This window comes from Petromyzon marinus, chromosome 41, assembly GCF_048934315.1.
Source record: "Petromyzon marinus isolate PM22_M1 ecotype Great Lakes invasive population chromosome 41, UKy_Petmar_22M1.pri1.0, whole genome shotgun sequence".
NCBI classification, from domain to species: domain Eukaryota; kingdom Metazoa; phylum Chordata; class Hyperoartia; order Petromyzontiformes; family Petromyzontidae; genus Petromyzon; species Petromyzon marinus.
Window position 1 is genome coordinate 7,438,737 of NC_133707.1, and position 110,919 is coordinate 7,549,655.

The window sequence follows — 110,919 nt, forward strand, 5'->3', positions numbered from 1 at the left end:
TCTCCACAACTGCCCCATCACCGATTGGGAGTTGTGGGGGTGGAGTGTCCGATGGTACAAAATACCCAGGCAGGTACTTAGTTTTGGTGGGGCTGATGGTAAGGCCCCACCTCTTAGTGGCACGCTCCAGTCTCAGCAGCAGCGTCTCCAACTCCTCCTCTGAATGAGCAGCTATTACCAAATCATCGACATACATAACGTGGTTGAGCAATAGGGAGCCATCCCTTGACCGCACACGGGCATCGATCAGCCTCCCATTGTATCCGTACCAGATGGAAATTCCTCCGGTACAGCTATTGAAGGCTTCATGAACTACGTGGTCGAAATATGTTAAATAATGTGGGAGCCAGAGGACATCCCTGTCGCACCACAAGGTGTACAGGGAATGGCTCCGACTCCCGGCCACGTTGTTTTACCCGGGCCCACTCACCTTAATGATCATGAGCTCTGGCTCAGGGACTCCGAAAGCACGAAGAACAGCCAAGGCCTACTGATGGTATCTAAGGCTTTGACCAGGTCAGAGATGTAGGTCTTGTTGGAATTTCCTACACCTCTGCTGTAGCAGACGGACAGAAAACATGGCATTGGGGCTCCGCAAGCCTCTCCTCAGCGTGCCTGGCAAGGCGATGTTGATTAATCCTTGCCAGGACCTTTCCTTTCCCACTGAGGAGTGAGATGCCCCTGTAGTTGTTATAGTCTTTGCGGTCCCCCTTCTTAAAGAGGGGGGCCACCAGGGCATCATTCCAATCCTGCGGAACCCGTCCAGTGGTCCAGACTGTTGTTATGATGTCATGTAGGGCAGTCTGTGCACAAACGCCACCCTCCCTCAGCATTTCGTGTGGGAGATCATCTCTGCCCGCTGCCTTTCCTGGTCTCAGACTCCGGATCGCCTTCAGTACTTCCTCAACAAATGGCACCTCAGCCAGCCACTCACAGGGGGTGACTTCTTCCAATATTTGAGGCACCGCAGCCTCAGCAGGGTCATCCTCACTTTGTCCCACGATGTTTTCCAGGCTGAGGGATTTCACACACTCACAGTCACAGTCTCACGCTCACACACACACACTCTCAGTGTTATGCTCACACAAACAAAGACAGACTGTAGGGGCAAGTGCTGTTAGCCTTTGTCTCCCCAGTGGCAATGTTTACACACCGCACCAGGTACTCATTTGAGGCTGAGTCGACCTAGGGGAGGCCCAGGACCGGTTCAGATAATCGTCACTGGTGTTGGCCGTGAGCGGGAATCGAACCCGGGTCGCCAGGTTCATAGCACAGCGCGCTAACCGCTACACCACCGCTCCCCACACTCACTGTGCCACACTCACTCTCAGTGTCACGTTCACACACTCACAGTCTCACGCTCACACACTCACCGTGCCACACACACACACCGTGTCACGCTCACACTCTCAGTGTCACGCTCACTCACTGAGAGTGTCACGCTCACACACGCAGTGTCAAGCTCACTCTTCGTGTCACGCTCACACACTCACAATCTCATGCTCACACACTCACCGTGCCACACTCACACACCGTGTCACGCTCACACTCTCAGTGTCACGCTCACACTCTCAGTGTCAAGCTCACTCTTCGTGTCACGCTCACACACTCACAGTCTCATGCTCACACACTCACCGTGCCACACTCACACACCATGTCACGTTCATACTCACAATCTCACGCTCACTCACTGAGAGTGTCACGCTCACACACGCAGTGTCAAGCTCACTCTCAGTGTCACGTTCACACACTCACAGTCTCACGCTCACACACTCACCGTGCCACACACACACCGTGTCACGCTCACACTCTCAGTGTCACGCTCACACTCTCAGTGTCAAGCTCACTCTTAGTGTCACGCTCACACACAGTGTCACGACTGATGCCCCCTCCCTCCCCCACATTCGCCCTCGTCTATCTTCTGCCGTCACATTTTCACCCGCTGACTCTCCCAATCTCACTCTCTCCTCTCGAGTGGCTCACTTATTCCCTCGCCCAAATTTCACTCTCCCCCTGTTTGTCTCTCTCTCTCACCTCCACTCCCAGCTCCACTTCTACGCTGCATACACCAGTGGATGAGCGTGCCATGAAGGAGCAGTCCATACTGGGCATCTGTGAAAAAGAGCTTCATAGCTCATCGGATTCCTCCAGTCTAAAATAAATATTCAGAATCTAAACTCGCACCGCCCGGGAAGATTCGACTCCCCCCCCCCCACTCAAGACACGAACCGACAGTCACTGGTGCTGCTAGCCCATTGGGGGGCCCTCAGCAGACTTCATCTTGTGGGCCCCTCTCCCTTTCAATTAAATTCCTCGTGAAGTGACAGAGATGTTAACTACCTCGCCTGGTATGCGGGAGGTCGTGGGTTCGATCCCGACCCTGACGCCTGCTGCTGTACATTTGGAGTTTGCATAGCTCTCTCTCAGCATTATCACAGTGGCTAGGAGATGTTAACTACCTCGCCTGGTATACAGGAGGTCGTGGGTTCGATCCCAACCCTGACGCCTGCTGCTGCTGTACATTTGGAGTTTGCGTGTCTCTCTCTCATCATCATCACGGTGGCTATGAGATGTTAACTACCTCGCCTGGTGTGCGGGAGGTCGTGGGTTCGATCCCGACCCTGACGCCTGCTGCTGTATATTTGGAGTTTGCGTGTCTCTCCCTCTCTCTCTCTCTTTCCCCGTGGTCGCGTGGCTTTTTCTCCGGGTCCTCCGGTTTTTCCCTCGAAATTTAGAATCAACATCACGCGTTCATTGTATTTGGCTGCTATACATTTGCACACGACGAAAAAGAGCTAGATCAGTGGGCCTCACCTGGTAAAATTAAAAAAAATAGCAAAAAAAATAGTTGAATAGTTGAACGTGTGTAAACAAAAGCGAAACGCAGGCAGACCTCGCTTAGCGTTCAAGATGCGCTCCCGAAGAAGTGAGCGCTAATTGAAACAGCGCTAAAAGAGGTCGTCATACCACAGAGCTGGTGTGACAACACGACGTGTGGGCAGCAGAGATGTGGACGAGGGGTGGTGCAAGGTTTCGAAGACAGACGCGTGGCGAGATGGACAGGGATGGCAGACAAGAAACGGAAGGTGTATGAGAGAAGGAAAATGCGGCCCTAGCATTGTGTAAAAGTGAGATTTCGACGTAAGATGAAGACGGTGTTTATTGAAGAACAGAGTATGTACATACTGTATATAGATGTACTCATGGATATCTGCCAAACAAACATATCGAGATTTTGCTTAACAATAATATTCATTGATTATTCATACAGCACTTATATTATCCACCACGATGATTCTGTTTGTTATACAGTCCCTTACTCTCACGGGGATTTGTAACGCGACCACGAGAGGGGGCTAACCAATCAGAACCATACACAAACGTGCGGATTTATCCGGCGTGTAAACGTGGCCGCATCCCTCAAGCCGCCGGATAGAACGTGCTGGGCGCAGTGAATTTATAACATACATGTTAAGTTCGTATTGTGGGCTATGTGCTTATTCACCACCTCACTAACTTGTATAGCCAAAGGTGATCATACTCAGGATGATCTCGTAACAGTAAAACTCTTTAATTATGGCCAAATATTGGTCAGTTTTTTACACAACGTACACCAAACTCTTGCCCATTGCAGGGGTTGCGTTCTTGAAAGTAGCCGCAATCGGCAAAAAATTAAAGGCGAATGGAAAACACCAGGGTTTGGTTCACGTTTCGCATGTTGAACTTCTTTCGCACCGTACGTAGTCAACCGCGCTAATTGAAGATGCGGGGGATGGACAGCAAACTAAACACAAAATTCAGTTCTAAAGAAATTCGTTTTAAATCTAGATTTTAAAGTTTGTAATACGACATTCCAATCCCTTCTTTTGTTTTATGTCACCCTACATCAACGCAAACATTACAACTGAAAGTATTTTGAATGCGAAAATATGATTAATATTTTCTTGTGCTGAATATAACTTGTACGGTAAAATGTAGAGAAATTTAAAAAAAATGATTTCGTAACCTCACTGCCTCCTCGCTTGTGGGCAGTAACCTGGGACCCGCGATGGGCCACGTGGGAGACGAGGTGGAGACGAGGTGGAGGAGACGCGTGCGTGCTCCTCCACATCATCATCATCATCACGAGCAGTGCAGCTAAGGGCACCTTGCATAGAACAGCAGCAGCAGCAGCACATCTTGACCACGCATTCCGTCAAGGAACCTCGCAGTCAACCGCGAATTGGCGAGCCGCCACGGGAGGGCGCGATCGTCAAACCCGCGACACTTCGGACCACATGCCAACGTTGGCCTGAAGTAGCAAGCTTACTGGGCGGTTTATCCACCGCTGGATGAGACCCCCTCCCAAACGCAGCCGGCATCCCTTGACGGTCTTGCGAAGGCCAAGCAAACATCGATCCACCGTCTCATTCCTGCAAATAAGCTCGTGTAATCGCACCATCTCTATACTCTTTGGTTCGTTCGTCACGTAGTATTTTATTTTTCTTTACCTACGCGACTTTACCGAAAGAACCAAAGAGTATGGATTCCTGCAGTCACGAAAGCTTCAAATCTAAATTTCGATTTAAAGCTTTCGTGACTGCAAGGATTCATCTTCTTTGGTTCTTTAGGTAAAGTCACGAAGAATGAGAATAAAATAATAAAATGATAAAATAAAATAACACAATAAAATTCTCACGACGTTTCGGCCACAACACAAGCGGCCTTCATCAAATCTAACTCGCTACATCTCTTTTAGGCGGAGGATCATCCGCCAGCAGTGGCTTGAGCGAGACATTGCAAGGGCTGCGCCTTTACGTCTCAGCTTTTTTTTTGACACGCCCAAACAAAAAAGAACAATCCATGGCATCTATTGTTTTTTTGTAAGCAATCGATTGTTAACGCAATGACGTCACGCGGGTGAAACGTAACACCACAATGACGTCAAACCGCTGCCAATGACGTTGCGTTCACGTTGGAGAGAGCCCTTGGGGAATGATGCGAACGCGACCCTACCCAGCCAGGCAGGGATTTAATATTCACTCTGTCGCTGCTCCTCTAGCACAGAGAGCCAGAGACGGCTTACAGCAGCAGCATCATATAGCCTCGTGCTAATAATCCTCATCATATCGCATAGACGCTCCATGCCGGAGACTCGCTCTTGCTTTATTGCACAATAGCAATCGTCATTAATTATTGTCATCATCATTGTGTGAATATATTTGTTGAACCAGATATATTTAATTTAAAAAAAAATCGTTACATAGGGCTCTATATTATCAGAAGAAAATCGTAAAGGGTATCTTCAGAGATTTTTAATATTTTTTGAATACGTTTAGTTAATATTTGTACTTCAATTAATAAAAATTAGCTATAATTTTTCCATTATCGCCAGTCACTCGCGTGATATAGGAAAAGGTTATTAAATTTGTTGGCAAATAAACGGGGGGTGGTGGTGGTGAGAAGGTCGCCGCGTATCTGCGACTCGTAGGCAAGCAAGGTGGTCTTGGGAATCACGCGCATATCGCGACCCCGTAGACGCACGGGGGCCACACACGGACATCGGAGAGAGGCTGAGACAGCGAGACACACAGAGACAGAGCGGAGAGGGCACAGACAGACAAGAGCGTGAGACAAACCCCAGGTGGCAGTAGTAGGAGGTCGTCATCATGGATGCACTCATGAAGGGCTTTTCGATGGCCAAAGAAGGCATGGCCGCTGCGGCTGAGAAGACGAAGCAGAGCGTGAGCGATGCAGCTGAGAAGACGAAGGAGGGCGTCATGTATATGGGTGAGTGAGCCTCACCGCTCTCAACACACGCTGGCCCTCCTTCCTCTCTTGTCCTGCCCTGCCATGGCTCCTTGTTGTTTAAGCTGCTGCCCCTTTGTACAAAATCGCAGCCGCATGCATAACCCGACCCACCCCCCCCCCCCTTTATCCCACCGCTCCCTGCCAATATTGACATCTGCTTGAGAATCGTCGCGTGCGTGCGTACGCACGCAGCTCGGCCGGCCTGCGATGTTGTTACGTTGCCTGATGTGTACCTCTAGTGCGCTGCGGTGAAGGGCTGTTGCCCGAAACGTCGACGCTATTATGTACGGCATTTCATTTTACGGCAGCGTTCCTGATAAATGTTGCGTGTTTTTAAAAAAATATATATGTATATTTAAATGTAAATAATGCAAGCATTTTGCAATGTCAAAAGCATACATCTGTATACATGGACGATCATTGATTGATCTACTGATTTTAAATATATGTTCAATAGTAGCTTATAATTTGATACAGAATGCCGATATGTACATATACGTCCAGTGATCTATCAATCATGTTTAGTTAATGAATGTAATATACACAATTAGTAGACCATCGGAGCAATGGTTAATAATTTCATCAAGAATATAGTGTGTACATTTATACGTGCATAGATTTAACTGCTTATGTATATGTGATATTGTATATGTCGTAGCGTATAATGGCATACACCATGTATATATGTGAATATGCATCCATTGACTTATCTAACAACGTATATATTGTAGTCACTTATTCCATACATCACGCTTATATGTATATTTGCATGCAGGAGATGGATTCCAAATGCTATAACAGTAATAATATTATAGTAAAAATAATGATGCTATTTTCCTATAATTGATTCACTCATTCTCAAGGACTTTACAGCAGGGTCGTGGCATGAAACGTGTGACAAATTCAATGTTTTATTGAGTGTGTTACACACATTAGAGATGCACAGGTTGGCGGTCCGTATGTCCTGTGACCTCCAATCAATTGACCCCTAACATTGTTTCCTTTGCATATAAATGTCTGCTTTAAAAAAATCGTACAACAATTGTAAGTTTTAGATAATTAAATGGGAGGGGAGGTCACCAGACATCGGGACCATCCGGCACAGAATCACACAACGACACGCACGCACACAGCCGTTCTCTTAATCCACTTCTGGATGAGGGCCATTCACCCCGATGCTAATCGTATGCCGATACATACAACGATGCATGGGTTCGCAATTATATTTTGGTCTTTGCAAGATGCGACTTTTTTTGTATTTACAAAAGGTAATTTTGAGATATTTTTTTGATCCTCTAATATCATTACTGTATGATTGATTATGAAAATTATGATTGCAACACTATAAATTAACCGGTTGCATCTTCATTGCACGTATGTGTGTGTGTATCGAGTCAAAACAACATGTGTCTATATGGGTTATTGTTTAACACGAATCAACCCAGCATAGACGACAGATATTTCATCACCAATCGTAGCAAATATCGATTTTCGAAAGACATATAGCATACATTGTGTGCGGGTTTGTTCCACGGCAATATCTCCCTGTTGTCGCCTTTCACGATCTGTGCGATGAAAGATTACATCTAACGATACAGTATATAACAAGGACTGCATTTAAATGAGTCGACGAGGTCGATGAGAAGACATCAATCCATCAGAGCCACAGTCGCCCCATGAATCATCATCAGTGGCAAGGACAGACAGAGGACATGCCTGGCCGATACCCATCCAACATTTACGACAGCAGCGCCAGCTATTGATAAAACAACAGCAGCAGCAAAATAAATAGCAGCAGCAATAGCTATAGAAACGACAGCCGATATAACAACAGCAGCAATAGCAACAGCTATGGTCGTCGTAGCAGCAGAAACTATGGCAACTACAGAAGATATAACAACAGCAGAAACATCAAAAGCTGCAACAATAGCTATATAAAGGACATCAATATAACAACAGCAGCACCAAAATCAATAGCAGCTATAGTGGTAGCAGCAGCTATGACAACAACAGCAGATATAACAACAGCAGCAGCAAAATCAATAGCAGCTATAGTGGTAGCATCAGCTATGGCAACGACAACAGATATAACAACAGCAGCAGCAAAATCAATAGCAGCTATAGTGGTAGCAGCAGCTATGACAATTACATCAGATATAACAACAGCAGCAGCAAAATCAATAGCAGCAGCTATAGTGGTAGCATCATCAATGGCAACTACAGCATATATAACAGCAGCAGCAAAATCAATAGCAGCTATAGTGGTAGCATCAGCTATGGCAACTACAGCAGATATAACAACAGCAGCAGCAACAAAATCAATAGCAGCTATAGTGGTAGCATCAGCTATGGCAACTACAGCAGATATAACAACACCAGCAGCAAAATCAATAGCAGCTATAGTGGTAGCAGAAGCTATGACAACTACATCAGATATAACAGCAGCATCAAAATCAATAGCAGCAGCTATAGTGGTAGCATCATCAATGGCAACTACAGCAGATATAATAACAGCAGCAGCAAAATCAATAGCAGCTATAGTGGTAGCAGCAGCTAGGACAACTACATCAGATATAACAACAGCAGCAGCAAAATCAATAGCAGCAGCTATAATGGTAGCATCATCAATGGCAACTATAGCAGATATAACAACAGCAGCAGCAAAATCAATAGCAGCTATAGTGGTAGCATCAGCTATGGCAACTACAGCAGATATAACAACAGCAGCAGCAAAATCAATAGCAGCTATAGTGGTAGCAGCAGCTATGGCAGCTACAGCAGATATAACAACAGCAGCAGCAACAAAATCAATAGCAGCTATAGTGGTAGCATCAGCTATGGCAACTACAGCAGATATAACAGCAGCAAAATCAATAGCAGCAGCTATAGTGGTAGCATTATCAATGGCAACTACAGTAGATATAACAGCAGCAACAAAATCAATAGCAGCTATAGTGGTAGCAGCAGCTAGGACAACTACATCAGATATAACAACAGCAGCAGCAAAATCAATAGCAGCAGCTATAGTGGTAGCATCATCAATGGCAGCTACAGCAGATATAACAACAGCAGCAGCAAAATCAATAGCAGCTACAGTGGTAGCAGCAGCTATGGCAACTACAGCAGATATAACAACAGCAGCAGCAAAATCAATAGCAGTTATAGTGGTAGCGGCAGCTATGGCAAACTACAGTGAGGGAACAAAGTATTTGATCCCCTGCTGATTTTGTACGTTTGCCCACTGACAAAGAAAGTATAATTCTATAATTTTAATGGTAGGTTTATTTGAACTGTGAGAGACAGAATAACAACAAAAAAATCCAGAAAAACGCATGTCAAAAATGTTATAAATTGATTTGCATTTTAATGAGGGAAATAAGTATTTGACCCCCTCTCAATCAGAAAGATTTATGGCTCCCAGGTGTCTTTTATACAGGTAACGAGCTGAGATTAGGAGCACACTCTTAAAGGGAGTGCTCCTAATCACAGCTTGTTACCTGTATAAAAGACACCTGTCCACAGAAGCAATCAATTAATCAGATTCCAAACTCTCCACCATGGCCAAGACCAAAGAGCTCTCCAAGGATATCAGGGACAAGATTGTAGACCTACACAAGGCTGGAATGGGCTACAAGACCATTGCCAAGCAGCTTGGTGAGAAGGTGACAACAGTTGGTGCGATTATTCGCAAATGTAAGAAACACAAAAGAACTGTCAATCTCCCTCGGCCTGGGGCTCCATGCAAGATCTCACCTCGTGGAGTTGCAATGATCATGAGATCGGTGAGGAATCATCCCAGAACTACACGGGAGGATCTTGTCAATGATCTCAGGGCAGCTGGGACCATAGTCACGAAGAAAACAATTGGTAACACACTACGCCGTGAAGGACTGAAATCCTGCAGCACCCACAAGGTCCCCCTGCTCAAGAAAGCACATATACATGCCCGTCTGAAGTTTGCCAATGAACATCTGAATGATTCAGAGGACAACTGGGTGAAAGTGTTGTGGTCAGATGAGACCAAAATGGAGCTCTTTGGTATCAACTCAACTCGCCGTGTTTGGAAGAGGAGGAATGCTGCCTATGACCCCAAGAACACCATCTCCACCGTCAAACATGGAGGTGGAAACATTATGCTTTGGGGCTGTTTTTCTGCTAAGGGGACAGGACAACTTCACCGCATTAAAGGGATGATGGACGGGGCCATGTACCGTTAAATATTGGGTGAGAACCTCCTTCCCTCAGCCAGGCCATTGAAAATGGGTCGTGGATGGGTATTCCAGCATGACAATGACCCAAAACACACAGCCAAGGCAACAAAGGAGTGGCTCAAGAAGAAGCACATTAAGGTCCTGGAGTGGCCTAGCCAGTCTCCAGACCTTAATCCCATAGAAAATCTGTGGAGGGAGCTGAAGGTTCGAGTTGCCAAACGTCAGCCTCGAAACCTTAATGACTTGGAGAAGATCTGCAAAGAGGAATGGGACAAAATCCCTCCTGAGATGTGTGCAAACCTGGTGGCCAACTACAAGAAACGTCTGACCTCTGTGATTGCCAACAAGGGTTTTGCCACCAAGTATTAAGTCATGTTTTGCAGAGGGGTCAAATACTTATTTCCCTCATTAAAATGCAAATCAATTCATAACATTTTTGACATGCGTTTTTCTGGATTTTTTTGTTGTTATTCTGTCTCTCACTGTTCAAATAAACCTACCATTACAATTATAGACCGATCATTTCTTTGTCAGTGGGCAAACGTACAGAATCAGCAGGGGATCAAATACTTTTTTCCCTCACTGTATATCAGATATAACAACAGCAGCAAAATCAATAGCAGCTATAGTGGTAGCAGCAGCTATGGAAACTACAGCAGATATAACAACAGCAGCAGCAAAATCAACAGCAGCAGCTATAGTGGTAGTATCAGCTATGGCAACTACATGAGATATAACAACAGCAGCAGCAAAATCAATAACAGCAGCAATAGCAGCAGTTAGAGCAACTATATAAGCGATTAGCATATATAACTGTAGCAACAATAGCTTTAGAAACAACCGCATGTATAACAACAGCAGCGGTGTCAGCAGCAATTATATAAGCAACAATAGCTATCGAAACGACAGCAGCTATAGACACAGGATGAACAATAGCTACAGCAGCAACAATAGCAGCAGCAGGAGAGGCAACAGCTCTCGCAACAGCAATACCAGCAGAAGCAACCACTATAGCAACAGAAGTAGTAACAACAGTAAATATAGCAGCAGCAGCAACAACAACACCCGCAATAGCAGCACAACAGTAACATCAACAGCAGCTATAGCAAAACAAGCCACAATAGCAACGGTAGATGCTATAGGAACGTCAGTAAAAGCAACAGCAGTAGAGCTATAGCAGCAGCATCTGTAGCAGAGTCGTATCAACATCAGCTATAGCAGCTACAATAGCATCAACAATAGTCGAGTCACTCGAGCTATAGAGCACATGGGATAATGTTGATTTTTGCACTTTGAGATCGTATTCAACAAGTTCCTTCCTGGGGGTCTAAGCCCCTGCTTTGATGTTAACGTTATAATGTACTGTACAGTACATAAGACTTCCTGATATTATTTTAATAAATTCTATTTTTTTTATTTATGAAGTAATGTTTAACATAATACAAATTACCGTTATTACAAATACCCCAATGAAGCCCTCATATATTGCTCACAGGAAAGAAATGACGCTGCTGTCGGGAACGCATCTCCATGAATACAACGGTATCACGACCTCTTTTAGCACTGATTCGGTTAACGCTGCTCACTTCTCCAGGAACGCATCTTGAGCGCTAAGCGAGGTCTGCCCGGACAGCGTTTTCAGATGCAATTCTAGGAATTACGATATCATAAGTAACCCCACTATACATTATTATTATTATACAGCCGCAGCAATGCCGTAGAAGCTACAGCAGTAACAATAGCTACGGCAGCTGCAGTCAGCAATATCAGCAACAACACCAGAATATGAATGCAGAGGGAATGCATTGCAATGGGCAATGCCTCTCACGCCTGTGACCCTTGGTGCGTGTCGAATGAGACGTGGCCGAGCGTGCGCTCAACATCAACGCTAATGCACCTTCAATAACATCACTGTATACGTTATACGTGAAGTATACGCCATGCGTTTTTCGATCATTGTTGGTAATATCCTATTTAAGTTTATTTCAATATTATTATACAATAATAATCACCATCATTAAATACTGTTACGTTCAGCCCTGCTGGATGAAGTCCATCGGTATGGCATTCCGATCATGCATTTGACCATACTTCACCACGCTGGATCAGTGCGGGTGGGTGAATGCGGGCAGGGTCGACGTGGGAGCATAGAAGTACAATACAGCCACGAAAGTTTGCTGCATTGCTATCTGCTGACAAGGCAGCAGCCCTGCGACAACCTGTAACAGCTGTTCTACGCTGAAGGCCTTTCATCTAGCTTTGGACTGAACAAGAGCTGTAAATTATGATTATTATGATGTACACATGCTGCATATACGACCCCAGTGTATATGTGAACGTGTTTTATGCGTCATCAGCATATGATCCATTCTATGCTATCCAAAAAGAGGGTTCTGTAACCATACTTCACCACGCCGGTCAATGCGAGTTGGAATGATGTTGATGTCTACTGGATATCTGTGAAAAAGCGCCTTATAGCTCATCGAATTCCTCCAGTCTAAATAAAGATTCAGATTCTGTAAAGGTGAAGGGGGGGGGCTAGAACCGGTTCAAATATCACTCGCCACTAATGTTTGCTGGGTTCATCGTGCAGTGCGCTAACCACTGCGCCACCGCTCCACCCAGCATCAACAGGATATGCGGGAGCTAATATTTATAGAAGTTAAAGCCTGTAAATATCTGTTAACTTCAAATTGGGTGTTATAGTTAAATGTGTGTGTGTGATTAGTGGGTGTGTAAAGGCCCTCTCCACGAGGCCACGTTGGATTCGAGATTCACGATTCATAATGCAAACAATGCAGTGAACGTAGCGGCCTCTAGCGGCTGCAGGGTTCAAGTGACCCGATTGCATACAGCAGATATACGATGCTCGCTCACGACCTCGTTTCACGTATTCATCTATGCCCTGATAATTGAGGGCGCGTTAGTATTTTGATTCTACATGTTGGTGAGAATAGCCGTGTCGCCAACAGCACTTGCCACCGACACAGTCTGTTCAGGCTATCGGGAGGAGGTCGCTCTCCTTGTTACTGATTGAACTTATCTCGTGGTGCGGCTACTCCTGCGTCCGCAGTGGTGTGCACACGGACAAATAACAACAACAACCTCAACACGTTTGTCAATAAGAAAACGACGTCGGCAGGCTGCTACTGCGTAGCCGCACGCGGCTCTTTGGCTGCCCCCTTGCGGGCAGGCGTTTACAACAAAAGACAATCGTAAAAACATAATTTAACGTAAAGGAGCCGTCCATAAATGACGTCACACGATTTTGGAGGATTTTTGACCCCCCCCCTCGTCACACGGCGTCACAAAAAGTCAGACCCCTCCCCTAAAATATGACGTCACAAAGCTCTGCCCCCCCCCCGCCCCCCAAAACCATATTTCCATTTTGAAAATAAAACATGCTTCAAATCGCTTTAAACTTTTGTCATTGCAGTGCGTATTTAATGTGGCGCTGCACTCTGATGTTATAGGAGTGTTGTTATAACAATTCTATATTTATTTAAAGTTGCGCATTTTGATGTGACGTCACATTTCTCAACCCCGCCCCCCCTTCGGCACACATCGTCACAAATATCTGACCCGCCCCCCCCCCAGGTGCGTGACGTCATTTATGGACGGCCCCAAAAACAATTGATTAGAATATGGCAGGGAATGGGTAACTGTGCAGTGTCTTGGTGACGATTAAATGTACAACAAACTGTGTTGTTAAAGGAACGCTAAGGAGGGGGTGGGGGGGATCTAAAGATAAGCAGTTTATTCCATAACCTATTTTGTTTAAGTCAGAATGAGTTTGTTTATCTGCCGCTGTGCTCAGCGGGTGATGCTGCTCTCAAACTGTTTGGGTAAAAGACAAAAACATAAACAATGACTCTTCTGCTTCTTTGCAACATTGCCGACCCCTGGTCAATAACAATGCTGTGGTCTTGAAAGGAAAACAATAAGTAATATTAAAAAAAAACATTTAAACACGCTTTTATGAAATGTAATGGCAGAACTCCACGACTCCAGGAAGTGACCCCGAAGCTTGCCACAACGTAAGGGGGCCCGTGGCCAATTAGACCCAAGCCGAAACATAACATAAAAAAATAATGTTTAAAAAAATTAGTTTTTATTTTAATGATGGAATATAGTATTGTCATCAGTATGACATAAGTATACCAAGTTTGTAGTCGATACCACATTGGGATGTGGGTAAACAGTGAGTTACAAGATTTGAGGATGCAACGGACAGAGTGAGTGAATAAAAAGCGTCTAAACAAACAAATATAATAGGTGATGTTTCTGGCAGTGACTGCGAAACACGTACAGATGCCACGGAGACAGAGGAGACACGAGTGAGAGGCTGCACTTGTTTACGCCATGGTGATTCGTGAGATTGAGATTTGAAACATGTTTTCTGATTGCCAGTCTTTAAATCAACTACCCAGTGTTTCCCATTGGTGACCACAATTTTTCTTCGTCTCATATTCCAACTTTGTGTACGAGAGATTGAATTGGTACTATGACCTGTGGCAAAGTTAATGCGTTTGGGATTTAATATTTTACAACTGCTAACCCAGCAGCAGTATGTTGAACAAGACTAACTGCTGATGAGATCCAAAATAAGGAAAACCAGTCCAGAGTTTGCTTGCTTAAATTCCGATTCGTTATATCGGTCTGGAGAGCCGATAGGTTGATGGACGAGACACAATATGTATGACTATGTGGATGGAGCAGTTATTCTCGTAGATGAGGGGTACTTTTTTATTTTCATCCTGACGAAGGGATATGTTATTCGCGTATTGTTTCATCTATTGATTGAATTCGACTGTTACCTTCTTGCAGAATGTCGTCGTCACCCTATACAATTGTTGAAACCTCAACACATTCGTCAAAAAACACAGTGGCCTTAAAAGGAGATCTATAAATAGAATAGGCGACGTTTCGGGCAATGACTATTCCACAGCACATAAGAGTTCGCAGAGAGATAGAGGGGATACAAGTTGGAGACTGCACTTCAGTTACACTGCGGGACCTGAAAAATGTAAAATGTAAAACAGTGGTTCTTAACCTTTTACTGAAATCCGTAATTTTTTTTTATGTTAATAAACACATAGGGTTTGGTGAAACAAAGTAAGCGTACTTACGTGTCCGTGCTTAATTTGTGTTTTCGATTATTCACCTATAATTAATTTGGCCATGTCTCGCACCCCTCCCAGAAAGGGCATCTGGCACCCCCAGGGGGTTTCACCCCAGGATAAGATCCCCTGATGTAAACCAACATTGATGACTGTCGCACTATGTCCAGGTGAAGGGGGCGGAGCCTGGCAGGTTCCAAGCCCCGCCCACACGGGATGAAGGGGGCGGGGCCGTGGGCGAGCCGAGTCTCGGCTCTCGCCGAGTGACGCTGCAAGGGGAATTGTCTTAATAAATAAATATAATGCTTGTTATTATTCCATTTATATCGCGTCTTTTCCCCAAGGATCTCAAAGCGCTGTACAGGACACAGCAGCAGCAGCAGACACTCATACCGTGTCAACCCAAACGGTTTACCCCGTATTCTCGTACAGGGAAATTTAATTTTCAGATCCGTACGGCGTACAGCCGTTTCAATATGGGGCAAATAAAAATGTCGATTTGTGTGTGTTTCTCCCTTGTGATGACACTTTGTAGGATGAACGTTGAGATGTATAATGGCACGGGGTGACCAATAAGGTCTGAATTGGTCTGTAATAAGGTAGGGGAACTGATAAGGGGTTGACAGGTGTGGTCACAGCTCAGCATGCATTTGTTTTAATATTATACCCCATTCACTAAATGAACTAAACGTTCAATGAGTGGAATTGTGTTGCAATATTTCAATTCCTGCGGGTTGTTTGTTGCACTGATTTTGTGTTTCGCTTGGTGGCCCTTTGCGAATGAGACTCCTCCTTGTTTTCGAGTTCTGCGCCTGCTTCAACAACATTGACTCGAGCTCAGTCGATACGTCCGCCGTTCTGCAGGAAAACTTCACTCGACCATTCACCCACACGCCCAGCAATCTCACTCGCTCGCCCATTCGCTCACACACTCAATACACTCACTCGGTAGCTAAGGTCGCTCGCTGGCCTACTCATTCATTCGTTCGCTCTCGCCACTGAGACTCATCTTGGTCTCGCCGGGTTAAACAAAATCAACGTGAACCTTGACCTTGGATGAAACTTGGGCCCTAATCCACCTCCCACCATCCATCCCTCCGACGATGCTGTTAATGCCCCATTAATACCTTCCCGGCCTGACACTGACCGTGTCACCTTCACGCACGACCTTGTGTGTACACGTGTTTGTGAGTCGGTGTGTGCTCGCTAAACGGCACTTGCCCCAATAGTCTGTTAAGACTATACGGGGGATCTTTGTGTGCGGTTGGGAGTAGGGAGCGGTAGTCTAGCGGTTAACGCGCTGTGCTACAAACCCGGCGAAACCAAGTTCAATTCCCGCTCACGGCCACCAACACCAGTGACGATTATCTAAACTGGTCCTGGGCCTCCCCTAGGTCGTCTCAGCCTCAAATTAGTTCCTGGTGTGGTATGTAAACATCGCTACTGGGGAGACAAAGGCGGTCAGGCGTAGCACTGGCCACCCACCCCCTCGTGTACCATGCCGGCCTTAATAGGTGCTCGCGAACAGCACTTTTTTTGTAAAGACTATACAGGGGATCTGTCTTTGTGCATACAGGATATGTGTAATGTATACTGCATAGGTCTAGAACCAGTTCAGACGTCACGCGCAACTGATGTGAACAGTGGCCTGCAATTACATTCAGGTGGTTGGGTTCAGAGGGCATTGTGCTAACCATTGACCCACCGCTCCTCCCAGTAGTGGAAATACATTTGCGAAAAATTGTCATTGCTGAAGAATAATTAATCGCTGGCTTGCTTCACGGCGCGATACACGCGCTGTGTTACGTGGAGGTCGGATGTTAGCGTTTGTTGTGCCAAGGCGACCTTAGGAATCCAATTAATCTCCATGGCAACGCTTCTTTGATCTAATAATAATCTCTCAATTCCCTCCCCTTCCACACCGCAATCCACACAGGCACCAAGACTAAAGAGAGTGTGGCTACGGGTGAGACGCCAGCTCCACCACCGCCAGCATCATCATCATCATCATTTCCTCCACCTCTGCCACCGCAATCACCCACCACCACCGCCCTCACCATAAACCACAACCACTGCCACCAGCATGATCACGTCCACCTACACCACCAGCAGCATTAACCAATAACATTAACCATAACTCAGTTCTTAAAATTAACCCCTATAATTACCATTAACCCCTGTAATGTCTAACATTAGCCTTCACCCATATCTATAACACTACCCAGAAATATAACACTACCCCTATCCCCTATCTCTCAAACTACCCCTATCTCTCTAACACACCCCTATCCCCTATCTCTAACACACCCCTATCTTTAACACTACCCCTAACCCCTTCTCTCTAACACACCCCTATCTTTAACACTACCCCTAACCCCTTCTCTCTAACACACCCCTATCTCTAACACTACCCCTAACCCCTATCTCTAACACTACCCCTATCTCCTATCTCTAACACTACCCCTATCCCCTATCTCTAACACTACCCCTATCTCCTGTCTCTAACACTACCCCTATCTCCTGTCTCTAACACTACCCCTATCTCCTATCTCTAACACTACCCCTAACCCCTTCTCTCTAACACATGCCTATCTCTAACGCCTCCCCTATCTCTAACACTACCCCTAACCCCTTCTCTCTAACACATCCCTATCTCTAACGCCTCCCCTATCCCTAACACTACCCCTAACCCCTTCTCTCTAACACACCCCTATCTTTAACACTACCCCTAACCCCTTCTCTCTAATACACCCCTATCTCTAACACTACCCCTATCCCCTATCTCTTGTCTCTAACATTACCCCTTACCCTTCTCTCTAACACACCCCTATCTCTAACAATAGCCCTATCCCCTATCTCTAACGCCACCCCTATCTCTAACGCCTCCCCTATCTCTAACGCCACCCCTAACCCCTATCTCTGACACTGCCCCTGGCCCAGTGGCGGAGAAGACAAAGGAGGCGGGCGGCGCGGTGGTGTCGGGCGTGACGAGCGTCGCCCACAAGACCGTGGAGGGAGCCGAGAACATGGCCGCTGCCACGGGCCTAGTCAAGAAGGGAGAGCCTGGGGCCAAGGTACTAAACTACACTATTTTTATTTTACCAGGTAAGGCCCACTGAGCTATGTAGCTCTTATTCAGAAGCGACCTGGCTACAAATGATAGCTCTACAAAGTGGCTTATCACGTGGACATTTATAGTAGCCAAATACTCTAAATGCATCAGTTTAACACGTAGGCTTTCGCGACCAATATTATTCATAATAAAGGTTTTTGGGTTAGATCGCGTTATTTATAAATGTGTCGTAACCCTCCACCACCCGACACGGCCAATCAATAAAAAAAGTGTCACGTTGACAAAAGACAAATAATTCACTACTTTAGCCCACCGGTGTGTTGAAGAGTGAATCCACAACATTTACAGTTTGATTACGACGTTTCGCTGGTAATTACATCCAGCATCATCGGGCAATTCACCAGAATGGTAAAGCCCTCGCTTTACCCTCGCTTTACCATTCTGGCGAATTGCCCGATGATGCTGGATGTATTTACCAGCGAAACGTCGTACTCAAACTGTAAATGCTGTGGATTCACTCTTCAACACACCGGTGGGCTAAAGTAGTGAATTATTTGTCTTTTGTCAACGTGACACTTTTTTTGCTGATTGGCCGTGTCGGGTGGTGGAGGGTTACGACACATTTATAAATAACGCGATCTAACCCAAAAACCTTTATTATAGATTCTAAATGCATGTCGATTATAAATTTGGAAAAACCAGAGGACCCGGAGAAAAACCCACGCAACCACAGGGAGAAAGACACCGCAAACTCAAAATATACAGCAGCAGGAATCAGGGTCGGTATCGGACCCACGACCTCCTGTAAACCAGGCGAGGTAGTTAACATCTCCTAGCCACCATGCGCCATGGGGGGCCTACTGGTCACTTTAGCCTGAGTCGACTTAGGCGAGGAGCAGCTCCCGATGGTTGCCGCCAGTGTGGTGCGTCACAGGCCGGTGTCACGCACACGTACGATACAAAAGGCAAAGTTACCCCGTGTAGCCAACATAGACCATGAGGGCAAATGCTGTTAGCAAGCACCTGTTAAAGGTGGCATGGCGCTTGAGAGGGTGGCGTGGTGCCATGTCCTCACCTAACCCCAACTAATCTAAAACATGACCCTTACGCAACCAATACCAACAGCCGCCATTCGCCTCTACGTGTCAGTGATGTCACCATGATGCCTGTGCCAGGCCAGATGCAATTTGAGGCCACGTGAAGCGTCGAAGGCTCGCTTACAGGAGATCACAGGGCAGACCCAGGTTCACACAACCATACATATGTAGTGACTGACTCAGAGACATTAATAGTAGAAGGCACTCTGTTTATTAAACGGCTTTAATAGTTAACACTTGGTAACTACGGCTCCCAGTCAGGAGAGCCGGTAGACTACCTGACTGGCGACGCCGAGACAGCCCCGAGGTCCCCTCCCGGGGCCCCCCTTATACTGTCAGCGTGGCCTGGCTCCGCCCCCGGCCACGCCCCCCTTCTGGAACCTACTAGCGGGTTCTCGATGTGCCTCTTCCGTAACCTTTCCCCTACATCCCTCTTTGGTCTATCACGTGCCCTGCTGTCAGTCAGAGCTGCTGTAAGGGGCCATACATTTAGTAGGTACGCAAAAATCTGTCAAAACTTGACTCCTCCCCCCCTCCCTGTACGCACGCGGACTTTTTACACCACCACCCCCCCACCTGCGTACGCACGCTTGATGCACCCCCCCCTCCCCGAATCCTATAGAACGGCCAATAATTAATCCACGCAGAAACGATCAAGGATTAATCATATTAACGTGTTTAAGCAAACAGATAGTCCACCGCCGGACTATCTAACTCAGTTGAGGGCCAATGTATACAAATTATTATCGAGGCTTCACCCCCCCCCCCCCCCCCGTTTCCTATGCGTACTTACATTGTCACACCCCCCATACGCAAGCGTACGCATTTAGACTAATCCGCCCCCTCCATGCATACGTGCTTAATGTATGGCCCCTAAGCTATAGATCTCCTTCCCTGCCAGCAGTCATTGCCATGCTGCTACGTTACCGATTCAATGTCACTACCAATATATATAGCCAGTTCAGCACTGGCCCTACCTATATCTGGCTTATATTGGCCTAATGATGTCTATGACAAAATAATTATAGTTATAATTGATTAATGATGGCTATATAGATATATCGATGCTATGCTTGGATTGATCAATTGTGTTGATAGCTGGATGGATGTATGAACACGTCAACGGATAGATCGTTGATGATGTTGACGATGACATCGATGATGATGATGTTTACCGGGCAGCGCATGCCTGTAATCCTCCACCACTGGAGGTAGTGAGGGTTGGTGGATCGTATAAATGTTGTTTTAGTTTGTTATATGTATGTCAAACTTATTTCACACCGTACGTAGCCATGATAATTGGAGGTGCCAAACGTGCTAATCACAGCTCCAATTAGCATGGTTGGCTACGTACGGTGCGAAATAAATTCAAGGTACTTACATACGAAACTCCCTTCACGTGGGCATCGAGGAGGTGGCATACCCTGGCCCACCAGGAGAGTATGGTACGGCAAATGTGGACTCCACACCTGTTCCAAGTGTAGGGATAGAGTGTTGCCCCCTCGCACGCGTGGGTTTTCTCCGGGCGCTCCCATTCCCTCCCACATGTAAACACTCATCAGTTGGCCGATAACGCTTCAATAGAGGACTGCAGAACTTGGGCAATTGTCGGTAGTGCCGGCTCACCGCCTGGCTGCTGCTGCTGCTGCTGCTACCTTCCCCCTCGTCTTTGGTTCCTCCTCCTGGCACCTCTCAGTCATCCTCTCTCTCTCACTCTATGAAAGCGTTCCGAGTTGACATTCTTCTACTAATTCTTACAACGGTGATGTGTCCCCGCAGCCCGAGGGCATGCCTGAAGGTCACATGGAGGGCATGAGCAGCCCAGAGGTGGAGGCAGCGCACGAGTACACGGAGGAGAACCAGTACGACTACGGCGAGGTGAGACGACGGGCAGGGTGGTGAAGTGCGGTCAAATAACCCTACGTCGACCCAACCCGTGCAGGCGTGGTGGGGATACCCCCTCATCCAGCAGTAGAATGGCAATTGACGCGCTGCAGATGTACAGTACAGGTAAACATGGCATGGTCAAATTAAAGCACGTTATAATTGGAGGCCTGAGCACGAATGTTGCACGGTGAATAAAGTAATAGCTAACATGTGTTAATTATGCTCATTAAGTTCTGCTTTATCTCCGTGTCTCATCAGATGTCTTCCTGTGACCTCGTGCACCTCCCACCGTCTCCACCACCTGTCCCATCCCCCCCCCCCCACTTCTTCCCAATCATCTTGCCCAATCTCCCCATCCCACCCCGCAGCTCCGGGCACCTAATTGTTTAAATTAACCTCCCTGTCGTGGCCACGACTCGCAATGGTCACGCGCGTGGCATCACGGCACGTGGAGTCATCAATTATTAACTCAATTCTTGGAGCATTACGGATCCCCAGACGGAGAAATTATTTGCGGACCTGTCCCGACAGCTCAGCATCATAATCTCTATTTAGACTGCATTAGGAATCCGATGAGCTATGAAGCTCTTTTTCCACAGATGTCCAGCGTTTCCCCAACAGTAAATTCGACACGGCGAAGATAGGCCCCTGAACGATTGTTGGGTAACACTGGTATGTGACCACGCGCTTTCAAAAGAGGGCCATTCCAGCGTGATTGACGAATGTGTGGAGGTTGCCTATCTACGCATCGATGTACTGAGATCAATTCTCGCGCTCACGCCGTGTGCATCCAACTGTGCCCCGTGAGAACAGATCACTCCATACGCATGCCGATCGCATTCAAGGGTTCATGTTGCATTTAGGCTAATGGAGTGAACAAAACTTTACAATGGGAGTGAAGTCATGTTTAGCTTGCTCTCTTCAGTGCTCACCCGGTTATAACATAATACAGCACAGTCGTCTCAAATATTTATTTTGAGAATGCTTTAGTACATGGCTTTTACACAGTTAGAGTGCCAGATACACACGACAAGCAAGTTGTTCAATAATACACGTGTATGTCGATGTTACATTCAGTATGTGAGGTCGTCAGCCCACGTAGCCATATTACCATGTGACAGCCTCCAGCACGTGCAGGGCAAATACCCGGCCATGTCAACCGCGTCTGGAGAATCCAAAGCTGCAGCTAGCTGGCTCAATCGTCATGATCCCGACCAACACGTGACTACGGTGAAGTGGAGTACATGGACTCCTCCACTGACGAACATTCGACTTACAAACTTTCAGAGATACGAACGAACCTGCCCCTATGTCCAGTTTGCCTGTTCAGACCGAGAGTCGTAAGTTCAACCGCCGCGCAATAGATGGCGGTGGTGACATCTACATCTGTAGAACGTGAAGAACCAGTGGCATCTTCATCTGCAGAACGTGAAGAACCAGTGGCATCTAAATCTACAGGAGGTTATACAACTTGTAAAGCCATTCCCCGTGATTAGTGTACATGCCGTAAAACGTGTTTGGAATCGACAGCAGTAAAGTTGGACTTGCGAACAAATAGACTTAGGAACAGACCTCTGGAACCGAACGTTCATAAGTAGAGGAGTCCCTGCAGTGGGAAGGGTTGGGCAAATGAGTGGGTGGGGCCTACGCACAGTGGGTGGAGCTAGCGGTAGAGTGGGCGGGAATATGTAAAAAGTGGGCGTGATTGACAACAGCAGGGAGGGTCTGCCAGCTCAGCCATGCGTGCCGGCTGAGCCTCCCAGAAAACGGAGAGCTTCAAGTGGAGTGCGAGGCGGTATAGTGGAGAGCCGAGCAGTGGCAGCCCTAGGCCAGCAGTGAAAATTCCACGTTCCTATGCCAATGAAGACGATGCTGCTGCTGCTGGTGACGATGATGCGGCTGCTATTGCTACTGCTAAGATGTCTTCTCCTCTCTCTGTTCTCCTGCAGGATACGGAGCAGTCTGGAGGCATGGAATGACCGCTGAACATCCGGACCCCCTCCCCGACCCCTTGATCCCCATCACCGCTCCTGCCTGCCCTCCTCTCTTCCAACGTCGCCCCCCGCCCAACTCACCCCCCCCCCCCCAACCCCCCAATGCTTCCCACGATAACCGCTGCTCCGACAGAGGAGCGACCGACAGAAGAAGAGCGGCGACGCGTAGGAACGAGGATCAACAAAAAAATGAATCGGGGAAACGACGACAAAAAAAAAACCTTGAATGGAGGAAAAAAAAACATTCAATTGTGAACAAAAAAAAATGATTCCACTGAGTAACTTCCACATTCATAGTGCGTGTCGTGGACGTGAGATTTTGTGGTGTCTCCTCCATGTGAGTCATGTGTGTGATCGTGTTTGCACGTACGTGTGTGTGTGTGTGCCACGTGTGTGTTTGTGCGTGTGGATCAAAGTGGTGGATGTTCTGAGACTCTCTCTGTACATTGGGGTGGGGTAACCGAGGTCGTAGGTTAAGGGAGGCAGTTTGCCTCCCGTAACCTTCGAACAGTTGGGGGAGGGGGATACATCTGAGCCCTCCTCCATTACCGTATTCTCCACATTATAAAACGACCTGGGAAAAAGGACGTACCCCCACACTTGCACACGGTGTCAGTAAAGTTATACCGACCTGGTCACACGAGCAAATACTTAGATTCCCCGTATAGACGTAATAGACTAGAGGGGATATGTGCCGTTAGCGAGCACCTACGAAGGCCGGCACGGCACACGAGGGAGTGGGTGGCCAGCACCACGCCCGGGGATGTTTACACATCACTCCAGGTACTCAGTTGAGGCTGAGTCGACCTAGGAGAGGCACAGGACCGGTGCAAGTAATTGTCACTGGTGTTGCCGTGAGCGGGAATCCAAGTCGGGTGGCCGGGTTTGTAGCGCAGCGCACTAACCGCTACCTCGCCGCTCCCCAGTACCGCGTACACACACATTCACCTACTGGGTTGTAAGGTGCATTTCCAACTTTTGCTATAGGGGAAAAGGTGCGTCTTATAATCCGGAGAATAAAATAAAAGTCACCATGGGCCCCCTTTACTACTTAACGTGGGATCAGAATTCAAAATCTTTAGACTGGAAGAATCCGATGAGCTATGAAGCTCTTTTTTACGGATGTCTAGTAGGGACAGGTCAGAAAGTTATAACAACAAACAATACAAAAACACAATAGGAGTGCAAAGTATAGGAGAGATAAGCAAGTCACTTAACATAAACGAAATAAAGTACATTAGGACAAAGGATGGCCCTCTTCCCACAACTTAATACCACCCCAATGAAAACAAATATCATTCCCATGCGACAAATAAAAAAAAGAACGTTAACAGAAGCACAGATCCACATATCGGCACTCTTATCGGCGTGTCCACGATGCCCACCACAGCGAGCTGGCACAATTCATGCATTTGTTGATCGGGTTCGAGTCTGGACAGCTATGAAGTTGTCCCATCTCGTTATTGTCATACCAGGCTGCGTTTACGTTCTCGTTTCTTAAACGGATGCTTACGTTGGAAAGGTTTACAGTATTTTTGCCACGAGTATGTGGTTGTGTTTTTTTATTATCTGTTATTGCAGTTGTACAAGATGACCGATTATCTACAGCGTTTTAAAACGGCCAAGGCAAAGCGGTTTCCGCACTCCACATGAGCGAGCTTCGTCTCTCGTTTCCAGCTCCTTATCCGGTAGAAACTCCTCGAGCATCTCCCTTAGAACAACCACCGTTGAGATTCCCCACGCTAAGTGGTGCTCATTTTATCGACCCCGGCGGGATGATGGGCCGAGTTTACCCCCCCCCACCCTTGTGACTGCGAGTCACGTGCTCGCGGTTCAACACCTAACTGCTCCGTCCCCAACATCGGCCCAGAAATTACAAAATGCATCTGGGCCATTTGCACCTGAACCCTGACGAGGAATGTTTGTAAACTCTTTCTACGTTACATTCCTTGGCAAGAGCAAACCGAGGGTTAAGATTAGGCCCAAAGCCGAGCTTTAATTGCCTCCCGAGTCTGTCCGGGGTCTGCGACCACGTTGCAATATTTCTGCACAGCGGCACAGCGCATCCGGTGTGCCTCTCGACATGCCCGTGGCTCCTGCTGGCCACGTGCCACTTCAGTCGACCTCACCAGCCACGCAGAAAAAAATATTTATTCGGCGAGAAATTAAGCCCTGGCTATTGCCACGCTTCCGCTAAGAAACTTGCGTCGGAACCCCGGGGCTGCCCGCCTGAGTAACATTCACCCGGCTTCTTGCGTCGGGGAACATTTGAGGGGCTCCAAGTCGCGGTCACTGCTGCCCGCGCGTGAGGGTTTCGGGGTCGCGTTTCCTTCGCTCAGCTTTGCCGAACTTTCCTAACGGCACAATCGACGTGGAATTGGTGACATAATAATCTAACCGTTAACGACGTAGGGAAAATGTCACACACTTCAGGTATATCGGTTTGGCGAGCACAGCACAATATCAGGACTGCGTCCGTTCTTTATCGAGTTTTATTATTGTTGTTGTTGGTGTGTGTTCATTTCACTTTGTGTTGCATCGTCGCGCTTTTTACATCGGCTCACACTTGACTTCATAAGGCTGCGGTGACACTGAGCGGTAGGGCTGAGATTGGCTGCACTGCACTGATGAGTTCCAGTCGGGATGAAACCCAGTTTCCCAGTTCCGTTATTCTGCTGCCGTTGCCTGTAGATTAAAATAAAACCACCACACCCCAAATCATGTTGAGCTGGTGGCCATCACCGGCTGTTACGTGGAGTATGCACGAACGTTGCCATCAATCTCGGCGTGCAGGGGACGCTGGGGCTTTCTCTTGTGTATCTTTAAAAAAAAAACAGCTGTTGCCCATATCATCATTTCGTATCTGGCTTGCGCGAATACATATATATTTCCGGCCGATGGCATTTCTCCACCACGCTACAGAAAGCGATCGAATATGTCGCGAGTCAAATGACCGCGTCCGTTGCCCCCCTTGGGATGCGGTGCCCGCGATTCCTGCACGGGCATCGGCACCTCTTTGTGTAAGCCGGGTGGCGAGAACTCCAGAGAGCAGGACAGGGAGTCTCACTTGCAGAGGTGAACTGGGGGTGGAAGCCGGGGTAGAGTCACCAAACGCGACGGAGGCCAAACAAGCACGGGCACACGGCAGCAGGACGCAGCGTCAACGACTTCGTCGAAGGTTCTGCGCCGCGTGGCCCTTTGTTGTCAAACGCGTGCCGACGCGAACGACGCGACGCGTTGCGTCTTCATGGTCGAAACGCCAAAAAAAAAAAAGCAGTCGTTTGGTGTATTTACACTTGTGTACATTTATCTTCAAACTTGTATATTTGCTAAGTTATTTTTTATTTACGTATTATTACGATTGATGACACACACACACACCATTAATGGTATGCACCCACTCAGAGACACGGGAGTGATCCGTCTGCCGAATTATCCATTGATTCCTCCCTCGAAGCCCCGTTTGCAAACGTCGTTTGATTTGTCGCGCGTGCTGTTGGTCATACGCGATGCAATTTGTCTCATCGGCGTGGAGCCGTTCTTGTTTTTGCACCGGTTACAAGCACGAATATATCAACACAGTGAGCTATGCATTGCGACAGCGTGTCCTCCAAATACAGAGGCTCATCCAGGGAGTCGGTAGGCCTGGCCCCCGGTATATCCTATTCCCTGAATCCAAAACTCCGTTACTGCGCACATTTGCAGCTTATTTCTCTTGCTTTTTACAACGATATGTATAGAGTTAAAGTCTGGTTCTCTTATAACGCGGTAGTTGCGTTCCTGAAGAACAACGCGTTATGGAAAAATCGCGTTATAATCAATAACATAGCTTAAAGCACACTCCGAGATAATACGTGAGATGAGTATGCAGGCTGAACAAAGACTGATGCGCGTGGGTAGCATCTATAAGCATCCAGCAGCATCCCGTCGTGTGCGATGCTACGCCGTGGCAGCCGTACAACCGCTTATTGCTACTCGCGCGACGTAGTTCTGTTCACTCAATTGCGTTATATCCAATTCGTAATCCGCGTTATAAAAAAAGTGTTCCCGAATACATTAATCGCGTTATATCCAATTCGTGCTATGAAAACACGCGGCGTCATAGAACAGACTGTATCTAGGACGCGATACGAGAGGTTCTAAAAGCACACGCACACATCAATGAAGTTGCCAAACATCACAAGCCAATGCTGGAAGACACGATCTGTGAACATCGTGGTCACGGTGCAGGACGAGACTGGGCCTGCCTGGCAAGTGGACACGTGCCAGACAACGAGCCACCATGTGTAAAGTCACGTAGGTATAAAATGAATCACGACTTTTCGGGCGCATCACCTGATGACGGACGCTCGTGTTGCGTCCGAAACGTGATTTATTTTATTTTCTACCTACGTGACTTTACCGAAAGGACCAAAGTATGGATTTCTGCAGTCACGAAAGCTTCAAATCAAGATTGAGCCACCATGGCTTTGCACGCTGCGCATTTGGTGAGCGTTGGTAGAGCTACATTTTCAAAAAAAATACATGTTTTTATTGGGTTAGATCGCGTAATATCAATGTGTCCATACTCTTTGGTTCTTTCGGTAAAGTCACGTATGCAGAAAGCAGTTTTTCTTGCTGTGGTTGTCCCACCTGATGACCATTGCTTGTGTTGTGATCGAAACGTCGTGATCCATTATTTTTCTACCTACGTGACTTTACCGAAATAACCAAATAGTATGGATGACTGCAGTCACGAAAGCTTCAAATCAAGATGATAACTGTGTCGTGAAACCCCGCCTCAAGCCAATTAGTAAGGTTTGTCACGTAAACAAAACGTGCCAATTCGTTACGAGTACAGCACACCGGTGTGTTGGGAGAGTAAACCCACAACATTTACAATTGGAGTACCACGTTTCCGCCAGTAATTACAGCAACCAGCCTCATCAGGCGACAGCCAGAATTCTGGCCAGCGACACATTTATACTTACGCGATATAACCCAAAAGCAACCTCTATCATGGCTAATATTGGTCGCGATATTCGACTCGTGTAAATTGATTTGTATCTTTTCCGGCTATTTCGACGTCCCACAAAAAAACACAACCCATCGTTTGAGACGCGGGACATTGCACCCTGCCCGCCCATGTTATTTGGAGGACGCGCTGTGTAACATCACGGACTACGGTCCCAGGTATAGACGCACGGGGGGGGGGGTGTGTCTGCGATACACGCAGTAAATATGTCGCCGAACTCGAGAAGACGAAACGGTGACGGCGATGAACCGCGAGCATCTGCAAGAAACTCATCGCGTTCCTCAATGACACCGTGGCCTGAAAGAGGAAAACAGTCCCATCACCGGGTGACGCTCCTGGCAATGGTCCTTCGTCACGTGTTGTCTATAACATACTGTTCCGTTTAAGGCCACAGTGTTATTGACGAATGTGTTGAGTTGGTTGTGCGTGCCTGCGCGGGTACCACTGCCAACGCAGAATCGCACAAATAATGATAATGTGGTCATCTCCAAGGCACGTCCACCACCTCTTGGCACTCGGGGGTATTTATAATGGGTACACAATCGCTTAGGTTGACGCCGAATCATGCCAGGTCCTTACTAAAGGGATGTGCGTTTGGGTTGTGCAATTTCACACCACCACGTTGGGGGTGGGTGGTCAGAATGGATGCTTAGGTCCCCCCCCCCCCCAGACATCCAGTGGTACATTCCAAATTCAAAATACCAATGCCTGCCCCCATTGGCATCCCCATGCACGTGGGGTTTCCCAATAGCGCCCGAGGTGGGGACGATATATTTTGCGTCCTCGAAATGACCGAGTCTCAAGACAATTTTTCAAGAGGGGGTCATCAGAGATTAATTTTAGCCGGGTCTGTCAAGGGTAGGCAACACGGAAACAATATCTATGCGTCCGGCGCACCACGTCCAGTATACATCGCCTCTCACTGTGCCTGCCTAAGACGACAACTCCTCGTCACGTGCCACCTCCTGCAGTCTACCAGCGACTTGAAGATATTCCGTGAGAAATGAGCAGTTGCAAAGAAAACACAATACTGTGTACACAAACTTGTACATATGGTCACACAAACACGGTAAACACGTGTGGTTCGTAGCACCTCCGCTTAGCACGGTTGGCTGCGTACGGTGCGAAAGAAGTTCAACATACATCGGCAAATGCGAGACAAATATCCCCATATAGGCATTCCGATTGTTGGGTCAATTGCTGTTAGCGAACACACATATAACCACGTATCTGTAACTTAAGCATGAAGCCTAATATTAATTGGAAGTAACCTCTCAAACAATGTCTTGAGACTCGATAAGTAATGAATGCGGCGTGACTACATCATTGGTCTGTGTTTAATCAAGGTCAAATATAAAACACGTTTGTAATGGGCGTTGTTTATATTTTATATGCAGACAACTCTTCCTGAATGTCAGCCAAGACTTCTAAATAATTTGTTTTGTATCGCTGGGCAATTGACAAATACCTTTTTTTATTTGGATGTTTCACTTATTCTGTTTTTCAAATGTTTTTGTCAACATTTGTTTATTTTTATTTAACATCGCCGCGTGGGTTGTCGTGGGCTCTGTTGCCCATCTCCCTCCGATGTTGTTTTGTGCCGCTGTGTGATTACCACCATGATGTCCGACGTTTCGGTGGTCGTGCCTGCGATCTTCAGAAAACTGCACCTGCACTGAACGCAGTCCACCTGAACTTTACCCGATCCAATTTCAGTTCCTGAATAACTTTAATCCCATTTTCAGTTCCGGAACAGGCGAAGCTCCCGTGCATGCGGAGTGAAACGTCGGACATCGTGGTGAACAACACCGCGGCAGAACCCGAAAACAACATTGGAGATATTTATTTTAAATGTTTGAGGATACCGAGTATTTCCCCATGCCCTGCCTTCCTCCATGAAGTCAAATTCTAAATTCACCCCCACCATGCCTCTCAAGTGTCGGGGATCTTGCCAACGATGCCACCCTTCGTGACGAAGTGAAATCGTGCACCTTACAAACCCGTGCGTGTGTGTGTGCGTGCATTTCAAAAGACAAAGGTGGTTCCCCGCATAGCCTGCTACAACCATCGGGGCAAGTGTATTGGCGAGCACCTATTACAGATCTCGCGGATGGAGCGTGCTCGTGTCGTGGGTGCAATGGTTGCAACGGTTCGTGCACTGCGCCCACAAACATCGTGACCCGAGTTCGATTCCCGTGCCACGGCTACCATCCAGTGGCGGGTGATATCCGGACACAGCCCTGCCCCACTCGCCACCCACCTTCACTGTAATCAGCACCACATCCACCCAGATTATTTGGACTCGCCATCGCTGATTTCAATTACCTCGCCGTAACAGGTTACAAATGCTTTTTTGGGCCGAGTTGACCTAAACGATGCCCAGGCTAGGGCATCATTTAATTGATCCGGGTTCAACATCTATGGAATCGATGTACTGCATTTGCATATTCCGCGATGCTACCACAGTCGTGAAACGGTCAACAGACTCGACTCTCGAGCCAGAGTCCACGGGTTCGGCACGGCAGCTAAGCCCCCCCCCCCCCCATTCCTCACCCACCGCATGTCCACCCAGCGGTGTAGTAAATGGGTTCACCGTCGTCGAGTCGATCGGCGAGGTCGCGTGGTGGTGGGGCAAAGTGTGGGCACTCCCACCTCTCCAACCACATTTGGCCAGCATGACGTGAAAGAGTAGGCCAAAGTACGCACCCGTCAGGATGCTCTCCAACTCACTCTCACGGAGTCTCTTCCACCAGCAGTGGACCTCGGAGCAATGCAATGTCGGGGCTGCACCTTTTACCCCTTTTCTTTTTACTTGGGTCGCCTCTAGGGAGACTGGGCCTTAAACGAGTACGGTACTTTTTTTTTTAAATGGCATGTAAACATCTGTACTGGGAAGAACAAAGGTGGCTGGGCACCGGGAGATTGTGGACGAGCCCACCCACACTCTGCTCCGCCGCTGGCCCTGAATCGTTGCTCGCTTTCAGCAGAGGGCGTTGGCCCTCTCCCCCCATTCGGCGAGGCAAGGAGACACAGGGGGACTTGCTGTATGTGTCGTGTATGTATGCCTGCGAGTCTGTGTGTGTGTGTACGCACTCTGGCTGAACAGTGATGTTGCCCGTGCAACCCCTCCCTTTGCGTGATCGTGTCCCGTGCAGTGCCGTCTTACTCCTAAACGACGATCTTGCGAACACAAATTCTCCATTCCTCCAGAACTTCCTGCACCTCCCCTCCCTCCATATCAACCTCTTTCGCTCTCCGTCTTTCACCGTTGTTGTGTTTCTGTTCAATAAAGAGTGCATTAGATTGAACATTGCAGTGCGAATAACTCGCACGAATACCCTCGATATTATTTGTTGTGATGTACTGAAGATGAAACTTGAGAATATTATTAAAATTGTGTCTTGTACATTCTAGGAATAAAAATCCAAATGACCTCAAGCATCCCGTTAAAATCACGTGGCTTGTGTACCACCCCCTCCATCTACTTCGTCATAATGATGCACACTCCCAAAAGGCCGTGTTGCCGATGGGTCTGTGCAACAATTACTTTCATTATTGAAGTAGAAACGAACATTTGCACGAGACCTTGCTTATTTATTTTGTTGCAAAGACGAGGCGCCGGTGTAGAATCTTGGCAAGGCAGTCACTCACCTAGAAGGGCCAACACAACAAAACACAAAACAACAACCACCCCACCACCACCACTTTGTTATAAACGCCCTTTATTTAAATCATTCGTGTATTCTATTTTCCTCATACATTCCAGGTGAACGTCGTCTCGTTTTTGTATTAAGCGCACATGCAACCCCACTCGCCCACCCATCCACAAAACAAAACGCAACTAGACCGTTCGTAACAAAAGGGGGGGGGGGGTGTTTTGGGTTAGATCGCGGAAATATTAATGTCGTTAACCCATTCACACTCGCGCGATCCAACATCAACCTTTATTACGAATAATATTGGTCGCGAAAGCCTACATACAATCCGGCCACTTAATGCCCAAGCATGCCAAGATGGCTGTGCGCTGCCGAACAATGAAATGAGGTTCTTTATTTTCTGACAGTATCGTCACACGAAGCTCAGCTAACAACGAGGTATCAATCTCGGGCCGGGAATCGGCAAAATGTATTTCCGTACACCTGCACACCACGTCCAGTACACCAACTCCCCTCTCGCGTCTGCGACAGGTCACCGCCTACTCCAGCCTATGTACGTATGTTGGACTTCTTTCGCACCGTACGTTGCCAACCGCGCGAGTTATTAAGCCATGGCTATGAGAAGAGTCGTCAACCCCAGTGCCCTGCTCTCCGAACCTGGTACCAAAGGCCACACACGCCCCCACCCCACCCCACCACCTTGGCCATACAACCAACCCGGAACGCGCTCCCAATAAATTACTCACAGCCAGCGCTTACCTAGGCCGTGTCCTCGTCTTGTCCAAAAAATAATTAGAAGTTTTGTAAATGATGTGCCAAAAATAGAAAGACTTTCAAAGTCGGTCAAACGGAGTCACGATAGAACTCTTTGGGCGGCGTCGTTGCGTCGAGCTCAGACGCGCTGCAGTGACCCAAACGGGCGTCTCTGTGCTCGCCGAACGATTAAAACGATGGTTTAATTAGCGCGAGGTTTTGTTTTCTCCCCGGGTGTTGTGCGCAATGCCTTTGCACGAATCCTGCGGCCACTTAAGAGGCACCGCCGTCCACGAGAAAGAAAAAAACCCACAACAGCTTTCCGATCCCAATTGCCGCCTCGAATCGTGAGAATTCGGCACGTAGGGCGGGGGGGAGGGGCGGCCCGCAGATGAATAGTGACACGCGTTGCTGTGACATCACGAGTGCCATAACAACGATAGTCGGACACGCGCTCCAACGTAGACATGTTTTGTTTAAATCATTAACATCAAGTCACCGAGGTCATTGCGGAGTGGGACAATGAGCCCAGGTCAAGTGCAGAGGTGGGGGGGAGGGGGGAGGTACAGCCGGCTCGACACCTTGGGGACGAGCGCCAAACCTCCACGCCGAGCGCGCAAGGATGAGCTCCGAGCGAGACGCTAGGTGCGTTCCGTGACTTTGGCGCAGCGCTACCGCTAAACGACACCGCCCCCACGGGAAGCGTGGACCCAAATCGCTCGGTTGCCTGCTTGGCGCACGAATCACTAAGAGAACGCAACGGGAAACTGGGAGTGGAGCCCCGTGTTTGCGTCAGAGATGGGAGGCGGCATTTAGCGTTTAACAGTCAACCCGACCACCGCGATGGAGCAAGCGAGATGGGTCAACCTGGAGGGAGGTGGTCAATGTCCACCGCTTCCGACCCAAAAACTGAGACCGTGTCCATCACCACCCTGACCGAGGTGGCTCCGGACGCAGTCACTGTGGGAGTGTTTCTTCGACGTGATCATGTGATCGGCAGGCGAGCAAAGTTGCAGGCCCCGGGTAGCGACGTCATCGCGGGGACCGTTGACGAGAAGAACTCTGTCGAACATCGCGACCTGTGCGTGTGCACTGTCGTGGGGGCGGGGGGGGGGGGTTACGCGTCATGATAATCAGCATCGTAACAACGTCCTCGCTCAAGAGTAAACTGGCGAGTCCCAAGACAGCCGCACGGCATTTGTCCGAGCCACAACAATGACACCTTCCCACAAACCAAAAAAAGAACCCGTTTTCCCTCCTGCGAAATCCCTCCCGACGAGAAAATCGAAAATTGGAAAATGTAAAAAAAAAGATAAAAGTAGGCGAGTGGCTGGATGGCTCAGAGATGGGAACACCGAGCCACCCATCCTGAAATCCCGGGTTTGAATCGGCGACGTGTTAAAACACCAAATCCTCAAAAATGTAGCAAGTTGATGCTCGCAGCCCAGTCCCGAATGATGGCGCCAAATATCTTGAGAAATTTATTTTTGGCTTTTCACTTAAAATTTGGGAAATATTCATCCACAGCACGGCACGTGGAGAGCGCAGCGCTCCCGAGCGTGCACTGTGAAAGGATCTCAGAAGTAGCCATGCGGTGTCTGCTTCTGCGGACCGTTCTCCAACACGTCGGGCGGACGCGGTGCTCTGCTAGAAGCTGCCAAGGGGACCACTTTCTGTGCATGAAATCGGAAGAAATGTAGGAAGGGAAAAAAAAAGGAAAAACATAAATAAAACCGCAACAAACACAAACCGGAGAGAAGATTGGGCAGGGGACTCTGCAGCGTCGGCTTGCCCACCGCGCCACACAGAGCCGCGTGGTTGGCAGTCACGCGCGGCATTGATGTAAACACGGCGGGGGGCGGGGGGGGGTGAGTAAAGGCGCAGTGTTGGCACAGCGGTGCACAGAGGGGCACGGACAGCGGGAACCGTTGTGGGTCACCGCTTTGGCCAGGACCGGCGGAGGCCAGAAGCCAAGTGGGCCGAAATCGCTGACAACCTTGGAAAGAGGACAAGGATGTGTTCATTCTTGGCCAGCTGCAGCCGCTGTAACGGAGTGTCCCGGGCACCAGAGTAGCGGACGCTGGGCGGGAGGAGGCGGCCACAACGCTCGGTGCCGAGCCGCGTCACCGCCGTCGGTGATCGCGGCGCCCGCCGCTGTGCCGAACGAGGGAGCGAGCGTCGCGGTGCTGTGCTGCAGAGAGACCGAGAGAGACTGAGAGAAAGAGACAACTCCTTGCGTTGGACAGAACCGTCGCAGGCTGTGGATTTTCTTTGTCGTTCCTGACACTTCGTCCTTGGAGGCGATGGACCAAGCTGGCAGGAGGGAGGGCGAGCGAGTGGGCGACCAGGCTGGTTCTCACCATTCCACGACTCGGACCCCCCACCGCCCCACGCCCCCTTCCCGATCAGAAGGTGAGGCCGGCCTCGTTGTAGACGCGGAACACCTTCTCAATGGAGTTGACGTACGCCGCCGTGCGCAGGTCCAGCCCCAGGTTGTACTTCATCGCCGCGCGCATTATTTGCTGCAGGAGCAAGGGGAGAACACGTGGTGAGCGACGCGGTGAGCGAGCGGTGCGGTGAACGACGTGGTAGTGAGCAACGCGGCGAGTGATACGGGATAGCGACACGGTGAGCGAGCGAGTGGCGCGGCGAGTGAACGACGCGAACGCCAATCGGCGCGGTGAGCGAGTATCGCAGCGAGCGACAAGAGTGAACGAGTGGCGTGTCGTGGGTGGTGTGTGGAGTGAGCAACGTGACAGAATCTATGTAGAACTTCCTTCACGCCATACGTCGCCAACCGTGCTAATCGGAGCTGCTGGGGAAGGACAGACGAAACAAAAGCAGTTCTAAAATAAACGACTTTTCCATCTAGAGGATTTAAAAGTGCACAGCTCCAGGAGATTCCTAATATCGGAAAGAAGAGCGTTCCAGACGGCCGCAAAAGCGCATCCGAGAGCGCGCGATGCGACAGCCTGTCTTTGTTCGGCGGACGCGGTGAGAGTAGCAAGGAGTGGGGGATCTCTCACCCGTGCCGAGCGCTCCATCGTGTAGGCGAGGCCCGAATGCACGATGTCCTTTTCCGAAGCACCCTGCACACAGACGATCACAATATAAAAAAACACATGCGTGTACACACACACACAAACAAACACATATATATGTAACTAACCAACGAAATATTTTTTTGTTGCCACTTTTAAACTACGTTATAAACTATAAAAACTACGAACTTTTTTTTTTTGACCAGGTGAAGCCCACCGAGCTATATAGCTCTTTTTTCAGAAGCAACCTGGTCACAAATGCTACCTCAACCAAATGGCTTATCACGTGGAAATTTATAGCGACCAAAAACTCTAAACGCATGCCTATTCTAAAATGTGGAAAAACTCGAGGACCCGGAGAAAAAGCAATGCGACCAAATATACAGCAGGAGTTCGGGTCGGGATCGAACCCACAATCTCCTGCACACGAGGCAAGGTAGTTAACATCTTGCCGCTGTGGCAGAGCGGTAGCGCAGCGGTTAGCACGCGAAGCTGCGAATCCTGGCGACTTTGAGTTCGGTTCCTGGCCACGGTAAACATCAGCGGCGAGCGATACCACAACCGGTCCCCCCTGCCCTCGCCACACTTCACCAACCCACACTGACCAGCATGGAGAAGTATGGTTAAGAAAACCCAATGGCTAACATGGCGTGGGGACAGGCCTTCATCCACGAGTGGACTGGTGGTATACGAATGTAAAAATAAACATCGACACCAAAAACCACGCATTCGTCAATTACACCGTGTGGCCTCAAAAATAAAAATGTGTAATAGCACATAGATCTTGTACAAACATCTGTGATGTGAAGCTCTCTGGAAAATAGAGTGAGAAATTAAGCCCCGGTTGAGAATCTACTATTTTCTTTGGCAGAACCATAGGAGATGTGGGGAAAAGGCAGCAGGGGAAGAGAGAGAGAGATGGTGAGGGACAACGAGACCAGTGCCAAACTCACCGCGATGCGAGCCTGAAACTCGCTGGATGGAACCACCGGGATCGGCCCTCCGTGTTTACCAAACTTGCGTTCCACACTCTCCTGCACCGAGTCTGGAACACCGCACAAGGGTGGGCATGGTGGTGGTGGGGGGGGGGAGCGTCAGATCAACAAAATGGAACTACAGATACAAGGAAGACAACAGCGATATTCAAATAAATCACAGTCAATAAGGACACTTCCTTCTGCCAGAACCTGTAGATGTTACTCTTTGGTCTTTTCGGTAAAGTCACATAGAAATAATAAAAATAAAAAATAAAAAAATCACCTAATCAAGTTCCTGTAGATGTTGTATGATTGTGACCTCTAAGGCCTTTTCTTCACAGTCTCATGATCACAACCAAGTCATCGTGGTTTCCGGTCTCCATCTTGCTAAACATCCTTCAAGGACCACTGTTTCAGCCTCATCGCCTTTAGGCTTTCACCTCAGTTGCCAACCTCCGAGTGCCACTCCAATGCCTCTTTGACCTACCCTCGATATGCATCATCATCATCGTCGTCGTCATCGTCGTCATGCCATTGCCAGAGTTGCGGAAATGTCAAAGTGATGTTCCCTGACCTGCTTACATGCGAGTGGTGGGTGCTGTAGTGGTGGGGTACAGAGCGGTGCCACTTACTCAGCAGGTGATAGTTGGAGTCCCGCTCGTACTTGAAGGTGAGACGCCCGTAGCTCACGTGGTTCAGGTTCTTGAGCCACTCGAAGTAGGAGACCGTCACACCGCCCGCATTCAGGTACAGGTCCTGAACACAATGACAGAGATCCCCCATGTAGTCTACATTAACACCGCTTAAAAAAACCATCGTGGGCAAAGTTTCAGGCAAAGGCCCTCCTGCATAGCGCATAAATGATCGGACAATAAATGCTGATCAACAGGAAGCGGACAATCGTTATACTTCATCACAACCCAGGTCTCATCTCCCCTCGTTCACCACCGCTCGCTCCCCCATCGCACACCGGGCCACCCATAAAAAGCCCGGCTGCTTTCCCAAAATGCACAAAAACACTGCCGCCCTCCCTCGGCCTCTCTGCCATCATGCGAGTCGCCACCACTCACCGGGATCACCAGAACGTTGTTCTCCATGAAGATCTTGTCGGCTAGGGGGGTGGTTGGTCCGTTGGCTCCCTCTGCAATAATCTACAAGGCGGGCGGGGGGGGGGGGTTACAGTTCACGTGCACAGGGTCGGGCACGAGTGGGGCTGGCAGCACTATGCACTGAGCCTGCCTTAGTCATCATCATCGTCAGCGACGATCAATCCACTGCTGGAGTTTTCGCAGGAGGTGGCAACGATTTGTTGCTGCTGCTGTGTGATTCGCGGTGTTATCTTTTACATTTGGTACAAAGACGCCTGCACGCAATGTCCCAACTCTCGAATGACGTCACGGGGATCTTTAACATCCACTACGAACCAGACTGCTTGTGAGTATTTGTTTAATAGTTAATAAACACCGCAGGATTATTCAAAGCTGCTGCTGCTGGATTCGAAACCGTGAGCCTCTACAACAAATAAGCGGCGAGCGTGCCACCACTACGCCACGCGTACGAACGGCGTGCACGATTGTGTACGTGTGCGTATACGACACTTCACGTGGCCTTTAGGTGCACATAGCCTGGCACAAGCGCCATGGCGACGTCACCGCCACTCCGTGGCGAATGCCGGTTGTTGTCGCGTGCGTATAACTGTGCATGTGTCTTTGTGTGCACACGTGTGTGTGTGTGTGCGTGCGTTTGCATCTGTGGTCACAAATGGAACGTATGCCAACAGCCTATCGTGCTTGATATGGGATATTTGTATTTGCACGCACGTGCACGACCATGTGTTGCATAGGCTTCCGTATGCGCGCTCTCTAACGGCACTTGCCCCAACACAGTCTGTCCGGGCTACACGGGGAATCTTTGTCTCTCGGGTACGGGATGCGTACACCACCTTGGCTTTGACACGGTGAGCGTTGTGCTTGGTGAGCTGCTTCTCCCCAGCTGCCGGGATGAGGATGTCGCACGGCGTCTCCAGGATGCTGCCCTCGTACGGCTTCGCCCCGGGGAACCCGACGATCGTGCCTTGCTGCTGCTCTCCCAAAAAGCCGGCCGGGACCAGCAGCAGAAGCAGCAGCAGCACACACACGCACGGCACAGGATCAGAAAAATTGGACGAATCTACTGCCGGTGGTCCAACGGGCGAGTCCGCAAATCCATCCGTGCGGCGCTATCGCATTTCCAACAAATAGTTTGGCGACGCCGCGTCGGGTCGTGGTGCGCAAGCACGTTTGTGTGCACCGAAGGGCCGTTGCCCGAAACGTCACCAATGAGATATCTTCCCGTTAATGCCACCGTGTTAAATGATGAGTTCAGTTTATTACTTTTTGTTCCATGGCGCTTTGGGCGTTATCCCCACGGACGGTGCTGGTGGGTGTTCTCCGGACATCTCCAGCTCCCTCCCCTATGGAGCCAAACTCCCATGAATTAAATGGAATTGGTCAAGCACCTCAATGTCCCGACAAAACCTCTCAGCAATTCACCCCCTCGAGCCGCAGCAGCAGCAGCCCACAGCGCCTGCTGCAAAGTAGCCCGAGGCAGACTCTGCCCGAGGCAGACTCTGCCCGAGGCAGACTCTGCCCGAGGCAGACTCTGCCCGAGGCAGACTCTGCCCGAGGCAGACTCTGCCCGAGGCAGACTCTGCCCGAGGCAGACTCTGCCCGAGGCAGACTCTGCCCGAGGCAGACTCTGCCCGAGGCAGACTCTGCCCGAGGCAGACTCTGCCCGAGGCAGACTCTGCCCGAGGCAGACTCTGCCCGAGGCAGACTCTGCCCGAGGCAGACTCTGCCCGAGGCAGACTCTGCCCGAGGCAGACTCTGCCCGAGGCAGACTCTGCCCGAGGCAGACTCTGCCCGAGGCAGACTCTGCCCGAGGCAGACTCTGCCCGAGGCAGACTCTGCCCGAGGCAGACTCTGCCCGAGGCAGACTCTGCCCGAGGCAGACTCTGCCCGAGGCAGACTCTGCCCGAGGCAGACTCTGCCCGAGGCAGACTCTGCCCGAGGCAGACTCTGCCCGAGGCAGACTCTGCCCGAGGCAGACTCTGCCCGAGGCAGACTCTGCCCGAGGCAGACTCTGCCCGAGGCAGACTCTGCCCGAGGCAGACTCTGCCCGAGGCAGACTCTGCCCGAGGCAGACTCTGCCCGAGGCAGACTCTGCCCGAGGCAGACTCTGCCCGAGGCAGACTCTGCCCGAGGCAGACTCTGCCCGAGGCAGACTCTGCCCGAGGCAGACTCTGCCCGAGGCAGACTCTGCCCGAGGCAGACTCTGCCCGAGGCAGACTCTGCCCGAGGCAGACTCTGCCCGAGGCAGACTCTGCCCGAGGCAGACTCTGCCCGAGGCAGACTCTGCCCGAGGCAGACTCTGCCCGAGGCAGACTCTGCCCGAGGCAGACTCTGCCCGAGGCAGACTCTGCCCGAGGCAGACTCTGCCCGAGGCAGACTCTGCCCGAGGCAGACTCTGCCCGAGGCAGACTCTGCCCGAGGCAGACTCTGCCCGAGGCAGACTCTGCCCGAGGCAGACTCTGCCCGAGGCAGACTCTGCCCGAGGCAGACTCTGCCCGAGGCAGACTCTGCCCGAGGCAGACTCTGCCCGAGGCAGACTCTGCCCGAGGCAGACTCTGCCCGAGGTAGACTCTGCCCGAGGTAGACTCTGCCCGAGGCAGACTCTGCCCGAGGTAGACTCTGCCCGAGGTAGACTCTGCCCGAGGTAGACTCTGCCCGAGGCAGACTCTGCCCGAGGCAGACTCTGCCCGAGGCAGACTCTGCCCGAGGTAGACTCTGCCTTAAATGGGCATTGCATTGAGGGAGACTGTGGGGAGCCGGGCGTGGCGAGCCGGCCACACCGCTCTCCCTCGCGCGCCGTGCCGCCCTCCGTTCTAGGCGTTCGCCGACGGCACTTGACATCCGACGGTTCGCCTTCGTCAGAAATGTCACCGTTGCATCCGCGACCCATCTCCGAGAGATTGAGAGCTGGGCTCGAGTCAGCTGTCGCTTTGTGGACGTCGCCCAGTCTTGACACGCAACCTCCAGAAAATAGCGGTGGACGCTCCGATTGAGAACTGCGAGCCGTGGTGTCACCCCCCCCCCCACTGTGGTCACCCCCCCCCCACCGTGGTCACCCCCCCCCCACCGTGGTCACCCCCCCCCCACCGTGGTCACCCCCCCCCACCGTGGTCACCCCCCCCCCCACCGTGGTCACCCCCCCCCCACCGTGGTCACCCCCCCCCACCGTGGTCACCCCCCCCCACCGTGGTCACCCCCCCCCCCCACCGTGGTCACCCCCCCCACCGTGGTCACCCCCCCCCCCAACATTGGCACGACGGCTCCTTTGCCGACTCCGTGTCTGGAACGAATGAAACGGCACCTGCCCCGTGGGCCCGGTCGAGGCTACGCGGGGGACCTTTGTGTCCGCTGCTCGCGACAAGAGCCTCACCAGCTTGTACTCCTCCAGTGCCTTGGGGTCGATGCCGTCGGGGTTGTAGATGCTGCCGTCGATCTCTCCGACGCCAACGCAGATGGCGTCGTTTCGGGTCAGGTACCGCATCGAGTGCATGCCCACGTTACCGAAACCCTGGCCGGCACGCAAAGACAAAGACCCGCACCGTAGGGCCTCAACAAACTTTTCGGGGGCAAGTGCTGTTAAGCGAGTAGCACCTACGAAAGCCGGCACCGTGACACGAGGGGGTGGGTGGCCAGCACCACGCCCGGCCGCCTTTGTCTTTCTCGCGGCGATGTTAACTCCACACCATAACCTTGTACTCACGCAGAGACACACCGACAACTACAGCCGCCATCCATTCGCCACTAAAATGCCGGTAACGTCACCAAGGCACTTGTGCCGGGCAGAAAGTCACGGGACACACCCCGGTGCTATGGGTTGACCGACTATGATGAATGGCAGTCACCACCCGTGCCCTCTGTGACAACTTTCAGCGTTTTAGCCACCCGGTGCTCCACTCATTGTTGCGAGTTGTCAATCCTTCTGCCCTCCGCTGTTGGAGGGCGACTGGCTCCAACTATCCAGCAGCGTCTGTTATTAGTCTCTTCCATAAGAGGCCAATCTTGACAGCGCTGGTACCGGTCATCGGTACCAATCCAATATCCCTCGGGCCCACACGGCAACCCACACACTCATGCTAGCTGCTAGGAGAACTCAAAGCAAGGATGGAGGCGGGAGAGACAAATTTAGCCGTGGGGAATCGTTGGGCTTTGACCTCCTAGTCCCTTCCCCCCCCTCCTCTCACCGTTCATTTTCCCCAAGGGGTTCGTGGCCCATCCCAAGTGCCTGGCCTTTGCGGCTTCGCAAAGGGCAGCTTTTTAAAGAGCTGCCTCGCGAGTGCAGCCTCCGTGGCCGGCGTCAGGGAGGGAACCAAGGTTAAGTGGAAGGCGTTACCAAAAAGAAACACCCCCCCCCCTGCCCAAACAAAAAGCAACCACATTAGTCCATTCTGTGTCCAATTATGGACGATTACAAGAGTATCCCTGCATAAAATACTTGATCATCTAAATTTTGTTAAAAGGGGCGAGGTGTGTGGGCGAGCAAGAGAAATGCGAAGAAGATGGTGGGGGCGAGCGGACGGCCGATCGGGTGGGCCTGGAACCTGGGCGTGCGAGCACAGGGGCGAGTTAAGTCTGCAGGAGGACAGCAGGTGGACGAGCGGACGAGCGAGTGCATTTTGCAAGCAGAAGGCCAGGCAGCAGGGCTACCAAACCGACAAATGTGTAGGCTTAGTGGGCGGAAGATCTGAGGTGTGCGGTCGGGCAGGCAGAGAGGCGAATGGACGAGTTGATGGGAAAGTCGGGCGAGTGAGCGGGCGAGTGAGCGGAGCGTACCCACCTGCACAGCGAAGGTCTTGCCCTTAAAGCCGGGCGTCAGGCCCACGGAGCTCATGTACGTCGCCTCGTTGATGAAGTTCTCGATGCCGTGGAAGACGCCGCGGCCCGTGGCCGAGATGCGGCCGTGGATGCCGCCCTGGCTGATGGGCTTCCCCGTGACGCACGCGTGCGCGTTGATGTTCTGCAGGGACAGACGCGTGCGTGCACGAAGCCGCGTTCGTTGGCGACACGAGACGCAGCAGCCGCTTTGTGCGTTTAATAATATTGCTAGGCCCATCCCGCTCGGCCGCAATCATCCGACACACAGGTCACAACAACACGCTCGCCAACTGGCCCACCTACCCACCACACTGGATGTCACTTTCTCGATATGCTTCTTCCCTCATACCCGGCTCCACTTTGAAATTCCCTCCTATCGACCCTCTTCCAGTATTCGCACGATAACCTTACTCAATTCAAGGAGCGTAGTCATTTTCATCCAATCCACCTTTGCTGGTGCCGTTTGTTGCTGGGCCCTCGGCGATTCGGGCCTTTGGGCCTGTGTTCAGCAACCACGATTTTTTTTTTATGTAAATGGTGCCAACAGTCTTCATTCCAGACCCTCAATGGACTTGCCCGCACCCCAAACCTCTCATCTCATTCTCCAGCAAGTCCTCGCCTAACACACGCTCACGTGACGCGTTTTTGCTACAAGCACGCTCCTTCTAGGTCGGGAAAACGTTTCCCAGAGCGCAGAAAACGCACCGTTATAACGCGGTTTTTGAGCAGTCGATGACAAACTACTTTCTTGAGCCACGCGGCCGAGCAGTACGGTACAGTACGCCGAGTGATACAGTACGCGGCAGCACACCGTCATGTCAGTTTCTACCACCACGAGATGACTGCAGGCCAATTCTACAGCGCAAGTGCCATTCAGTAGCAGCAATTCCTTGTTCAACGCCTTTTCAGGAAGGTATCTCCTGCTACTGCTACAACGACCGCGTGAAACAAGGACTCGCCGTGCTGCCCTCCACCACACTGCTCCCTGCACGTGGCTCAAGCGGGGGGGGGGGGGGGGGGGGTGGGGAGGGAGGCGTCCAGGATCACTCGCCAGTGACGTTAGCCATGGCCGGGATTCAAACTCAGGTCACCAACAACAAGGCGGGCGTCCATGCATTAAGAACCAGGAACCGTGGCATGGCTCTCGCTGCTCCCAGGTTACGTACGCTGTGCCACACGGTGTAGGTTACGTACGCTGTGCCTCTTGGTGTGGGTTACGTACGTTGTGCCCCATGGTGTTGGCATACGTGTCGGCGATCCAGGACATCTCGCGCTCCCCCGTGCTCATGTCCGGCGCCGGCACATCGACGCCCGGACCTGCGGTGCCAAGCAGAGGATGAAGGAGGATGAAGATGAGGACGAGGAGACGAAGGGGAGGGGTGATAGAGCAGAACCAGGGTTGCTCGATTACAGGTATCCGCTCGCTCTATGCGGTAGTAGTATATGCATTCCAAAAAGCGCGCAGAAACCGTAATCACACGAGGTGACAGCTGCCTGCCGAGTAGCACACACAGTACACACACAGTACACACACACAGTACACACACACAATGTTGGTCAGACATCCGACCACATAGCCCCATGCGGAATAAATCCAAACCGAATTATAGCGCATTTTTGGTAGTAACGGCTTAGCCGCATATACAGAGCAAAATCGCACAAACCGGACCCGCATAGAGCGAGGGAAACCGGTACTTGCTAGTTCAGTACTTGGCTCTGTGGTACCACGTGGGTAGCAATGCTCAGGACACATCTGCCTGGGATAACGATGCCACTTGACACCGCAACCCACCAGTACCTCCCCAAGCTACGTGGTGAACTGCCGGCGGTTCGAAGTAAAGATTTAAGAATAAAATTTCCCCAGCCCCCCTTCCTTCGTCTTCCCCGCCCATTACAAGACGACGTCCCGGGTCATTGCCGCTTACTCGAGCAGGAGGACAGGGAGCGCCCAACCACTTTCCCCTGCACCATGGGCACCTGGCCTCGGGTTTGTCGTCCGTGGAACATCTGTACTACCCTCCACCCCCCCACCCCCCTTGCCCAGTCCCTCGCGCGGTGTACCGGGCTCTTGTTTAATGATAAACAAAAACAAAGATTACAACAAGGAATCAAATTTTCGTTTCACATTGCGGTGAATGATAGCGCCCCTAGGTCGCTGCAGGGCGTGAGGTCAACCCGGTTCACACGACGTGCGATCAACTCGGGGATACCGATTTTGCAGTCCTTCCCCCGCACCTCCGATTAGCACCGTTAGCTCAGGACCATGCACAAGAAGTTAAACATACATACGTACACCACGCAATTCTACGCCTCGTTACACCCCTATTACCAAGGATTGCGAGGGTTTTTTTTTTGTTTATCCCGAATTTAATTCCAAGTGCGCGATGTCGCGACGAGACAAAGCGTCCACTCAGAACTCGCCCAGTGCAGCGCACGGCCACGTGAAAGAAAATGGTACGCGCAAGGAAGTAAAGCAGAACTACTTCTGACACCCCTTCAGGCAGTGGAATTCAGCGAAGTGAGAAGGGCAAAACCAAATTTTACTCTGGGATATTTTTCCTCAAACTCGTGGGCTCGGCGCACAGGGGTGGCTGCATCACCTATGAAGCCCTTCTTGGCGAGTTCCACAGTGAACCGCCTCGTGATCTTCTCCAGCTCGTTGTCCTGGAGCAACAACAGGAAACAACGCAGGGATTAGTGTCCCAATGGCCCACCAGAAAAGACACAGCCACACCACACAACCGCACGCGCACGACAAACTATACTTTTTTTTTACTTACCAGGTAAGGCCCAGCGAGTTATATAACTCTTTTTCAGCAATGACCTGGCCACAAATGATAGCTCAACAAAGTGGCTCATCATGTGGCAGAGTATAGCATCCAAATACTCAAAAACGCACGTTGATTCTAAACGTGGAGGGAAAAACCCAAGGACCCGAAGAAAAATCCACGTGACCACGAAGAGAGGACATGCAAACTCTAAATGTACAGCAGGTCTCAAGGTCGGGATTGAACTCTCGACCTCCTGTATACCAGTTGAGGGAGTTAACGTCTCGCCACCATGGAGCCGGTGGGTGAGGCCAGAGAGACAGAGGATCTCACTCAATTTGAAGGGCAACTTGAGTTGGTAAAAATGAAAATGTTACATTTCCAAGATTTTCCGAGGAATTTTTTTTTTCAGAAATAGTTACGAGCAACACTTTTCCCAGAAATGCTTCCAGTCAAAAATGAAGCTTGCGTCGCTGACAAAATTACTCCCGTTATCGTCACGCATTGAATTTGACATAACATTCAATGTGAAAAACAAAGAGCATTGAGAGGGCAGAGAGCGATTTTCTATTAAAGACACAAACTGGTGGTCTACACAAACTGAAAAATTCGCACAGGGATGGGACTGCAATTAAACAAGGAGGCACTCAAGATGGCAATCAAACACAAGTTCACAAATATGGAAAAGGACGTTTTGCTGAGAAAAAAATGAAAGAAAGAGACAGATGTGATGGTAAAGACGCGAGACAGCTGAGAGAACGGTAAGAGAGGGGCAATGGCCACTGAAATACGAGCCCAGCCAGGCAACCAGTTCTCATTGTATCCCGCGAGCCTCGTGGAACCAGCTGGGCACGTGCAGCACCCGGCAATGAGCGTGGAATAGGCGGTGAGGAACGCGCGCTACTCCTCCCCCCACTGCTGGGGTGCCACGGTGGCCAGATGTTAATTACCTCACCTGGTACACAGGAGGTTGAGGGTTTGATCCCGACTGACAATGCCTCTATATTTGGAGTCTGCAAATTCCCCTCCTGGTCAAGTGGCTTTTCCCTCCGGGTCCTCCGGTTTTTCCCTCCACAATTTAGAAACGTGCATTCAGAGCGTTTGGCTGCTAAAAATGTCCACGTGATGAGCCACTTTGTTGGGCTATTGTTTGCGGCGAGGTTTCTTCTGAAAAAAAAGGTATACAGCTCAGTTGGCCTTACCTGGTAAAATATAAATGGAAAAGAGTGCACTCGGTGTGAGGACGGTTAATTGGGCAGGGCTCGCACGCATAGCTCGAGTAATCATAGAACAGTCTTAGCAACTTGTGGGTTTCATCGGCAACCTGGTGGAGGCCCTGGTCTCGAGTGCGTCTAGGGCAGGGGCCTGCAACCAAAATAACAAGAGGAGCCATTTTTTTACGAATTCTGTAACAAAACTCTCAAGAGCCGCATTGCACGTGGTGACTAACGTCGCAAAACAGTCCTTCGAGAGCCGCAGGTTGCTGATCTCTGGTCTAGGGTGATGAGTGGGGTCATGGGGAAGGCACAAGCGCGATTTCAAGCCCGACAGGCCCATACCGGACACCTGTGAAAAAGAGCTTAATAGCCTCCTCGGATTCCGCCAGTCTCAAAGATTATGATTGGAGATTGTGGCCCATTGAGGTGAAGAAGGGCCACTCCTGTGGCTCTCGTGGGTGGTGGTGCATTTACAATTATTGAACAAAGCCTTGCCCAAAATGTAACATATATTTGTAATGGACATACATTATACACTACATTCATTGGAGTGCTGCCATGGTCAACATTTTTTTTAAGACCTCCCACCAATGACAGTTTTTTTCAATTCCCCCTCTATTTGTCTATCGAGCAGTACACGTGGAGGACACCACGGTGAAGTCTACCATCGGCAGGTCACGTGTGGAGGTGGAGTAAAGTGTGGGTACTCTCACATTTTCCACGACGCGTGGGCTAGCGTGGAAGAGTAAGACAAAATATCCCGCAGGGACTCTCTGGAGATCCCTCTTTAGTAGATGCCAATTCATCATAATCACCATAATCAGTGCAGAGTTAACAATTGCATGGGTTGCGCTGTTTTTAAAGGCAAAAAGAACGCAGTTAACGTAATATCTTGACTTAAAGCTTTCGTGACTGCAGGAATTCATATTCTTTGGGTCTTTCGGTAGAGCCACGTAGACAGAAAAAAATAATAAAAATATCACAACACAAGCAATCGTCATCAGGTCATCAGGTCATGACGATTGCTTGTGTTGCAATCGAAACGTCGTTTTTATTATTTGTTCTATCTACGTGGCTTTACCGAAAGACCCAAAGAATATGCAGTTAACGTAGTAGATTATGTGTGTGCCAGCACGTTTTTGAAACCACTTTAAACCGGCCTGCACGACTCCCTCCACCCCACTACCTCCACATTTCCTTCGGGTCTGGTTCCCTAGAATCACTCCCCTAACCCTGCTCCCCCCACCACCACCACGACATAGCTGACCGCCCTTCCACAACGTCAACAACGTCCCATCAACCACCCTGCGGCTGTTTGCTCATTCGCCCACGATCCTGCAGCGAAGTCTCAAAACGCAACTCCTTCTGCCGCACTGTACTGCCCACAAAGACACAGATCCCCCGCGCAGCCTTAACACACTGTTGGTGCAAGTGCCGTCAGCGAGTAGCACCCTATCAAGGCCGGCACGGCACACACGAAAGGGAGTGGTGTGGAGAACACCACGCCATGCCCAGCCACCTTTGTCTCCCCAGTGCTGACATACCACACCAGGTATTCATTTAAGGCAGAGGCGACCTAGGGGGAGGCCCAAGCCCGGTTCAAATGTTCGCCATTGTTAAAGGTCGTGGGCGGGAATTGAACCCCGATTGCAGGGTTCGTAGTGCAGCGCGCTAACCACTGCGCCACCGCTCCCAAATGACACGCACGCGCGAATTATAATTAACGATATTAAAATAGTTCTGTAATTTATTTAGGTCGTTAAACTAGTGCGTAAGAATTAATGGGATAGCTGTTTTGGCTAGTGTCACAATGTTGAAATGCTGATGATGGAATTATTGACGCGATGACGATAGATAGATAGATACATTACATCATAGATTAATGATGGATGATGACACAAGTTGTGGTGATGGATGCATGATGACGGTGATGAGGATGGTGGTGATGGAATTATGGAAATAACGAAGATGCTCGTGGTGATGATTAATTCATGGATGACAAATATGATGTAGTGATGGTCACGGCGATGATGACGAGGGATACCATTAATTTGCGGATCATGTTGAAGATTGAGTCCCCTATGCTAACAATATGGCATTGACCAAACAATGCAAAATGACCCTTCTAAAAAAGTAAGACTCCGTGTGGCTGTACAACTAATTGGCGTTATCAATCTTACTCTCAACACTGGGAAGGCAATCATTGATACCAAAACAAAGACAAATATCACCTGTTTAGCCTGAACAGACTTTAGGAGCAAGTGATATTCGCGAGCACCTATGAAGGCCGCCACGGCACACGAGGAGGTGGGTGGCCTGCACCACGCCCGGCCACCTTTGTCTCCCCATTGGCGGTGTTTACACACTGTACCAGCTACTTATTTGAGACCGAGTCGATATAGGGGAGGCCCCTGAACCGGTTACAATAATCGTCACCGAGTGTTGGCCATGAGCGGGCATTGAACTCTGGTTTGCCGGGTTCGTAGCGCAGCGCGCTAACCGCTACACGGCCGCTCCCCACATCGATACCGGTCCCTTGTAAAAAAAAACATTCATGGCTTTGGAAATTTGGAGCTTCTGCGAAAGGCAGCGCGCACATGCACAGCGGCGTAGTCGCGTGCTTGCATGGACCATGGCTGGTGCAAGTAGCAACTCGTCCCAAATTCTCCCCCTACTCATCATAGCCCAGAACCTGGGGCGAGCGAATGGGGGCCCCCGTGTGCGGTTGCACCGCCTGTACCCTCGATAGCCAACGCCACTGCGTGTGTACAAGGAGGGCGCCCTGCAGAGACAACCCAGGGTACCACCTTCTAAAATAACACGGACAGGAGTTTCACAGTTTTTGGTTTTCACTTCGCGTTCTTACGTTTGCGGAACAAAGGTGAAAATACCACGAGCAGGGTTTGCGGGTCCCTCTGGGGCTGGGCTAAAGGGGGGGGGGGGGGGGGGGGGGGGAGCTGACCGCTCGGGTTTACGCAGGATCGGGAGTTTCAAGGCCAGAGAGCAGAGTAGAGCGGATGGGGAGGAGGAGGAGGAGGAGAGGCGAAAGGAATGGAAAGGAGGCCACACAGAACAGAGGGGAGCGAGAAGGGAGAGGTGGATGATGTAGGATACAAAAACAAATTGAGAGATTGACAGAGGGGAGAGAGAGGAAAGCGGAGGGGGGGGTGGCGAGGGGGGCAGGGAGAAGGGGATGTGTGCGGGGTGGCTGTGACAGAGGGGAGAGAGAGGAAAGCGGAGGGGGGGAGGTTGCGAGGGGGATGTGTGCGGGGTGGCTGCTGAGATATTTTTGCTTCTCTCCGGGGCTCAGCGTGCGTGCGTGCGCGCCTCGGTCGTTGACCGCGACGTCGTCATCGACCCCACCCTCCAACCGGCCAATCCCCTCGCTCCATTCTCCATCCACGGTGCCCCCCATCCCCCCCCCTCCCACCACTTGCCTGCTGGCCTCAAGACGTCAAAGGGTGCCTTAAAGCCGCAGAGCTCAGTACACACAGGCGGCTAGGGGATGGGTTCGCTTTTACCAGTCACCGTTTTGACGAGCTATTCACACAGCTGGTCTGCCGTTTCGGTTTTTTTTTGTTTACTTGCCGACCTGCCCACCATTGACACCTGTGGAAAAAGAGCTGCAGATCTCAATCGGGTTCATCCAGTCCGAATAAAAGATTCCGATTACTTTTTTTGCCGAGTTCGAGGCAAAAAGTCTGCAACTCAATTCCGCGGCTGCCATTTCGGAACAACGGTTTAAACGGTAGACTACATCGGGAGCTTAGGAGGGCCACTGGCTCGGAAACGTCACCCGCTGCATTCTTTTCCTTTTTAGGGTCACGGCAACATTGACGAACGCGCCGAGTTAGCGTGTCCATTGGTGCCTGGGCAGCGCCGTCAACGCAGCAGCAGCATCGCCAATAACGACGAGTCCTATTTAACGAGAACTGGAGGAGCAGAGGTCATGGTGGAGCCTGAATGAGCGGCACATTTTACGGGGAACTAAACGGCAACAGCAGCATACGACGTCGCGTCTGGATGCACACGCGTGGGTCTCAAGTGTGCTTACAGTAGGGAAAAAAGTATTTGATCCCCTGCTGATTTTGTACGTTTGCCCACTGACAAAGAAATGATCAGTCTATGATTTTAATGGTATGTTTATTTGAACAGTGAGAGACAGAATAACAACAAAAAAATCCAGAAAAATGCATGTCAATAATGTTATAAATTGATTTGCATTTTAATGAGGGAAATAAGTATTTGACCCCCTCTCAATCAGAAAGATTTCTGGCTCCCAGGTGTCTTTTATACAGGTAACGAGCTGAGATTAGGAGCACACTCTTAAAGGGAGTGCTCCTAATCTCAGCTTGTTACCTGTATAAGACACCTGTCCACAGAAGCAATCAGATTCCAAACTCTCCACCATGGCCAAGACCAAAGAGCTCTCCAAGGATGTCAGGGACAAGATTGTAGACCTACAAGGCTGGAATGGGCTACAAGACCATTGCCAAGCAGCTTGGCGAGAAGGTGACAACAGTTGGTGCGATTATTCGCAAATGGAAGAAACACAAAAGAACTGTCAATCTCCCTCGGCCTGGGGCTCCATGCAAGATCTCACCTCGTTGAGTTGCAATGATCACGAGAACAGTGAGGAATCAGCCCAGAACTACACGGGAGGATCTTGTCAATGATCTCAAGGCAGCTGGGACCATAGTCACCAAGAAAACAATTGGTAACACTATGCCGTGAAGGACTGAAATCCTGCAGCGGCCACAAGGTCCCCCTGCTCAAGAAAGCACATATACATGCCCGTCTGAAGTTTGCCAATGAACATCTGAATGATTCAGAGGACAACTGGGTGAAAGTGTTGTGGTCAGATGAGACCAAAATGGAGCTCTTTGGTATCAACTCAACTCGCCGTGTTTGGAAGAGGAGGAATGCTGCCTATGACCCCAAGAACACCATCTCCACCGTCAAACATGGAGGTGGAAACATTATGCTTTGGGGGTGTTTTTCTGCTAAGGCGACAGGACAACTTCACCGCATCAAAGGGACGATGTACGGGGCCATGTACCGTTAAATCTTGGGTGAGAAACTCCTTCCCTCAGCCAGGCCATCGAAAATGGGTCGTGGATGGGTATTCCAGCATGACAATGACCCAAAACACACAGCCAAGGCAACAAAGGAGTGGCTCAAGAAGAAGCACATTAAGGTCCTGGAGTGGCCTAGCCAGTCTCCAGACCTTAATCCCATAGAAAATCTGTGGAGGGAGCTGAAGGTTCGAGTTGCCAAACGTCAGCCTCGAAACCTTAATGACTTGGAGAAGATCTGCAAAGAGGAATGGGACAAAATCCCTCCTGAGATGTGTGCAAACCTGGTGGCCAACTACAAGAAACGTCTGACCTCTGTGATTGCCAACAAGGGTTTTGCCACCAAGTATTAAGTCATGTTTTGCAGAGGGGTCAAATATTTATTTCCCTCATTAACATGCAAATCATATAACATTTTTGACATGCGTTTTTCTGGATTTTGTTGTTGTTATTCTGTCTCTCACTGTTCAAATAAACCTACCATTAAAATTATAGACTGATCATTTCTTTGTCAGTGAGCAAACGTACAAAATCAGCTGTGGATCAAATACTTTTTTCCCCTTACTGTAAGGCATTGCACCACCACCCCCACACACACACCATAAAACACCCACGGAATTTCAAAAGCATGAGCGAGAAAAAACGGATGAGAGAACCTTAAAGGGGATTATTCATCTGGGTCGTACACAACAGCGATGTTTTTTATTTGGGTCTGCTATGAGCCATAGCCACCGGAAATATTACATTGACTTAAAACTTTCGTGACTGCAGGAATTCATATTGTTTGGTTATTTCGGTAAAGTCATGTACATGGAAAAATAAAAATAAAGTGAATAAAAATACAAATAATAAAAAATAAAATACATTATAGACTGCCAGTACGCTCACTCAGTTTAATAACCATTGCTACAGTCTACATTAGACTGCCAATACGCTCACCAAGCTTAAAAACCAGACTACAGTCTACATTATAGACTGCCAGTACACTCACCAAACTGAAGAACCAGGCTACAGTCTACATTAGTGCTTTGCTTTTTTTTATTCACTTTATTTTTATTATTATTTTTCTATCTACGTGACTTTACCTAAAGAACCAAAGAATACCGAAAACATTTTGTTCGTTTGTGCAGGCAGTGGTGACTGGGCTGAGACCACAAAACTCGCTGCAGTCAAGAACACGACTTCGGTAGTGCCAGCAAAACATCTCAGACCTCTGAGCCACCCGGCCACCTGTGTTCCAGTGGTTAGGATGTGTTGGCGTGGAAAGCGTTTATAATACAATGCAATCTAATGTCACCTAAATGGGCAACGCAGCAGCCCAGCCGACCGTCCCACTGCAGTCCCACTAGATTGTCGAGAAACACTGACGAGGCCCTTATTTGGAGCAGTGTCAGATTAAACTGTGGAGACGGGACATTAGTGATGGGGAGGGAGATGGTTTTCAATTTACAGGAAGGTGAAAGAGCTCCCCCCCCCCCACCTCCAGAACTCATACTGCCGTCTGAACCAATGCCGTTTGCAAGCTCCTCTTAACACTCTTAAATGTCTTGCATGCAGCGAGGCCAGGACCATGCTATTTTTTTGCTAAGCTAAGCGAGATATATATTTTTTTATTTTACCAAGTTAGGCCCACTGAGCTATATTAGTTATTTTTCAGAAGCGACTTGGCCACAAATGATAGCTCAACGAAGTGGCTCATCGTGAACATTTATAGCAACTAAATACTCTAAACGCATGTTGATTCTAAAGGAGGGAAAAACTGGGTGACCTGGAGAAAAACCCATGCAACCACGGGGAGAACATAGAAACTTCAAAATATATAGCAGGCATCACGGTCGGGATCAAACCCATGACCTCCTGTATACCAGGCGAGGTAGTTAACATCTCGCCACCATGGCGCCCATGTAAACCAATCATCACGACCGCACCGATGCAGAAGGTGATGCTGATTTTAGGCCCAGTACACCGAGGAGAGGTTCCAAGCTGGGTTTACAAAACCAATGTGTATTGTTTAGAAATTTCACAACAAAGGTTCCCCGGTGTTGTGACTGCCGGGAACTTTTGCCTTTTGGAGTTTAAAAAACAACAGCCTCAACTTCCACTTTCAGACTACGTCTCTCTTTTGGTGAGCATAGCAGCGAGCGGCAGTGTCGTAGCTATCGAGTGTGCAGGCGGTATAAGGGGATGGGGGGGGGTGAGAGAGGGAACTTCCGTGCGACGGTCTGCTCGAGTCAGCTGTTCACCACGATGTGATGCTTCAGCAATGTGGGTCCGGTAACATCTACACACCCTACAGCAACTTCCACTACACTTGCAGTAGATCAAGGGGACGCGAGTGCCTGACCTCTGAGTGTCAGCGGCCAGCCTCTGCTGTGCGTGTGTCAAGCGACAATATGGACAAAACTCGTGAGACGTTCCAATACACCCCCCCCCCCCCCCCAAAATAGACTTTCCTGGTGAAATATTTTCAAAAAATTAACAAAAAGCCTCTGGCCTACCTCAGCCTCTCAACGTCATCAACGGTATGAGATAGGCCTCCAACTAAAACTGAATCGGCGCTCTCACTGCAAATCACACGGGAAATGTTTAACAATCATCGGGCACGGGCAGTGTGCAACAATACAACTTGCGTGTGAACGTAGAAGATTAGCAAGCGTGGCTGGGTGGACAACGGTGGGTTGAGATGACAGTAGATCAGCCAAACGCCGTATTAATAATGCGCCGCCAATGACACGTTTTATTTAGTATCATCGGATCGCAGCCAGAAGTGCTGTCATCACGGTTGTTGATATATTCTTGGTTCTTTCAGTAAAGTCACGTAGAAGGGAAACAAAAAAATAATAAAAATAAATATTTTTACAATAAAATAATACAAAATATATATTTTTAATTTTATTGTTTCCCTTCTACGTGACTTTACCGAAAGAACCAAGAATATGAATCCCTGCAGTCACGAAAGCTTTAAATCAAAACGGTTGTTGTTGTCGCGATTCGAAAGTCTTGCCCAGGGGTCACAGCTTGGGAGAGGCACTCAAATACCTTTAAGGCTAATTAACACCATCAAAAAAGGGGCACACGTTACGCCGCGGCCGAAAAGAAAAAGCTCCAACATCGTCGCTGCTTTATGCACGTGCTTGTTCAGGTCTGTCAATCTACACCGCTCTACCTACAGGTCGGCAAGGTGCCAACTGACGAGAGCAGTAGGGCCCAGAATGTGCGTAGCGTCTCCGATCAAGTGACATGGAATGCAACTGATCCCCGTGATATTTCAGCCACTCCAAGCAGGGCTTGGCTGGACGATGACCATCATGGATAATAAACACAGGGGGCTGTGTGTGGTGGTGGCCAGCAAAAAGGCAGTGCAGCAAAGTCCACTGTTATACTTTACTCCTATGCTCCCAGGTCTAGTCCCCTACCAACCCCACCGCCCCCTTCACAAACCCACGCTGACCAGCGCGGTCAAACCTCAAACTCGCCCCCCCACGACTCGCATGGCGTGCGAAGGTTGTCATCCAGCAGTGGAGTGACAAAATGGTCCTTACATGTACTCATTTACACTTCATAATAAAGGGGGGGGGGGGGTTTGGGTTAGCTCATGGAAATATAAATGTGTCGTTAAACCCGCCACCACCTGACACAGCCAATTAGTAAGGTTCATCACGTGAACAAAACGTAGGCAACATTTGGTCGTGAAAGGCTTCGTGTTAAACTCTACACTCCTGAAGAGAACCGATCTTGAGGCTCCGAGATTAACAATCCGCGCTCCTGTAGACAATGTGCCTCAAACCTTTTCAGAGGTTACACTTTTAAAGCCACCGCGTAAACCATTCCCATCTAATGTCAACGCGTGTTAGTTTAGCGACTCGTTGCGCTAAATACGTTAATCAATCAAAGTCCTTTTTATTCAGACGAGGGCCTGGATAAAGGAGTTTAGGACACGGATCGTTTATTATCCATTTTAGAAGGATAGTTATTGATTTTAGCCATTTATTTAGGTTCAAAGTAAGTTTGTTATTATATTGTAATATTAAGAGCACGGATGCTGCGGTGCAATGGTTAGCACTCCGGATTAACAATCCAGAGGTTGGCGGTTCAAGTCGATCTCCCGGCGTGGCAGTTAAAACAACAGTGAAAGTTTCTTAAATTGACCTTGCACGGTCGACCCAATGGTATACATGGGCTCACCACGGTTAGGTCAAGCGGTGTATTTTTCTTTTACCAGGTAAGTTCCACCGAGCAATGTAGCGCTTTTTCAGAAGCGACTTGGTCACAAATTATACCTAAACGAAGTGGCTTATCACATGGATATTTATCGCAGCCAAATACTCGAAACGAAAGGTTAGTTTGTGAATATTGCACAGGTTAAGTGGTTTAATGAAAAGCTGCCAAGTGTCCCGGCTTGGCCAGGAGCGCCTCTCTGGTTTCGGAATTTTGTCCAAGTTTTAAATTTCCTGGCCTCATGCTCGACTCGCGATATGGACAAAGCACGGGGCCTACAAGCGGTGTGTGCGTGGGGCCAATGTAAAAAAATAGCCTATCAAATCACCGTGTTCGGGGCTAGTGGTTGAGTGGGCGTGACTACGTAAGTGGGTGGGCCTGACCAAGGAAGGTGCAACCAGAAGCACCATGTGTCCCGGTTGAACTGTCGAGACGTGCGACAGCTTCGTCTTAACATGCCGAGCTACAAGCCTACGAACACAGGGGGCAAGAGTGAGGCCTGTGTAGGCGTTCGGAATGAGCGATGGCGAAGATGAGAAAAAGATGCAGGGAGATTTTTGTACCACCGCAACTCATCCCGCCACTTACATCAGCATCCACCTGTGTCGATGTTTCTCAAGATATAGATAGACTACAGTGCGACTCCACAGCCACATGACACCACTCAGGACAGCAGTTACCAAATACACACGGTCCGGTCCGCCCACCCCTCCCAACGAGCCCTAAGTCAGTGAATTTGTTTAAAGTGGGGCAGCAATACAAAATATCCGGGTGGGAGTAGTGGGGGTAGAGTGGGGGTAAATCACGGGACAGTCAATTTTATATAAACATTCAAACAAATGCAATCGGAAGGTTTTAAAATAAAATCTTGGTTGGGGGGGTTGACTCAGCCCTTCATCCCTCCACGGTTGATAAATTAACAAGGACAACGTAGGGAGGTGCTCACCGAGTAGTTTTTGGTGTTGATCTTCACGCCGGCCTTCGCGCCTCCAAACGGCACGTCTAAAACGACACGCCAAGAAGAACATTTACATTTTGATATTTCGATAGAAGAAATAATTACCAGTGCACGCACGAGTGGGGAATGAGAGACTCCAAGCCGATCGTTAGTCTAAACATCGGGCCATGGGGCCCGTTGAGACACACGCAAACACGGGTCTCGATCGCAACGCGATGCTTGTGTCACCATCCGACACGGCGCGGTGAGTAAAGACACACGACGCGACAACGAGAATACAGAGATCGATACCACAAAAAACGTCAAGAAATTTAATACAAATCATCCTCTCGTTCATATGGCTCATGTAGAGGCAGCGCAACAACTACAATTTCACTTGCAGGTGGTCAAGCCAGACAACCGCGTCAGGAGCAGCCGAGTAAGTGTATCATCGCTGTGATGTCTCCTTATTATTTGTGGATCGGCACTGCGTCGTTCTACGTTGTACGGTCTGTTCTGGGTGACCACAGTCGTACACTGCAGAGTACACAGGATTAAAATTAGTATTAAGTGAAATCTATAGGACTTAAATTTAAAATGAAACACACTTCAAATGAGATATAGGAGCCGGTTTAAAAGCACTTGGTCATATTGACCAATCAATGAGTCAGTATTCCCATTAAATACTTCATTTATGTTATACTGGGCTTTCCAGTCACCACATTACGTTGAGAGTCAGTGGACATGACAGAATCTCAGTCGGATCAAACGACACGGTGCATCATGTTCCGAGCTCACGCATCGTGCCCACGTGTTCGGCTTCATTGTAAATAACCAACACGTGGGTACATGACGAATAGGAGCATCCAATACTCTGTAAAGCCAGGGGAGTAAACCCAATCACACTTTGCCTCGCAGTCCAAATTACCCAACAACAACCCCAGTGCGCTCTAAAAAAAAAAGGTACGAAATGCGGTCCAACGTCCCACATCCGCCCTGAACAATTAACCGCCCACACCAAGTGCTTTATTTGTGCATGGTGGTGGTGCAACTCAATTTCTCTAGATTATTGCATAGCCGACCTTTTCAGATATCCGCCTATACCTCAGCCCCCAGCCAGCCGGATAGCTGACGTACTACACAGCGGATTAAAACTACTGTCACCCGCCTAGTATATCCGTGAGCGGGGAGGAGATTTTTTTTTTAAATGTAAGGCAGATGCAACGGTTGTTCTCTGTGCAAGGAGCATCTGTGCAATGTTGGAAGAACAATTTTACACATCTAAGAATTTTACTCGTGGGACAAATTCCAAACAGCGAATTGTGGATTTAAGCAGATGTAGGATGAGAAAGTTTATTATTCCGAAGAATGTTTATTTAGACTGGAGGAATTAAAGACGGTGGTCACTGCATCACACGCTTTCAGATTCGCTTCTGCGGCCGTCCGGAACGCTCTTCCTTCTGGTAATAGGAACTCACCTGAGCTATGAACTTTTTAATCTATATTGAAAACTAATTTCTTTAGAACCGATGTGTTTAGTTTTTGGCTTTCCCACGCACTTATGATTAATACGGTTGGCTACGTATGGTGCAAAAGTAGTTAAACATACATGCCAACAGCATTTCCTCCAACAGCGCCATGTCACAAGAGACATGTTTACCATTCAAACACATGCAAAGGTAACAATTCGCATCTGGTAAAGACCAAGAGGTACCATTGTTGTTTACGAGGACTGCAAGTTTGGGAACAATGCCCGAATGGTTTAACGCACGGATATTCACAGAACCTATCAGACATTGAGTCGATGCACTTGGGGGGGCACAGTAATTACGAAGCAAGCAGCTTTAAAACACACGACCTCGACCAGTTTGACTTCCCTACGCAGCGGTGACAGGGAGAGGCACAGGCGGGAGAGGCACAGGCGGGAGAGGCAGAGGGTACACAGGCAGAGGGTACACAGGCAAAGGGTACACAGACAGAGGGTACACAGACAGAGGGTACACAGGCAGAGGGTACACAGACAGAGGGTACACAGACAGAGGGTACACAGGCAGAGGGTACACAGGCAGAGGGTACACAGGCAGAGAGGGATAGGCACGTGTTGGGGGGGGGGGGGGGTAGTCGCGAGTTAGCAGCAGAGGGGAAATGGCACTCAAGTGCGCGGGACACCGTTGCATTTCGAGGAAGTTTGGCACCCAAGGTGGTACAGTAACGCCGAGGACGTATCGGTGTCACTGCAGGACTCCCTGTCCCCCTGTGTGTCGGTGTGTATGTTTGGGGAGCGGTGGCGCAGAGATTAGCGCGCTGCGGGACGAACACGGCGACCAGAGTTCGATTCCCGCTCACGGTCACCAACATCGGTGACGATTATCTGAACCAGTCCTGGTCCTCACTTAGGTCGACTCGGCCTCAAATGGAGTACCTGGTGCGGTGGTCGTAAACATCGCCACTGGGCTGACAAAGGCAACCGGGTGAGGTGCTGCCTAGCCCACCCCCTCGTGTGTTGTGCCGGCCTCCATAGGTGCTCGCTAACAGCACAGCATGCTGCACCATGAAATGGGGATTGCAGTGTTTACATGCTACGCTATGAAGCTGGTAACCTGAGTTTGATTCCCAGCCGTGGCTAAAATCAGTACTACGTGATATCCAAACCAGTCCTGGGCCAGCCCAACAAGTTAACAAACGAACGTCAGTGACGGGCGATATCCAAACCGGTCTTAAACCTCCTCCCCCCCGTCCCCTTCTCCCCTAGTCTACTTCACAAACCTGAACTGACCAGCGTGATGCAGCAGGGTCAGAAAAACGACCACGAAGGACAAATGGACACGTTACGAAATACTGGCGCACATCGCTTTCCTGATCTTCGTCGGAACTTGTCTTGGGAACAAAGCGGCGACCTCCCCTTCACCCAACTTCCCACCATCTCTGGCCCCGATCTCCCATCTCTCACCGCTGATGCATAGCACCACCAGTACATCCACCACCCACCCCACCCGCCCACGCGTACTCTTCCCACCCGTCCTCCCCCCCTCCTCGCGATGGCTTACCTACAACGGCGCACTTGTACGTCATCAGAGATGCCAGAGCCTTCACTTCATCCACGCTCACCTCTTCGCTGTACCGTATCCCTGCGGAAGAGAAACAGGCGGACGTCAGCGAGTGACATCATGACGGTGGGAACAAACGCGCGCCTGCGAGCCAGTGAGTCGGAGGAAAGGTCTCGTGGAAATTATTTTTTAAACGGAAAACCGTAAAAAATATTTTACCAGATAAGGCCCAACGGAGCTATACAGCTCTTTTTCAGAAGCGACCTGGACACAAATTATATCTCAATGGAGTGGCTTATCATCACGTGGACATTTATAGCGGCCAAATACTCTAAACGCATGTTGATTCTAAAATGTGGAGGGAAAAAACCGGAGGACCTGGATAAAAATCCACGCGACCACGGGGAGAGAGACACGCAAACTCAAAATATACAGCAGCAGGCGTCAGGGTCGGGATCGAACCCCATCAATTCCTGCATACCCGGCGAGGGCGTTAACATCTCACCACCGCGGGAGTGCTGCAATGGTGAGATGTTTTTTTGGGACCGCCAAAGCCCCCCCCCCCCCCCATTAAATGTATAAACCGAAAGTGTTGACGAGATCTAGACGAGAAACACAGATGCTGCGATATGAGAGAAATAGAGGTGGAACGAGACGACAATCCAGAGGCAATCATTAAGCTACTTGGGGACCCAAAGCTTTTGCTTAGTTTCCTTATGCCTTCCACCACCACGGGTTGGTGGACCATGCAAAGATTTGTGCAACTCCCAACCCCAATGGACTGCGAGCTGATCACATGAAAGTACAGAACATGGGCTCGTGCACCCATCTTTGTGGGCCTGAGTGTCGTGCCTTTGAGTTATCCCTTCGTACGTGTGGTTTTCTTAGGAGATGAAACTCAATAAATGGACATTGCCAAACATCCCAATGCAGGCCCCTTCTGAAGAGAGAGTGGCAGGGGCTTTCCTGGAAAAATAAACGACATCATTATTATTATTACCACCACATTTGCCAATTACTACATGTTATTAAATAACTAAGTAGCAAACAAAATCCTGTAACATTGTTGACGTTGTCGGGTCTCATTCTGCTAGGATGTTAGCGGTAACGAGGGGATGGCGAGAGATCCCGCTGGATTTAAATCTCTCGCCATCAGCTGTAAATAAATATAAGTAATCATTCGCAGCCGTTTGTACATATTGTTGAAGTGCCGATCGAAGGTGCGTGACACGAGGGGGGGGGGGGGGGTGGAGCAGACACTTTGGCGGTGCAGCTGCCAAGTGTGCAGGCGGTGCAACTGCAATGCGGCACACGGGGCAGCGGCCCACACTTCATTCTTTTCACCAGGGCTCATGCCCAGTCATGCCGCATCAGTCCCAAATGGGCAACTCGCTGATGGATGAAAATCTCACCCTCTGTATCGGAGCCAAAGCCAACATTGTTGAGAGTCTGCCAAGCAAGGGAATCGATAGACGTGCATTACAAGCTGGCGCAAAGCCTTTTTGGCTTCCTGCGAGGACAATAAAGAAAGAACAGAATTGGAGGGGGGGGGGGTGCGAAGGGAAAGATTTAAAACCCAAAACAAAGACTGCAGCAGCTTGGCAGTTAGGGGTCGATTTCGCAAATGTTCTGCCACAAGCTTCACCTCCTAGGCGGACGTGCTCTCTCGGATGCCGTTCTATTCCGTGGCCGCCAGTCATTCATTTGTTTTGACAAAATCGGGGCCATCCCCTTCAAGCGACGTGCCCTGCCGCGTGAGCCAACTTACTTTTTTCTTCACGGTTTCCACGATGTCATCAACCTGCAAATGTTCCCTAACCCCGCGAGTTCCTCTTTCTGTCTACTCAATTACGTTTCAAGCGTGTTGTGTCTGTCTCCAATGCACATCTGCGCACCGTTCCGATTTTCTGAATATTTTCGTAAATTGCCACATTTCTGAACCACGTCAAACCACCACATGTCACTTTTCCACCTCCCACCCAACATCGATGGACGCTGCCCCTGCAGGCGACAACATCAGACCTCTACCGTTGAACCCCAGGGGCCAGGGGCAATAAATTCCAAAAACTTCCCTTGCCACACAACCTGCCCGGGTTACGAGCGCACCTTTGACCCCTAAGGGCTCCGATGTGGATTCAAAAAAACTCCCAACTTCCGCATGGACGCGACAATTTTTCAAACCTTCAGCGCTAAGAGTCGCCCTTTGAACACGTTGAATACATGCGTACGCGTTATGCGTGCGTGCGTGCGTGCCCGTGACCCCGGAGAATGATGGAAGGTCTACGAGGGAAGAAAAAAACATCCCTTCACTTAACAATTATTGAGAACAAATCTGCATTCACAGCAAAGCGCTGGGAAGCCCGGTGCGGTGGCAGCGGTGGCGTGGCTGTGCCTGCGAAGTCGTGACCCAGCGCGAGCAATCGTGGGTCACGTCGAGGTTCGCAGATCTCACAAACCCGCTAACGCTAAATCTAGGATTGAAAACTCATTTCTTTACAGCTGCTTTTTCGTGTATAGTTTGTTGTCGTGCCCGCACCTCCCATTAGCACGGTTAGCTACGTACGGTGCGAAAAACATTTGAATCTACATACCCCTCCAGCCTGTCTCTCTCTCTCCTCACATCAACCACATGAAATACATTATTTTGATGTGGTTTAAAAAGAGATGGGGGGGGGGGGGGGGGGAAAGTGTGTCTTTGTTATTTGTAACTTATTTATTTTTGGTGGACAGCTATTTCCTTCCTTACCGTGAGCCAAATAGGACTTTCAATTTATTTTTTACATCGCCTGTATATTTAACTCATTTCTTTCACACCGTACGTAGCCAACCGTGCTAATGGGAGGTGCCGGAAAATCTTTATTTACGGTCTCAGCAAGCGAAGTGGCTGTGAAGGTTTACAGTATCTCAATTTCAAAACAGACCTGTTATACAACTCTTATGTAATGTTACAAGTGGCTTTAAAATTTTGTCCAATCTACAAGATCGCATGCTGTCAACCACCCACTTATACTTTGTTTGCCAAGCGCCTCAGAGTTACTAGCAAAAAAAAGACAGGTGCCATTTCTTATTTTAAATAAAAACACTTAGTCGTGTTATTATTTTGCATTGTCAGGGATGCACATCCATCAAGCAGTGCGATGCTGCCACGGCATTATGGTCAGCACGCTGGACTTGCTATAGGCCACCTTTCGATGCGATCTCCCGGCACGGCAGTCCATTTAGTACGTACGCATGGAGGGAGGAGGTAACCCAAATGCGTACGCTTGCGTATGGGGGGGTCTATTGACAATGTACGCATAGGAATCGTGTGGGGGGGGGGGAGGGGGGGTTGAAGCCTCGATAATAATTTGTCTACATTGGCCTTCAAATGAGTTAGATAGTCCGGCGGTGGACTGTTTGCTTAAACACGTTCATATTATTAATCCTTGATCGTTTCTGCGTGGGTTAAATATCGGCCGTTCTATAGGATTCGGGGGGGGGTGGGTGGGGGGGGTGTAAAAGGTCCGCCTGCCTACAGGGAGGGGAGGGAGGGGTCGAGTTGACAGATTTGTTGAGTTCCTACTCAATGGATGGCCCCTAAAACAACGGTGCAGAGGTTTCACCATCGCCGCCCCACCTCTGTTCTTACCGCGGGATAAAATGAGCTCGCCACGGTAAATGGTGGTCAGTGTGTGGATACGAAGTACTAACCTCTTTACTACCTCTTCCACGAAGCCTGGTCAGCGTAGAAGAGTAGGCCAAAAACACTAAAAAGTGTGACTCAAGAAATCTCTCAAGTCGAGATTTCTTCCGATAGCAGCGGCCTAAGAAGAAATTGCAGCGCTGCGCCTCCCGCTTACGTACAGAGCATTAATTGGCTATCGTCTAACGTCGCTTTTTTTAAAGTCAATAATAACCCTTCCATTCTAGAAGTTTTCGTGACTGCAAGGATCCATACTCTTTGGTTCTCTCGTGACTAAACAAACCCTTCCAATTTAAACAAGGAATCTCCGGAGAACACATGTAGTACGGAGTTAGACCGATGGCCTTAATCTGTTTTCTCGTTGTTGTTGTTTGACTTGCATCCCACTGGAATTTTTGCACACAGCGTTGGTGTACGGTGCTATTTCAGGAATATTTTGATGTTTTTTTTCCTGGATTTTCTCACTTTAAGATGTTTTTCTTGTTCATGTTGTGTTTTTTGTTTGTTGCGGTTGCACCCGATTCAAGAGCCGAATGGCTCACAGGGCTATACCAAATAAATGAAACTGTGTGTACTTTGTTTAACCGTGGTAACAACTCAAGAGACCAGGAAGCGAGGGGCCTCATTCGCAAGAGGCCGCTTCACTAAATAGAATGACAAACACAAAAAAAACGTGACCGACGGGAGGCATTCGTTCCCATCAGAATTCCCCTGTCGTACAGCGAGGCCGACCGTGTACCAAGCTCTATAAAAGGAAGGGATGGAAGTTGAGCTCAGGGTTACATAAGATTCATTAGCAGCAGCAGCTGACGATGCTGCTTGTCCACAGAGAGAATGAATGCATGTTATGAAAGGCGGTGCAGTAACAACAGATTTTAATCGACTTGCGATGCAGGCCGCTTATTTTTTTTGGGACACCCATCTGCTGCTGGCCGCTTAAACAAGGCCAAGGACTTACACGAACTTTAACATTTTAACTACAAAATGACACCTTGCCAATATTAACTATGTTACCCTATTTGTATATTTTTTTTAAAATTATATCTTATAGCTATTTCATATTCTATATTTATTCAATTTTATATACTTTAGCCCCTTGGTGTTAGTTAGACTTTGAACCCTTATTATAGTAAGACCTGTTTACCACCTATTTAAGATTTTGGATTTCTATATGTTGAATGTATGCACCATCCTGCCAAAGTAAATTCCGTGTCTGTGTGAACTTTCATGGCGAATAAAACCCTTTCTGATTCTGATTTGTCCATGCGACGTGGTTCTTCTCTGCTCGGATTTCTCCGTTTGCTGCACTCTCATTTAGTTTTTACCGATTATGCCATTTTTTTGCTCTCGTGAAAATTAATACTATCCATAGTATATCTTAGGGGCGCTCATATGGTTAAACAAAATCAACTCGAACACGCACATGCGTATCATCCCCCCCCCCGTCTCTTTCACAGCGCTAATTTATTTCCAGAACGCTGCTGGACCTGGCTTGGCATTTACGGCATAAGGCACTACCACTCGAGTCGAAGGTGCAGTATGTCCATCCATGATACTGTACTCCAAGAGTCCTGTATTATTAATAATTATTTGCACGTACCCTACACGCTGCATTCATCCTAATGAACAGGATCACGAGGTCACCATCAGAGAGCATTGAGAGTACAAAAAATACGGTCGGAATGGGAGTGGCGTGTCAATATAATCCCCGGTAGAATACACACAAAACAACAATACACACCACGAGAATCAACAACACTGAGAAAAATGACTGCGCTTGAGACTACTACACACAGCGTGTGTGAAAATACACACACAATACACACAGCGTGTGTGAAAATAATGCCTTGCATGGTTGTCACACAAACAGAATATTTCCAAAACACACCACTCTCCCCGTCTCTCGCTCTCACTTCCATCGCTCAAGCCCAGTGTGGTGGCAGCTATCGAGTGTGCAGGCGGTGCAACTGCACTGGGGCAGAGGGGGGGGGCAGACAGAGGGGCCCAGATAACCCCGGCTATAAAATAGAGCTGGCGTGCCGACCACAATCCCCTGGACAATAAAAAAAATAAACAACACTTAACAGTGAAACTGCGTTTGGACACTACTCTTTATTTTCTCCAACTTTCATTTCTATTACCGAGACGCTAATTTGTCGTGTGTCGTCGTCGGCGGCGGCGTGAGGGAGGGGGCGTACGAATGGGTGGATGTGTGGGTGTCGTGGTGAAGAATCGGAAACGAAACGAAGCCACAATTTTGTTTTTTTGGGGGGAGGTGGGGTGGGTTGGGTTGGGGCGGTGCCGACGCCGCAGCCAGCTGCGTCCCCACGGCCGCCCGCCCGCCACTCACCTCCCTTGCAGGGCGTGCGGTGTTGGCTGTGCTGAGCTCTGTAGCCTTCGATCACCTCCCACTCGCCGTTGTCCCTCTTGATGGGGAAGCAGACGCTCAGCACGTGGTTGCACGGCTTGATGATCCTCAGGATTCCGCGGACGCGCTTGCGCTTCTCATCCACGGAGTCTCTGGAGCGCATGTCGTCCACCAGCTTGTCCTCCAGGATGCTCGCCCCGCGGTCGAAGAAGCCCTCGACCATGTGGAAGAAGTTGGGGTCGTCCTTGTCCGGGTCGTCGTGAGCGGCGGTCGTGGGGGGTGCGGGGGGGTGGTGGCCGTGGCTGCTGTACGAGGCGGCCGCGAGGCGAGGCGGCTGGAGCCGGCCGCCTGCGCGGCTCCCCACGGCGACGCCTCCAACGCCGCCGACTCCGTGGTGGTGGTGGAAACGAGACTTCACTTTGCTCACGAGGCGCAGCATGGTGGTGTGCTGCTGTGGTTTGTGTGGGGTGGTGTGCTGCTGTGGTTTGTGTGGGGTGGTGTGCTGCTGTGGTTTGTGTGGGTGGTGTGCTGCTGTGGTTTGTGTGGGTGGTGTGCTGCTGTGGTTTGTGGGTGGTGTGCTGCTGTGGATGGTGTGCTGCTGTGGTTGTGGGTGGTGTGCTGCTGTAGCTGCTGCTGTTAATGATTGTGCTGCTGGTAATGCTGCTGCTGGTGATGCCGGCGACGATACGTCTTTGGTTGTTCTAGTAATGCCGCTGCTTGTCCTGTGCTTCTTTGTTGCTATTGTGCCGACAGGCGTGTCTGACTGTACGGTGTGTTTAATGAATTATTACAATCGCTGCGACTCATTGACGCTATTTGTGTTGTTCTTGTCGACCACGGCGATGGTGCGTGGTGGAGACGGGAGGCGATGAACACGCAGACGTAACCCCTGACGCAATGCAGGCAGAAAAGACGACACGGCACCGCGAGAGAGCTGCACGACACGACAGGGATGGCGTGGATGTGAGGATAGAGAAGAGAGAGAGGGGAGGGAGAGAGAGAGAGAGTCCACAGAACGAGCGGAGAGACGACGCGAAGATCGGCTGGATCCCGGGACTCAACAAAAGTTGAGACGAAGCAATGAAGCTAGGAACGATGGCATCTGTGGGAGTGTGGGAGGGAGGGGGGTAGCTCCTTGTTTTTGAAGTCGCGGATGGAGGCGTTGCCTCCTGTGGGTGTGAGCCCCCATCCAACGAATTGCCGGCGTCTCACGGAAGGCAAGCCCGCACGCAACACAACAGACAAAGGTCACCCGTACGGCCCTGGGCAAGACTCTCAGGTCAAGTGCTGTTAGCGAACGAAGTGGGTTGGGTTGGCCAGCATCCACGCCCCCCCGGCCGCCTTTGTCTCCCGAGTGACGATGTCTACCAAGGCCTTCAATATAATATATATTAGGGGGACACACCCCCCCAATATTCAAATATGCTCAAAATGTCCCCCCCCCCCAATATATTATGCTATAAAAAAAATAATTGCTATGCTATGTAAATAAAAGCAACACTTTGCTAAACCCTGGCCACAATAACTGAACTTGTCTTCATAATTATAAAGAAAGAACAGAGCAATGTAACACAATACACTGTTAGACATTATTGTAAAAAATAAATAAAAAGTCCATCCCATGTGTTAGTGAATTTTTAAATATTTTAGGTAGGAAATGAGTTTTCAGATTTAGACATTTTTTCTGGGTTGGGACCCCCTGGAAGATTTGGCCCCCCCCCCAATGGTGGGCTACGGCCTTGATGTCTACACACAAATATCACCCGTGTAGACTATTAGCGTGCACCTATGAAGGCCGGCACGTGAACACGTGTTTGCCTAGTGATCAGCACACTCTAGCGCAAGGCGAAATCTTTACAATGTTCTCCAGATTATAAGGCACACATCACAAACAATTGTGCCCGATGTCAAATAAAGTTACATTATCCATATTATCCATATTATATATTATATAAAGGAGGTCTCATAATGTAAATGCTCACCCCGAGCCCTCAATACTCTGATAGTGCGCTGTTTTTGAGTTGTACGCCGTTTGGCGTCTTCTGGTCCAACACCAATGGAGACTATTCCTATACCTTACATTATCCATGTTTTGTCACACACAGATATCGAATTAGAAGACGCACCTTCACAACTTTGGCATTGAAATATAGAGGAGGGGGGGATGGCTCTTATAGTCGGGTGAATACGGCATTCATTTGTGTGCGTGCAGTTTGGTTTCGTGTTGAGTGGCGCCGTTCGGAGCAGGCAGACCAAGCAATTGCTTAGGAAGCCCAAGTAGTGCAAGGGGGGGGGTCCCGGATTTATTAAAATATGGTTAATCAAATATCAGCTGAAAGTAAAATCCTAATAAACATACGCTGATTATTATAAAGCCAAACATCCCCTTTAATCAACATCTTCCCCTGCATCCCTTTTATTTCATATTACTCTTTGTCCTCTTGATTACAGATTTATCATCGCACTGCATCACCGTCTCCTCATCATCAGAAGCTCGCACCTAATCATCTCACCGCATCTCTATTTCTGTCAAAGTTTATCTTAATCTCACTCCATAAATATCCCTTGTCTGACATTCCTTCTTTCATCTCACTGGGATTTTATAAACTGAAAAAGGCAATGTGCCAACAACCACCACTGGGTGGAGTGGCTGGGAGGCAGCCAGAAGAAGTGTGTTGATGGGTGGTAGGGTGGGTCATGGAAATGCACGAAATAAATGAACGTGATGGGAGTATGAACAAATACTTTAGAAGCATCATCACGAGGCAGGAAAAACAGGTATGACTGAGCAGATCATTCCACACGCCCTACTTTATATGTCGTCTTCCATCGGGTAAGAGACGTCAAAAGTAATGACAGCGTTTGTGTTTACATGGGGCCAAACGACTTTGTGACCAAAGTAATAGTGTACTCTTTGGTTCTATTCGGTAAAGTCACGTAGGTAAAAAAATACGTGACTTTACCGAATAGAACCAAAGAGTATGGATCCTTGCAGTCACGAAAGCTTCAAATCTAGAATCAAAGTAATAGTGACCCACGTACAATCCACTCAATAACAATAATAAAGGCCTCCCCACGGTGTGTAAGTCGTGGTGGTTGGTGTTGGTGGTGGTGATGGGGGTTGTTCAATCACACTTCACCGTCTTAGAATGTAAAAACAGCGGCTACTGGACCGATTCATCACCATAGGAACAAAATCGTCGAATTGCGGGGGGAGGGGCGGATGAATCATTCCAGCCCGAGTAATGATCGATCCACTGATGGATGACTGTCTCTCCATACCGTGTGGGTCATGGTGGCTATTTGACATCACCACGCTGGTTGGTAAAGGGGTTGCCCAGGACCAGTCCGGATATCGCTCGCCACTGGGAATCGACCACTCGGGGTGGGCCGGTTTAATATGACTGCGCTATCCACTGCGCCACCACTCGTACCCCTGATACGGTATATTGCACGACAACATGACACTATGCACACCACAGGATATTCGTTGCGTGTTCAATGGCTAAACGCCAGGGTTGACCACATACAGCTCAAGTATTTTACTGCACTACCACACACACATAATTATGTGGTGTTAAGTGCAGTCTCCAATCCTGATTAACGCTCTCTGGCATACACTTTTTTGTACTATGAAGTAGGCTCATTGACCGAAATGTCGCCTAACACCGCGCCGCCAGTTACCCAGCTAGTTTCGGTGGCAACGGCCCGCAGCCGCTCACAACGGAGTCACTGTTTGGGTGGCAAGGAGACCATCCAGCCGCCAGCCAGGAAACTGGAGGCACAGATGATGAATAATTACAATTATTATAAACAGATTATTATTATTAATACGTAGTAGTCGCATGATACATTTTACCGGACGCACCCCTTGCATGCTGATCTGTGTTTGTACAATAGCATTATCTGGCAGGAACGAGCGCTTTGCAACGCGCATTAGGAATGCACATGGGAGTGACATGACAGAGGCTCCCAAAAGCGCACCAAGATGTTTACTGTGAAACCTGAGCCCGCGTTCTGAGTGCCGCTGCACGTGGCTGCCCAAAGCCTCTTGAGAATGCCGTGCGCAGTGTATGTTACCCGTGGCAGGCCGTAACCAATCCACTGCTGGATGGGAAGCCTCCCCAGTGCGGTCCAGCGATGTGTAACAAATCCACCTTGGCACCTGCACGCGAGCCGATTTAATCGCTCCATCTCCTCCGCGGGGCGTTGTTCTCTCGTACACGTTCGAGCCTTCTGCCGACATGTCCTGCCCAAGGCAACTACTACACCTTTATATAGTCATTGGTTTTTACCCTTTTATCTGGCACAAAAACTGACACCTTTATACAAGGGATCATGTTTGCAATAACCACAACACAAGTAGTCAAAATGCAAACACCTTTCTCACCACGTTGAATTGTCATCTACCTGTGTGTGTTCAGCAATAATCCGCGTCTTCTTCTTCCTCTCTTCCCCAATGTATTTCCAAGCACGCGCCTCTCCGTGCATCTTTTGCACACTGTCGATGTTTTATTTTTCCTCCACCCATCGCTTTCTTCCGTACACGATGGACATGGTGGGCGGAAAGTCCCTATACCCGTTTATTGTTACGAGAATAGTGGATAATTATGAATATTGTGTTGTGCGTGTGTACGCCTCGCGTTTCTGTGACGACCACTGTGTGTGTGTGTGCGGCTGTTGCTTGACTGCCGTCTGCTGTTTTGCTGTGTGCAGGACAGTTGTATGGCGTTTACAACATGTGGTGGGAGCGGTGGCGCTGCGGTTAGCGCACTGCGCAAAAAAACCACCCCGACCATCTGAGTTCGACTACCGATCACTGTCAACGCAGCAGCAGCATGACCGATGCATTTACTTATAGAGGCTTCACGATTGTTCCATTGATCTCACTTCAACGGTAAACCCATAATGCAATGTGTCAGGAACATGTTTGTATATATACTTTTCATACAAACGAGTTTATTCAGTCATATTTTGGATTGTTGAAGGGGTTGTCTGTTCCTCTACAGTTCCTATTCGGTAACTCACCATTCATATGCCAATTTAGAAACTGTTAATCAGGAAACATTTATCAAATGTAATTATACTGGTAGGAACCTCCTGGTTACACCACTGTGGGCTGGTGTAACCGTCCGTCGTGCATCCAAAAATGGGAGGGGTGGGGCTGGGTGGAGAGAGGAGGGTGGGGAGGGGCTGGGTGGGGAGGGAGGGGCTGGGTGGGGAGGGGAGGGTGGGGAGGGGCTGGAAGGGGAGGGTGGGGCTGGGTGGGGAGGGTAGGGCTGGGTGGGGTGGGAGGGGAGGGTGGGGAGGGGCTGGGTGGGGAGGGTGGGGCTGGGTGAGGGGTGGGAGGGGAGGGGCTGGTCACCCCGTGGTGCCCTTATAAAACTCAACGTTTAACCTACTCACGCCGGCTTGTGCCCGCCCTCACAGTCGGGCATATTTGCGGAATACACCACGTGGTGCCGCCGTTGACCATGGCCATTGACCGAGCAACCCAACGTTCCTACCAGCTCCCTCCGCAGGAATGTGTTTATCGGACACTATGGTGTAAAGTGCAGTCTTCAACCATCTATTATCCACTCTATTTATTGGCCATGAAAACGGGTGATTTCCTGAAACGTCGCCAATTATGTTTCTTCTCAAGGCCATTGGGTTATTTACCAACATGTTGAGGTTATTTTTGTGGCCTTTAGATGCGGGAGGCATGGGAGGGTGGTGTTCGTCTTTGTGCATGTGTAGTGGGTTCCAGGACACGGAGACGGCAGAATAGAAGCAGCACTATTTATTTAAACCTTAACAAGGGTTACACTAGAAGGGGTAGCGGCCCCTCCACCCGTATAACTCAGGAACACACCCCAGGCTCTCTAGCCTAAGCTCTAGGCTCCCAGTTCCTCCTGGTAGGGCTCTAAGGGAGGCTATCAGATCCGGCCCTGGTTAGGCACAGATCTCGGCACCCCGCCGACCAGACCGGCCCTTAGAAGGACTCTGACTCTGGGGCTCTGGGGCCGCACCACTGGCTTGCTGTGCCGGCCCTGAAAAGGGCAGCGGTCACAGGAGTTCCAGGGTCTCACCTAGCTGGCCTTCTTTCTTCACTGGTTGCTTCAGCCTCGGGCCCCACACTCTGCCCCGAGCTCCCTGGCTCCCCGCACTTTATACCCACTGGAGCCTTAGCGGACGTTGTTGTAGCCACCAAGGTGTGGGTGAACCACACCTTCCCGTGTCATGTGTTTATTCCCCATAGCACCCCTACATCACCCCCTCCCGTGTAACCCGCAGCCGTCCCGGCTGCAACAATACTCGAACAATAAACACAACAAACCCCCACCCGTGCGTGCCTCATAAGAACGAACACCCCAATAAATAACCCAACCCACCTATACAAAATTACACTATATACACATATACATTGTACCCGCCCCCCCCATCAACGCAGCAAGAAAACTTAACAGTGAACAACAAGAGTAACAAGAACCATTTTTACAACAAGCGGCGCATTTTGGCGCGAGTCCGATTTGCGGGTCCATCGTAGGGGGAGGGTCCGGTCGGCCCGGCAGTGGGCACCGGCTGTGCAGGTGCACCGTCTTCCGTCACCCCGGAAGGGCAAACTCCGTCCCCACCGGGTGGCGCAGGCGCGCTGGAAGCCGTCATTCTTGAGGCGCCTGAAGGTGGAACAGTTAGCGAAGCATCAAGGGCAGGTGACGAAGACGCCGTCCGGGAGTCAGCGGAGACATCACATGCTCGGCCTGTGTAATGTGGTGGAGGGACGCGCGGCGCCACAAACGGCTTCAGACGCGAGGGGTGTACGTACCAGCGGCGTTTCCCCCACTGGATACGAACGCACTGCGGCCGCATAACCTTCACAATAACCACAGGGCCCCTCCAAGGCCGCAACAATTTCGCCGAGGTTGCCAACGGCACCTGAGGGCAGTGCAGCCAGGCTTGATCGCCTGGCTTCCACGCATGTGTGCGTGATTGGCGCGATCGCAACCTCTCGTTGGCCTTCTGCCGAGAGGAAGAGTTTTGGGCCGCTGCCTCCCGCGCCTCGGTCAACCTCAGGATATTAAATTTAACGTGGTCGGCCAATTTCGATTTTCTGCTGGTTTCCGAGACGCGGAGCTGATTCGCAATTGGTGGGTCAACGTCGCGACCGTACATCAAAAAGAACGGCGAGAAGCCGGTTGCCGCGTGAGGAGCCATTCTATAGGCGGCCAAAACCCCCGGAATGTGAAGGTCCCAATCGGTCTGGGAGTCACACACCTGGTGACACAACATAGATGTGAGCGTCCTATGCAGCCGCTCCACCATGCCATCGGTTTGTGGGTGATAGGGGGATGTGCGAATCTTTTTCGTACCAAGAAGCGCACACACCTCGTGCAGAAGGACGCCAGAGAAGTTCTTCCCTTGGTCAGTCAGCAGCCGTTCGGGAGCACCCTTGTCGAGGACATAGCCCTGGACAAAGGCCTCGGCAACGGCTGCTGCTGACTGGTTAGCAAGAGGCCATGCCATAGGCCATCGGGTGAAATATTCCACGCCAACCAGCAGGTACTTGTTACCCCTAGGGGTCGCAGGGAAGGGCCCCAATATATCGAGTGCGACGAGTTCGTTAACCCGAGAGACCGTGATAGATTGTAGCGGTGGCTCCTTCTGGCCCCTGCACCGCTCGTGGAAGAGTTTGCGGCAGTCCGACGATGGCCCGTAGACTATGGTGAGGACCTGGAGCGCCGACTGTAGCGTAGATCGCGTTGATCTGGGAGCTGTGATGAGCGTAGCAAGGGCGTCATCGTCCAGCATGGCCGGTAGCGCACTCAACGCCTCGTTGTCCGTCCAGCCGGCCATCTCTTGATGAGCGAGAAAGCGGCGTTGAAAGGCCCCCCAGTCGCCGCCGTCTGAAACGAACTCCTTCAACACCGGCAGGCGTTGTTGAAACGATGGCTTCGTCTCTGAGAGGTGCCGCGCGCCATTTCCGGCCTCTCCACCGGTGTCTGTGGGGCTGGGGACACCCATCGGCGGTCGCGCAGGTGATGACGATGCGCCCGCCGATTGGTCCTGACAGCGGGCGTCCGTTGGTGATGACGTCACCACCGCTGATTGGCCCACAGCGTCCACGTGGCGCTGCGACCCTCCAATCGCCGTGGCGGACAATGTCATGGCGGCAAATCCGAAATCTGGTGGCTGTGTTTCGGCGGGAATGGCCGTTGAACGGCGTTCGTCTCTCTGCCGCCTTTGCGCCCGCAGCCCCGCGCGGTTGATTTCCTCCAGCGTGGAAGCCGCGGCATACAGCAGCTCAGCCAGTCGAGAGTGAGCCGCCTGCAACCCGTCCTCCATCGGCGGCCACTCCTCCAGCGGCGGCTGCTGTTGGGGCGTCTGGGACATCCCAGGATCGTCGGCCGCGGCCTCTGGCGCAATCCCAGGCGAGCCGTCCTCCTCCTGGGGTTCCTGTGATCGGTTTGTACTCCTTGTGTCCATTTTAAGACCACTCCTGACACCAGTTGTAGTGGGTTCCAGGACACGGAGACGGCAGAATAGAAGCAGCACTATTTATTTAAACCTTAACAAGGGTTACACTAGAAGGGGTAGCGGCCCCTCCACCCGTATAACTCAGGAACACACCCCAGGCTCTCTAGCCTAAGCTCTAGGCTCCCAGTTCCTCCTGGTAGGGCTCTAAGGGAGGCTATCAGATCCGGCCCTGGTTAGGCACAGATCTCGGCACCCCGCCGACCAGACCGGCCCTTAGAAGGACTCTGACTCTGGGGCTCTGGGGCCGCACCACTGGCTTGCTGTGCCGGCCCTGAAAAGGGCAGCGGTCACAGGAGTTCCAGGGTCTCACCTAGCTGGCCTTCTTTCTTCACTGGTTGCTTCAGCCTCGGGCCCCACACTCTGCCCCGAGCTCCCTGGCTCCCCGCACTTTATACCCACTGGAGCCTTAGCGGACGTTGTTGTAGCCACCAAGGTGTGGGTGAACCACACCTTCCCGTGTCATGTGTTTATTCCCCATAGCACCCCTACACATGTGTTGTGCGAGTCTCTGGCGTTCTCGATGTCAGTTTAACACGCAATAGGCGTTCGCGACCAATATCATCCATAACATAGGTTTTTTTTGGGTTATATCGCGTAAATATATGAATGTGTCGTTAAAACCCGCCACCACCCGACACAGTCAACTAGTAAGGGTTGTCACGTAAACAGAACGTGCCAATTCGTCACTAGTACAGCACACCGGTGTGTTGGAGGGCCAAGCCACAACATTTACAATCTGAGCACGACGTTTCGCCAGTAATTACAACCAGCTTCATCAGGAGACAGCCACATTTGTGGAGAAGTCCATCTGTTTCGTTTCTAACTGTCCTTCCCCCGCACCTCCGATTAGCACGGTTGACTACACACGGTGCGACAGAAGTTCAGCACACATACATCGTCAAAAATGCTCGCTAACAGCACTTGCCCCAAAAGTCTGTTAAGGCTATGGCTGGAGGAGGGGGGGGGGGGTTACTTTGTCTTTGTCTCGGTTATCCCCCCCAAAAAACTACAAAGACAATGAGCGGTGGCGCGTCTTGTTTTGCTGCTCCATTTGTGTCTCTGCAAGCGGTGCGCGCGAGCGAGGTGGGAGCCGCAGTGCGCGCCTGCAAACATCGCCCTGCGTGCTCCCTCCCTCGTGCAGGGAGGGAGGGAGGAAGAGGGGAGAGGTGATTTGTGAAGGAATACCACCCCCACCGCCACCATCAACCTCTCTCTCTCCTCTCTCTCGCCCATCCCCCATCACACTCAATCACCACAATGTCCTTGCCCTTCGACAGGACAACGCCCCGCCACCAGTGCTAGGTAGGACAAGGCTCCCGGTTTTTCTGTGTAGGGGGCCGTCCATAAATGACGTCATGCACCTGGGGGGGGTCATATATTTGTGACTTTACCGAATAGAACCAAAGAGTATGGATCCTTGCAGTCACGAAAGCTTCAAATCTAGAATTGAGGGGGGGGGGTGAGAAATGTGACGTCACATCAAAATGCGCAACTTTAAATATAGACAATACGTTCTACTTAATTAAATAGACTTTTTTTATCAATGTTTTATCCTACAACATCAGAGTGCAGCGGGACATTAAATACGCACTACAATGACAATAGTTTAAAGCGATTTGAAGCACGTTTTATTTTTTTGGGGGGGGCAGAGCTTTGTGACGTCATATTTGAGGGGGGTTTGACTTTTTGTGGCGCCGTGTGACGATGGGGGGGGGGGGGGCGCAAAAATCGTCCAAAATCGCGTGACGTCATTTATGGACAGCCCCTTGCCCTACAACAGGACAACACCTCGTCAACAGTGCTAGGTAGGACAAGGCTCCCGGTTTTTCCGTGCAGGTTGCAAGGCAGTGTTCTTTATTGGCCCCCAACAATACACAAATGGTGAAAACACCCACCATCATCATCATGCTGTACAAATGGTGAAAACACCCACCATCATCATCATGCTGTACAAATGGTGAAAACACCCACCATCATCATCATGCTGTACAAATGGTGAAAACACCCACCACCACCATCATCATCATGCTGTACTCATGGTGAAAACACCCACCATCATCATCATGTTGTACAAATGGTGAAAACACCCACCACCACCATCATGCTGTACACATGGTGAAAACACCCACCACCACCATCATGCTGTACAAATGGTGAAAACACCCACCATCATCATCATGCTGTACAAATGGTGAAAACACCCACCACCACCATCATCATCGTGCTGTACAAATGGTGAAAACACCCACCACCACCATCATCATCGTGCTGTACAAATGGCGAAAACACCCACCACCACCATCATCGTCATCATGGTGTTGTCAAACCCCAACAATGGTTTCAAATGGTGTGGTGGCCCTCACACTGATGTCTTATCGGCGAAAGTGGCCCCCGGTTCAGATATTCGTCACTGACGTTGTCCGTGAGTGGGAATCGAACTCTGGTTGCCGGGTTCGTAGAAATGTGTGCAGACCCGCTACACTACCGCTCCCACGAAAATCTCTCATGTACACCGTCTCCATCGAAGATCCCACGTATAACCTAAACAGACTATTGGGACAAGTGCTGTTAGCGAACATCTATGAATGCCGGCACGGCACACGAGGGGGTGGGTGGACAGCAGCACGCCCGACCGCCTTTGTCTCCCCAGTAGCGATGTTTACACACCGCACCACGTACTAATTTGAGGCTGAGTCGACCTAGGGGAGACCCATGATCGGTCTCCATCAGACACACATCACAAGACCCCCTTTACTGCACCTCCCTGCTGTGACTCGTCAGGGGAAATGTATTCGGGGGCCGTGTTGGGTTTCCACGCTAAAGTAATTTCATCCACTCACTCTGCAGCGCCTTTGCCAAAAGCATCGTGCAAACCCAGCAGCATTTGTTTAACAAACATGACTCACGTCGATTATGAGACCATCGATGTCGAAAACGGTTCCAGAGCTTGCTGGCTGAAGCGGATGCTTCTGGATAACGTATCTGCGAGGCTGATGGACTCGTGTTTTATTAATGTGGAGATACAGAAGGGCGTTTATGCACTACCACCAGCGTGAAGCCTACAGTGCGATGAATACACAATGTTGAGTTAATTGGTATACAGTAGGCTAATAGCATAATTCTAACATTTCCTATATGAAGTGATGACTATGGTAGCACATCTGAGATGGTTAATATTTGCTCCACTTATATTCGACTGTCGCTACAATCCACTTATTGGAAAATATCTTGTTGCTGTGAATAACGGAGAGCGCCACCTTGTCCAGTACTTTCTTCATGTAAAGTGTCACCGTTCTATCTTCATCAGTGGTTTTACATTTATTTCAATAAAGCTGTAAAGTCGGGCTCAATATCCACATGAGCAAAACAATTCACTTGCAAAAAGTTCGACTGACAAATGGAGATGTTTAGTTTTGCTGTATATAACGTTGTACATGCGAAGTGCATCGCACGATCGTTAAAGCAGCAGCTAGGCGATGGGTATCCGTTGCCCAATATCACTTAATACTGTAGAATATTTATTGCAAATATATTTTATGTAACCGACCGGTGGAAAGATGCACCAACTCTCCTAAACATCAAACTATGATACAAGCATTAAATCGTGTTTTGAGAAATGTTAATAGATTCATTTCATCCCTGCAGCCACTGGAGGTGCTATCATTCATCATAAATAGCGATTCAATGTTTTTACAAGCATTGACAGGGGTGGTGGGAGGGTAGTGAATCGTTCCACTGAATTAAATCAATACATATTCAAGTGTATATTTTATTTATGAAAAAAACACGGTACAATAAGCAGATATGCAATTATAAGCAAAAGTACGTACGACAAATACAGTTTAATAAAATGTTCAATGTATGTGCGCCTAGTGACACTGATAGTCTCAGCACATAAGAGTGCATGCTTACAATCTTCAGTTTTTTTCTTCCGAAATGCTATGGCTGCACTATCGGTGTGGCATGTCACGAGATGAATACAAACGGATATCATGAGTTGAGCCATTCGGAACCTATGCTCGAGAACGGCTTGGGGAAGCGGATATCACAGAACTACATCCTGAGATGCCTCTAGGCGACCTCTGAATTCTCACCATTAAAGGGAACCACTTTCCCAACCATCCTGCCAACAAGGACAATGTTCATGGCAAGACAAGTCAAACCAAGGAGCTGGAATTTAGCCAAATTAAGTGCTGAACCAAATGTTGTGGATTTTTTTTTGCATGCAGCCATTTGGTGACCAAAGACAATTCACCACACGAGAGAACCCGATTTAATCACAGGCCACAGACTGGATTTGAACCCAGGTTCTCAGCAGTGCCAGCTCGGTGCTTTGACCCGAGCCAACCGGCCACCTCACTCTGCAATATCCTAACCATATCCCTGATAATCTGTGAACAGCAGCACTCTTCATCGGGGTGTACTGTCCATGGTTTCCATAACAATTTATGCACTTTTTATGCAACCAGATTTTGACCATGATCAGGTGCGAGGTGCTGAAATGACAAAACGCCCCCATCTGTTCTATGCGCGTTATACCTGTACGTTGACGCCATCTCCCGATGGCTCGAAGGCTTATTTACACTCGCGCTTTAAATTTCGTTTTCATGACACGATTCCCAAATTCCAGTTCTCTTGACCCATAGCACTGCATCTTTTCCAATCTTCTTTGTTCAATTGCATACGGAATTGTCACACACTGCCTGTACCTCATTTTTAGACAAGTGCCCTGAAGACAATTCCAATTAACAGAAATCTTCTGCGACCCGTGTATGCCATGAGAAACACGTAGAGGAGCGGTACAGTAGTGGTTATGGCACTGCGCTCCGCACCTGGTGAACCAAGTTCGACTGCTGCTCATGCCCAACATAAATGGCGAATATCTGAACCGGTCCTGGGCCTTCCCTAGGTTGACCTGTGCTGGAGTGACAAAGGCAACAGGGCATGGTGCTGGACACACCACCCCCGTGTGCACCTTTATCGGGTGCTTGCTAACAGCATTTCCTATAACAGCCTGAGAAAGGCTAGATGGGGGTGAGAGAGATGATTTTAATGAAGAGATTTTGTCTCTGTGTATGGGTCTCCTGTCCAAATTTGAATCAGTGCTATGTCACAAGGGACGTATTTACCAATCATCAAACACATGCAGATGTAACAAGTTGTTGTTTACGAGGATTGCAAGTTTGGGAACACTGCCCTGATACTTTAATGCATGGATATTCACAGCTTCATGAGATATAAAACGACACAAATTGCCTACATTTGCTACATGGCTCAACTGCCAATACTCACCAAGCCAGCAAAGCGGACGGAGCTCCTACATTTTTGAAATTTTATTTTCCCTTAGCGTTCTCAATGGTTTTCGGGAAAATAACACACTCGGACAAACACGCGCACGCGCATCGCTTCTCTACAGCTCCCGCTCCGTTTGACTGCTGCTTTTCTTAAGCGGAAGGCTTTTCTTTATTGCCCTGGATGTTGCCAATTTATCTTCAGTCTTGGCTGCGGGTTTAGGTTTGGCTTTCGCCTTTGGCTTTGCCTTGCCCTTTGTTGCCGCTCTCTTGGTCGCGGTCAGCTTTCTGCGGGCTGCCCTGACATCGACCAGGTCTCCTCGGCCTTCCTCGCGCATCTGCTCACGCCACGCCGCCATCTCTCGCGTGTAACGCACGCGGTCGTCTTCCGCCAGCTGCTGATATTTCTGCACGCCCCAACGTCGCACGCGCGCACACAAAAAGACAAAGATCACCCGTATAGCCTCAACAGACTTTTGGGGAAATTGCTGTTAGCGAGGAGCACCTACAAAGCCCGCCACAGCACACAAGGGGGTAGGGATGGCCAGCACCACGCCCAGCCGCCTTTGTCTCGCCAGTGCAATATTTACACACCGCAGTAGGTATTAGAGGCCGAGTCGACCTAGGGGAGGCCCAGGACCGGTTCAGATAATCGTCACACACATACGCACGTCAGTCTCCTTCAGATTCTAATGTCAACGCTTTCCGTCAATCCAGATGTAAATACACAACACGTATCGCCCTACCACATTGCAAATTAAATACTTTGTAATATAATATAACCCACACATACGCGACGTGATTTTTCTACACCTGTGTTTTGATTTTTTTGTCATTTTTCAGGAACGCTATTCCATTTGAGCTATTGGCATCATGTCATGAGACAGTGTCCATGTCATATCCCTTGAAGAGCAGTCAAACCCTGCCTTTTAGAGAACGGCAAAAAAAAGCGACCACAGAAAGGCAGCTGATATCCCCTAAAGTGACATCTGGTTTGCATATCAGAGGGCAGCACTTTCCCACCTTACTTGCAATATGAGAGTAAAAAATGTTCATCACATAACAGTAAAACCAATATTAAATTCTCCGTGTTTAATCAATCAATCAATCTTTATTTAATGTGCCAATATCACCCTCAAGAGCAGGAATCAGTGCACATTACAACAGAATGGGAACGGTAGAAGAGGCAACAGGAGTGAAAAAAGAAACCCGTCATGCCTTCAGCGGCTAACACCGACTGAGCAAACTAAATTGCAACCGCGCGCGACGAATAGCATAAGAAAGGTAAGTAGTAAATACAAATAAATAAATTGGATTTTACCTAGGTTAAGTGCTGAATCAAATTTCACCCAATGGTTTTTGTGCAGTCATTGGTGACTCGGCTGGGACCATAAACTCACTACACTCAAAACCCCAGTTTAATCACAGGCAGAGCTGCCTGATTTTTAAATCAAGTTCAAAGCGGTCCCCACAGTTCAGCACTTCAACCGTTTTGTGTTCGAACACGTTTCGTATTTTGTGTGTGGCATTTAATCCATTAAAATAAAACGAACCCATTAAATCACTATAATCCACAAGCGAACGCCTCACCTGCTTCTGCATGTCGTCGAGTCCCGACCATTCGTCACGCAGCCGGATCAACTTTTCCTGCGCACGACAACAACGCATGCGTGTCAACACTCCGCGCAGCGTCAACGCTTGCTACGTGCGCCGTGCAAAGGCCTCGATTCCTCGGCACGCGCGCGTTGATGCCGGGTGAGCAACGTTACGGCCGACGCGCCCTTCTCACCGGTTGCGAGGAACCCGTCACCCGCTTGAAGTTATCTGCCATGAAGATGTTGAATGGAACACTCGGCCTCTTGGGCTTACCCAGGGCAGTCAGCTCCTGAGGGCACGGAAAAGGGGGAAAACAAGGAATACAAATCGTGAATATGCACGGATTAGACTCCTGCACCCATGGGGTGCTCCAGCACAGGGAAACCGGTAGGCAGGGTCAACCGTGCGGAAGAGTTCCACACTTGGTATTTGTCTATCGTGCGCAGTTAGCAAATATGGTCGTGGTAATAATTTTTCACGAGAGGATACGTTCAGTTTTATATATGTTTGTAATGGTATATTACGCTTGAATTGTAATGTTTTTTTGCCTCACTTTACTGCTTGTACGAATGAAGATAACTGAAACATTCTTCAACTGCAGTTTTAATCAACGCAACCATACCACAAGTCTTCTTAATCATTGCAACTTCACAATCGTTGACGATTACAACGCACATGCTGTCAGTTATGATAAACATATATTTTTTATTTGACAAACTATAAAAATGTTGTCTTCTCATTGCCATACTTTTAATTACTCTGGAAAATATTTTACATAGCACATATTGAATGGACAATATTTATTTGTTTAGAACTTTAATCATTGTGCTTTTGTTATTTCATAGTCAGATAATCAAATTTGAAAAATATGAGCCAACGTACTCACGATATACCGATGTTTTTCAAAACGGATGATACCATTATGACGAGGCTTATACCATACGATATACATTGTGGTATCGTCATTTCACGACAAACCCAGTAGCAAGCCTTATCTTACTTTTCCAGGCAACACACTATGGTTAGACATGGAGGCATCCCATCGATAGCCCAATAAGATTCTGGCAAAATTCAGATACAGTCTGTTCTCCTATAACGCCGTGTGTTTTCATAATGCGAATTGGATATAACGCGATTAAAATATTAGGGAACACATTTTTTCATAGCGCAGATGCGATTTGGACATAATGCGATCGAGTGAACAGAACTATGTCGCGCCAATATGACTAAGTTGTTGTACGGTAGCATCACACAAGGCGGGATGCTGCTGGATGCTACTAGATGCTACCCACGTGCCTCAGTTTTTGTTCAGCCTGCTTACGCACCTCACGTGTTATCGCGGACTGTGCTTTACCCCATGTTATATATTACTAGCTTTACTACGTGGCTTCGCCTGAGACTTGGATTCTTTAGTTCTTTCGGTAAAGTCACGTAGGTATAAAATGAAATAAATCACGACGTTTCGGTCGCAACACAAGTGTCCGTCATTAGGTGAGAAAGCATTATTTTTGTCTTGGATTAATACACGGCCGACGCGGAGGGTGGGGGGGGGGGATGCGTGACGTCAGCAGGCACACTGCGTAATGCTGCCGCATGCGGGTGACATCACAGATGTGACGTCACCACTCACTTGCCATGCAATATATTACATACACTATTGCGCCCCCCCCTAAATACAAAAGTCTATTTTTAGACTTTTAGTCGACAGTCTGGAAGCTACCCACATGCCACATTTCAAGTTTGTTGCATGTTGGGAAGTATGCTAAACATTTCAAACAGACACACATTCACAAATGTACCTTTCATATATATTTATTTTAACGCGTGTTTTCACAACGCGGTGTTCTTCAGGAGCGGAACTACTACCGCGTTATAGGAGAGCAGACTTACCTTCTTTCGCATGCGAGCCAAGCGCCTGGTCCTTTTCTTTTTGTTCGCATCCTTCCTGGCCTTGATCTGCTCTGGCGACAGCCTGCTGAGGAATCGCTGGTACTCATCTTGGTATTTCTGCATGTCAGCTTTTGCACTCTCTTGATATCTCTGTCGATCAGCAATGGGGGGTGTGGGGGGGGGTGACATCGGTTTCCCTCTTAATCAGTGAGTTTTTCAATTAGAAATAGGGAGCGATTACTTCACCTGTGAGATAAAACTTGTTTTAATAAGGTGTAGTATTTTTTTATATACCTCCTCTGAATTTTCCACAACATTTTTGTTACTTGGATAAACAAAACAAGTTTGTGCAAAATTATCTAACTGGAAACCCATTTACTTAACGTGAAATAGGCAACACAGCATGAGCAATATTCTAATGTTAAGTCTCGCAGCGCTGACAGCTATTTAAAGTTATACTTTTTAGCAAGCTGCGTCAAATTACATTTCTTGTTCATTAAGCGATTAAAGTAAAATGAAGTTACAAATTACGCATTACTGCATATTATCTTATTTAATGAGGCATGTGCTTGTTAATTTGAGCTGTAATTAACACAGTAGGTTTTTGGATTGCACCATAACCCTCCATCAATGGTACTAAGAGTGACGGGGTACCTCCTTGTGTACGTCTGACATTTTTCTCCATTGCTCCGATATGTTCTTGATGATTTCTGTTTGTTTCATTTCTGCATTCACCAAAACGCACAAGCAAAAGCATATATTAATACAGATAGTCCTCCACTTACGATCTAGATGCGTTACGACGACCCCATCGTAAGTAAAAATATCGTAAGTCGAAGATGGCCTAGCCTACCCAGGAGTCTTAAAGAACGGTGATAATTTAGCAAAACATAGCAATTTACAGTACCGTACTGTATAAACTATATACTGTATGTATTTATTAATTACAATACTGTATTGCACAGTAAAATGCAAAGTAAAAAAAACAAGGTACAGTGCACGCGCTAACACCGAGACAACTTCACTCCGTCGACCGCTGGTGAGAGTGAGGCATCACCACACAAGGCGGGAGATGCGTACATCCCGGCAGCGTCCCAACGTGCAGTATCGTACCTCGTACGCTGCTGCGTTTGCCTGCCGCGCGAAATTTGAAATATTTTAAATTTTGTCGTATCGCTATCGCGTTTGTAAGATAGAAATATAGTAAGTCGGAGCATCGTAACTCGGGGACTATCTGTACTCTAATAATACTCAAATTAAACATATATGTATACATTTTCACAAATGGTTGGCCCAAAATGCTTAACAAGCTGAGACTATTTTATCGGCTATTTAGCAATTCTATTAGATTAGAGATATCTGCGTCATGCCATGAGATGAAATGTCCATTCGTAACTCTTGCAAAAAAAGCAGTGTTGCCCTGTGTTCGAGTGCAGCTCGTGGAAGCAGATATGGCATCACTACTTGAGATGCCTTCAAGTGAACTCTTATCCCCTGCAAGGGGACTGCACTTTCCCCACAAGCCCTTCTAAAGAGATATGGGGCACAGATATCCCTTTGCAAGACCTTCCTGCAAACAAAGCATTGAGTATTTCAAATAATTGAAGCTTTCCTCGGTAAACGAAGAGCATTATTATTTGAGCCGCTTTTGACCAAATCACCAAGAAATGTAGTCTCATCAGATCTCAGAATCTAAGCTTGGTTGCGCCTGGATAATACTTGGATGGGCGAACACCACGTTGGGCATGTTGTAGTCATAGGGCTGTGGGAATAAAGAGTAGGCAGCAGAAGGAAATGCAGAAAATCAATTGTAATACAATATTTCGATTCTTCCACGTCTTGTGTCAACCCACACTGACAAATGCGGTGAAGTATGGTTAAATAAACACCGGACCTGCAAGAGATGGAGAAATTCTAATCCAGTAGTGAAATGACAAACGACCGCACATGTACATTGTTGTGTCTGCAAGGCAATGTGTTATTATTTGTCCAAGTTGTGTGCTGATGTCTATTCAAGCTATTGGTGCATTCCGCAAAACTGATTTGGTTCCTGTGTTATGGACAGCTTCTTGTGGCTGGGTAGATTAGCAACTTAAAGGTGAATATTCAGATTAGATATACAATTGCTCTGATTGATGCGTGGTGGATTACATCAATACCTCCAATGAATTTTTAAGAGTTCACAATGGTTCATTACTATGTGGTCGATGAAGATTAGATTTAATGCGTTCCATTGTTTTCAAGGTAGATTCAATCCCAGGGGGTCTTCAGTGGGATTTGCAATAAGATGCTTGTCCAGAACAATTGATGTTCGTCAAAAACTTTCACCATTTCTCCGAGGAACTCAAAAGCCTGAATTTTTAAGGGCTCTAGCTATGCTTCAGAATGACTTGCGTGATGAAAATGCATTTGCTGTGCACCAACCAGGGTACTGCAGAGTCTTTTGGGGCCGCTGTTCGGCCAAGAAGCGGAAGAAGGAGGTGAGAGGCCGCTTGGGCGGCGTGGGACTCGGGACAGCGGATGGACCAGAAATAAGCCGCACAGCCATGCAGCTCACTTGTGGCCAGCTAAACACACGCATCACACACACACACACCCAGAACGACAAGGAGGTTACATAGGGGGGTTGGAATATTATTTGGTATTACCGTTACCTGTGTTTAAGCCACCAAGAGAGCGCACGGGAGTGGCGAAGCATTGGTTGGCATGGACGCTGGTCCAAAGGAGTGGAATTGGGTTTCCCCATTTGGATTCCTTCCCCCCTTCGTATCTCAGCGCGTTAGCCCATGGGGCCCGGTGCAGTTGCACCGCCTGTACACTCGCTAGCAAGGCCACTGGTGCTTAACTTGCTATCGAGGTCACGAGTTCAAATGCTATTATTAAAGGGATGTCGACTCAGCCCGTCATCTCTCCAGGATCAGACAATGAGCACCGTTTTTGGGAGGATAATAGTGGTAAATATAATGCGTAAGCTGGTAACTGCCACGTAAAATGTGGAATTTCGACCAAGTATGCCTCCAGAGACGAGTGTTGTCCCACACTAATTTAAGCAGGAATATACAGTACTTTGTTTACGACCCATGACCAGATAACGCTGAATGTGGTAGTAACTCGGAAGCTAAGTAGGGTTAAAAAAACAAACGCCCGGACAGTGCATGGATGGTGCGACCATCATGAGCCATGTAGATGGCAGTGAAGCAAAATTAATCGACGCACCGCGCTCCTGCTCCAACATCTGTTCCCCGCCTTCGTCACCCCGCACTGATGAGAGTTGTCAAGTTCATACTTGATCATTGGTTTTTTACCCTTTTATCTGGCAACAAAACTGACACCTTTTTTTTACAAGGAGTCATGTTTACATTGACCACAATACCTGCAGTCGGAACGCAAACAAAAACTCTGATAATGTATGTGGCACTGTCCTTGAAATTGATTGGTCCACACCCGAGACAGCTTTAGAGCCTCGTCTCGCATGGTGTTGGACCAGAAGACGCCAAAAGGCACACAACTCAAAGACAATGCACCATCAGAGTATGAGAGCTCGGGGTAAGCATTTACAAATGAGGTTTCCAATGTTGTGTAAATGCTTACCCCGAGCTCTCATACTCTGATGGTGCATTGTCTTTGAGTTGTGCGCCTTTTGGCGTCTCCTGGTCCAACACCAATGTGAGACGAGGCTCTAAAGAAAGCTGTCTCGGGTGTGGACCAATCAATTTCAAGGACAGTGCCACATACATTATCAGAGTTGTTGTTTTTTGTTTGCATTCCGACCGCAGGTATTGTGGTCAATGTAAACATGACTCCTTGTAAAAAAAAAAGGTGTCAGTTTTGTTGCCAGATAAAAGGGTAAAAAAACAATTATCATATTTTGTTACTGGCAAATGAGGTTTCCAATGGTGTAAGTTAATACTTGTTCATACTTGACCACTCTCATCAGTGGGAGTTGCCTATTCAATACTCATGTATTGGCAAATCCCAAACCCCCCCCCCAAACCAGCAATTCATGGGAAGCGACTCGCCACAATTGACTGGCAAAAAGGCAATGAATTGTACATGTGCTGGGCATATTGACAACACTGTAATTACTCATTGGTTTTTTCGGTAAAGTCACGTATGTAGAAATACAATAAAATTATATTAATTATATTATATTGTTTTAATATTTTATTGTATTTCTACATACGTGACTTTACCGAAAAAAACAATGAGTAATTTTATGCAGTCACGAAAGCTTTAATACTTTATTAACACTGTAATTATATATTTTTGGTTCTTTCGGTAAAGTCACGTAGAAGGGAAACAATAAAATAATATAAAACAACACAATTCTCACGACGTTTCGAATGCAACACGAGCAATCATCCCTTCTACGTGGTGGTGACTTTACCGAAAGAACCAAAAATATGAATCCCTGCAGTCACGAAAGCTTTAAATCAAAATTTAACACTGTGATTGCAACTGTTTGCTATATATATGAAAATCAAGGTCCCTTTTGCAAAATGAAGCGGATATGAAGTAGAGGTTTCTTTGTTGCTAACTTATTCATGGATTGCAATGTACAAAAAGAACGTTCTTAATCCGCATTAACGTGAAATTTACACCGACACAGTCGCTGAACATCTATAGGTAGAAATGCCGTCGATTTGTTCAGTTCAGATCAGTTTATTTATTTTGGTATAGCCCTGTGAGCCATTCGGCTCTTGAATCGGGTGCAACCACAACAAACAAAAAAAACAAAAACACGAACAAGAAAAACATCTTAAAGGGACTATGTGTGACTGTGCAAACAGAAAATCCATGTAAAAAAACCCATAAAAATATTCCTGAAAAAAAAGCACCGTACACCAACGCTGTGTGCAAGAAATCCCAGTGGGATGCAAGTCAAACAACAATAACAACAACCACAAGTGGCGACAGAGCTGGGAGATCTTGTTCCCCACAATAACTTTCATTTGACTGATTAGTCAAGCAACAGATTACTCGAATAATTGGATAGCCCAGCTCGATAAGTTTAATTGATTGTTTTTGTCCAAAACACTCAAAGATTTTTTTTTCCCCTTTACGGTCACATAGTACAAGCCCAAAACACCAAGTGGCCACGGACAAGCAGCACTACTGAAAGCGTACAAGATAAGGGAGAGGGTTATGAGAACAGACATTTTCAGAAAGCTTACAATAAAAAACCCCGTCTTTTTTTGTATTTACTTTTTAAATATTGTGTTGTTTTTTGTTTTAAATATATATATAAATAACGAAACTCTCGCCCGGCCCACGTGGACGCAACGTCCTAGCGCGCGTGCCCTTGCAAACCTCGAAGATGACCACAACGCCGAGCAACGAAACATTCACGGGCTCTTCCAAGTTCCAACATGCATTTAAACGTAGTCTATCGTTACCTTTTGACAACAAAGCCACTTACATTATTAGCCCCTTATGCGTGTATTGTAACGTTATTTTTTTTGGCGCTAACCGATAGCATCTGTGCCCGAACCACCTCAAACTGCATTCATAGCATTCATAAGAATGTATTTAAAAAAATAAATGCGGGCTACTGTGCGATCTACGTGTACCGCAATCCATACAGGCGACAAAAGCAGAGTTTTTTCTTTAAAAAAAAAAACTTCAATACATTTTAATTACTTTATTACCAACTTGGTGGAGGCCTTACACAGATTCACGCATCGGGTCTCGGCTAGTTCTCACCGCCGGGTTAGGGCAACCTCAGGCGGGGGAAGCATCTATCCGACAGAGGGGGTTGGGCCGTGAATCTCGGTAATCCACGGGTATCTCTCGCCCGTTTAGTTCTTCTCTCCCTTTCTTCTTCCCCCGGCTCCTTCTCCGTGATGTCTCCTGGCGTTCGCCCTTAATGGTTACCTGAACATGGGCCTCGGCAGGACGACGGCGGCCAAAGATCGTAGGCGCAGCATAGCGCCGAGGAACGGCGGGAAGACGGCGAGCGAGGCTGGAGGGGAAGGCGGCCGCTGGCCTGGGGGCCTCGACAGCGCCTCCTGTGCCTAGGCCCGGCCACGGCAGACACAATGTTAACACAATAATAATAATTATTATAATGATATAGGAATAGGTTTTACCTTTTTAACTGGCACAAAAACTGACACCTTTATTCAAGGCATCATGTTTGCAATAACCACAACACAAGCAGTCAAAATGCAAACAAAAAAGACAACTCTGATAATATTGGCACTGTCCTTGAATTATTATTATCAGAGTTGTCTGTTTTGTTTGCATTTTGACTGCTTGTGTTGTGGTTATTGCAAACATGCTGCCTTGAATAAAGGTGTCAGTTTTTGTGCCAGTTAAAAGGGTAAAACCTATTCCTATATCGTGTTACTGGCAAAGGAGGTCTCATAATATAATAATGATGTCAAGCATCCAAAGACATCAGTTTTCAGTTTCATTTATTTGGTAATAGCCCCCCCCCCCCTGTCCTGTGTGAGCCATTCGGCTCTTTAATCGGGTGCAACAGCAACAAACAAACAAACAAAAACACGAACAAGAAAAAACATCTTAAAGTGACTATGTGTGACTGTGCAAATAGAAAAATCCAGGAAAAAAACCAGCAAAAATATTCCTGCAAAAAGCACCGTACACCAACGCTGTGTGCAAAAAATCCCAGTGGGATGCAAGTCAACAACAACAACCACAAGAAAACTTAGATTAAGGCCATCAGTCTAACTCCGTACTACAACAACACAAAGATGGCCAAACAAAAAAAACTTTTCGAAATCAAAATAAAGTCATAAAAGCAATGTAACAGTGATCATAGGAACTGTGACCGAAATTTCACAATAAACGACATAAACAACATGTACCACCAACACCCTGTAGCCACAGCTGGCTGCATGAGTCACTCCACAACAGCATGAACATCAGTCGGAGTATCAAACATTTTCAATGCACCTTCAAAGATCAGCACACTAAATTAAAAAAAACACAAGATCATACTTTGCAGCGGTCATTGTACACGGTGGTCGCACATCATCATCACCAGCCACAAAAAGCGATAGGCAACAGCAGCAGCATCATCATCAGCAGCAAGAATAAAACGAGCTGCATCAATAGGCACGTATTAAAAAAATGAAATGATCAGTAGAATCATCATCAGTTTCAGAAACAGCGTAGTATAATAGCATCGTCGGAAGCACAATCGTCATCAGCAGCATTATCCTCAGCAGCGTCAATCGTGATCAGTCGACTGTTGGATAAAATCCAAACTTGATCATTAAATTCATCCACGTTATGTCAACTTCTCCTGTTGACGATGTTTGTTGTGTTTGTACATATTGTCAAATCACTGCTGGATTTGGGCCCTCTGAACGCCTTGCGGGGTCGTGTAAACCGTTTATTTGGCCATACTTCACCACGCCGGTCAGTTACGGGCTGATGATGTGGGAGTATAGACGCGGATGCATAGGAGTGCAGTACAACGGATTTTATTACACTGCCCTCTACTACCCACCACGTAGCTTTGCAACACACGTGGCCACCTGCTTGTACATGGTGGTCGCACATACTAGCACTGTCCAGGGTCAAATCTCGGCTTAGCTTCTGAGATATGATGAGATCGGGTGCATTCCGGTTGATTAGTTGATGGTCAGGTAGCGAAATAACCATGGGAAATTTTGTGGCAAAGGGAATCCTTTCTATTATTTATGAACAGTGGAACAAAAACACTAAGTCATGAATTTATTTTGAAAAGTACCATACAGCAAGCACAGTGCAAAGTCAAAAACAATGACACGTTAAATCTGCAATGCTTATGTGTAAAACATATATACAATCCATGCAAATTGCAGATACAGAATATATATTCCTCTGATTTAATCCAGTGCATAATCAGTAAATTGCATAGTTGGTCAATTCTATACCGAAGGTGGAATGAAACAAATCACAATTCATAATTGTCTTGGTAGGTGCCGCTAGAGGTGTAACCATTCAACCACTTTTCAAGATTCAATTCGCGAATTCATTCTTGTTTTAACACTGGTAAATGTAGAGGCCACAACCCAGTAAACAATGACTGTTGGGCCAACATTGAGCCAACGGTTTCAGCCACATCCCAACGTTGACCCAACATTGACCCGAAGGAAGTTCAACATATATACAGACTCCAACGTTACATGTTGAATGGTTAGTAGCTGCCGAGGCTACATTAACCCATTACATACAACACGCACAATTCGAGAAAACATGAATTCATATACACGCGATTCAGTGCACATATCGTGAGCTTATGAATCATTATTAATCTATGAGTCGATGCATTACTATTCTCGAGTTGACACCCATGGTTTATTACTGCACCAGCACTCTTGTAAAATGAATGAAAATCCAAAATAGACACCAAAGTGCTGTATAAACCAATCCGAAATTGCAGATAAATAATTCATAGGTAGAGTATTCTCCTACTCCATTAGCAGTTCTGATCCATTGCAGGAAAGTCCATATTCCTACGGCAAGTACCTATATATACTTATCTTATGTCTATTGCCTCTCTTGGCAGAAAGCAAATACCACCTTGCCATGAATATTGCCTTACTTCATCAGCAATGGTCTATCCGCTACTGGATTAAGGCCTCCCCACGTCGTCACCATCCCTCAGTCTTTCGTTACCACAAATTATCTCGCTTGTGTGCATAAGCTTAACCCTTTCCCGTTCCAATAGGTCCACGTTGAGACAAAGGTTCCAAGCACACTTCCGCGCGGGACAAAAACACAATTCTTGTTGAGAAAAAGCATTCATGATGCAGTGAATACCTTTGAAGGAGACATGTGCGACTAGTGCTGAATTCCATCCGATCATATACAGCTCTAATCAGGAAAATATGGTAAATGGTAAAACCAGTGCATAAATCACAGTAAATCCAACTGGCTAGCTGTTAAGTTGAATGATTTATATTTTTAGCATGTTGGAAAATGTCTCAAATTTCTCAGCCCCAAAAGAATTTACATTTTAATTCAAGCCAATTTCGTGACTTCTCTTGCTTATAGGCAATCTAGCGACCGTTTAAGCGTCCTCCCCGCGGTTATGTCTGTACGACGTCTGCGAGTGAGGTGACGGTCAGGGCCTCCTGAACGTGTCGGGCCGTGGTGCCCTGCCACGGGTAGAAGGTGATGTTGCGTGTGCCCTCCGTGAGCAGCAGCCCGTTGTCACTGAATCGGCCGGCGATGGCTCCGACGTCGAGCCACACGAAGGGAGCCACTGCCACTGCCTCCAGGGTGACCACCACCGGCGAACCAGGCATGCCACTCACGCCTGCCACCTGTGCCGTAAAACAAAAATCCCGCATAACACCGTGTCATGTCTTGTTACGCCATCCCCATTTCATAATATTCATCAGCCATGATCGATCCACTGAAGAACGAAGGCCTCCCAAAGCCATAACAACAATCCATCCAGCACCTGAAAGCAAGCTGATTTCTTCACTCCACCTCCATGCTGGACGATTTTGTATGCGTTCTCTCACTTGGCTGCCACTGTTGTTATTTTCGACCACTATTCATCATCCATTCTAACGACGTGTTCTGCCGAAGCCTATACTTACTTTTCTTAAGTTAATTTCACTTGCATTCATACCACCAGAGGTGAAAAACTGAATAACTCACACTTTTCTTCTGTGCAGTTTGGCAAGGGCACAAACATTAATCCCCGTTTTTAACATTCTGCCAGCACAGGTGCAACAACGGAATGGTCCAGGATTTGTTTTCATCGCAAATCTCAATCCGCACTCAATTAAAGTTACCAAACGTACGGTTTGACTCTGAATGTCCCGGTCTCCTGAAATATGAAAAAAGAATACGGTCATAGAGATACTTACCTTCCACAAGAGGTTTTTTTTGGTTAGATTCCAAAAATATAAATGTGTTGTTAAACCCGCAACCACAGCCAATTATTTCCTACTTCAGCACACCGGTGTGTTGGAAAGTAAACCCACAACATTTGCAATTCGAGTACGGTGTTTCGCCCCAGTAATTACAACCAGCCTCATCAGACGCCAACCAGAATTGTGTTAAATATTCTCACCTTCACTGGCCGCGCGTGCAGCCCCTGCGCGTCCTTTAGCGATGCCAGGAAGACGTGATTGCGGGGGCCGACCTGCGTGCCGTTCTCCGCCTGCAGCTGGAAGGTGACTACGCAGCGCTGCCTCGTGCAGCCGGTGCAGCGAGCGAGCAGCATCTTGATGGGCTCGCGGTGCTTTCTCACCGCGCTGCCGGCCGCGACCCACGAGGACGCGCCGACGAGCGAGCACACGGGCCGCAGGCTGCTCCACGCGTACGCCTCCACCTGGTTCGCAGCGCCGAGGGCACGGCGAGAGGATGAGCGTGTGAGACCATATCGTCACAATTATCATTGTCGTCATCAGCTGTCGTCTATTCACTGCTGGGTGAAGGATTCCCCGTGTCGGTGAGGTATCACTATTGGACTTCAGAGAATTAGGTTATCTCATTGCTCCTTCAACCAGCAGTGGATAGACCATGACTGCTGCTGCTGCTATTGATGATCGGGATTCCTTCAAAGAGCAGTGGACAGATCACAGATGATGATGGGATATTCTTCATGCAGCAGTGGACAGATCACAGATGATGACGACAATTACAAACATAAGGATGATAACAAGGAGAGGAGGCCATCATTCAATAGTGGACCAAACCAGGCTGTGCCTGATGATGATGCTGAACATAAACAAATTCCCTTTCCCCATCTTTACAGGAAAATACACAGGGCTCAATTTCAACCTGATCCATACATATTTCCACACCCGGCACACCACGAGTTGTCCTCCTAGCACCTCCGATTAGCACGGTTGGCTACGTGCGGTGCGAAAGTTCAACATACATAAGAGTAGTCACGTGCTTTTTTTTTTTTTCAGAAAACATCCAGTGAGAGATTAAGCCCTGGGAATGAGTAACGCAGGGCGGCCACCCTCTCACGCACCCGCACGGCGAGGTGCAGGCCGAAGAGTTGGTCGTTGACGGCGTATATGACGAGCTCGCCGCCGTCCAGGAAGCCGATGGGCAGCACGGGCGAGAAGAAGTCACGAGCAAAGTGGTGTAGCATCTTCCACTTGCCGCCGTACTCTTGAGCACAGCGCCAGCACGAACAGCGTAAGTGCACAGACATGCACGAGCGTCCGATGCTACGTACGTTGTATAAGATAAAGGTGCAGCCCTACAAAATACTTGCTCATGCCACTGCTTATAGAAGGGCCTCCTTGAGAGGAAGCTCTTGAGAACTCCTCTATTCGTAATAAACGTTTTTGGGTTAGATCGCGTTATTCATAAAATGTGTCGTAACCCTCCACAACCCGACACGGCCAATCAGCAAAAAAGTGTCACGTTGACAAAAGACAAATAGTTCACTACTTTAGCCCACCAGTGTGTGTCGAAGAGTGAATCCACAACATTTACAATTTTTGAGTACGACGTTTCGCTGGTAATTACATCCAGCATCATCGGGCAATTTGCCAGAATGGTGAAGCCCTGACTTGCTCCCGGTCTATTCGGCCTATGCTTTCATGCTGGCCAGGCGCCTTGGAATAGGTGGCAGTACCCATATTTTATACCAGCGTATGCGACCTGCCGATTGGCTAACTGTTGTGTACCCATTTGTACTGCTCAGTGGACAGAGGCAGAAGGATTTAAGCAGCTTTTCCGCATTGTTTCAAATGCCATGCTGGGGGAGATCAAACTGGCAACCTCTGTATTTGCAAGATGGGTGTGTTTACCGATACACCATGGTAGTAACTCTACATAGTACACAATGTGTACTCACCCAGGGAAGACCAGGAAGCTCCCTGCCAGATGTCGTTGAGCTGCCAGTACAACGCCCCCATTGTGTGGCCCTCACCAGAGATCACCTCGCTCCGGCTCCGTCGGTAAAACTCCGTCTCGCTCTTTACGCACTGTGCCTGCATCACCTGCAAGCAAACACGAGTCGGTACGGGCAGCCCCTAATTTATCCGGCTACGGATAGATTCGGCATGCTGATTTGGTGCCGCGTTGACATGTGCGCCGCCTCTACTACACACGGCAGCGCAGTGAGGTGGAATGAATTAGATGACCTGCGATAGCATGCGAAAAAAGGGAATGTACGCCGTCTCGCCGCCTCGTCCGTATCGTCCCGCGGAGTTTGTTCCGTCCGAACGTTGTGCACCTGGGACAGGTAAAGGGTGAGCTGGAAGGCACGGAGCGGATCGCCGGTGGCCGGTAGGGGGAAGTGGCGTGCGATCTGCTGCAGGATCTGCTCGTTGCCTTGCCCGTGGTGCTGCCGGTGCTGCATGAAGGAGCTGTTGAAGGACCAGTCGCTTTTCTCCGATACCTGCGTTCGACATCGCGCAGTGGCGGCATTCTTAAAGTGAAACTGAAATTCCCGAAGTGGGGGCGGCATGATACTGCGTCAGCTACACGTGGTGCACACTTCTCTGGCGACTGGGGCACGTGTATGTATGTTGAACTTTTGCACCGTACGTAGGAAACTGTGCTAATCATGAGGTGCGGGTATGAACATGCACCCATCTGCCACGTGACTAATAACCGCTGGGAACAACCCCAACTTCCAAAGTATGGCGGCGGCGCGCCCCTAGTACCCACCTCCACCTCAGCTGTTTGTTGTCCTGCCCCCCGCACCTCCTCCGATTAGCATGTACGGTGTGAAAGAAGTTCAAAATACATACATGTGGCTGGCACCTGGAACAGCCCGACCGGCACACACCTGCGCCAGCGTGCTGAACGACGGCCAGGACTGGAAGCCGTACTCGGAGGCGAAGCGCGCGCGTGGGTAGTGGCTCCAGTCCCAGCAGTCGGCGCCGTACTCGTAGTAGTGCGTGTCGCCGTAGTGCGTGTCGTACGGGTCGCGTGCCACCCAGCCCTCGCTCTCCGACTCGGCGCCATTGGTGGGGCTCGACGCGAGGAACGGGCGCGTGGCGTCCTCCTGCGTGCGACGACGACGACGGCGGCAGAGAGAGGGGATGAACGCTTCGTTGTAAATGTTGTGGGCTTACTCCTCCAACACACCGGTGTGCTGAACTAGTAACTCATTGGCATGTTTTGTTAACGTGACAAACCTCACTAATTGGCTGTCGGGTGGTGGCGGGTTAAACAACACATTTATAGTTACGCGATATAACCTAAAAAAAACCTCTATTATGAATAATATTGGTCGTGAAAGCCTACGACTACTGCTACGTGTTACACTGGGGATGAACGCACCGGCACCCAGAGATTTTCGTCCTCAGTGGGAAGTCACGTGGCTCTCCACTGTTGCCACCATGGTATGGAACTTTTGGTCCCCAGCCGCCTGTGCTGTTGACTCCCCGGCCCTGTTCAGTTGCAAGATCTTCCTTGGTTACTTTTGCCTAAAATCGATCGCCTCGTTCTCTCTATAATATATATCCCCACTGTTTCTGTACAGGGTCTTGAGATACTGCAATATTTGGAATACATATTTGAGTCCGCGGATCTCTATCTAACTCTATGGCTCCCTATCTAAGTCTATGGGTATATGCATTGAGTCTATGGGTCCTTAAGTGAGTCTATGGGTTCATTGTGAGCCAACGTGTCTCTATGCAATTCCTTAGTTTCTCACTCAATATTTTCCGGGTCACTGGTAGAAAGTAGGCGGCACATGAATATTCGTAGCAGCAACAGCCATATATTTAAAAAAAATAAACTATTTTAATTTTATCAGGTAAGGTCCATTGAGCTATATTGCTCTTTTTCAGAAGTGACCTGGCCACAAATGATAGCTCAACGAAGTGGCTTATTAAGTGGAAATTGATAGCAACCAAATACTGTAAACGCTTCTCTCTAAATGTGAAGGGGGAAACCGGAGGACCCGGAGAAAAATCCACACGACCACGGGTAGGATATGCAAACTCCAAATATACAGACGTCAGGGTTGAGATCGAACCCACGACTTTCTGTACACTCGACGAGGTAGTTAACATCTCGCCACCGTGGTGCCCAAACGAGAGGTATACTGGATGTGGCGTGGAAACATTTCCGACGTTGAAATCACGCCCCGAACCTCCTGCGACATGAAGACGCTTGGCCATTACGTTAAATAAAACGATATAAAAACGAGTGTCATTTTGCACCGTGTGGGCGGAAACCGGACAGCCTGCAGAAGCTCGAGCCACTCGCCTGCATCACGGCTGCCCGCACCGTGCCCACGTAGAGCTGCACGTACTCCTTGTGGAAGCGCGCGTAGTCGCCCGCCGGGATGTGGAACCAGTTGGTGGCGAGCGCCGCCTCGTTCTCGTTGTTGGCGCTCCACACGACCACGCTCGGGAAGCGTTTCAGCCGGCGCGTCTGCTCGTGAAAGGAATTGGAAAACGTTTGAACGGCACGGTCATCGTCGTCAGTCGGGCTGCGATTTTGGCACGGTTACTTGATGGGGTGCCGCGGTGGCAAGATGTTATCTCCCTCGCCTGGTATGCGGGAGGTGACGGGCTCGATTCCGACCCTGGACGCCTGTGATACATTTGGAGATGGTATGTTCTCGCCGTGGTCGTGTGGATATTTCTCCGAGTGCTCCGGTTTTTCCCCGCCACATTTAGATTCAACGTAGTTTAGATTATTTGGCTGCTGTACATTTCTAAGTGATAGGCCACTTTGTTGAGCTATCATTTGTGGCCAGGTCGCTTCTGAAACAGAGCTAATAGCTCAGTGGGCTTTACCTGCTAAAAAAAAAATCTAAGTCAAGGCGTCTCTCCATCTCTGAGAGGAAAACCACACACACACACGCACACACAAGGGAAGAGAATGCTCAAACCCTGACACAGACATGCGACTGCGTAGATTTTCGCAATTGTGCTGTTCAGATCTCCGATGCACATGGGAGCAGAACGCAGGCCATTGCAATCAATGTGCCGAAAACACATCGTAAACCTTTCAGAGACAGCTAAAGAGAAACCTAGCTCCACTAATTCTCGATTTCATGCTTTCGTGACTGCAAGGATTCATACTCCACTACCACTTCTGTGGAATCTCGTGTCACGAGTCTCACCTGCTGCAGCACCTCGGTGTTGACGGAGCTCAGGAAGTCGGCGTCCGTTGGGTAGAGAGCACAGGCAAACATGAAGTCCTGCCACACCTGCCAGAGTGGAGATGGGACATGGCTGTAAAGATTACGACAAAGGGCAATCGTGGCTGGCAAATGTCACAGGCTACAGTTGCTGCACCGTTTTCTATTGTAGCAAAAAATGGATTGACCAAATCTGCAGAAATCTGATCGGTGCTCCCCACAGTGAGCGACTGGAATGGCAATATCCAACTCAATAAGATCACAGAGGTCACTTGACCTTTTGAAAAATGGCGGTGTCCAATCTGGATAGAGCGTACACATTTACCATGTATTGCTTCTCGAATTACCAATATTTATCGTTAGATTAATGATTTTGTTCTATTAATGTAACAACTTTATCACTCTGCACCTCCTCTGTAGCTGCTCATAGCAAATGCGCTGCTAGCCATGGTTGCCCTAAAACTGCCCCAGTGACTTATGAGCTTTGCAGTGAAAGAAGCGATTAAGCATGGCTATAGTTATAAAAAGCGTTGTCATGTCAAACAAATTCTCCTCGAGCACTGCTAAGATGCATGTAGTGACGGATGTTGTTTCGAAGTGGCAGTCCTCATGTGGTTACAGGGAATACAACATTAACTCACGGGCTGGGTACGGTCCAAAGTTGCAGGTTCCCCATCTACGATTATAATAATTATTATTCCATTTATTTACCTGAAAAAGCATCACTGAGTCTCAAGACTCTTTCTAAGGAGCAGCAGGGGATGATGTTGCTGTGTGTGCAATCCCATCGAATGTATTTTTTTTTTAAGCTATGGGCGGCAACCGTGTATCCCAGAGAAGACCCATGGAGCCGAGTCAGGAATCGCACCCCCAACATTTCATGCTGGGCCATTGTTGGTCCATAGTTGCAACACACGTGCCGACGCTGGCCCAACGTTGCACGCTTACTGGGCCAGGACCTTCTTGCTGCGAGGCACGAGGATTACCACAACGCCACTCTGCCGCCCACCTCTGATCTGCAACGTGGGGGGGGGGGGGGGCTTCCTTCTTTGCTTCTCGTTTGTAAATTTGCGAGATGCATCCTCCTACAAACGCAAACGATGCGGCGCTCACCATGATGCCCAGCTCGTCGCACGTCTCGTAGAACGCGTCCGTCTCGTAGACGCCGCCCCCCCACACGCGCAGGGCGTTCATGTTCGCGTCCGCGGCCGATTGCAGCAGATCGCGCAGCCTGCACATGCCATCACACGCAGCTTGGCCGTCGAGCAACAGGAGCGTCGATCATCGAGCAACACGAGCATTAATCAATGAGCAACAGAAGCGTCGATCGTCAAGCAACAGGAGCGTCGAGCAAGAGGAGCATCGATAATCCAGCAACAGGAGCATCGAGCGTTGGGCAACACAAGCATCGACTGATCCTGATGAGACTCCAATATTTAAACAAACAAAAAAATTCAGATGACCAGTTTTGAAAGTGTACAGAGATTGGTGGGAGTCACGTCGAGGCTTTGACGTGAAATGTTAATGAAAACATTAACTGTTGTTTTCTCTAGAAATGTCCCTTCTCAATAGTGTGGTGTCTATAAGCGCATCGCCGTCCTCCACGACACTGAGTAAGTGGCGCGTGGTCGAGGTGGAGCGGGGGGGGGGGGGGCTCGCCCACCGGCCAGGGGTGACACGGGTGTGGAAGGAGTCTGCTGGGATCCAGTTGGAGCCCTTGAGGAACACGGGCCTCCCGTTGATGCGAAAGTAGAAGCTGAGTCCCGGAGAGTCCGCCACGGGTTCCTGCACGAGCTCCACTGTGCGGAAGTAAACCTGCCAAACGACACGTGCAGAGTAGGGGGGGGGGGGGGTGGCCAGGGTGGGAGACATGGAACATAACAAGAATAGACGCAAGCTTACATTCGGTCTGCCCGGCTCGTTACGTTGTTGGTTGCAGATTCATGCGAGAATCTCGTTGAGGGGCGTCTTGAAGAATCCCAAACGCATCAAGGTACAGTTCGCCGATCGTGCCCACTTTGGCGTGACCATTCGCGGTTGACCGCGAGACCGCGAGGTTCCTGAATGCATCGTAACTGTACTGCTCGCGATGACGCTGCCGCTGAAGAACACACGCCACCATCTTGTCTCCATCTTGTCTCACAAGTGGCCCATCGCGGGTCTCAGGTCACGTGGTGCTCCCAGCTTCCAGTGAGGAGGCAGTGAGCTTCAGCCGCGCGCTTTTTTTCCCCACATCATTTGTTTTCACTCTATACATTTACCGTAAAAGTTATATTTAACACGAGAAAATATTAATAATATTTAGCATTCAAAGTGCTTTCTGTTTCATGTTTGGGTTGATGTTGGGTAACATAAAACAAAAGGAGGGATGGGTGTTGTATTACGAACCGTAAACCAAACCCTCGTTTTCCCATTTGCACCTGGGGGTTTGCGGATTGCAGATTTGCCGATTGCGGCGATTTTCAAGAAAGCAACCCCCGCAATGGACAAGGGTTTTCTGATGGAACATTGCAAAGTAAATACATCATTTTGAATCGAATCGCGGCCATGAATAATAATTTATTGAATTACAAAGGGGGAAACTCCCTTGCATGCCTAACATATTAGGATGTTTCAAAAGTAATGATAACCTTAATTACCCTTTAATTCTATGTCTGCGCCAATTTGTGAAACATTGCGTGATAAATGGGGCCTGACTGTGACACATATCTGCAAAAGCAATATAACATTTTTCAGATTGCTACCGCTAGATGGCAGATGCATCAAATGATAATCGATAGCCCCACCCATGCACAACTGCAAATTAGAACCGAAGCAAGCTGTTACTTACTTTTTGTCCACTGGGCACATAAAAGCAAGCACATTTTTTCACACGAAGAATGAATCTAAAATTTGGTGACGATTAATCGAATCGGGATTGTGGTCAAACCATTACATTCCTGGTATTCATCGTGGCCTTCTCGCTTCCCCAGCCGTGTGTGTGGTAATGACAAACGAAGTGTGAACATCTCACCATGGTGTCTGCTGCCAGGATAACACCCCCGTCGAGTAAGATCTGGGCTGTTGTGTGATAACCACTCTGGTTTCCGTCCCCTCGGGGCCACCACATCTTCAGGTTTGTTCCGTTCTGCATGTATAAGCACACACACACACATACAAAGATCCATCCCCCCTGTCACCATAACAGAATGTTGGGGCAGGCGCTGTTAGTGATTACCTATGAAGGCCAGCACGGCACGCGAGGGGGTGGGTGGCCAGCACCACGCCCGGCCGTCCTTGCCTCTCCAGTGGCGATGTTTACACACCGCACCAGCTACTCATTCGAGGCTGAGACAACCTAGGGAAGGCCAAGGATTGGTTCAAATATTCGCAACTGTTATTGGCCGTGAGCGGGAATCGAACTCGGGTCGTCGGGTTCACAGCGCAGTGCGCTAAACCGCTGCGCCACCGCTAACGCGCGCACGGCGGCACACCTGTGCGAGGGGGAAGGAGACGTGCACGGGGCTGGTGCCAGGCGAGAGTGACACGTTGTAGGAGAAGGACGTCTTGAGCTCCAGCACGGACACGCTGACGGCTGCCTCCACCTTCTGGTTTCCCAGCAGATCCACGTGCGCCTCCAGCTCCAGGGTCCACCGTCCCCACGGTCCGTCTGTGGTCATCATCATCATCACCAATCCTCATCATCATTGTCACCAATCATCATCATCGGCAGCAGCAGATCGATCCACTACGGAACAATCAACCTAGCACGTGATTTTTGTTAACACGTATGCTTTTGCGACCGATACAATGGGTCATAATACATTTTTGGTCAGATCGCCACGTGAGTAAATTGCCGACGTGTGTCGTACTCTCTCATCCACCAGACGAACAAATGTCATTGTCACGTGAACGAGCATGTGCTCGGAGAGCAATCCACAACATTTAACAATCCTCTTTAGCGCTGTTAAACAGTGCCGGCTGACGTTCGTGTATATCACGCACTCCCATGGCCGTTTGGGGTGAGCGGGCTGCGGGTGAGACAACCATCGGGGAGAAGTCCGCCGGCTTCTTCATCTCACCGAGCGGAGAAGGGATGATGGCCAGGTCGAGGAGGCGTGCCAGGTAGTAGGCTTCCAAGCGCACACTCCTCCAGATGCCCTGCGTGGCGAAAGCGGGGCCCCAGTCCCAGCCAAACGAGCACTGCTCCTGTTCACAGCCCCAGCGATACAAGAGGCCCACTGAGCTATATAGCTCTTTTTCAGAAGCGACCTGGCCACAAATGATAGCTCCTTGAAGTGGCTCATCATGTCAGAATTAATAGCAACCAAATACTCTGAAGGCCTGATGCTTATTCTAAATGTGGAGGAAAAAAACGGAGGACCAGGAGAAAAATCTACACGACCACGGGGAGAGAGAGAGAGAGACATGCAAACTCCAAATATACAGGCTTCAAGATTGCGATCAACCCGACAACCTCCTGTATACCAGGCGAGGTAGTTAACATCTTGCCACCGCTGCGTTGGAGGAGGCAGCAGTGCTAGTAGAGGCAAATAAGGAGTTGATGTCAGTTGTGGTGGTGATAATCGAGGCAACGGTGGTTGGCAGTGGAGGTGATGCAGGAGGAGGCGATGACGGTGGCGGTGTTGGCAGAGGTGGCGCAGGCAGAGACACGCACGCGCGCGCATATGAGGAGGTGGAACAAGGGAAGCGAGCGAGCGAGGCTCTGCGCTCACCTTTCGAATGTAGTTGACGTGGCACTCGCCATGCTGCTCGGGTGGAGGGCACGCGGGGGGCACGGGCCACGCGGGGTGCTCGTCGGCGCGTCCAGACGCGTAGCGCGGCGCCGACTCGAACGCCACCGTCAGCAAGTTCGTCGCCCCCTCGCCCTCCTTGAGCAGGCCGCTCACCACAAATTCCTGCGCCGCGCAGAGTAGCGGACGCCGCCTTCGTGTAAATGTAAATGCGTCGTTAACCCCGCCGCCACCCGATGCAGCCAATTAGTAAGGTTTGTCACGTAAATAGAACGCGCCAATTAGTTACTAGTTCAGCACACCAGTGTATTGGTGTGCAAGCCCACAACATATACAATTTGAGTACGACGTTTCGCTGGTGATTAAAACCAGCTTCAGCAGGCGATTTGCCAGAATTGTGAAGAAGTCTTCCTGTTTTGGTCTTGAATCGAGTAAAGGTGATGTCATTACTGTGAGCCTTACAGGTGCGCAGACCAGAGGGGGGTTAATGTAATAGCCGCAATGCTACATCGGCCGAAGCTAATTCAGGCCTAGGGGTAACGCGTTCGCCGCTTGTTGTCGCAGAGGTTAAAGGTTAGAATCCAGCGGCTACCCTGGTTATTACTGCGGGTGCCTTATTCGTAGATTTTTTTCTCGTTTTATACGTTGTTTTATTTTTATGTTTCAGTACGCGATGGCGCTTTGAGTGGCAAAAAAATAAAATGTACTTAGCTTCACTGTGGATGTTAAATTGCCCACGTTACTCAACAGGGATTATACATATATCTCAAGCATCGCCTCCAACTCCGACAACTTGACAGGACCCTCCTAAAAAGAGTCATGAGACTCAGTAAGTAAACAAGCATTATAAATTTATGGGAATAATTAAAAGTAATTAACAACCCTGTGTCAATCCAGTGCTGGATTAAGGCCTCTTCACAATAGGTTGTTTGACCATACTTCACCACTGTATACAAACTCACGCACCACTGGCTGACAAAAAGAAACACCTGAAACTTTTCAGCAATTTCTCTCTCATGGCGGAAACGATGGTGGTCCCATCCACGCCATTCCGTGAACACCATAACCTCACCAGTGCTTCCGGCAGTGGTGCGCGCGCAAGCGTGTTACACATTTCATCCTTGTAGCAGCAGCAGCAGCTTTTGGCTGCCTATCGAATAAAGACGGTCACCGCATTGCGCACGTTCAGATGCGCTTCTGTGGCCGTCTGGAACGCTCTTCCTTCTGAAACCAGGCAGTCGCTGGAGCTATGTATTTTTAAATTTAAAGCTAATTTCTTGAGAACTGCTTTTTGTGTTTAATTTGTTGTCCTTCCCCCACACTCCCGACTAGGACGGTTGGCTTTGTACGGTGCGATAGAAGTTCAACGTACATACGTACGTCTAAAACTCCCCCACAGCCAGCAGGAGCCAGTACTCACGTAGGTGATGAACATGTTGTCCGTGCGTCCCAGCACCACCCCGTTGAGAGAGACGGTTGCCACCGTATCCACCCCTTCAAACACAAGCACCGCCTTCTTATGGTTCCTGCGACACACAGAGATCCCCCCACCGTGAAGGGCACGTGCTGCTAGCGAGCACCCATCCATTATAAGACTGGCACGGTACACGAGGGGGTGGTGGCGTGGCCAGAACCGCGACACCAAACTGTCATCGTCTCCCACGTCCTGATGTTTGCGCATTGCACCAGGTACTCATTTAAGGCTGAGTCGACTTAAGAGAAATCCAGGGCCGCCTGCCCTGTGCAGCTCACTTCTGGTTGCTCCTTTCTTCTCTCTTCTCCCTCTCTCATGACCCTCTCTCTCATCCCTGACATCTTGGCTCAGTCATTCCCTCTCGCCCCATCCTGCCCGCTGCTCCTCGCTTCTTCCTGCTGCTGATCAACGACTCATCGTGCCCTCTTTGTCTGTCTTGACTACCCTACCCGTGCTGTGCCGTGGGTATAATGTTTCACGATTACTAAACCACTATATTTAAATTAACTCGACACGTGGTTGGTAACCAGGACGGAATTGTTCTCACTGTAATGGTATCGGCACGGTGAAGTTGCGCTGGTAAGTCCAGTCCTGCCTCGATATCCAGCGGTACACATCATCGTTGAACCGGTAATAGGGGTCCTGCGGAAGGCGGGGTTCAAAGTTGGAAGAATGATGCGTTAGTGAGAGACTGATATCTAACGATTTGACTAAAACTCGATTATTATGCTTATGATACACGCATCGAATTATGTGCATAAGAGTCGATGATTATAAGATTCATACTCTTTGGTGCTTTCGGTAAAGTCACGCAGGTATAAGATAAATTAAATTAAATCACGACGTTTCGGGCGCAACACAAGCGTCCGTCATCAGGTGGGACAACCACTGCAGTCACGAAAACTTCAAATCTAGATCATAAGATTGCAAAAAATTGCACTTAAATATAAGCGTTGTGAGCTGAGAGCCTCAGCACAGTCCCCAATAACGTACACACAAAACATCATTACGTGTGGTTCTGCATTTCATTTGCCTAAATTTCCAACTATGAGAAATTAAAATATTGGCTTGACTGTCACACGTTGAACAGCTATCACAGAGCGGGAGGCAAAGTGTTGCTTCCTAATGTGTGGTGAGAGATGGTCACTTGCAGGGATCTCGAAAGAAGCTCTGTATACTCCACTGTGGGTTGCCCTGCTTTAGGAGAGATTGGAATGGATACAGAACTTTGTCCATTGGCATAATGCAAGCACAATTCGTACACAATTGGGAAAATGTAAAATTATTATATTTATACTCTTGGTTCTTTCGGTAAAGTCGCGTAGAAGGGAAACAATAAAATAATAAAAATATAAAACAATAAAATTCTCACGACGTTTCGACTGCAACACAAGCAATCATCATCAGGTGTGAAAACCACAGCAAGAAAATTTGAAAATTTTCTTGTTTTTTTTATTATTTTATTGTTTCCCTTCTACGTGACTTTACCGAAAGAACCAAGAATATGAATCCCTGCAGTCACGAAAGCCTTAAATAAAAATTGATTATATTTAATTTAAATTCCTGTATGACATGTTAGGGGCCGTCCATAAATGACGTCACGCACCTGGAGGGGGGGGGGTCAGGCATTTGAGACGATGTGTGACGAGGGGGGGTTTGAGAAATGTGACGTCACATCAAAATACACAACTTTAAATATAGACAACACGTTCTACTTAATTAGACTTTTTAATAAATATTTTCTCCTACAACATCAGAGTGCAGCGCCACATTAAAGGCGCACTACAATGACAATACTTTAAGGCGATTTGAAGCATGTTTTATTTTGGGGGGGGGGGGCAGAGCTTTGTGACGTCATATTTGAGGGGGGGGGTTGATTTTTTGTGGCGCCGTGTGACGATGGGGGGGGGGGTCAAAAATCGTCCAAAATCGCGTGACGTAATTTATGGACGGCCCCTTACATTGTGGACAATAGCGTGAACAATTGAAAAACAATACAAACGAAATTATGTGTTAAAATCGAGACGAAAAAAATAATGAAAACACTTGCCCTGACCCCCCCCCCACCCCCCAAATGTCTCTCCTCCAGCCCAGGTGTCACGCACCTGTATGATCCCTGCTGCCATTAGGTCCTGGTGCACGCAGCCTGGCACCGTCGCTCTGACGCTCACTCCGCCCTGCCTACTCTCCGCCGTCCACTCGGATCCACCGAGGTCGTGCGTCTCCGTCAGAGGGGTCCTCGGGGAACTTTGGGGGCGGTGTGGGCGACTCGACATCACCCGCAGTACCCCCATTGAAGCGCACAGCATCAGCATCCGCGATAGCAGCAGTGGAGCGAGCATGGTTGCAAAGATACGTGGGGGTGGGATGGGGGGGGGAGTGGTTAGCGCGGGGTCTAGGGGAATCTCCTTGGGTGCCCGTAGACTGAAGCACGGGACTCTAATCCCAGCGTTGGGGCTCAGGGTGTGGACTTCACGTGACTGCCGGGACGTGACGTTAGGCGCTGGGGCGGGCGTAACGTGGAGCTGTCCCTGGTGCCAGACGAGAGGTTTTTTTTGTTTGTTTCATATTTCCAATGGTTGGTTGTGTGTTTTGATTTTAAGCTTTCGTGACTGCAGGGATTCATATTCTTGGTTCTTTCGGTAAAGTCACGTAGAAGGGAAACAATTAAATAATAAAAATATAAAACAATAAAATTCTCACGTTTCGACTGCAACATAAGCAATCATCAGGTGTGAAAACCACAACAAGAAAATGTGAAAAAAGTGGCGGGTTTTTTTTACGTTAGCACCACGGATAGCGATTTGACAGCTTGTTCAGATGGACGAGTCCATCTCCATCTGGCTACCATGAGAGATGCGTTCATGAGGCTATCCACATATACAAACGCAGAGACAATTTCAACCGAGAAGATGGATTCTGGCTTAGCAATCATTGGAAGGATTTGATAAACCATTTCGGGTCTTAATTGATTGATCACGCTTAAGGTGGCTTTCAGACCGCATCCAATCTTTTTCGTCTCCCCCCTCCTCTTTTCCGAACATAGATGGACTCGTCCATCTGAACAGACTGTCAAATCGCTCTCCATGGTGCTAACGTTAAAAATAACCGCCACTTTTTTCAAATTTTCTTGTTGTGGTTTTCACACCTGATGATGATTGCTTGTGTTGCAGTCGAAACGTCGTGATAATTTTATTGTTTTATATTTTTTATTATTTTATTGTTTTCCTTCTACGTGACTTTACCGAAAGAACCAAGAATATGGTTGCGCGTTGTTTGTTGTAAACAAGGCGACTCTTCTGTTATGCGAACGTTACGCCGTACGTGCATGTGTACTGTTTAGAGCTTTGTCAATCCACTGCTGGATGGAGGTCTCCCCAGTCCCACGCCGTGTCAGTAAATGCTCAACGCTCTGGGCAGATGAAGGTGCTCGGGACCAAGAGATGTGGACGCATTGAAGTAGAGTACAATCATGGATTTTTTTTCCCTACACAGTGCTCAGGTGATAACCACGTAGTCTGGCAAGCGGCCTATAACAACCTTTCTTTTTTTTATCTAACCTAAATGTGTATACTAGTGTAATAAGAGCAAGTTAAATGCCCTTTATTTTCCCAGAAAGATGCACCGAGTCTCAAGGCTACTTTTCAGGAGGTTCCTGATATGGGGGTTTGTGAACAATCCCATGAATGAGTGTTTGAGTTCGTGTGAAAAGAAACCACAACCCGGGAGAAAACCCTCTCAGCCCCATGCCTACAACACCTGGCAAGTCCTATTGGTGGTCACCAACCCAATTGCTCTCCAGGTTCAGACCGGCTTGGCTTCCGAGATATGACGACCAGATAGAAGTCATCATGCTGCAACTAATATAATGATAAGGTCAATACAGTATTCGATCAATATCACTGCAGGTGCTTTTTTGTGCAGACTTGCAAAGGTCTAGAATAGGAATGCAGTAGAGTTCAACATTTTATGTTCGTGATAGGGCGAATAAATAAATTCACGTGAACATGTGCACTGATGCCGACTTTATTGAAGGCGATATTGGCACGTAAAATAAATATTGATTTCTTCAGGACGTTTTTATTAATTATTATTTGGCTGTGTCGGGTGAAGGAGGCTGTACGACACATTTACTTATTTGACCCAAACAACAGTGTCTAGTTTTTCGGGGCTTTGTGGGGTAAATCTCATATATGGAAACTATAGCGACATTATTGGGTGTAATTCGATTTGAATACTTTGGATATTAACAGATAGCGCTGTATTTACTAAATTAAGAAACGATTTTTGTAATCCTTAACATTAAATTTTACACGCATTTAACGCTCAATTAGTAATCCACTTTTTTCAGTTCAGGAAAATGCAGCTCGTGACACGCGTCAAACTGGAATAAACCTAAAATAAGATTTCAATGATTAAACAAAGTAACAATTGTATTGCTTCGGATACATTTATTTGAAACCTAATTACATTAATAATTATTAAACGACACCAGGGGTCGGGGGGAAAAACATAAATATTTTCATACTCGTAGGTTCTTTCGGTAAAGTCACGTAGGTAGAAAAATAAAATAAAACATTTAAATATACCACGACGTTTCGATCGCAACACAAGAAGCGGTCGTCCTCAGACGGAAAAAATAATCCAGCAATGGAACTGCTGAACCAGCGAGAGAGCTGTTTCTACCCACGTGACTTTACCGAAAGAACCAAATGGTATGGATTCCTGCAGTCACGAAAGCTTCAAATCAAGACAAATATTTTCACCAACCTCCATTAACCAGCGTGGGGAAGAATGGTCAAACAATCCTCGTCACCCACAAGGTGTGATGAGGCCCTTCTTTCTTTTGGAATTGTTGGGGATTGCAACAGATTATAAATTGATGTCGAGATTTGACGTCCATTCGACTGCTCCAGGAGCAGCCTCGTGGATGTTTGAGATCTCTCCGTTGAATGATCCGATCGGGCAGTCGTTCACGAGATGTTGCACGGTCTGAGATGTCACAGCACCACACTCACAAACTGGACTCTCGTTCATTTTCCATTCATTGAGAAAGTGTCCAAGGGGGCCCTCATCCAATCATAGATATATTGACAAAACACGGACAGTAATAGCTGAACACATAACCGATGATACAGGCGTTGCCTTAATGCTTTCTGTGCACTTTTAAATAACACCGTGTTCATGTATTTTACATTTGGAAGCCTGACTTGAGCATGACGTATTTTTTTCACGAGGATCCTGCTCCATTTGGAAACCGAACCCAGAGAAACCTCACTACGCATAGGATGAGCTCTGCACAAAGAGATTCAATAATCTACTGCTCTACTGCCATCTCCTGTATGCCTCTGAACCTGACATTACTGTATCCGCTAACCCCAAGCAGTCTCCCATTCACGTATTAGCCAGGCTAAACAATGGCATTGTCAATTTAACATATTTTATCCAGAGGGGATACGCTTCGTGGTGGTGACATTTAAGTTCACTCACCGCTTGTTGTTGTAGAGGTTCATGGTTAGAATCCAGTGGCTGCGGTGGCTAAATGTTAACTCCTTCACCTGGTATGCAGGAGGTCGTGGATTTTGTCCCAACCCTGATGCCTGTATATTTGTAGTGTGCATGTTCTCCCCGTGGTGGCATGGATTTTTCCACATAAGCTATGATTTGTAGCCTGATTGCTTATGAAAAAGAGCTAATAGCTCAGTGCGCTTTACCCAGTAAATAAAACAGTGAAATATTGTAAATACTGCGGTGTGTATTGCCCATTCATGAAATACTACGCGGTGTCTGCTTTACACTGGACGTTTAAGATTCCGTGACATCATTTGCAAGAGCTAGGCCACTACAGCATGTCGGTATCATGGTCCAAATTTGCCAAAATACTGATCTATGTATATTTTTAAATGACACGTAAATGATCACAAAAATTGAGATTATATAGGAACCATCGCTCGACTGTGGAAACCTGGCAGGACCCTACTGCAAAATAATTATGATACTCAGCGAGGATTCCATGAGCAAACGAGCGGAATATTATTAGAAAAATTCCTCCTCCCAGTAAACGAAAGTGCAGTCCTGTGAGAGAGAAAAAAAAACAGCAGAGACCCAAGTAAATGTAACCCCCATCCCCACATCATTAACCCGGTAAACGTGCCAATGTTGGCCCAAGGTTGGCATGAGGTTAGTCGGCTCAACGTTGACAAGGATTTGCTCCAACGTTGACAACGATTTGGCCCAACTTCGGCTCAACGTTGACAAGGATTTGCCCCAACGTTGACAACGATTTGGCCCAACGTCGGCTCAACGTTGACAAGGATTTGCCCCAACGTTGACAACGATTTGGCCCAACGTCGGCTCAACGTTGACAAGGATTTGCCCCAACGTTGACAACGATTTGGCCCAACATCGGCTCAACGTTGACAAGGATTTGCCCCAACGTTGACAACGATTTGGCCCAACGTCGGCTCAACGTTGACAAGGATTTGCTCCAACGTTGACAACGATTTGGCCTAACGTCGGCTCAACGTTG

General features: G+C 48.7%; 4 protein-coding genes across 5 annotated transcripts; 1 reads left to right on the forward strand and 3 right to left on the reverse strand.

The window, feature by feature from the left end:
- The first annotated feature begins 4,957 nt into the window (after nucleotides 1-4,957).
- Nucleotides 4,958-31,624, forward strand: LOC116951075 (uncharacterized). Its single transcript, XM_032969453.2, has 5 exons — nucleotides 4,958-5,769; nucleotides 17,058-17,087; nucleotides 18,062-18,195; nucleotides 21,071-21,169; nucleotides 23,128-31,624. Exons 1-5 carry the CDS (start codon nucleotides 5,649-5,651, stop codon nucleotides 23,155-23,157), a joined length of 414 nt encoding a protein of 137 aa, XP_032825344.1. The 5' UTR covers nucleotides 4,958-5,648; the 3' UTR covers nucleotides 23,158-31,624.
- A 267-nt stretch (nucleotides 31,625-31,891) lies between these two features.
- On the reverse strand, nucleotides 31,892-67,019 carry LOC116951068 (glutamate dehydrogenase, mitochondrial-like). Its single transcript, XM_032969441.2, has 13 exons — nucleotides 65,829-67,019; nucleotides 59,797-59,877; nucleotides 56,759-56,814; nucleotides 45,135-45,198; nucleotides 43,757-43,851; nucleotides 42,497-42,676; nucleotides 41,093-41,230; nucleotides 38,556-38,693; nucleotides 37,684-37,764; nucleotides 37,246-37,369; nucleotides 36,590-36,681; nucleotides 35,622-35,684; nucleotides 31,892-35,117 (listed from the first exon to the last, which is right to left on the reverse strand). The coding sequence occupies exons 1-13, from the start codon at nucleotides 66,283-66,285 to the stop codon at nucleotides 35,001-35,003; spliced, it is 1,686 nt and encodes a 561-aa protein (XP_032825332.2). The 5' UTR covers nucleotides 66,286-67,019; the 3' UTR covers nucleotides 31,892-35,000.
- An 11,099-nt stretch (nucleotides 67,020-78,118) lies between these two features.
- On the reverse strand, nucleotides 78,119-89,158 carry LOC116951074 (transcription factor A, mitochondrial). Its single transcript, XM_032969450.2, has 7 exons — nucleotides 89,015-89,158; nucleotides 85,565-85,707; nucleotides 83,795-83,865; nucleotides 83,141-83,290; nucleotides 81,444-81,539; nucleotides 81,245-81,301; nucleotides 78,119-80,061 (listed from the first exon to the last, which is right to left on the reverse strand). Exons 1-7 carry the CDS (start codon nucleotides 89,065-89,067, stop codon nucleotides 79,774-79,776), a joined length of 858 nt encoding a protein of 285 aa, XP_032825341.2. The 5' UTR covers nucleotides 89,068-89,158; the 3' UTR covers nucleotides 78,119-79,773.
- Nucleotides 89,159-90,831: 1,673 nt separating this feature from the next.
- On the reverse strand, nucleotides 90,832-106,906 carry MANBA (mannosidase beta). Of its 2 annotated transcripts, XM_032969434.2 has the most exons (17): nucleotides 106,496-106,906; nucleotides 104,938-105,032; nucleotides 104,337-104,442; nucleotides 102,899-103,081; nucleotides 102,245-102,371; nucleotides 101,657-101,832; nucleotides 101,197-101,310; nucleotides 99,847-99,998; nucleotides 99,297-99,414; nucleotides 98,166-98,252; nucleotides 97,301-97,468; nucleotides 95,871-96,089; nucleotides 95,313-95,477; nucleotides 94,932-95,076; nucleotides 94,095-94,237; nucleotides 93,183-93,443; nucleotides 90,832-92,421 (listed from the first exon to the last, which is right to left on the reverse strand). In XM_032969434.2, exons 1-17 carry the CDS (start codon nucleotides 106,730-106,732, stop codon nucleotides 92,185-92,187), a joined length of 2,733 nt encoding a protein of 910 aa, XP_032825325.2. In that variant the 5' UTR covers nucleotides 106,733-106,906; the 3' UTR covers nucleotides 90,832-92,184. The 2 variants fall into 2 exon arrangements, with proteins under 2 accessions (XP_032825325.2, XP_032825326.2); XM_032969435.2 differs by lacking the exon at nucleotides 104,938-105,032 and having other exon boundaries at nucleotides 106,496-106,623.
- Nucleotides 106,907-110,919: the final 4,013 nt, after the last annotated feature.

Coding starts and splice junctions, on each gene's coding strand:
- LOC116951075 (XM_032969453.2), top strand. CDS start 5,649: ATGGATGCACTCATGAAGGGCTTTTCGATGGCCAAAGAAGGCATGGCC. Junction 17,088..18,061: donor TAAAGAGAGTGTGGCTACGG/GTGAGACGCCAG, acceptor CCCCTGGCCCAG/TGGCGGAGAAGACAAAGGAG. Junction 21,170..23,127: donor ACCAGTACGACTACGGCGAG/GTGAGACGACGG, acceptor GTTCTCCTGCAG/GATACGGAGCAGTCTGGAGG.
- LOC116951068 (XM_032969441.2), bottom strand. CDS start 66,285: ATGCTGCGCCTCGTGAGCAAAGTGAAGTCTCGTTTCCACCACCACCAC. Junction 56,815..59,796: donor GTACAAGTGCGCCGTTGTAG/GTAAGCCATCGC, acceptor GTGTCGTTTTAG/ACGTGCCGTTTGGAGGCGCG. Junction 45,199..56,758: donor TCAACACCAAAAACTACTCG/GTGAGCACCTCC, acceptor TTGTTGCTCCAG/GACAACGAGCTGGAGAAGAT.
- LOC116951074 (XM_032969450.2), bottom strand. CDS start 89,067: ATGCTGCGCCTACGATCTTTGGCCGCCGTCGTCCTGCCGAGGCCCATG. Junction 83,866..85,564: donor AAAGACTCTGCAGTACCCTG/GTTGGTGCACAG, acceptor TGGTGAATGCAG/AAATGAAACAAACAGAAATC. Junction 81,302..81,443: donor TGACGGGTTCCTCGCAACCG/GTGAGAAGGGCG, acceptor TGTCGTGCGCAG/GAAAAGTTGATCCGGCTGCG.
- MANBA (XM_032969434.2), bottom strand. CDS start 106,732: ATGCTCGCTCCACTGCTGCTATCGCGGATGCTGATGCTGTGCGCTTCA. Junction 105,033..106,495: donor TGGCAGCAGGGATCATACAG/GTGCGTGACACC, acceptor CGCCTTCCGCAG/GACCCCTATTACCGGTTCAA. Junction 99,415..99,846: donor ACCCGTGTCACCCCTGGCCG/GTGGGCGAGCCC, acceptor TGGCATGTGCAG/GCTGCGCGATCTGCTGCAAT.